The following is a 144,179-nucleotide window of genomic DNA, read 5'->3' on the forward strand; positions in this document are numbered from 1 at the left end:
GAAGTTAGTGTTAATCGAGCTATGTGATGACTAGTGTTTATCGAGTGAAGTCATGGTAAACGAGTAATTTAATTTCTACCAAGTTACACAGTATCTACCAAGTCACCAGTGCAAACTAAGTTTGAGACTACTCTGAGATGATTCGAGCTTCTACTTCTACTGAATGTATGATGATGCAAAGTAGTGACAGTGGACATCATGTATCAGAACTTCACCAAGTCAGTCTTTAGAACCTGAGTGTCTTCATTTGAGCTGACTTTGTAATATTGGTGTTAACTTGTATATTGGACAACTTTATAATTTTGTAAATTGGATTGATATATATATGTAACATATTGTATCATATCGAAGCATGGAAAATATATGAAAGTGTGTGAGAAAAAGGAAAAAAGCATGAAATGTGAAATAGAAGCATGCGAATGTGAATCAGCAACAAAGTATATTGTAAGGCCATATCAACAAAGGAGCAGCAGAGTCATATCTACCCCATAAAGGTGATCAGTACTTCAAATAACCTCTATTAGAAAATCAAGTTGTAAGTTAGAGATCTACTATTTCATTCTAATAAGTGAACTAGTCCAAATCCTCTAACAAGGTAGACTTAACAATCCTTTGCAAAATCTCTTTACCAAGTGCATACTTCATTATATGTTGTAAAACCTCTAACAAGGTGGACCTAGCAGTCCTTATTACTCCTAATAGGGCAGATCATTAGAAGTGATCATTGTAAGCCTTAATAGGCCAACTTTATGCTGTGGTATTGACGTTTTGTGGGTATCATCCCCACCCCAGTTTTACTTTCTATTTGGAAGGTTTTTGGGTCACCAAATCATTCTGTTCAAGCACCATGAATGTTTTATGTTTTAATTTTCTCATGCATGTAGTTAGATCTGATTTAATGAATTAAATGGTTAGTGGATTATTGCAATTAAGATTTGAATTTGGTAAAGTTTTTGAGGTTAATGATTCACCCCTCCCCTCTCAATAACCTAGAATAGTCTTGAATATTTCCAACAATTGGTATTAGAGCTTTATGGTTCTCAGGATAAAGCTTGACAACTTGAGCAAAGATCAAGGACAATGTAGATATTTAGACTTGATAAGGCAATTGACAATTAATAGTTAGATCTAGAAATGACCATTGCACAACTCAAGAAAGCTAAGGAGCAACATTCCCAATCCATGAAAAGAAGGAAGGAACTTGCAAATCAAATGAATGATCATCGGTAAATTGAAGAAAAGGTTGAAGACCTTTTCCCTTCAAGTAGTTTAGATGAAGCAAATGATTCAATCAAAGAACTCTTAGAGAAGAATGGTTCCCTACAAGAAGAAATAAGAAAGCTCAAAAGAGAACAAGAAATTCAGTCAATAAGGCTATGTGAAATCTTGGAACAAAGGACAAAAATGAAAGAAGAAATGGATGGAAGAAACAATGAGATCTAGAACCAATCCATTTAGCATGTAGATCTTATAGATCAAATCTTTGATGCAAATGAAGAAATCATGAGCCAAAGACAGATCAATGAAAGATTAAGAAATGAAAAATTACCTAAATACTAAAAAGAAAATCAATGAAAGATTGAAAAATAACCTAAATACTGAAAAGCAAATCAATGAGAGAATGATTAAATCCCAAGCAGACATGAATCAATTGAATAAATTGAATGAGCAGAATCTCTATAGGCAAAAAGGTAAAGTAGTAATTGGATACAAAGAAGAAGGTGAATCCTCCAAACAAGGTGCTCAAAGGAATCAGAGACCTAGTCGCAATCATTGTGGTAAGATAGGTCATACATCAAACAAATGTTGGAGTGAAGGTAAAGCAAAATTAAATGTTAAATGTTACAACTGAAATCAACATGGTCACAAGGCTAATTAATGTAAAGAGAAACCAAAATTTGAAGCCAAGTGCCACAAATGCAAGAAACAAGGTCACAAGACATTAGACTGCAGAACCAAGTCATTCAATCCTACAAAGAAAATTGTGAAAGTAATATTTGGTTGGGACTATAACACCTGGTGTAGATATCATTAATGTGGAGAGTATGGACACATTATCATGAACTATATTAAACATCACACAAGGAAGAGAGATACTACCATAAGATGTTTCACTTGTATAAAACTTGGCCATCTAGCCAAGAATTGCATGAATATAGGAAGAATTGAAGGTGAAAACAAAGAAAAAGTAGAGAACATCAGAAAGAAAATGAGGTGGCAATGGATTCTTAAATCTAGTGAGGAAGCTAGTCCAAGCAATGATGGTCATGTCATTCAAGAAGTGGGTGACTCCACCATTTCCAACTAAGTTCTTAAACAAGAACTAGAATTGCATTATCATGATCACATCCAAATAGTTCCAAAATTCAAAGGAAGAAAAGATCCAAATCAGTATTCAAGATACAAATGGATCACAAAAGATTAGTATCAATTATCACTGAGTTACTTTCTCTACTAAGTAAGGTTGGGTCATGGACTCTACCGAGCAAGGTCAGGAGTAACTAGTCACACATGTTTGGTTACTAAGTTAAGAAGCATTCACCAAGTGATCCGAATAGATAGTGGATGACAACTTGTCACGCATAAAGATGTCATCATAGCTACCTTTGTACCAAGCATTATTGGAAAAGTGTTATCAAAAGGTAGGAAATAAAATTCATTTTTCACCAATAATTTTAAGTGTATTGCGATCGAGCGAATTGCAGAGTGATCAAGTGATTTCGAACAGAATTTGCAGTAAAGTTTTTCAAAGTTTTCCATAATCTACTGAGTAGCCATGGCAGCACCAAGCAGCAACAAAAAGGCAAAGAAAGGGTCAGAAATGTTCAAAACCACCAGATTTCAAACTTGTGCCAACAATTGCTAAAACCATCAATCCAAATGGAGCACAAGTGTAGATCCCTCCTAAGGTACTACTCATTAAAAATATCTAAACTCATTTTAAGTGTGCAATTTAAGAAATTAGAACTAGAGATGGATGATGCCCTAGGTGAATTGTGTGTGAATAGTGTTCTTAAACCCGAACATAAGCACTTGGAAGATAAGGGTTTAACCCACATTCCCACTTGCCCTGAAGTTTCCAAATCAAATGGATTAGATACATCCTAAGCTGAGTTCATAATGGTTAGTTATGGCTTTAGAAACTAGTTTTGATCACTAAGAAAATGATTCATCGTATCACTAGCCTTCCCATGCTCTCTAAAGCCAAAACTACTAAAACCCTAGGTCAAGTGGAGTTAGAGAAGAAAACCCTAGTCGAGTGGGACAACAGAGGTATGAAGATTAGTAATGTAACTGATGTAGAACTAAAATTTGGCATACATGTGATAGCTCACAAGATCTACAGTTCTAGTCGTCTAAATAATGTGTCATGTGAAGCAGTAGACTTGGTATTCAAGGTCGTGAAGAACAATTTGTCATATTATCGTGCAAACTTGTTGTTAAAACAATTTAACAAAAACATGGAAAGTATCAGGACATCCAAGAACAACCCTTGCAAATTTGATGCATTGTTGACATGTCTATTTTTCTATGTTCAAAGTTGTTTCCCTTCTAAAGGTACAGTTGTATGGAGAAAGGATGTGCCAGTTTTGTATCAGATTAATGAGTATATTATAGAAATGGGTGAGAATTTTGTTAGAATAATGGATAATTACTTTGATGTCGTCAATGAGAAGATGAATACTAGATTCAGGATTCCTAGGAATTGGTTGAAGATTACAAAGATGATGTTTTTTTCATGGTAGACAGTGACAAAGTCTACATTCAGGCAGTGAAACCTAGAGTTGTATGCGTAAAATCTCTTCCCTACGAGGTTAACATTGATGAAGCAAAGGACATAATTGAAGCCTTGGTAAATTAAACTGTTGATCCAAAGGCACTACACTTTGGAACATATGGTGAGGCCAAGGCAAGAATAGAGCTTGAAATCAAGCTTCCATAGGCAATTAAAAAAGGGAAGAGGAGAATAGAAAAACTTAAAACCAACACACCTCTTATGTTGAATGAGGGTAAGGGAGAAGATTTTGAAGAAGCAGAGGATGAAGAAAGTCAATAAAGGAAGAAGAGCTAGTAAAGAAGAAAGGCAAGGTGATCATCACCAAGCCACCCAAGCCATCCTAGTGTTTACCAGGAGATCTAGGAAGAAATGTAGTGAAGTTGTGATTAGAAAGCCTCCTCCAACCTTCTAGAAAAAACTAAAACAATTGGAAGAAGGTGTAGGCATAACTGACTTCAAATCATTAAAGTATGAGACCAGGACAAAGGCTAAGAAGACATAGGTTGAACAATTGGTGCTAACCAAGATGGGCAAATGGAAGTATTCCCCTAATTAGATAGCCTCTTAGATCTATAATGAGCTATTAGAGAAGTTAAAGCCAATATGGGACTCAGCTACGCAGACAAAAAAAGATTATTATGAAAAAACCTTGAGGTAGTTGTTATCGAGCATCACAAATGCTGAGGTAAAAGAGTCTATGAAGAAAAATGAAGACAAGATGACTCTTAGATTTAATACTTGTTTAATTTTGTTAAAGGATATAGAGCATGTAGTCAAGAATGCCACAGGTATGTGAAAGAATGTTTATCACTTGCATAAAAAAAATGACTTCCCAGTAGAAGTCAAGGATGATGACAATAATGATGAGGAAGAAGAAACATACTTTGAGCCAATGTAGTTTGACAATGAAGAAGTTGAAGAAGATAAAGAGGAAGAAGCTATCAAGGAATACAAAGAACATGATGAGGAGATTGATTCTATGAAGATAGCACCTGTAGTCATTTCCTCACTTCCTCACTCTCCAAGCAAATCAGTAGCTACATCAAGTTCAGAGACAACTTCAACAAGTTTGATTGTGACCACAATAGATACATCAAATGTCTAATCACTCTTCGCTCCCTCATAGCTCAGCACATCACTAATAGAAGTGCCTACCACTTCATCTACCGAGCTACAGCCTCCCTTTTCTTCAGCTCCTGAGTCAGCATCATCAACAATGAGTATAATATGTTCTATAATTTTTTGGTTTTCAGTAGTAAGTAAAGTTTCAAGTTCTACAATTTTGGATTCTATAGTTTTGTCTTCTACAACTTTGGATACTTCTATAAGTACTTCAGTTTTGGATTCAGTAAGCATACCAATTAGTATTCCTTCTATTGGTACTATATTAGTTTTCACATCTAGTCCTACTATCTCTACTATTATTTCCATTCCAGATTCTAAGGCAATAAGTACAAAGGAAATTGAACCTAAGGCTCAACCAAGTACAAGACTTTTGAGTGAAAAGGAGATAGAGGAGGACATTGAACTAGATGAAGAGATTGAGATTCCAAAGTGGGATTTTGATAATGCCACTATAGATCAAATGCAAATAGCTAGTCAACTCCTCCAAAAGAAAGAAAAATAGAAGAAATTGAGAGAGGAAAGAGACAGAGAATATAAAATCATAGAAGATGCTAAGAATATCTTGACTGAGGTGATAGGTGTTGAAGTTGATACTTCTCAATACATTTTGTTTCAATTGGAAGAGGTAGTACAAAATTTTAATGAGGACTCGAGTGGTCAAGACAAATTGATTGAGAAAGTAGAGAAGAAATTTGATAACAAACTGCTTGAGCGCATTGCTTAGCGAATTGCCATCCAACAAGTAGCGCTTTCCTCAATTTTGTCCAATCTTGAAAACTCTTGCACAAATGTAACATCACTTTTTGGAAAATTATGTAATGTTACCGAGTTCACAAAGGAAATAAAGAGAAAAGATTGATGAAGATCTAAAGGCTAGTGCACAATAGTTGCAACTTGACTCTAGTTCAAGCTCTGCACATCGTATGAAAATCATATTCTTGTTAGATATGTAGGAAAAGTTGTTGAAAGAAGAAGCAAGGATCCAATCTTCACTGATAGATATTTAGAAAATGATCCTTCCCATCATGGATACAATGCAGAAGCACATTGTTTACTCAAAAACATTGATCCATGAAAACAACTTCTCCATTGCAGATCACATGATAGAACTCTCTGCAAAAGTGCAAATTGCTCTACAGATGTGCAAAGTTTTGCAAGAAAATTGGGATAAGAATTTAGCACTCATACTTAAGGTACATTCTAATTTTCTTTCTTATATTGTTGTCTCTATGTAAATAAGTTTTGAATAAATCTTTGGCATTATTGTCAAAAAGGGGGAGAAATAGTATGTGTATATATATATAAGAAATAGTATGTATATATCGGGAGAGATAGGAAAGAGACTTAGTATGTATATTGTATGGGGAGAATCATGCAAAGGAAAGGAAAGTATAGAATTTGTAGATATAGTATACTATATATACTTATAGAGACAAATTTTGAAAAATCCCAAAAACAATATACCACACCAAGCTAGTATCACACTGTGATGAACATAAGTTTTAGTTGATAAGTGTTTTTGTCACTAATGCAAAAGGGGGAGATTGTTGACATTAAGTCAAGTTTGTTATTAGTGACAACACTTATTTAGATTTTGTATGATTCCCAAGCTCATTGAATAGTCTATAGTGTTTGTCATGTAATTCAGTAGCCACTGAACTTTATAGTTCCTACTGAGCATCCCAGTGGTTACCAAGTGAATTTAGTTAGTAAGAAGTGCAACAGTTCAAACTTAGCAGAATCAGGTAGTGTACAATTCAACCTGAGTAGTTCGGTGGTTACCAAGCTTTATAGTTCAAATTGAGCTAGCAGTTCATGTGAAGTGGAGTTAGTGTTAACCAAGCTATGTAATTATTAGTGTTTATTGAGTGAAGTCATGGTAAACAAGTAATTCAATTTCTACCAAGTTACACAATATCTACCGAGTCATTAGTGCAGACCAAGTTCGAGACTACTCTGAGATGATTAGTATGGATCGAGCTTCTACTTCTACCAAATGCATGATGATGCTAAGTAGTGATAGTGGATGCCGTGTATTAGAACTTCACCAAGTCAGTCTTCAAAACTCGAGTGTCTTCATTTGAGCCGACTTTGTAATATTGGCGTTAACTTGTATATTGGTCGACTTTGTAATTTTGTAAATTATATATCTATATATACATATATGTATATATGTGTATATATATATGTGTGTATGTATATATATACATGAAAATGTGTGAGAAAAAGGAAGAAAGCATGAAATGTGAAATAGAAGCATACGAATGTGAATCAACAACAAAGTATATTGTAAGACCATATTAGCAAAGGAGAAACAGAGTCATATCTATCACATAAAGGTGATTAGTACTTCAAAGAATCTCTATCAGCAAATCAAGTTGTAAGTCAGGGATCTATTGTTTCATTCTAACAGGTGAACCAGCCTGAATCCTCTAACAAGGTAGACTTAACAATCTTCTGTAAAATCTCTTTACTAAATGCATACTTCATTGTATGTTTGTAAAATCTCTCACAAAGTGGACCTAGCAGTCCTTATTGCTCCTAACAGGGAAAATAAAAATCATCATAAGTGATCATTATAAGCCTTAGAAGGCCAACTTTATGCTACAGTATTGAATTTTTGTGGGTATCATCCCCACCCTAGTTTTACTTTCTATTTGGAAGGTTTCTGGGTCACCAAATTATTGTGTTCAAGTGCCATGAATGTTTTATGTTTTCAGTTTCTCATGCATGTAGTTAGATCTGATTTAATGAATTAAATGGTTAGTGGATTATTACAATTAAGATATGAATTTGGTAAAGTTTTTGAGGTTACTAATTCACCCCTCTCCTCTCAATAACCTAGCATAGTCTTGAATGTTTCCAACAATTGCACCTTTTCATACTAGCTTGCATTCTAGGGTTCATTCTAGCTTAGCTTTGCATTTTGCATGTTGAGAGAGCTCTCTTCTTTATCTTTCATGGACCTCTTCTCAATCTTATCTTATCTCTTCTTTTCTATCTTACCATCTCATCTATGCTTTTGACCTATCTTTTCTAATCTTGACATCCTCGATCCATTTTTTTGGGATTGAAATCCAAATTTGGCTTCATCTTGCTAGTCAACAATTTCTTTTTTCTTCTATGTAGTTGGCTGACCTATTGAGGCTTAATCTTTGAATCTTGTTGGGGAAATCACCGTTTCTTCATCATTTCTATTTTGTTCCACTCTTTGGTTTCATTTTTATTTCATTTTTATTTCATCTCATTTCATTTTTCTTCTTTCTTTGACCTAATTTTTATGCTATATCCTTCGTGGTCAAATCTAGTCAAATTGGGGCATTTTGTTATTCCTTAATACTCACTCTTTGGTTCTAATCATCTATTTGTCATCTTGGACACTGCTATATCTCAATTTTCTCATATCTTGCTCATTTTTGCAACCCTTTACCTTATTTCAATTTCAATCATGAGGGGGTAGAAATACTCTATCATCACTTGCTACAACTATCTTTTTCTTAGGAGCATTTGTTTGATCTTTTCACTTGCTCTTGATATATTTGCTTTGCTAGGTGTTAGTATTCTTCCTGAATTCTAAAATCATCTTTTTTCCTAGTGTTCAGTAATATTCTTATCAAGCTATACATTTAGAATTTGCTATTTCTTTCTACATTTCATTCTTCAAAATTAGATATCTCTATTGCTACCTACTTGGCTTCTATTTTCTTTGACGTAATGTGTTCTCAGATTGATCACACATTAGTCAAAGAGAGGCAAATGTAATCACATAAAAATGGTCATCTAGACTATTAGCCCCCTTCTTAGCATTTTTACTAAATTAATTAATCATTTACCTAGACCAAATTGCTAATAATCAATTAATTTGATTATAACTTATAGTTTGACTATGTTATCCTAAGTTCATTATTTGATTAAATGAACATGCCCCCTTTTAATTAACTAAAAGACCTCATTCTTCTAACCCACTTAAAGTGCACACATAATTTTTTTTTCTAATTTTCAAATTAAAAGAAAAGGCTTCGTGACTTTTGTCTTATATGACAAGTCAACTTATATTCTATTGGTTGACTTGTGTGTGCACATGGATTGCTCCCACTTTCAAATTGTGACCTTGATTACATTCATCTTGCCTCTTAATCTCTATTGTCTATTTTTTTTTCCCAAAGGGAGGGCTCTCTCCTCATAAAAAAATCTTAGTCTCTCATGCTATTGTGATGTTGCAGGTTTTCTTGGTGATTTTGGAGACTTCGAGCATTCTTGCATTTTTGAATTTTAGCTTAGCTCTCATTCTACTTAAATTATGGCATAATTTTTAGCTTAGTTTCATTTATGCTTTAGCTTAGTGCTCTTTGTTAGCTTGCATTTCATTTAGAATAGCTTGCATTTGCATTGCATTTTATTCTAGATTCTTGGATACTGGCATGCTTGCCTCTACTCTTTTGAATCTCTTGTTCTATGGTGCACCTTGCAAGTTTGCATAGTTTGGTTCATTTGAGAGCCATCATCTCATAGCATTTGTACATCATGTATAGAGAGCTATAAGCTAACTCTTGAGACTCCCTCTTCTATGGGATCTCTCAAGAATAATTGTTTATAGAAGTGTGACACTTTTATGCACACAATGGGAGGATCTCACAAATGCCATGAACTCCTCCATATGACCAAGCTACATGCATGCCCTGAAGCTTTTAATATTCTTCAATACACTGTGTGGATAAAATACTTTAAGAAGTTGCAGGGGTTTGATGAGCAAGTGGTGAGAGATTTTTCTTAGGGATTCAAGAAAGATATTGTGTAGATCAAAGGCCTAGAGTTTCCGATTCCATTACAAATTGTGGCTCATGTTATAGGCTAGCTGCAGGTTGGGGACAACTTATTTCCTACAATAAATACTTGTGCTTATGATCTCCAGACTTACCGAACTCAATTTTTGTTGAGGGAAGAAAAGGTTACCATTGTTGAAGGGAACGAAATAGCTTTGAAGTCCCTTCCTCTATATGATGAGATCATTAGATTTATGATACATTATATCACCTAAAAAAGTTGATAGACTATGTCTTTAGCCACTATTTTCATTCATTGTTACATCTTTTCTGACACAAATCAGTTAATTTACCTTATTATTTGTATCATTCTTTGAAAATTTCTTGTCAAGCTTTTATGGAAGGACATATCTAGTCTTTAGCACACCATGGCTTAATTAAACTCCTTGTTATCCATGTCCTCCATTCTCTAAAAGCCATGATTATTTGGGATTTTTTCATTAAGGACTTAGCTACCAAAGAGGTAAATCTTTAGGAGGATAACCCACCTAAACACATCACCCATCCTCTTGTTAAAGAACTTGTTGAAGCACCACCAAATACCTATAAGGAAAAGTATATAGAATCCCCTATTTTTACATCAAACAAGAAGCCAAAAAATAGCCCTAGTGTTTAATCTTGTATTTCTTTTACCCATCGATCTACTCAGAAAAACCTTAATCATCTTGAGGAGTTGGTCAATGTTGCCCATGAATTTTAAACTGAGGTCTTAGAAACCCTAGATTTGAAAATAATAACCAAAAAATCCCTCATTCCAACTAAAAAGAAAAAAAATTAACCATACTATTCACAACCAAAAGTGACAAAAGGCTAAACCAAGGAAGATTACAAAAATCTTAGATGAGGAGATAAACCTAAATGCATCTATGGAACCACTTGAGATCTCTGCAAGTATATAAATCCCAACTAGACAGGAGTCCACTGCAAGCCAAGAGTTGCCCCTAGAACACCATAGCTATTGAGGTACACAAATATCCCTTGGAAAAATAATCCTTTGAATTAATAAAAATTCTCAAGGCTTAGGAAGACCCTAGAGGCTAAGAGAATCTTGAATTTATCAATACAAAATCACTTGATCTTGTGGTCAAACAGGCTCATGGTGAAAACATTGACAATATTATTCAAGAAAAAGCATTATTAGGGCAAGTAGGATACTTTGTTACATCTCATGATGAAAGCATCAAGGTCTTTAATAATCCTCCACAATAATAGTTAGAAACAATAGAAGAAAAGGAACAATGTCTAGCCTCCAACAAATTATGTAGTCCTTAGAAGATGTGTCTCTACAACAACTGAATATATGAATGGTTGTAAGTTCCACCTAAGAAGTTTCAAAGATGCTCATAGTGTATAAAGAGACAATTCCTCAGCAATCTCTATCTTCACCCTTACTTCCTATTGACTAGTTATTTCAGATGATGATGTAATTACAACAAAAAAATCAAAAGCTACAGGATAGATTGCAAGAAGTAGAACATGGAATGATTACAACTACACCACTACTTGGTTTGTTTTATTTCTTTACATGAGGACATGCAAATCCTTTATCTAGGGGGAACTAATAGGTGTTGAAAGCATCTTAATTTGTGATTAGATTTTTCCATTTGTCATAAAATTTTAGTTCCTAAGTCACTAATTAACCAATAGAAAATACATTAAATCTTAATTTCTTGGAAAGTGTATTCTTCCTTGTGTTTTGGGTTCTCATGTGCCAAACTATATTAATTGTTGCAGAAAATTACTCTAGAGGTACTATAAAATAAGATGATTGAAGGATATAGATGATTAGGATTATTGTTGAACTAAAATTTGATCTTATTAATGGGATCAATTTAAATCTCAGGGTCAATATTTAGTCTATTTATATTGAATATAGCTTATGGCCTACAACCAAAGCCATATTACTAATTAGATAAGATTAGTTTTGACTAGTTTAAAACCAATTCCTTGTTTAGAACTTATTTTCTTGTGGGCAAGCGATTCTTAATTCACTAGTACAAAAACAATAATATGACTAAAAAAAACCACTAAAATTTGTATATATGTGACTAACTTAGTCACATGAATAACAATAGTTAATCTCCAGCTATTTATAACATGACTAAATTTATTACTAAACAATTGTAGTCATTTATTTGATCATTGATTCAGTAGTATATTGATTTAGTAGTATATTTAATCATGGGACTAGTCACATATTTAGTAGTATACTTAATCATGTGGCTAGTCACATATTTAGTAGTATATTTAAGTGTGTGGTTAGTCACATATTTAATAGTTGATTTTGTGTGGTTAGTCCCACATTCAATAGTTGATTTAATCATGTGTATAGTCATACATTTAGTAGTTGATTTAATTATATATTCAACTATGTGATTAGACACATATTTAGTAGTTGATTTAGTAAAATCAAATAGGTCATATGATAAATAATTTATTAATACCATGAATTTGATAATGTAAAATATCATAACCTTAAACTTGAAATAAGCCATTAAAAAAAAAAATTACATTTATGAACAAACTTATACAATATGCTAGCACTACTAGAATAAGATTGATGCAACATTATTTTATGATATTCTTGAGATATTCCAATAAGAGTAAAGCATACAAATGTTTGAATCTATCTACTCAAAAAGTAATAGAAAGTGCACATGTGAAGATTTATGAGTTCATAGAAGAGTTTGAAGAACAAAGCAAGAAAGAACCTAAAGACTATATAAACTTTGTTTACTGTAAGTCTGATATTGTATCTTAAGTTCAAGCAAGTGGCAATCAATAGTCTTCACCACCTAAGTCCCCAAAATTCCTAGTTCAACCTGAGTTGTAGCCAGTGCAACCTAAATTGTAGTCTAAAGTCAATTTTTAGCAATTGAAAACCAAGTCATCTAATAGACTCGAGTCACAAACAGTGGGACCCAACCAAGATTCAAAAGTTAATGGTGAACCTAGTAATTATAAAAAGAAGGAGCCTAGACTTTCTAGATATCTCAAAAGGCATCATGCACTTGAGAAAATCATTGGATATCAGTTAGTTGGTAAAATGACAAGTAACAAATTAAAAGGTACATGTTTGCTTACTAAATTTGAACCTAGATATTTCATAGATGCATTAGAAAATGAAAGCTAGATAGAAGCAATGAATGAAGAGATTGATCATATAGAAAGGAATAAAACTTGGAATCTTGTTCCTAGACCCAAGGACAAGAATGTAATTGGCACAAAATGGGTATTCAAAAATAAGCTGAATGAGAATGGAGAAGTTTCAAGAAACAAGACAAGATTAGTTTTTAGGGTTATGCTCAAGAGGAAGGTATTGACTATGGAGAAAAAATTTCTTCTATTGCTAGACTAGAAGGTGTTAGAACACTCCTTGCATATGTTGTACACAAAGGATTCGAAGTGTATCAAATGGATGTGAAATCAACATTCTTGAATGTAATCTTAGAAGAGGAAGTCTATATAGAGCAACCACAAGGCTTCATTGATCCTAGAAAAAGGGACATAGTTTGCAGACTATACAAAACTTTGTATGGTCTCAAAAAAGCCCCCGAAGCATGGTATGAAAGGTTACATAATTATCTCATAAAGATTGATTTTCAAAGAACTAATGATAAAAATAGCCTATACATCAAAGAAGGACCAGATAAGAAGATTATGTTGGCAAAAATCTTTGTGGATGATACATTATTTATTGGAAATGATGATTTGTGTAAATATTTTTCTGTGGAAATGAGTAAGGAACTTTAGATGTTAATGTTTGGAGAGGTCAAATTCTTTGTTGGCTTGAAAATTCAATAGATGAAGGATGATATCTATATTACTCAATCAAAATACATCAAGGAGATACTGAAGACATTTGGAATGGAGGATTCTAGACTAGTTAGAACACCTATGTCTATTGGACACAAGCTTTCCAAAGATGATGATTCCAAGGAGGTAGATTATATTACATACATATCAATGATTGGAAAACTTTAGTATGTGGTACACACAAGACGAGATATAACATTAGCAGTTGGTATAGTGGCTAGATTCTCTACTAATCCTAAATAAAATCATATGATAGCAATCAAAAGAATCATCTAAAAGGTACTAAAGAGTATGGTTTTTGGTATAATAAAGGAGGAAACTTTGATTTGAAGGCATTCACTAATGCAGACTGGGCAAGAAGTGTTGATGATAGGAAGAGCACTAGTAGAGAAGCACTTTTTCTTGGAAAGAGGTTGGTATCTTGGACAAGCAAGAAGCATAACTGTATCTCTTAGTCTATAGTAGAAGCAAAATATGTTGTTGTAGTAGTTAATTGTTCAAACATTGTGTGGTTCAAGCAATTGTTGTCAGGTATGAAGGAAGAGATCAAGGACCTAGTTTTAATCTTCTGTGATAACACAAGTGCAGTCAACATATCCAAGAATCTAGTGATGCATACCAAGACCAAGAATATTGCAATAAAATATCATTTCTTGATAGAATTGGTGTAAGACAAGGAGGTGAGGTTGGAATATGTGAATACAAAAGAATAGATTGTAGACATATTCACCAAGCCATTGCCTAAGGATGTATTTTTGTATCTAAGAGGTAAGCTAGCATTTATTCCCCTATCTCAAGCTCACTAATTAGATTTTAGTGATGCATCAACCAAGCATGTTGAAATCAAACAAGTTGATGTAGTATTCTTAGAGCAGATTGCATTTGAATCTGTACATTAAGGTACATGAAAACTACATTCATTGTTGTCTTTGGCATAAGATGTCAAAGAGGGAGAGTTTGTTGTCAAACATCAAAGAAATTTTATTTAGAGAAATTCTATGTTTGATATAGAGTTCTTTTGTCATATATATATATATATATATATATATATATATATATTTGAGATGTGAAAGAGGGAGAATGAATTTGGTTGATATCAAAGAGGAAGAGTTTTATATTGCAATCATTGGAATCAGAGATTGATGGTAGAGGGAGTTCACACTGATAGAGGGAGTTCTCATGAAGGAGAATTAGAATGAAACTAAGGATATTATCCTTACTTCTTTATTGATTTGAAATTTCTATTTATCATGACATGTTGTGTTATCATCAATGCCAAAAGAAGGAGATTGTTGGATATAATCATTTAATTGTATATTGTCTTTGATGTTACACAAATGTTAAGTATATACTGAGCAATCATTATATGTTGAGCTCACTAATGAGTTAAAGGAAGTTTCAATATATGACGAGTGTCTCAATGTTTACCAAGTTCAGAGAAAGGGTTAACCAAGCTCACTCGAAAACCAAAGGGAGTTTGCAGGAAGACTGTGTCTACCAAGTTCACTCAGCAGCCGAAGAAAAGTTGGCATGGAACCCATGTTAACTGAGCTCACTCATTTACCAAAGGAAGTCTAAAGGAAAATCATTTCTAAGTTAGTGTTGACCGAGTTGGGTTGGCTAACAAAGGATTTTCCTGTATCAATTTTGTTGGTTAGTTCTAGTTGACTCATGGGATGAATTTCATTTATTTGAAATTGTATTCACGCTAACTTGACAAGGTAAAATGTATAAGTATAAGGTCAAGTTGAGGATTGAAAAGATGAATGTGTGGAAGAAGCATGGGATTGAAAAGATAAATCACGAAATTGAATTGACCAAGCTATAAAGAACATCTTGATCAAGGAGGATCAAGTATTTAAGCTAGAATAGAGATCTGAAATCAGAAAAAATAGTTTACATCAGCAATCAAGTCATATCATTTTTACTCTCTAATAATTGTAGTAGTTAATCAAATCTTGTAACAAAGTTAGCTTAATAGCTATTTTCCAAATCCTCTAACAAGGTGGCATTTCTATATTGAAGTGTCTAATAAATGGGTGAACTAAATCCTTTAACAAGGTCACACCTAATAGTGTGTTTTGTAACCTTTACCAAGGTTGGCTCCTAACAGGGCTCACTTCAAAACAGTGAAAAATAGTAACTAGTTGCAATTGGTGGTTTTTACCAAATTAGGTTTCCTCATTAAATCCTAGTGTCTCTTGTGTTATTGTTATTTTCTTTATGATTCTGCAACTACGTTAATTAAGGCTAATCAACCTTAATATCATAAGATCTGCATGATTTAGTATTAATTAGTAGTAGTGCATATACTCAATATAAATTGAGTGTTTATTGAGTGACAATGATTGTTAGTGTAAATCGAGTTATTGTGTTAACCAAATGTTTTAGTGCTAACCAAGTTACAATAGTATTGGTTTTGTTTTGTACTAACATCTAAAGGGATTCAGGATTTTTTTGTGGCAACTGATTCACCCCTCCCCTCTCAATTACTCCTCTTACATTTCCAACACATACACTATGAAATCCCTAACCCTAAGCCTTTTTATACAAGATTTTGTCACTTACAAAATTAGGGCTAGAATAAGTCATCCAATAGAAAAAATAGTAGCTAACACCTTTTAGAATATAATATCATTTTTGGCTTCAAGAGAACTACCCCCAAAAACCCTTCTAGCAGTGTTTCCCCTTGACCCCACCCTATACTATGATAGGGAGTGCACTTGGGGCACTACCCTAGGAGCCCCTCAACCCTAGCCTATACTATGATAGGGAGCACACCCCCTTGAACCCACCCTATACTATAGTAGGGAGTGCACATTAGACATCACCCCCAAACCCCCATAGAAATAATCTAGGGAGAAACCATACTGAATAAACCTCTAAGTCTGATTAGGCTCCACATCATAACACCACCATGGGGATTCTTTCTAATTACACCAAGTTAATTTGAGATCACAACCTCTATAGCAAGGAAGGATCATCTTGCTCTAATAGTAGGTGATCCTCTCTTGAAAGGTTAAGTACAAAATAAAAAGATGCACTCTATGAAAAATTGACATAGGAAATAATTAGCACCATTATAGAAGATGTTGTCAAAGATGGCCTAAATTATCAAAAATTGATGCTTATTGATCAATTAGTTACCCTAGGTGTTGAAGGAAATACTAGGGATAATCTTCATCCTGATCTAGTTGAAATGGAAGAACTAGACAAATTAAAAGGTATTGAAAAAAATAAGGCTTCCGAACATTGAAAGAATCTTTAAAAAAAGGGAAGGAAATTTTTGAATGAATTAAGATGCCAGGCTACAGAAGTAGAAGGACAAAAAAAAACTTACTGGTCTCTTTGACATAGAGAAGGGGAAGAGCCTTCCCAAGGGACCATGTTGGTCCTATCTTGGAATGTTAAGGGTCTTAATGCCCCTAACAAACAACACCTTCTAAAGTGTTGGCTTAATAAATATAAACCTGATATAGCTATCATACAAGAAACAAAAATAAACATAGAAGAAATAGCTAAATTAGACAAATAATTAGGATTCAGGTGTATACAGGTAATCCAAGCTAAAAGTGCCTCAGGAGTTTTGTCCTTTATATGGAATCCTTGTAACATCAACATCTCCCCTATTCATGCAAGCAAGTATTGGATGTTGACTCAAATGAAGGATCTAAATAAAAAATTAGTATTTTCACTCTTTAATGTTTATGGCCCTATCTTGACCCCTGAAAAAAGGAAGGTCTAGAAAGAACTAAGCTCTCAACTCCAGAACCTTTGTCATTTTTGTATTTTGGGAGGGGATTTTAATGCTATCACCTCGCGCTCAGATAAAAGAGGAGGTATGTCAAAATTGCCTCAAATATCAAAAGATTTTAATCATTGGATCAGTTATAATTCCTTATCAAAATTTGCCTCAACAAACAACTTCCTTACCTAGAATAACATAAGGCAGGGCTTTAGTCAAATAACAAAAAGATTAGACAAATTCTTCTCTTTGGGCAACCTCCCTGATCAAATCTTGAATCTGAAGTCTGAAACCCTACCTTTTTCAAGCTTGGATCATTTCTATGTTCCCCTTAATATCTTTATGGGAGAATTCTTAATTAGAAACCCATTCAAATTTGAGCAAATGTGGTTCCTAGACCCCTATCTTCTACCCCTTCCAGAGCTTTGGTGGAAGCAAGCAAGAGTAAATGGATACAAAATGTATAAAGTAGTTCAAAAATAAAAAATTATTAAGAACCAACTCATTCATTGAAATAAATATTATTTTGGAAACATCTTCGATAAAATAAAGGGAAGTAGAAGCATAGCTTGAGCAAGTTAATCTAGAAGTTATGGTTGTATGGATGGGAGATGCCTTGTATAATTGTGAAAAAATACTAAAATTATAGCTAGAAGATGTTCTGGCGAAGGAAGAATTTTATTGAAGGTAGAAATGTAGAGAATCATGGCTCAAAGCAGGATATAAAAATACACAAAAAAATTCATAACACAAAACTTTGTAGGGCTCAAAATATAGTTTCTATGATTCAAATTGAGTATGGGTTAATCTTAGAAAATCCCTTAGAGGTGGCAATAGAGGCCTCCTCCTTTTTTGAGAAAATATTTTGTGATGATTACTCCTCATCTTGTCATAAACAATTCCTAAATAACATTCCTATTTTAATCACCCTAGAACATAACAAATTACTTTTGGCAAAATTTACCAAGTAAGAAGTAGAGAAGGTTCTTAAACAAATGAATCCATTTAAGTCTCAAGGGTTGGATGACTTCCTGGCTAGTTTTTTGTCAATAATGTTGGCATTTTATAAGAGATGAAGTCACATAGGTTCTAAAAGGTGTTTGTAACTCAGGGGGACTCCTAAGGGAAGTTAATCACACTTTCCTAGCTTTAATTCCTAAACAAAAATCTCTTGAAAACTTGAAAGACTATAGCACTCTACTATACATTATACAAACTATTAACAAAAACCTTAGCAAGAAGGCTTCAAAATCTTCTATCATATCTTGTCAGTGAAGAACATACATTTTTTTTGGACTGGTACATCTATTTATGATGGGGTGGTAATAGCTCAAGAAATTATGTGTTAGCGACAAATATCCTAGAAACCTAGAATGTTAATAAAATTGGATATCAATAAAGCATATGATAATGTGAATTGGTATTTTCTTTGCAAATGTCTTCAAGCTTTCAGCTTCACAAAACTATGGATCAACTTAATCTTTTAATGCATTTCTACTCCTAGATTCTTGATTCTTATAAATGGTACTCTAGAAGGATTCTTTTCTCCATCTCAAGGATTAAGGAAGGGGGATCCTCTTTCTCCATTCTTGTTTATTCTGATGTCAAAATCCCTAGGGAGAGAAGTCCAAAAAAGGTGCTCTAATAAGATACTTAAAGGCATTCAACTAGCAATGAATGAAGAAATTACTTCCCACTAACAATTTGTTGATAAAACCATGTTGTATGGTGAAGCAAGCATCTTAGAAGCTAAGACCATCAAAATCATTCTTAATTAATACATCACAGTATCTAGTCAAAAGATCAACTTGACAAAATCAAAATTCTTCTTTTTCAATACATTCCCTCCTTTAAAGGTGAGTATGAGGAAAATCCTTAACATCAAAGTGGATCCTTCCCATGTAAATATCTTGAGTTTCAGTTAGAATCAGGGAGAAAGCAAGTAGCTAGTTGGGCTAATTCAATTAGTAAGTTCACAACAAGAATTCAATCCTGGAAAGGCAAATGGATTTCTCTAGTGGGCATGCTTACTCTACTAAAATCAGTATTAACAAGTATTCTTATATATCATCTTTCAATTACCAATATTCTTATTCAAAGAAAGGAAGCCCTAAACAAAACTTTCAGAGATTTTCTATGGCAAGGTTATGATAACATTAAGAAATTACCATTATTAGCTTAGGATAAGGTTTTTAGGCCAAAGAAAAATTGAATTTTTCGGATTAGGAACATCAAATATCAAGCTTCATCCATTGGGGCAAAATTGGTATGGAGAATGTTTAGAAACCGTCATCTAAAATGGGATAGAATATTGTATAATAAGTATCTTGACCCAATGGATCCACTTAGCCTCTTTAGAATAAAAGAATCCCTCAATAGGATTTACCATTTGGAATTTCATGCTTAAATACAAACCTATCATCACTGACAAAATTACTTGGAAATTGGATAACAGAAAATGGGTAAGATCTTGGACAAAAACTTGGGAAAGAAACCCTATCATTGGTAAGTTAAGTCAACTTTCTTTCACTTTGAGAGATCTTAGAATAATCTTGGGGCCCTTTCCATTTTTACGGGTCTATGGATTATCTCCCCCTCCAATGTCTTGTGGGAATTATGGAAAGAGAGGAATAGAAGAATCTTTAGAAATTTGAAGTTGTCATATCAAGAACTTACAGTTAAATGGAAACATTGAGTATTGAAGTCATTAACAACAAGAAATGTAACAACATTGAATCTCATAAAACAATGACTTGGTGGGATGACTATGAGACACAAATGGTTGGGACTGAAGTTCCCTCCCTTCATAGGGAAAGGGAAGAATAAGAATAAAAGGGACAATTGTGAATGCCACCCCTCCCACCCCCTCTCAAGAAGTATGGGTTAAAATTAATTTTGATGGGGCTTCTCAGGGAAATTCGAGAGTAGCCGATATAGGGTGTTGTATTAGAAATTCCAAGGGAGAAATTTAAATTAAAAGTTGTAAATTTATTGGACATGCATCCAATAATCAGGTAGAACTAAGAGCCTTGGTGAGGGGCCTTGGGCTCTACTCCATCTTCAAATTTCAAAACATTGCAATTAAAGGGGACTTAGCCATTAATGCTCTACGAAAAGATTTCATGCCTAATTGGAAACTAGAATCCTTTGTTGATCTCATTTTGGTTTTGACATATGAGTGACAACACACTTAAGTCATACTTAATAAGTACTTAGTGCATGCTAAGAAAGTAAGTGTATGTTGAGCATAAGTTGTCAGATAGTGCATGTCGAGCAAGATATGTAGTATGTGTCAAGCACTAGTATGTGTTGAGCAAACAGTTACTGCCGAGTCACTCTAGTGACAAGCAAGTTAATAGATGTCGAGTGAATAGTGGATGTCAAGTCATTCAGGGGTCATGTTACAACATAAAAGATATAGTGGATGCTGAGCATTAGAGGCTTCAAGTGTCGAGTAAATAGTTTTGGACATAGTAGTTTGTAATGGTGCAAAATCCTATGTAAACTATTTTTTGGCCAAATTAAGGATTGTTTTGCAATTCTAGATGATAAGAATGAATCTATATTAAGAATCCCTATGAAGTACATGCAACCAATTAGATTGAGGAATATTCTAAGCAAAAAAAATGGGTGAATCACAATTGTTGATTCTTACCTAACCTTAGGTCACCAAAGTCTTCTTAAGGAGGGAAAACCCTAAAAGATTGTATGAGCAAAAAGAGAAGTTTGCATGTGCAGACAGAGCATTCATGGTGACTAAGGAGTTTTGACAAAGGATTGAATTACAAAATCAATTAGAGAGAACAAATAAAAGTAGAGAGAGGATAGAGTTGATACATTTGATCTAGAGGATCAAGTATACATCACTAAAGAGGTGATTTGATATCTAGCAGAGAGGTGGTAACCAAAGGATCAAAGCTAAGACATTCTAGTAGGTGAATCATTAAAAATCTCTTAACTGAGTAGTCCTAACAAGATCTTGTAAATCCTTTAATAGGGCGCTTACTTCATTGTAAGTCAAAGTCCTTTAACTAGGCACACTTCTAATAGGGTGTTGAAATCCTTTAATAGGGTAACGTCTAAAAATCTTTGTAAGCCTTTAACATGGCATACCTTTCACAGGGTAGATCATAGTTTATGATCAAACATTATAACCTTCATTGGATATACTTTCCAACTGTAGTAGTGAAGATTTGTAGGTGTCATCCCCACCCCAATTTTATCTTCTCATTAGAGGGTTTCTAGATAACCAAATATCTTGTGTCATATGAGTTTATTTGTTTTCATGCTATGGATGAAGTTTGGTGTTTTAGTTTATATGCAAATTATGAGATGGATGTGTAGTAAATGTTTTACGGGCTAAAATTTTGAAGGACTAATTCACCTCCCCCCACCTCAAAGTTTAATTTCCCTATTTTATGTCAAACAATTGGTATCATAGCCTTGTTCTCTAGAAAGGAAAGCTTTGAGTTTTTGAGGAAATATCTTGAAGATGGAAGTCTACAAGTTGGGAAAGTCACTGAGAACCAGAAGATTGAAATCCAACTTTCCCTACATCAACTGAATGAAGCAAGAGATGATTTTAAGAGCTCACTAAAGAAAAAGAAAGAGAAAGCTACTGAGGAGAATGACACACGTTACCAAGAGGATGACACTACTAAATTATTTGCAGATGGAAACTCAAGTGAGTTTGATGTAGTAGTTGCAAATTTGATGGAAAAGAATGATGCCCTAATTGAAGAGGTTAGAAATCTTAAGATAGAACAAGAAGTCCAATCAGTATTGTTATGTGAGGTTACTAAGAAGAAAAATAAAGCTGAGGAAGAAAAATTCATGATTGAAGATGACAAAAGGATACTAACCAATAGATTGGAAGAGAAGACATCAAAGGTACAAAGGATTGCTAACATGTAACTAGAAATAATGAATCAAGTGATGATTGCCAATCATGAATTGCATGATAAGGACATTGAGATCACAACCCTAAAATTACATAATGAAAAACAAAGGAATGAAATTAGAAGAGAAAAAGAATTTTCTGAAAGTTTCAACAAACCCATTGAAGCCATCAAATTCTTTGAGAAATTGGTGAGATATCCTAGATCTAACAATGATACTATTGAATAGGGATACACCAGTACTAAGGAAGGAGAATCATCTAAAAGTGGTGAACAAAGAAGCAACAAATGTAAGAACTACAAACCCACTTGTCATAATTGTGGAAGTTAGGTCATACAGAAAATGTTTGCAAAAGCAATCATGCAAATAAGAACCCTAAGAAAAAATTCATGGGTTACTGTCATATGTGTAGCAAGGACATCAGGCATATGAATGTAGGACCAAGACTACAAGCACACAAAGATTTGAAGGATATTGCCACAATTTTTAGAGGTATGAACATAAAGCATATGAATGTAGATCTAATGCCAAGTGGACATCAAACAAGCAGACAAAGGTCCAACACAATGCAAAATCCTACAATTGGGATTACAATATGAGGTTAGTTGTCACTATTGTCAAGAGTATGGACATGTTGCTAAGAATTGCATAAGAATACATTTCAGAAGTGATTACAGTAGATGGTTGAGTCAAAATACATGCTTTAGCTATTTTGAAGATTGGTGAAGTTAGTAGGAACTATCCAACAAGGTCAAAATCACCAAGCATTAAATTCAACAAATAGAAAGAGAAGATTGATGTTGAGAAATTCAAGGTGTAGATGATCAAAACATGCAAGAAAAGGGAAGATTGCAACACATCAAGTTCAAATGAGATCACTTCATCCAATAGATCAAGTGATAACATCACCCCTAACTAGAAAATCAAAAGGTATGTGGGACTGATATTACAATGATATACTTTACATCAATTCCAAGAATCTAGTTTTGAAAAGATTATGTATGCATGAATTAAGATACAATGTATTGGTTAGAACCTAGAAGAAATCTATAATTTTTGTTAGTTTTCATGTTTCTTTCGAGCATGAAAAGTTTCATGTTTTTGCTAAGTGGAAATAAAATTTCAGTTCATGACAAGCTATTCAAGGTGATAGTATTGGCCGAGCTTATTGTGGTTGTCAAGCATGGAAGAAATTATGTGTAAGCCAAGTGAGTTGAAATTGCTATGATAGCCAAGCTTATAGTTGTGTAAGCACTAAGCCTTTATTGTCGAGTGTCAAGGGTTATATGGTCAATTTTTGACTCATTTTCATTCATTCAAGATTGAAGAGAGAATGAAGAGCATAAGGTGAATTGAGAAGAAGGATTCAAGTGTTTGTGAACTAGATTCAGCTTCTACTCATCACCAATCATCAGATTTATCAGGTATTTATTGTGTGTTGAGTTACACTATTTGAATTATTGCAAACACTAGTTATTTTAAATGGCATCTAGTTCTTCTACTATGGTTAGGAAGGAAGGAAAAGAGGCTTTGAGAATTCAATTGATAAGCAATGAGATTAAACAACCACCCTTCTAAGCTATTCCTGAGATAGCATACAAGGGAGATCCAACTAGCACATTATCGATGATACCACCACAAGTTTTGATGATACAAGATGTAAGATGTTGCTAAACTTGTAAGGTTAGAAGTATTGGAACATGGAAATTAGAGATTTGTATGGAAAGCTATGTGTTGATGGAGTTTTGAAGGAGGAAAACAAAATTGTAGAGGGAAAAGGGTTAACTTGTGCCCTAGATTTTCCAAATGTATTCAAAACGGAATGGATTAAGATTGTACTTAGAAGAATACATGATCACTTTGTATGGTTGGAAAATTTCCCTACAAAGATCACTAAAAGGATCATTCAACAAGTAATAGGGTACCCTACCCTAGATAGACCCAAGACCATGTGAAGTGATGTTAAGGAGGTAATTGAAAAGAATACAGGGGTTGTATGGAATAAAAGAGAGATGACTATAGATACAATTTTAGATCCCCTAATTGTATTTGTAATGCAAATTATTGCTCACAAGTTCTTTCAATCTAGCAAATTGAAGAGTGTATCTTGTATTCCTGTGGATTTGGGCTACAAGATAGTGAAGAAGGATCACTCTTATGACCTTGTTGAGTTACAACTCCAACAGTTATCAGAAAACTTGGGAGCCATAAGAAAGACATAGAGTGCACAATGAAAATTTGGTTCAATACTGCTTTGTATATTTTTCTATGTACAGAACACATTTCCTTCTTTTGGCATAGTTACTTGGAAGACCAATAGGTCTATTACAATTCAAATTGGAGAATTCATAGAGAAACATGGGGACAACTTTGAGTTAGTTGTGACAAGCTATTTTGAAGACTTTAAGAAGTCTATGAAGTAGAGGCTGAGGATACTAGTGTCACTAGTGGAGAAATATTATGATGATGTTTTTTTTCTAGTTGACGTTGAATTTACTTATGTACAAGTTGTTGTTCCAAGGGTTAGATGGCTCAGACCATTACCTTTTGAAATCAATGTGGATGAGGTATCTGTAGCCATGACATCTTTTCTTGTAGAAGAAGTAGACAAGAGTGCAAACTCATTTGGAAATTATGCGGAAGCCAAATCAAGAATTACAATAGATTTGAAGACAACTTCTGTGGTGAGAAAGAAAAAAAGATTGTGAAGAAGCTTAAAAAAAGATTTCGTGAAGGGAGAGAAGAGCAAGAAGAGGAAGAAGATGATGAATATGATGAATATGACCAACCTACCCAAGCCCCACTTACACTAACACAAGGTCAAGGTGAGGACCAAGAAGAAGAAGAAGTTGAACATGGTGAACGTGTCAAGGAAGAAGAAGCCAATGAAGCACCTAAACTTGTAGAAAATAAGAAAAGAAAATCCAAGGAGCCAATAGTTAGGAAACCAAAGAAGTTTGTGAAACCAACACAACAAAAGCCAACAAATACCTGTTACTAGGGCTAGCACAAGGGAAACTACAAAGAAGAAACAAGAAGCTGACAAACCCAAAGGCAAAAGAACTATTGCTATCAAAGAGGAGGGTCAACAAGAAAAACCAAAGAGGAAAAAGGACATATCTCTAGATGAATCAGATGAGGAGAGGACCGAGTCAGGTGACAATAGTCAATTTCAAGTGGTAAGCCATAGTCCCTCTTCTAATTTAGACAACTTATGTGATAATATCAAGAATAATGTAGATTTATCAGGGTTCACACATGTTGAGTTTGATAAACTTGGAAAGATAGAAATGAATAAGATTGAAGAATCTATATATAAGATGGTGGCCATATTTAAGACCACTTCTATCGAGCTTGCCAACTCTTTACCTAAAAGTCTACATGATAGAGTTGAACAAAGGTGGCAATACAGTCTAACGACTGAAAGGAATATTAGGGAGACTACTCTAGCCAGAATAATGCCAGACTTGGAAAATTCATCTATGACTAAGGCCATTAACAAATATAAAGGTATTAGGATTAACCTCAAATAAAAATAAAAATTTCATGCAAAAATAACCAATACTAGAAAATAGAAGATTGCATAAAAGAGAACACAAGACACCAAGATTTAACGTGGTTCACCCAATCCCTGGGCTACGTCCACCAACAGAAAGTCCAATATTATTATTATGTAGTGGTTACAACTTGATTAAAATCTATAATCCCTTACAGCTCAATATTACTGCAAGAACCAATTTTTGCATCACACACTATGAAAATCCCTAACCCTAAGCCTTTTTATACAAGTTTTTTTCCACTTACAAAATTAGGGCTAGAATAATAGAAAAATAGTAGCTAATGCCTTTTATAATATAAGATCATTTTTGGCTTCGGGGGTGCTACTCTCGAAAACCCCTGCAGGGGCATTGCCCCTTGACCCCACCCTATACTACAACAAGGAGTACACCTAGGGCACTGCCCTAGGACCCCACAGGGGTGCTACCCCTTGACCCTGTCTTGGGGGCACTGGCTCCAAACCCCCACAGAAATAATATGGGGAGAAGATTGTGTTGAATAAACCTCTGAGTCTAATTAGGCTCCACTTCACAACAATCTGCCACTTGGAGACTAATCAGACTCCACAATAATAACCTCCCACTTGGAGACTAATCATAGCTAGAATATTAAACCACCCTAGGCTTTATTATTCTTTTATTTTGTTTAGTCTAGAAGACCAACCAAAGCTAAAGAGGAGTTTAGCCTCTCCCTTGTTACTACCTTGGTAAACATATCTGTTGTAAATCAGTAGTAGGGCCCCCAAAATGTAGACACTTACTAGATGTTCCTCTCAAATATCTGACAGTCCATTTGACCGCATTCCAATGCTCAATTCTTGGATGACTCATATACCTGCTAACAATCCCACTACATGTGAAATATCTAGCCTTGTACATACCATACCATACATCAAGCTTCCTATAGCTGAAGCATAAGGTACCTTTGACATCTTATCCTCCTCTTTTCATGTCTTGGAACACATCTCCTTATTCAACTTCAAATGACTAGGTAAAGGTGTGTTGATAGCTTTAGCATTCTCCATGGAGAAACGTTGCAACACCTTCTCAATATAATCAGCCTGAGATAAAGTCAATTTATTGTTCTTCCTATCTTTGCAAGTCTTCATAGCAAGGATTTGTTTTGTTGCCCCAAAATCCTTCATAGCAAATGCATGTGCTAACTAACATTTCAACCCCTTAATGTGATCCATGTTAGACCTAGCTAAAAGCATATCATCAACATAAAAACATAAAATAATGTAGTTGTCATCATCCAACCTCTTAAAATAACTACAATGATTTGAATGACACCTACTGTATCCATGCTCATGCATAAACCTATCAAATTTTAGATACCATTGTCAAGGTGCTAGCTTCAAGCCATATAAACTATTCTTCAATCTGCACACTAAGTTCTCCTTACCTTTGACCTCACATCCCTATGGTTGTGCAATATAGATCTCTTCATCCAAATCACCATGAAGGAAGGTTGTTTTAATATCAAGCTACTCTAAATGAAAATCTTTAGTAGCCACAATACTTAAAATAGTGCAAATAAGAGTCATTTTAACAACAAGAGAAAATATCTCATCAAAATCAATTCCCTTTTTCTGTGCAAATCTTTTTACAACTAACCTGGCTTTAAATCATTTCTTACCTCCATCCTCTTTGTTTAACCTGAAACCCATTTATTCTATAAATCCCTTTTACTTGTAGGTGATTTGCATAAATCCCTTGTCTTATTTTTCAGCAAAGAGTCCATTTCTTCTTTCATGGTAGACTCCCACTAAATCTTTGTATCCACCTACACAGCTTCATCATAAAATTTAGGTTCACTAGCATCAGTAAGTAAAATAGAATACAAGGATAAAATCTTTCTAGAGGTCTACTTATCCTTGTTAACCATCTAACATTCACTAGGGTGTGTGGTATTTGTTATTGCAGTTGTTGCAGATCATGAGGAACTACTGAAACATCATCTTTTGGAGTATCATCCAGCACTACATAATCATCTTCTTTCTTCTCATGTTGCTTCAACAGATCTTTGTACAACACTTTCTCATTGAATATGACATCCCTGCTTCTTACAATTTTATGATTTGGAAAATCCCAAAGCCTATAACCAAACTCATTAATGTCATATCCAATAAATGCACATTTTTTAAAATTAGCTTCTAGCTTGGTTCTATTTTTCAAAATCTATATTAGCAAATTCTTCAAAATCGAAGGATTTGAGAAAAGAATAACTCACCTTCTTACCAGTCCATGTTTCCTCTGGAATACCACAATCCAAAGGAGTAGAGTGACCTCTATTAATCAAATGTACAATAGTATTGATAGCCTTTTCCCACATGTTTAAGGGAAACTCTGCATGCAACCTTATGCTTCTTGCACGGTCCATTATAGTCATGTTCATGCATTCAGCCACTCCATTTTCCTATGGAGTCCTTGGAATGGTTTTCTATCTATGAACACCATTAATAGAGAAATAACCTTCAAATTCATGACTGCAATACTCACCACCATTATAAGATCTGAGACATTTTAATTTCTTACCAGTCTCATTTTCAACCAAGCATTTCCATTTCTTAAAAGTTGGAAATACATCAAATTTTTGTCTAAGGAAATAAACCCATACTTTTCTAGTTGCATCATCAATAAATGTAACATAATAATGAGATCCACCAAGGGAAGATACCCGAGCTAGTCCCCATACATCTGTATGCACGAGCTCTAATTTTTCATTTTTATTTTCCTTCCTTGTCTTCACAAAAACCACTCACTTTTGTTTTCTATACACACAACTTTCACATAAATGCATATTAACACATTTCAGACCTAGTAAAACTTTCTTTAAATGAATTACTTTCATACCTTTCTCATTCATGTGCCCAAGTATGTTGTGCCACAATACTATATCAGAATCTACAATAACTATTTGTTCTCCCTCCTCAACTGCAACAACTATTCTTGAGCATTCATTTTTTTGTGAAATAATCAAAGTAGAATGAACGATATGACATGTACAAAGATATAAGGTGCCTACTTTCACACCTTTTTCTACTACAAGGGAACCTTTTGAAACCTTCCAATTTTTATCGTTAAAATTAACTACACAACCCTCATCACTGAGTTGCCCCGCTGAAATTAAATTCCTACTTAGCCTTGGAACACGTCTTACCTCATGTAGTATCCAATGATTCCCATTCTGCAACTTAATCTTAACTTTTCCTTTTCCAACAATTTGATAGGGTTCATTATCCCCCAAATAAACAAGCCCAAAATCCCCTTTACATAATCAATGAAATAATCTCTATGAGGTGTAGCATGAAATGAAGCACAAGAATCTAAAACCCATGAATCATCAATACTTTTTAAAGATAGAAGCAAATCATCCTCTTTGGATTTCTTACTTACCACATTTGCCTCCTTGTTCTATTCTAGTTTATCTCCTTCATTGTTCTTTCGAGTCCAACAATCTTTCTTCTTATGCCCTATTTTATCACAGTACCAACAATCTCTTGTTCCTCTGGATTGAGACCTCTTCCCCTTTGACTTTCCTCTTGATTTTTCACAACTTTTGGAATTATTTCCTCTCTCAATCGTTATGCCTCTGCTTTATAGGTTCAAAGCACTTCTTGATGTAGATCCATCTGAGGTATTCCTATGAGTTTCCTCACTCAAAATAATAGTGATCACATCATCATATTTTAGGATATTAGATTCAGAAAATAGAATTACTCATAGCCATTACCAAGCCATTCCAACTTTCAAGAAAAGAACACAAAATCAAGAGAACCCTAATTTCTTCATCAAAATTAATACCCATAGAAGAAAATTGACTAGAAATAGTATTAAATTCTGTTAAATGATCTACATTAGATCCACCTTCTACCATTTTCATATTAAATAAATGCTTCATGAGAAATACCTTATTTGAAGTGGAGAGCTTTTCATACAATTTAGCTAGGGTTTCCATCAACTCTTCCATCGTGTTCACTTTTGTAATATTAAATGTCATTGATGGTGCCAAGCATAATCAAATTCTTCCAAGCACCTTTCTATCTAAAATCTCTCATTCCTCATTTGTCATAGTTCCTTGGTTTTTAGTTTTTCCTTCCAATGGCTTCCATAAATCCTTCTGATAGAGATAGTCCTCCATTTGCATCTTCCATAGCTAAAATTTTTGCTCATTAAACTTGTCAACCCTCAGCTTACCCTCATCTTCCATCTCTTCCACTCAACCATGAGACTTCCACTCAACTATGAGCCCTTCCTACAAAGAATTGCTAAAAAAATGACAACGGTTTGGCTAAAAAAAAATGATGATCGTTTGGCTCTGATGCCACTTGTTAGGATTAACCTCAAACAAAAATAATAGTTACATGCAAATATAACCAATATCGAAAAAAAATAGATCGCATATAAGAGAACACAAGACACCAAGATTTAACATGGTTCACCCAATCCCTGAGCTATGTCCACCAATAACAAGTCCAAAATTATTATTATCCAGTGATTATAGCTTGATTAAAATCCATTATCCCTTACAACTCAATATCATCACAAGAACCAATTTTCACATCACACACTATGAAAAATCCCTAACCCTAAGCCTTTTCATACAAGCTTTTTGCCACTTATAAAATTAGGGCTAGAATAATAGAAAAATATTAGCCAACACCTTTTACAATATAAGGTCATTTTTGTCTCGAAAACCCCTACGAGGGCATTGCCACTCAACCTCACCCTGTATTACACCAGGGAGCACACCTAGTGCATTGTCCCTTGACCCCGTCTTGGGGGCGCTGCCCCCAAACCCCTGTAGAAATAATATGGGGAGAAAAATGCATCAAACAAACCTTTAAGTCTGATTAGGCTCCACATCACAACAAAAGGGAAATTTTCTCCCAAATATAGAGCCTTGAACATTTTGTAGAATAGTATTGAGGAGGTTGTCAAACAGAGCACCCAAATATGGAAATTTGTCTATGGGTTGATAATAGAAAAAGCAATTAAACAAGCACCTGAGGAGGTGGCTGAGGAAAAAGATGACCAAGAGATAATAGAGATTACCAAGGATGGATCTGTCAAGGATGGACATGAGGGAGGCACTGAGAAGGAAGAAGATAAAGAGGTTATAGCTGAAGAAGACCAACAACAAGATCAGAATGTACCTGAGGTACATATGTCGAGTGTCAGTCCCCCTTATGTGGACCAAGGAAGTCAATAAGATATTATCAAGATAAAGGATGTTTCTAATAAGAAAGTGCATAACATCAATCCTTTAAAGAGGATACTACAAGATTCTAATTTAGCTGCTCAATTATGCACTAATCCTATGTTAATTAGTATAAATGAGATTGGTAAGGTATCAGCAGGGGAGAAAACAACTGACACATCTATTGTGTCCCCTATTTCTATAGAGATAAAAGGTACATAAGAACTACAAGGTGTCACCACTAACACTCATGTTTCAATGCCCATTGTGGTATATCAAAGAAAGGACACAATGACATCAAATGTCAGCACATTAGTGCCAAATGCTTTAGTACAAGTAGTTTTAACAGTTGAGAAGGATGCGATACAACTCCATATAGGTTAAGAAGGCAATCCTACACCTAACTCACAGACACAAGGTAAAGAAGACAAAATAGAGAAGGAGAAGGATAGGACTAAAGAGTCCGTTTTGACTACAAAACCAGAGGAACAAATAGCAATTCAAACATTGGTTACCCTACCAATCTCTACATCTCCTATTCCTAGTCAAAATCTTCATAGGCCGAGTGTAAATGCTACACCATTGCAATCATCAAGGTCTAGTCTTGATACATCTAAGGTTGGAGAAGGCATATCTTATGGAGATGACAACTTAGATAAGGTGATTGATCTTCCAAAGTTTGATCTTACAACAGTCGCCATAGAAGAAATGAGCATATTGTAGGAAGCTCTAGCAAGGAAGAAGCACTAGGAGTTACTCAGAAGGGATCATAAGAAAAGACAAGTTCTTTATGACATCAAATAAATATTTATTGATGCATTTAACCTCCCAGCACTTAATGAGGATAAATCTATAATTGAGAAACTAGTGAATATAGTGGATAAGATCAATGATGTAGACCTAGACACAAACACTAAACTTCTAGAATGGTCTAAGAAAAAAATTCAAATAAGGTTGATGAAAATATTTCTAGTGCCATTGCACTAAGACAGGTTGAGTTGGCAACCAAGATGGAAGATGTGAAAAAGGTGTTAGAGAATATATTTTCTCTATACACAAAGCTTTGTGATGTGAATTTGTTCGCACAAGAAGCAAAGAGGGATATTGACTGGCTATAGGGAGATTTAAAGACAATAGGTAATATTATTAAGTTTTTTCCTAGTCAAAGCTAGACTAATTTTCAAAGGTTATTATCTATTCAAGGTTAGCTAGCTGCATTACATGCACAAGATACAAATACTATGGCTACCTTGATAAATATTCAAGCCATGTTAACCCTACACCTAGAGGTGTTGCATAAGGAACTAGCCTTTTTTGAAACACTGATGAAGAAAGATTCTCGTCTTTCTACTCATGAAGGCTTAGTGGACTTTGTTGTTGAGCCATATGTTCAAATTTAATCTCTAGAGGTAGCGTGCAACAATTGGGATGCATCATTGAAGATTATAATATAGTTCCATCAAACATCTTTGGACAACACACTATGTGTACCACCCATGACATAAGTGTCAAAAAAGGGGGATATTGAAGAAAACGGGAATTGAGACAGAAAAGGGGAGATTACAAAAGGGGAGTCAATGTAGAAAGAGAGTAAGTCAGTAGTTCAAGAAAAATTTACTCAACAAGAGTAACAGATTCAAATACAACATAGAAAAATCAACTTAGGGGGAGTTATGAAGTTTTGAGATATGACATTAAGTCATTTTGCAAAATTTTGAACATTTTGAAATTTTGTATGTGAGCTGAGTAAAGATTATAGATTATCTAAATTATGTTCATAACTTAAGGTTATATATGCATAACAAAGTGTTTGTTCCACTCATGTCAAAGGGGGAGGTTGTTGATCTCATTTTGATTTTGACATATGAGTGACAATGCACTTTAGTCATTACTTAATAAGTACTTAGTACATGTCGAGAAAGTAAGTGTATGTTGAGCATAAGTTGTCATATAGTGCATGCCAAGCGAGATATGTAGTATGTGTCGAGTAGATAGTTAGTGCTGAGTCACTCTAGTGATAAGCAAGTTAATAAATGCCAAGTGATTTAGATGCCGAGTGAATAGTGAATGTCGAGTCATTTAGAGGTCGTGTTACAACATTGAAGATATAGTGGATGTCGAGCATCAAAGGCTTCAAGTGTTGAGTAAACAATTTTGGACATAGTTGTTTGTAATGGCACAATCTCCTATGTAAACCATTTTTGGGCCAACTTAAGGATTGTTTTGTGATTATAGATGATGAGAACAAATCTATATTAAGAATCCCTATGTAATACATGCAACCAATCAGATTGAGGGATGTTCTAAGTAGAAAAATGGGTGAATCACAATCATTGATTCTTACCTAACCTTAGGTCACCAAAGTCTTCTTAAGGAGGAAAAACCCTAAAAGATTGTATGAGCAAAGAGAGAAGTTTGCATGCATAGATAGAGCATTCATGGTGACTAAGGAGTTGTGACAAATGATTGAATTGCAAAACCAGTTAGAGAGAACAAAAGAAAGTAGAGAGAGGACAAAAGTGATACATATGATTAGGTGAATCAAGTATACATCAGTAAAGAGGTGATCTAATATCTAGCAGAGAGGTGCTAACCAAAGGATCAAGGCTAAGACATTCTAGCAGGTGAATCAATAAAAATCTCTTAACCGAGTAGTCCTAATAGGCTTTTGTAAATCCTTTAACAAGGTGCTTACTTTATTGTAAGTCAAAGTCATTTAACAAGACACACTTCTAACAGGCTCTTGAAATCTTTTAATATGGTAAGATCTAACAATCTTTGTAAGCCTTTAACAAGGCAGACCTTTCATAGGGTAGATCATAGTTTATGATCAAACATTGTAACCTTCATTGGATACACTTTACAACTACAGTAGTGAAGATTTGTGGGTGTCATCCCCACCCCAGTTTTATCTTCTCATTGGAGGGTTTCTGAGTAACCAAATATCTTGTGTCATATGAGTTTATTTGTTTTCATGCTATGGATGAACATGCTTAGTTTGGTGTTTCATTTTATATGAAAATTATGAGATGGATGTGTGGTGAATTTTTTAAGGGCTAAAGTTTTAATTTCCCTATTGTATTTCCAACATTCTTGCTGGAAAAATCTCTAAAGCTCCTCCCATATTTTAAGCATATTTCTATGAATCATATCTATACAGAAGGAAATTCTATTGCGGATCAACTGGAAAATGAAGGCATTGACAGTTCTAACAAGAAATATATATATCTCAAAGATAATGTTCAGTTGACCTTCTACTTAGGAAGGAATCTATGGGTGATCTTCATTTTCTAACCCTGTGATAAAATCTAGGTCTTATTTTTAGTTGTATCTAGGTAGTTAGTTAGGTTAGACATATGGTTATTTTATTTTAGTATCATTTCTCTAGAGCACTTTAATTAACTAGACTATATACATTACTCTTTTTTTGGAAACTTTATCTAGGGGCCACTGGGGACTTCTTTTAGATTTATTTTTTATTACTTTTGTCCTTCATATTAATTTTAATTTTGGATGTACCTCTAAGAAAATAGCATTTATTTCTTTTACAATCTAGCAAGAACATTTTATGCATGCATCAATTTACTCCTTATGTGGTTCTTAAATGCACTTATTCTCCCCAAATAAGTGGTAAAGTTAGGCAACACTTCTCCATAGATATTTATTAAGGACTGTTGGTCACTGTGGTGGCATTTGTGAGTTATGGACACTCCAATTAAGCTAACCTCTACTACAAGACTCGTGGCTTTTGATAAGCCCATAGAGATTGAGAGAATTATGTAGTTAATTGTCCCTATCAGGAATAAGGTTGTTTGGAGAGTTGTTCTTCAATTCTTAGGCAACCAATATATCAACTGTCCCAATGGGTTCCACTCTAATGCAGACATTATAGCCATGTTCATTGTAGTTGTCCATCATTTTTATGCTAACAATGATTTAATAGCTAGTCTCTGTTGTGAACTCTTTAATGACCATCTGCTTGGGTGATCTCGATATAGTCCTTATGAACATTAGAGGTGACCTTGCCATTCCTCTTGTGGCCAACTATAACATGCCTTATATTAGGGCAGATAATGTTCCTACTTACCCTATTATCTTTACATAGGCTACAATGAACTTCTAGGAAGACGGGGAAGTTTAACAAAGGAACATTAGGTTTCTCCTCCACTTTTTTGCAATTTTGGACCCCACTGATTTGGACTCGCTAGAGCACTACTTTGAAGAAGAAGAGATACTTCGTGAACAAGCCTTGTGTGCCCCCATAAAAGGTCTTTGAGAAGCTTTTAGGGAATGAAAACTTTATTGGGCTTTCTTTTTGGTCTTTCTAAGTATAGTTTTTGATAATGTTGTAAAACTTATATCGATGTTGGGTTTTGTTAAAAAAATTACTATCTGACTCTCATTTATATTTTTTTGTTGGGTTGGATGGTAAAATTTATTTTGAAAGAAACTTACTTTGGTAATAAGAAAATTCAAACCTCTGGAAGTTAAATTTTGAGCATGTTTTATAGCTATTAATAGCATTCTCATAGCTTGAGTTAGATGAAAAAATGTTGTATATATGATGAGGGCTTTGGAATATGGTTAGCTCTCAAAATATTTAGGTTTAATGATACATATTGATTATATCTTTAATTTTCTTTACATTCCTTTCAGGATAGTTTTTCTGTCAGGTATCACTAGAAATTATCTTAATTTGATGCTACTATTAGTAGTAGTTTATAATTAATTAATTCAAATATGGAAAGCGTAAGCAATATGGGTGATATCTGATAACCCATGACCTTAGGGTTTATAAGAAGATGGAAAAGGTTGGTATTTTTGGATCAACAGATTTTCTCTTAGCTTGTTGTTTGATAGTTGGACTAACCTTTGGTAAGTATTGTTTTAAGGAGCAAAATATTTCAAGGCTTTCTTTGAACAATATAGTTTTGAAGGAACTCCAAATTATTATTTATTATTTTATATCCAATGTTCTATCTTGCTTATATTAATAGGATCATTGTTTAATATTCATCCAACCTGGAAGAGGCTTTTATTTTGAATTTCCTCCAAGCATTTGGTTCTCTCTCTATAATTTGGGAAGCTTTTGATTGGATTCTTTCAAGGATTCCTTATGGGTATACAAGTTTTGGCGCTTTATGATTTTCTAGCAGGGTCTAAATGGATCATGGCTCTCAATGTCTCAGCCTAGTCTTTTGAAAGTCAGCACTTTCACATCTTTCCCTTTGTAATTTAATAACTAACGAGCTAGTGGAGGAATTAACTAGTTTCTTAGAGTGTTTGATTAGTGCAAATGGATACTTTATCATGTTTTGATCTTGAGCCTTCCTTCTCTAGGATTCACAATGGATCTCCTTTCTTATTCTTATTCTCAATCTTTTTGTGTATTCATCAATTCCAGTAAAATTTATGTTTAATAAAACAAATTCCAGACCAGGCAAGAGCCTACAACACTACGGTAAATTGTGAACCTCTTATCTAAGAGGTCTTGGGTTCAAATCTACTCAAACTTAATAACTAATAATGATTAATCTTGGCTTCGTCCTCTTACGATCAAAACAAATAAAATTCCAGACCATAAAATAAATGAAATTGTTTAGAATTTGCTCAATTTCCAAAATAAGAACTAAAACTAAAACGACAACTCAAAAAATATAGTATCGACCATTTGGTTACCATAATTAGACATGAATTGGCATTTGTAATTACTAAATAATTTTAATCCATTGTTTGGATATGCAAAATCAGAATTGGGATTGGAAAAATAGAATTTAGTATCTTCATTTACCTCAAATCCAAGATTTGATCTTCCATTTAAATAGGTGGAATTGCTCCAATTACCATTTTAATTCCAGTTTTCCAAAAACTTGGGTCATGTATGAATTGAAATGAAAAAAAAAATGAGGTCTGCCTGATCCATGCCTTTGCTCGACCGTCTCAAAAATCATGAATTGAGGGTATTTCTTGATGAACATAAATTACAGGTGGGACACGATACAAATAGAATTTATGGGGTGTTTGTGGGATCTACATTTTTTTTCCCAGATTCAAGCCCATGTTACGAACATGGTCCAGCCCAAGGCAAAGGATATATGGTTGTTTCTTCATCTTTATCGTGAATTGTAGAGCCTTAGTCATTGAATCAAATTTTTAATTCCACAAATCCTTTTGAATGCAAGCACTGACAGGAAAATAAATGTAGAAAATCAATCTTTATTTATTTATGAGACAATATGTTGCAATGGATGGAAAAAAACACAATTTGTAAACTATAGAGTAAATCCTGAAACAAAAGATAATGAAGGATAAGGCGAGTAACAAATATCATAACATGATGCACAGAGAGAGTGAAAATAAGACTAGATCAATTTCAACGCCTTTGAGTAGGAGTGTCTCTTTGGGCATTGAAATAGACTGCAGTAACAGGAAGTCCAAGTTGGTTGTTCAATACGAATTGCTTGGTGTAGAACGGCAACGCGATGGAGGACGATCCATTGTTCCCTTCCCATTTTGCTCAAACAATGCCAACACATAGTGGTAGATTCCAACCATCAGCCTTGGATTCCTGTAGATTCAACTATTCTGAATATGGAATGTCAACTTTTTGGATGAGTTTAGTATATTCAAATTTGAACCATAGAGACTCTATCAATTAGCATGGATAGTCAAAAAACTATCACAGTATCATGAATCGCCAATGACATCTTCTGAAAACTAAGTCATCGCAAGATTACATATGTAAATATGTGAAAGAGCAATAAAAAGAGTAGCCTTACGAGAAACAGGAGAAATATAAAACAACTCAAAATTGAAAACATAGAAAGATCATCGACCAGATAAAAATAGACGACATAAGAACCAAGGAACTCAATCAAATGTCCACTCTGCTCCATCCCTCGGTCCATCCCGGGTTGTCAGCAACGATCTTTTCTGCAGTGTAGATTAGGTGTTCAAATCCCAAATCTTTCAGGGCCCGTTTGGTTGCTGGAATACAATCGGAATAGGAATAGGAAATTAGAATATGATTTGTATTTTTTGGTTGGTGCGTGGAATAGGAATACGTATTCTCATTTTAGCTCCAATATGAGCTTTTGTCCATTCCAAAAAATACCTGTAATTGGAATTGCTATTCTTGCATTCATTTTAACTTTTTCAAATTTAATTAAATTTTCAAATTCGCTTTGACTTGGGGTGAGCACTGGAACTTTGTTTTTTATATTTTCAAATATTTCAACAATTTTCCAATGGCGCCGATTGCATCTTCAAAAATATTTTCAAATGACGCCGATTGCAAGTTAACCCTATTCCAATTTAAGCTTGCATAACCAAACAAGGGATAAACAAGATTGGATTGCATTTTTCCATTCCTATTCTTCATTCTCCATTCTCATTCAAATTTTCTATTCTAATTCTCAATTCCTACGCTTGCAACCCAACGGGCCCTTTAACGGATTTCAAATTTTAATCAAATAATCAAAAGTCAAAATGAGAATAAGAATAACAGGATTTTTTTGGGAATGGATATATGCTCATTTTGGAGCCAAAATGAGAATTTGCATGCCTAGTCCCAATTCTGTTTTGGTGCATCAATCAGAAAATACAAAACAAACTCTTAATTAACTAAAAAGATTTTCAAACATAATAAAATTATTTATTTATATATATATATATATATTTTCGCTGTATTTGAAAACCTCTCTAGTCAATAATTATTTTTGTCTCTATTAAAGTCTGTTTTATCTATGTATGGATTTCTAAAAGGCCAAGACTGCTTGCTTGTTCAAACTTCACCCCTTCCATTCAACGATCGTGTTTGAACGCTAGGTGGCTAATATTTGTTGAAACAGAAAAAACATCACCAACCATATAACTTTTCGTCTTATCTACTCCGTTGACTAACGGTACCTACAACTTTGAAGAATTCACCATTATACGGCCGGCAAAGTTGGCAAAGAAGTCTTTTCAATTAATAATTACATACGGGGATTATAGTACAATCACAATGTATATAGATTAGTGTCGAATATACAAATAAAATAATGTTCGGTGGATGGTTATAAAACGTGTGGTTAACTTGTGTAATTTTTCATTTTTTAAATCCTCGTGATGCTTACTCTTAAAATATTTATAATTAGAAGAATAATTTGAATATGAAAAGAAGATTGTGTTGATACAATTTAATAATAAATTGTAAACATATATCATAAGTTCAAATTTTATGAATGTTTATTTATGAAGATTATATATGATCTCTTTTTTAACTACTTAGATTAAATAAGTAATTTTAGAATTGACAATTTTTAATTTGCAAACTTTAATTTTAAATTTTTTAATAATTGAAATTTTGAGTTCAAAGATTATCAACATTTTTTATGATTGTTGGGAGTTGTAGCAACATATGTTTGAAGTGATTTGTTTGATTAATTTTTCTATTAAAAAATGCCCATTCCCTCATTTGTTGAATAATGACAAATGTCTCTAGTCAACTTGCATACTGTCATTGAATATTTATGGCATGTCATTAAATAAGTGTGTTTCATAATACTATTTTATTTTGATTCTATGAATGTTGTCTCTAGAGATTGGTTATTATCTCTTTCTTATTTGTCATTTAGATTGAATACGTGGAAATGACATTTAGTTTTTTAGTTGTAAATTTAAATCTCAGTCTGTTAATAATTCAAAATTTGAATTCAAATATTACATTTTAACTAGTTATAGAGCGTTGTGAATCAACCTAGTACATGAACTTAGATTGATTTGCATGCTTTATTGATCTATTTTTAAAATGTAGATTCATCCATTTGTTCAGTAATGTCAAATGTCTTAATTCACTTGCACAATACCATAAAGTCATCATTAAAGAGCTTAATTGTGTTATCAAAGCATATGTAATCATAAACTATTGCATTCTTGCTTGTTGACCTTAATCTTGATTATCACCATCAAATTTCCCATCGAGGGACTAAGAATTCAATAGATTCTCCAATACAATTTTAAAAGCATCTAGTTCCTTGCAATAGTTTGAACATTAGAAGTTTAAAGGTCATAAGATTTTAACCAGTGCATTATCACTAGTATAGATTTATTTTGGCGCATCGGTTTACTAATGTAAGTAAGAGTATAACTAGTTTGTAGACTCAAACGTGGTATTTAGTTAGGACAAATTAGTACCCAACATCTTAAGCATTATTTTTCTATATGTGAAATCTAGCTAAATGTTGCTATTGACTCATTTAAATAAATATATTACTTGTACCAATCACAAATCTTAAATCTAGGTTAATTTGTATAGTTAAATGTTTATATATTATTTGTGTGATTTATTTCCTTTTTTTTTTGAGCTTGGCATTTCTATATGACCTTGCATTTTCATTTAAGGTTTATTCCTTTTTTATTAGGGATATTTAGATCTATTTTTTTTCCTCATATATTATGGTATTTTCTAAATTAGGGTTTAGGCCCAACCTCATCCATAATTCATTGTTTTATCTTCAATAAGTTTTAACTATACATATTTTATTCTTGCACCACCTAGCTTCCCTAGTGCACTTCCATTGTTGGATCTTTTGTCATGGATGCATTTCCCCTTTTCCTTCCCAATTTAATTTCCTCTATCACCATGTTTTCAGACATGATGCTTTTGTGGTAAATATGTGAGTGGATTAGTTGCTAATTCAACCTTAAATGCACATAATACCTAGGCAACATATCCTTAATACATTTTATGATAGTTCTCTTGGACATTGTGTCTGTCTTATCTCATCCTCCCTTAAGGATCCTAGTGTTAGTTTGCATGAAAGATGCATATATTCCACCTGCATGTAAATGTAGTGATGATGCACATTATCCCATGTTTAATGACATACTTATCAATTCAATAAATATACTAGAGGTAAAAAATATGATGATTGCATTTATTCTATCAATTTCAATGCACTTATATACATACAAAAAAAATCTCTTATGCACACTTTAACATAAGATTGTGACCCTAATGTAGCTCGTGATAATATTTCTCCATCTCATACCTCATAGTCAATTGATAGTAGGCTTAACTTGGTGAGTATAGGATGCTAGTTTTATGTACTCGTGACAAGGCTAATGATTTTTTATTTTACGATGATTTTTTAAAGCACTCTTTTAGTAAATATGATAGATTTATTTAGTAGAAATAAAGATGCAAATTTATGTATTAAATCATCTTATGTTCATATACATGATTATGACATTTTGATGCATATATTTAATGATAATATGCTCAGTATAGCTAAAAAATTATTCAATTAATGTCATTTACTAAACATATTTACATGAGTTTTATGTGTTTCCTTGTGTTACTTTACTATTAGTTATAGACAATATGTTTCTTATGCTTCTCATCTAAATTTATATTTTAGGAAGCCTTTTAAAAAGGATATGTGGATTTTTCTATACATCATTATAATATTTCACATTTTGATGTCCATGGAGACCCATGTTTGGTTAACATTTTGTTTCTTATGTTGACTATGAAGTGCATTCTATAGATATTATATTGCACAAATGCATGGATTAGTTACACTTGAGAATGGAGAACATTAGGATATTTTAGTTTTTGGTTGATATATCTATGCACAATGTGCTACTAATTGATACATATCTCTCATTCTCCCCAAATATTGCATATGAGTCATATCTTATGTATGGATCATGTTAAGAATTATTTGTTACACTTGTTTGATTTCCCTGGTTAAAAGGATTAGCTTATAATGGCCGGTTGACACGTGATAAAAATAGATTTTATGAAAAAACTTTATATTAGTGAGATGTGGCATAATCCTTGAGCATAGGAATATTTGGGTTTGAACACCCTATTAATTGGATTTACCATCTAGAACAATGTGTAAACAATTACAAGAAAATATTTAAATAATGATTAAATTGAGATGTAGTATAATCTTTAATGACCTACCATTCACCAAGGGAATTTGAGGCACCTTGTTCTAAAATATATGATGGTTTCAAGTGATCTCCTTCTTCATCTAAGGACCTTCCCAAGTATAAGATTTACTTATTTACATGAAAATAAGATGGCTACATTGAATTTAAAACACTTGAGTGATTATGTTTATTTACATGATTCTTTTCACTATTTCATGCTTCAATCACTTTAACTAATAATTTAGCTTATTCTTTTATGAAAAATTCTCATTATAATACTAAACAAGATGTTTATTCAAGAAGTCGTGCAATGAAAGGAAAAAGAGTTCTAGTCAATTGAAGATTATATTTTTTATTTTATTCTAAGATTTGGCTATTTATTATAAGTCCATATTTGGGGTAATAATGCTCAACATGTTATTACCAAAATGTTGATTCCGTTGATAGAAGAATTATTCTTGGAGTTGTACAATATGAAAAGAAAAAGCAATGTAAAGAGGTAGATCACTTCTCCTTTTCAAAGTTGTACATTTGGAAGGAAGATGCCCCAATAGGCTAGAAATGCCTGAAGCTTTGAATGGTTCAATGATCTTTTATTAAATATGTAATTTTTAAATGAGAAATGATAATGGGATGATAAATTCATATTAGAAAAGATATATATGAATCTAGAATCAAGATATGAAATATGCTACTTCAGATTTGAATAAAGACATGTGGAATCTCAAAAATACCTATGATTATTGTCTAGAGATCCTAAAGTTTTAACTTGTTTGCCTATCAAATTTGAGCTTGATCCAGAGGGTAAACAAAAACTAAACGTTTTAATACCTAGGTACAAAATGGCTAAATTTTTTTATACTCTAGGTTTCTTTTTGAAACTTTCAGGGGTGCTATGACTATTCTTGATCTTCCAAAAATAGTACTAATAGCCCTATAACCTATCCTCGCACACAACAAATGGGGGAGAAGTTTGGATAAAGGGTTTTCCTTAATCAAACCATAGTTACCTTTAAATGAAATGAAATAAGGGAAAGCATTCTATCACATAGTAAAGTCTACATCTAATAAATGAAGTATATCATACCTTGGCAATACAAATGATTCTTTAATTGTGATCAAATATATTAGTGTTATAGCTTTGACTTAACACAAAAAACCAAAAGGAAGGGCCATGAAAGACAAAATCTCATGGAATGAATGTTGTAATTTTCTAAATGTTTGACTAAGGGAAAAAAAAACTTGAAGAAATTTATATCTTGAACTTCCTTGATAGAAAATCTTTTTTCTTGGCCCACAATGGGGAAATAAGATAAATCCATGGAGAGAAATACCTTGAATGTTAGATCTTTAATTCTTGAACTTGATTTTCTTCCTTGGACTTGATAGGTTGATTATGAATGTTTGATCAAAATAATGGATGCTCGAGAATGGCTATGATATTAAAAATAAGGAGAGATAGGGTGTTTGTATGCCTCTCATAATATATCAAGGGTTAAAATAGAGCCAATTTTATTGTAAGTCTTAATCATTTTCTAAATTGTTGAGATAGGACCTAATTCAAGTTTGTGCTCAATCTTTGAGGTATAGGGTGGCTTAAATACCCTACACCCAAGTACAAAATGTTTGATCCTCTATATCTATCAATCAGGTCCTAGACCAAGACCACTAATCTTGGAAATGAGAGGATCCAAGAAAATAAGATATAGGTAGCTTTGAGGTTAGGATAGAATATCAATATTGTAAATAGTGATATTGGGATTAGGTAATAAAATTAATTATGGGATTGGAGGAAAAATAGAGGAACACACTTAAAAATAAGAGTTAACCTCAATTTTGGACAATATGGAAATGGGAAATGACCGATATTTGAATTTATGTGTCCAAAGTTTCATACAAGATATTGTTATAGAATATATAAAAAGGTAGGTGAAAAGCAATCCTTAAATTCTACACTAATTGGGCTATTGCAATTTGGGACGATGCATTTATCCCTCACTTTAGCAACAACATGAGATAACTTCATGCTTGTGGTAAAGGAAGGTGTGTGTGTGTGTGTGTGTGTGTGTGTGTGTGTGTGTGTGTGTGTGTGTGTGTGTGTGTGTGTGAGAGAGAGAGAGAGAGAGAGAGAGAGAGAGAGAGAGAGAGAGAGAGAGAGAGAGAGAGAGAGAGAGAGAGAGAGAGAGAGAGATCACTAAGTTTAAGGATGCAAGAACCCAAATTAAGGATCTTAACTCACACGTCCATATACAAGGGTACAAAAAAAGCAAATAAACAACAGAAAAATAAATCAACAAAAAGGATAAGGGGATGATGCCAAAAAAAAACTTCAAATCAATTAATATAATAATCCTCAATTGAGAAATATCTCCACCACTAGCATTGTATTCAAAAATCCATTGCAAGAGCATGAATGACCATATGGAAAGGGTAAGAGCATTATTGAAGATGATATAAAAATCTATGATCTAACTCACTAGCATAGCTATGAGAGCATGAAAACAATAAAGATAAAGACCATAAAACTACATGTATAGCAAATTTTGTTATGCTCGATAATTCATGGGAAAAAAGAGGAGGAGAAGGAAAGGCTAGAAGGTTGTGTAACTACTCATCCCAAAGAAAAATAGAGAAGAACAATGGATGGGGTGTGTGTGTGTGTGTGTGTGTGTGTGTGAGAGAGAGAGAGAGAGAGAGAGAGAGATCAATAAGTTTAAGGATGCAAGCCCCCAAATTAAGGATCTTAACTCACACATCCATGTATAAGGGCACAAAAAAAAAAAAAAAACAAACAAACAAATAAATCAACAAAAAGGATAAGGGGTAATGCCAAAAAACTTCAAATCAATTAGTAAAAAAATCTTCAATTGAGAAATATCTCGACCACTAGCATTGTATTCAAAAATCCATCGCAAGAGCACAAATGACCACATGGAAAGGGTAAAAGCATTATTGAAGATGAGATAAAACTCCATGATCTAGCTCACTAGCATATTTATGAGAACATGTAAATAAGAAAGATAAAGACCATAAAAATACATATATATCAATTTTTTTTATGCTCAATAATTCATGAGAAAATAAGAGGAGAAGGAAAGGCTAGAATGTTGTGTTACACTAGTTCCACTCATCCTGAAGAAAAACAGAGAAGAGCAATGGATGGTCTATCAAGTTGTCTTATGTTATCCAATTCCACCTTAAAAGAATAAACATAGGGGAAACTTGAAAAATGTTTCTCTCAGAGGTGGCTCCAAAAGCTTTGTGCTCAGGGGTGGCTTAAAATTTTTGTGCTTTAGGGTGGCTTAAATAAATTATGGTTAGTGGAAAATTTGGGGATCAATCGCACATAAAAAATTGTCCCCATAGGGATCCAAAAAGGCTATCAATCTTAAGCAAAACATTATATCCTTAAGGATCAATAATAAAAGGCTTCATAATATGTAGGGAGGCTACATGTATGCCCCCTCCTTATGATTGAGACATAGGATTATGGTGCATTAAGGAAAAGAAAATAAGGATACAAACTTACAAAACAAGGAGCTAACCTCAACATATGCTTGTTCCCTTGGCAAATAGTGAATACTCTTTCTAGCTAAGGGAATAAATAACCATTAAAAGATATCTGCAAGTGGGAAGAGATCCTTGAACATAAGATATCTTGGTTACAAGACACCACCTTTGAGAGGAGTTCTTGAACAAAGGAAATATTTTCAAGAAAAATAGGGGAAGAGAACATGAATGCACACTTTTAGCCCCCCATTGCTAGGAAAATATAAAGATTCTTGTTTCAAGGACAACATACTGTAAGTGTAATCACTAAAAAATGGTCATCTAGACTATGATCCCCCTTTCTATCATTTTTGCTTAATTTATCCATTGCTTATTCTTGATCAAATCCTCAAAAATATATTTATGTGATTATCTTATGGTTTGACCACCTTATCCTAAGTCTTTTATTTAATTGAAATAACTTGCTCCTTTTAAAATAAATAAAATTTCCTAAGACCCACTTATCCTAAGTGTGCACATGAAAATCATTATTCTTATTTTAAAAATAAAAGGAAAAGATATTTGTCTCACATGAGGGGTGCACTTTTCTATGTGATAGGAATCTTTATTTTCAAAATAGCTTTAATTCTCCTCCACACATCTTTTGCCTCTTATAAAACATCAATGATCTTGAATAGGTGAGATTCTTGTGCACATGGATCACTCAAGATGCATCCTCCACCCTTGATTAAGTCTCTCTTGCCTCTTAATCTCAAGCGTCCATTTATCTTTAAAAAGGAGGGTTGTCTCATCATTCTCAATCTCTTATGCATTGTACTAACATTATGCTGGAGGATTTCCATGTGACTTTGGAGCTTTGGAGAACTTGAAGCATTCTTGTATCTACATCCACATAAATGCACTTTCATAGTAGCTTCATGGAATATCTAGTTTAGATTTCTTTTATGCTTTAGAATAGCTCACATAGCTTAAGTAGGAAGACTTTGTAATACTTTCATCTTGTTAGCTTAGCTTGCACCTTCCACATCATTTTAGTGTAGCTTGCATTGCATTGCATTCTCATTGTGATTCTTGGATGCTAGCACTCTTTCTCTCATTCTATGGTGCACCTTGCAAGGGTTGCATAGCTAGGTTTATTTGAGGGCCACCATACTTCTATTTGCACCTTTGCATATCATAGATAGAGAGCTATAAGCTCTCTCTCTCTCTCTCTCTCTCTCTCTCTCTCTCTCTCTCTCTCTCTCTCTCTCTCTCTCTCTCTCTCTCTCTCTCTCTCTCTCTCTCTCTCTCTTTCTCTCTCTCTCTCTCTAGGATTCTTTAAGAATAAGGGTTTATATAAGTGTGCCTACTTTTTGTATACACATTTTTTGCACCCATCATGGGGACAGACAACCTTTTCTAGCTCCATTTCTTCCATTTTTGTCATAATTTTAGCTTGTTCTTTCAGTTTTTTAATTTTGCAAACAGAACTATTGTGCAATATTTTTTGTAACAATGATATGATACATTACCAATTTCTCTATCATACTAGTTTGTGTACTCTATCACACTCCTATTCTACAAACTATTGTATGGTCTCAAATAGAGTGTCACACCAGATATAATTATTGTCTAGGTATACAAGGAAGTATCGTATGATATTGTTGCTAGTGTATTGCATTTTCTTATTTAGCTTCTAGCTTGTATTTTTTGCTTTCAATATTTTACATTTCAGGTTTCTAGTTTTCTAACAACTCCTAACAAGTGGATTTTTAGGGTATTTTTCATATTCTACTAATCCTTTTGAGCCCTAACCCTTGTTTTTTGTAGGTGTTATTGCTTGCTCATTCGCTAAGGAAACATTTCCAAATCAAAAGGGCTACTAACATTTGTTGCAGAGCTTCCCAAGCTAAAAGAAAAATAAAAATAAAAATCATGTGTCATTTATTTCATTTCATGTGTGACATATACTAGTTGTTTTTTTTTCTTAGGCACGTAAAACTTACGAGTAAGGGTTCATTGTTGGTAGGAGAGTATGATCTTCACCTTTTAGGTGAATTAGAAATCTTGACCCTTCATACAATCAAGAAAGTGGGTGGGATACTCCACTCTTTAGTGGTTTTAATTAATCTACTTGGCATTTTTGGGGGAAACATTAGGGAGAAGGGGAGTATGCTCTTCACCTTTTAGATAAATTAGAAATCTTGACCTCCTTGGTGTGTATCCATTTTGTTAATATCCTATTAAGAGTCATACCTTTAGAGGGCCTTCTATTGGTGCAAAGATACTAATATGAATGACCTAAAGTACCAACAAGAAAAACTTAGCTAACCCAACCCACTATAATCACAAATCCCTTGACAAAGGCCAAAGCCTTGTAGGACATAACACTTGACTTATTCACATAGTGAAATTACTTGTGGTATTGGGACCATGAGGAAATCACTAGTTGGGTATGCTTAAGGTACCCTTATGGCCACGAGGTCCATTATTAAGTCTCACATCAGGAACAAGGGGGGTATTGTGAATGGGACCCTTACTAGGCACTTTAGGATTTAGAGGCCATCATTTTTAGCTACTCAATATCTTGGTGCAAGGATCGATCCTAGTGGATCACCTAGGTCCCCCTAAGATTTACACTCACCATATGTGTCCCTTCGGTTGTGGTAATAGAACTTCCATGACAAAGCCAATAACTATTGTGGGCAAGCACTTTATGTGAGGTGAGGGGGCATCAAGTTGTAGGCAAATGTATTGAGTAATGAACCATGACCTTTAGGTAGATATTGTTTGGCATGTCTTCAATTTGTGCTAGACCAATGGAAATCTATTGAACATGCACATGAAGGTAGTTTTCATAAGGCCTTTGTTATAATAACTCCCAAATGCTTGTATTGGAAAAGTTGCTTTGTCCCTTGTCCAATTGCTTGTAGATGTGTATTTGTGCCACAAATTTATCTAAAACACTACATTGTTTAATAAACTCGTGTCATACTACCTATTTGAGAAATATTGTATGACACTTATGGACTGGAAAAAGTATTGCACTATCATATAAAACTTTGTTGCATTGTTATTATGAACTATATCATACTTCCTACTAAGAATTGTTGTATCAGTGCAAACTATCATCTGGGTATATTGCAAACTGTCATATGAAATTCTTTGTCGAACTTGTATCACACTGGATTCTAAAATCTATCGCCTAAGTCTGTTGCTTGCAAAAATTGATCTTTGATTGTATTCTAGTTGAATAAGGGTGTCCACACTTGATCCTATTGTGTCCCTAGTCTGAAAATTACATGTTTGAGGCTTACAAGATTAGCTTGGCTTCTTGGATGCAAACTTGATTTTATAAATTGTTCACTTTTTGAGCCCATTTATTCGACCTCTTTGGCTATTTGTTATTGGTCTTCTTGCCTAACTCTCAGCTCGAGTCACTAGTGTCATAAGTAGCTTAGACACTTTTGACAAGCTATTATCATTGCTACATTTCTTGACAAGTGAACATCTTGATTTATAAGTTTTGGATTCCAAATGCTTCATGTCATCTTACTAAGCTAAAAACTTGCTATTATATGTCGATAACTACTAGGCTACAATTTGGTCAAGGAGGTCATCCTTAATTTTTCCTTGAACAATTAGCTTCTCCAACTAGGCATCCTTGCAAGAAATACCTTGAAAACAAATCTATTTTCGACAAGGGTGAGGAAGACAAGTCCACCACTTGGTATGATCCCCTTAGCCACTTTGGTAGTTCTTTTGATACCCCACTTGATACTCCTAGAGTTTAAAATAGTGTGTCTATCACCATGAATCAAGAGGAGAGACTTCATCTCCTAGATGGGTTCTTTCATATTAGGAGAGAGGACATTGAGAGAGGGGAAAAGGCTTCTCACAATGAATAAGATAGGCTAGAACAAGAGGGGTTTGAATAAGTAAAACACATAGATTCTAAAGTGGTTACACATGCTTATGATGAAAATGATGCTCATAATAATATTGCTCATGGGTTTGGGAATAATTACACAACTGCTAATGCTACCTATAGCAACCCCTTTGTGAACCATGCTAACTTTGGTAACAATGGTAACAATACCCCTCCAAGAACCCCAAGATCACATGTTGAGGGATATGTATCACCACGTAGACACTCCCATTAAGGGAAACCCTCACATCATGAGATTGAAGTGGACAATGAAGTTATTAGTGAAGACCTCATTAGGTTTCAACAAGATGAACATCTTCGAAGACTCATGCTTAAGGCATTAGAACAAAATTGGGACCAATATTTTTCATACTTGACAAGTAGAGGTTGGAGAATTCCCCATGACTTTGACATCCAAAGAATTATTCAAAAAAGAGAGGCCATTGAAATTGAGCTCATAAAGAAAGAAGTCCAAGAGTTGCAAAGCCAACTCACACGTATGCAAATGGATAAAGAAAATCCTAAAACCTCATTTGTTGAGACCATATGTTCTCCTCCTTTTGACAAAAATATTTACATGTTTCCATTTCCAAGGGAAATAGAGGTTCCTAAATATGATAAATATGATGGTAATGGTGACCCACATGATTGTGTTAGACATTTTTATGTGTTTAGCATGGATTTTATGCATGAGGATACATATCTCATGAGACTTTTTCCTAGAAACTTGAATGGACAAGCCATGGAGTGGTTCACTAAACTCTCCCCTCCTCTTAATACATTTGAAGGGCCTACACAAAGGTTTATTCAACATTACTTTTACAACATAGAACACCAATTTACCATGCTAGACTTATGAAATATCAAGAAAATACAAGGGTAACCTTTCATTACATACTTGCAAAGGTGGAGAAGATTACACTCTAGGTAATCTGACAAATCCTTGAGAATGATAACATTGATATCTTAATTAGCACTCTTGTACCTGAGCTATACTATGATCTTAGGAAACAAGTGTTCCCCACATTCAATGATATGGTTGAGAGTGCTTATCGTATTGAAGATGTCGTTGTTAAGAATGGGGATATAGTCCTAAACAAAGACAAAAATGGTAATGGGAATGGTAAGAACAAAGGAAAACCTTGGAATAAGAATGAGTATGTTGTTAATGATGGTTTTTTTGATGTGTCTAAGACTAAGGAACCCTTTTTAACCTTAGCTAATGTTATCCTTGCTGCTTAAGAACAAGAGGCTACAAGAAAAAATAATTCCAACAAGTTTCAAACTGATGACAAGCCTAAGTTCACAAAATCCTCTAGGCCTAAGCGTCACTTCACTCCATTAGTTGATTTATATGATGTGATCTTAAAGGCATTTCTTTCTAACAAGCTCATTATGTTCCCTGACAAGTCAAGATCCTCTAATCATGTTATCAAGCCTTCTTGGTGGAGAGATGATCATTTTTGAAACTACCATAGGAACAAGGTCCATAACATTATCTCAAGCTCAAAGATGTGATATAAGATCCCATTGACGAGGGAAAGTTTCCATTGATAGGTTTGTTGAGAACTCTGATCATAAAGCTTTCAAGGATCATGTCCCAAAGTATGAGCAAGGAGAAACTTCAAAAGAAAATAAGAGAATCATGAGGCTAAGATCAACTATACATACACCAACATCGACAATGTCATAAACATGTTCAAGCCTATTGAGGAGATTTTGTACATGATGGGGCCTAAATTTAATGAGGAACCTAATTATGATACTGATGATGAAAGACCTATAGTGATCTTGAGAACCTTTGGTTCTTATCATATCTTTGATGACATAGACCTATGGTTTCACTTAGGGTCACAAGTTCCTCTTCCTCTTGTGGTGAAAGACTAAATATTGTTACTAGGGTTCAATCTAAAGTGGTTCTTCAGGTTGCAAATAATCCCAAGCAAGCTAATACTAAGCAAGTGGGGTCTTCCTCAAATGCTACACCCACCTATGATCTTTTAAACCAATTGCAACACACTTCCACTCAAATTTATATTTTTGTGTCACTAGAGTTATCTCCTTTACACAAGGAGATCCCAAAAAAGGCTTTACACACAACTAGTGTCCCTACTGACATTGATGTGAATAAGTTTCAAGTTATGGTTAATCACATTTCTGCTATGCATTACCTAACATTTTTGGAAGAAGATGATAAAGTGCTTAGTAATCTTCACAGCCTTGCATTGCACATTAAAGTCCAAATCCATGGCACTCAAGTCACACGAGTGTTGATAGGAAATGGTGTAGGGTTAAATATCATTTCTTTCAATGTTGTTCAATAATTGGGTCCCTCAGGATTCACTAATAGCCCTAGACACAAGATTACAATCAAAGCTTATGATGAAATTGAACGCTCCTCCAAGGGTCTCATTGTGTTTCCTATTCGAGTTGGTCTTCTGGAAAAACATGTGGTATTCTAGGTTCTTGATATCTCACTTTTATACAATCTTTTATTAGGGAGACCTTGGATACACAACATGCAAGCCACCCCATCAAATTTTCACTAATGCATTAAGTTTCCCTTCAACAATATTAAAGAATTTATTCTTGGGGATAATTCTATGTCAAAAAACACACTCACTACTGTTGAATTTCTAGTTCTATTGTAACAAAATTTTGCACCCTTGTCCAAAGTTTTTACCTAAGGACAACCTTGTGAAATATGGAAACAACCTCCAAGCCATGGAACTTGAACTATGAGTCTGAGTCTCTGGAGATGGTTGGCTTCCTTTGCTATTAGGATGCACTTAACTACTCTTGAAGAAGAAAAGGGAGAAGGAATGCATAAAAGCAAACTACCCAATCTAATTTAAGGGGGTGATGCACCAAAATAGAGTTTTTGACCTTTTCTCTACCCATGAATGCATAGCTAACCAATTATAACCTCAAAGAATATATATTTAGACCTTTCTTAATTTTAAAACCAAATGTAGATCATACAACAAAATAATGCTATAGGAAGACTCTTCACTTAATATCATTCAAATGTCAAAAGTAGATACAATCATACAAATTGAAGAATATAAACAAAAATATTAACCAGAGGCAAAGAAATCTTTCACAGTGTGTTAATGGCTAAAAAAGACTCAGCAGAGGATTACAATGGCTCAGAGGCATGATAAATTATTGTAGTATGCATAGAAGCAATACTAGAGAATCAAAGAAAGATCAACCCTTACAAGGACTAAAAAAATTTACCTTTATAGCTAAGGAATAAATAAGATATTTCTAACTAAAGCTACTCCACAACCACTACCATTAAGTGTGCAGAGAACAATCAAGACAATCCAAACAATAGATTTTATATGGTACACTTGAAGAGACATGAAAATCATGAAAACCTTGTTTGGAGTAGAAACTGAAGTGATGGAAATGATGCCAATCAATGCATAGTTGGGTAGATGGATAACTAGGTGATGAGTACATGTTCCTTTTACATTTACCAAGCATGGGGATGCTAAAAGCAATCTACAAATGATAAATATTTGATTCACCACTAAAGAGTTATTTTGTCTTTGCTATGAGCATGCCAAGTCAGATGTATCAGGAAGTCAATTATATTCAAGGCTCACATTGTACCTTTATTGCAATTTTATTGGTCGTAGACCCTTTCCCTTTCCAACTTAGATAAGTGAAACATCTTTATCAAGTCAACTTAGGTCTTACAATCCTACAATCATCAATGTATCTTATGGTTGGGAACACTCTTAATAATCTCTACGATCTTACGATCGTCAGTTTACCATAACATTATACTCCCTTTAAAGTTTCTTTATAATCTTACAATTGCCACAATGATATGACAATCCTTTGCCTTTGTACCCTCAGAAGACCTTTGTAGTTGCACCTATGACCTTAGGACAACCATATATCATAAGATCGCAACCCTTCCTTATCACTTGCTAAAAACCATCTGCTTCTACAATGTTATGATAACTACATATTGTAACATTGGTGGCCTTGATAATTGACTTCACGATCTTATGTTGGATCATAATATCATAACACATAAACCTAGTTATTTTATCATAGCCTTGACTTTCACCCTTTGCGATCTAGAGAATGGGGCACGTTAGGGACACGCGTCGAGACCTCACTATGTCGCATAAATTAAAATACCCATAGCTTTCCATAATGGCATAGTGAGAACTTTTGATCTCCCTCATTTGATGTCAAAACATAACTTGCCCATGAATCCACATGTCATAATGTCACTTCCCTACATTGTCAAAAAATTTGACGAATATAGAATGCACAAAAGCAACAACTAATAGAATTCTAGCTATATTCCAACTCACATCAACATGTTAGCATAGTCAAAAGATGGCCCACAAACAAGAAGCAAGGCCCCACCCTGGATGCATGGAAAAAGGTTACTTCACCACATTCGTTAAACACTAGGCTATTCCAAAATGCAGGAAAGTGAGTACGATAGATCTATGGGAGATCTGAAAGTTGGAGGAAGTTGTGGGGCTGGAAAAATAAACTTAGGAGAACATAGAAATATTATAAGGATTTTATTTAATTTATTTCATATTTCCATGGTGTTGTTTAATATTAAAGGTGGAACATGACCATTTAACATTTGAATCCAAATATGGCAATTTTGGTAGGAGGGTGAATTTGGCCATCAAGTTCCAAATAATATAGCTTTTAATGAAGTTAGATCCTCACTTTCCTACTATGAGAAAATGGTAAAAATGATGAGCACTGGTGTAGGAGAATATACCTTAGATTATATTGTTGCATTACTAGTTTCTACACACTCTTATGGGAAATTATATGAATGCATGAGACCCTTGTCCTCAGCTATAAATATTTATGACACATTTGTACAATCCATGGTCCCATTAGAAGATGAAAAAGAAGACCAAGCTCTTATAGATTGGACGTATAGAGAAGAAGACCCAGTTGACGGGGTTATACTTACTATACCTATTTCTCCCAAGAAGTATGGAAAAGGCTATCAGTTTCCCAAGAAGATGGGTTTCCTTGGACATGAATCTTTGAATGATAATAAACATGATCTTGTTGAACCTATGAGTCATACTAAAGGTTGTAAAAGTAAAGACACTACTGGCTTGGGCTATGGGGTTGATGAAAGTCTTCCTATTTATGGTGAAGAACCTCCTACAACGACTGATTCAGATGATGAGATTCAACCTATAGCTACTATTATTCTAGAAGATGATTTCATTCCTTCTACCCTTTGGGAGGAAGATGATTTATCTAATGATCACATTGTTGAGGCTTTCAATTCTAGAAAAATGAATTTGATGAGTCTGATATAGAGGATCCTAATAGAGAACGAATTAGAAGAAATATTGCTTTCCTTGTGTCTCATGATCAAAGTACTAAATCAAATCAATATGAATGGGATTCCCTTTCTGACACATCTCATGAAGTAGAAGTGGATGTTGTACATGTCTATACTAATCAAATTGACGTAGTTGGCAAGTCTTTTATAGGTTTTGATGAGTCAAACTCTTAGCTTTCTCTAATGGACCACATTGATTCTCCAAGGCTCATTCAAATTTGGTTATCTTTGAAGAAATGCCTATAGGTCCTAACTCTCTTGTCACTAGAGATGTTTCCTTTCATATTAATAATCTTGAACCTTCCACTTCATTATCCCTCATACACCCCAATCTCATTGATTGGTCCATAGAAAACCAAAGGCCTAAGCTATCATGAATTCAAAATGACTATGAGATCACATGTTACCTAAATGCTATTGAGCCCATAGTCTATTCTACCACCAAGCCAACTATTAACATGACTGAGTTAGATATCAAGTATCTTGGTTACAAATTAAAATGAAAAATGAAAAAAGAATCTTTGATGGAAAAAAAAACTTTATGGCAATGTCAAAGCCAGAAAATAGTACAAATAAAGATGTATCTTAGGGTGAAAACCTCTTGGAGGTGCCTGGAGATAAGGTTCTTGGTAGACTCTTGGGCTATTTTCAAGATAGTTCATCAGTTTTGATCGAACCTACGCAACCTATCAACCTTGGTATAGAAGAGTCTCCTAAGATCATACATTTAGCTTAGTCGCTATTAGCTAAAGAAAAAGAGTAGTTCACTCAATTCTTCCACGAAAATAAAATCAACTTTGCTTGGACATATGCAAAGATGCCCGATATTGACATTGATTTAATCATGCATCAACTTTCTATAGCTCTTGGTGTCAAACCTGTCAAGAAAAAACTAAGAGAAATGCATCTATACTTGCCTTATTAGTAAGATAAGAATAATATGTGAATTAAGTAATATGGGGCAGTTATTTGGTTTCAATAGGAGAATCTGAGGGGAATTCACCTGATATGGACTTGAAAGGAGATTGTTCTTAGATGAGTCTTGGTTGGAGACTTGGATATCTTGATAAGTATTCTCATTCCCCACTCTTGGTCTATTCGGTGGTTTTCTACTTGAGAGGTATAGCCCATAATTTTTCTCAAGTGCATTAAATTTATGCTTTTCTTTCATGGATATGGATCTTGAGCTGTGGTACATGAGTTAGTTCTGGAGGGTTCATTTGAGAGATGGTTTAGCATTTGTTATCTCCATTTGCATATGTTGTTATGCTGGTTGAGTTTGGGAGATGGTTTTATATTGGGCATATTCCTTGGTTTAGGAATGGTTTATGAGTTTGATCTTCTTGTGAGTGGCTTACATCCATGATTAGTTATATGGTATGCTTTGGGTGTTTTGGAGGCTTCTTGTTGGGGTTTTATGGAGGAGGTCATACTTGCACAATTTACATCTAGAAGTGTTTGTAGAAGGACATGATATAGGTTATGATTTTGCATGGTTTCTCTTTGCTTTTGGTTATCATCCTGGATGTTTGATTCATTTACATTGAATTTGAGATTAGTTAGAGATTGTGATCACTGGTTTGTGATCATGTATGTCATGTGAGAGATGATTTGATTATTCCTTGATCTCTTTCCTCTATTGGTTGTGGAGAGCTTGGGAGACTGTTGGAGACCTTTTATGAGAGTTGTTCTTATAGGTTATTCATTTATATATTATGAATGTCTTCGATACTACATGGATTCACTTCTTTGAGATGCTGTGAGTGGATTGGTTATAGATTTGACATTATCTTTTGCAGTGGGAGTTTCTTGGTATATATGTGGTAGGTATTGCTCTTGAGGCTTGTGATTGCAGGTTACATATTGGATATGTCAGTGATGTGAGATTCACTTGGTATACCTTTGGAGGTATGGATAGTTGGATGGGTTTGGCACTTTTTGTGGGTGCTATTTCAGCTATGGATTTTTTGACAACTACGGATACATGTGATTACCTTTGGATCAAGTTTTTTTATACTTGGCATTTTAGTTGGTGCAAGATTTTATGATCTTCTAATGTAATAGATTGGGTGGCTTTCTCTTTAGATGACTTCTATGTATGTTTGGTGGTAGTGGCATAATAGGAGGTGAGATCATTCATGTTTGAGATTTTGGATACTTCCATTTTGTTGCGAGTTCTAGGATGGAGCACTTCATGTACTTTGATCCATGATGGTGGATGTGCTGGGAGGGATTGTTCCCTTGTTCTTTTATGTGGCTATAAATTGACCCTATGCAATGTATACAACAAGTGGGAGATTGTTAAGATAATGGGTGTTGCACACATTGCATAATATTGCTTTATTTTATTATGTAATTTTCCATCTAGATGGACGTGCAACATGTAAAGATTTCCATGGGATATACTTGATGAGTTGTATTGTAACATTGTGATAATATTTTTTGTAATTATTTAATATTGGGGAAAAGAATTAAATTTCCAATATTAAATGTGGGGTCAATGGGTTAGGTAGCACATGGTTTATGTAATACCACTTGGTGGTTTTGTGGGACTTGCTACTATATAAGCAACCATAAGGGTAGTCGTTGGTGTGAGAGTGAGAAGGGTAAAAGGAAATAGTTGAGTGGGACAAGGCTTGACAGGTTAGCCAAGGGAGCATTTGTGAAGGTTGGAAGCATGACATGGGATGTGTGGATTCATGCTTGTTCACATAGATTGCTCGGTTGTGGCTATGGCTTTGAAGCCTTCCATGGTTGTATTGCAATGGTGTTTTTTGTTGAATAATACATGGTGATGGATGCTTTTGGAGGCTGGATATTTTTCCCTCGATGAGGATTTCCCAAGGTATATCTTGTGTCACAATTTTTGTGGGTATGTTGTCTATTCTTTTGCATGTGGATTTCAGTTGCATATTTATTTCAGATATATTATGGGTTATGTGGAAACGGTTATATTCTTTATTGCAAGTTTCCTTACACATCCTTGAGCATCCATATATCCCATTCCCTAGAACCATACTTTCAATGCTTGAAGAACATAATGTTAGCATAATAGATGGGAACACATTCAAGTAGTATCCTATGCCTAATTTTTCGAACCCTCTTGAAATTACATCCTTCAAAAATGTTTTACCTTGGAGCTCCATTGTTTGAACAAATGATTTTACCTATTACCATGGCTAAATATGGATGTAATTGACAACCTCAAATTCATGTGATAATATAGAGATTTGAATTTAAATACCAATCGCTACATTTAGCTCCCATGTTAAGCCTCCAACCCTTGTATATTCTAGACAACTTTATCAATTATCATCATTTAGTCATTTTATCAACAAACCCAACATTAGTTTGAGTATTTAAAATGAAAAGAGTTGGACTGCAAAGATTAATCAATGAAAAGACTAGAGTTTAAAAGATGGAATCCCTTCAAGCTTCTAAAGATAGCCTCATGCAAAGGTTGCATTCATACGTCAAGTTAAATTTCAGTATTTTGAATATTTTAATAAAAATATTTATATTTGCAATAGATTATAATTTATGAAGCTTTAGATTTTGTGAAGAAAGTTACAATAATAATTTCGAGTATAAATAAATAATTTGAACAAAAATCTAGCTCAAACAAGTTTATATGCATAACTTTGTTTTATACATGTGGGTGTTTTAGATTCTACCATTTCAAACGAAAGTATATAATCACAAATAGAGATATAAGTAATTTACATAAGCATTTTATTTGAGTTTTATAAGGATTAAGGCGTCAACATATTTTTAAATTCATATATTTATATTTTATGTGTCATGCATAATGCTATAAGAGGTGTTAATGCCTCAAAAATTGTAACAACATCATTTTAGGTGCAAGGTCCTACATTGTGACTTCATTAGTTCATAGTTCCAAAAATCATGCACCAACCAAAAAGAAATGCTAGAAGATGTAATTAGAAAAATAATATACTATAATAGTATGCATTATTAAATAAATATAACATTAGAATACATTTTATTTGAGAGGTTATAGGCCAAAGATTTATTATTATTATTATGTGTTAAGTTCAAGTAAACTCTAACCCAACACCTCCCAAATGAAAGGCTCACAACTTACCATTACATTGTAGGCTCTTGCCTATTAAGATGCATTTTTTTAACATATAATATAAAGAGAGGTAAGAAAAGACACATAGAAAACTAAAATAAGAACAAAAGAAAATATATTTATATATTTATAAATATAAAACATTTCTTATATTTATATATAAAAGATAGATCCATCTTTCTTCCTTTGATATATTACATTTGCTATCACTCACTTTTCTCTTTATTTCTTCCCATCCTCTCTATATTCATCTCTCTACCTCTATCACTCCATTTCCATTTCCATTTTCATCTCTCCTTACTCCCCCTCTTCCACATTTCTTTTGTGCATAATATAATTATTTATAAAATTTATATTATGTATATTACAAGATTATTTTTATATTTTTAAATAATAATAAAATATTATAAATAATATTATTAATTATAATAGATTAGAATGTCTTCATAAAATCTAGTTTAATATTTCTTTTGTAAAGAGATCAACACAATCACGAAAAATTAATTTTGTATTATATATATATATAATCAAATTATAGAATAATGTTTCCATGTTGAATTTTGTAATTTTCCCTTTGCCACGCAGATAAAAGAAAAACACGAGGTAAGACCTCAATTTAACGGTATTGAAGTCACAATTATTACCTAACCAAAGCAGAGGAGTATCCCCTTGACATTGAACGGAATATTATGCATCTAGTCCGGTTTGTCAGTATTGAAAGGTAGAGCAAGGATATTAGGTGTATTGGAGAAGAGTAGCTGTGGCGCACGCCAGGGGCATTCATACAAGTATTTATTCTTCTTTAATTTTAAGACGAATTCTGTGATTCCCTTGGCATCCGGTCCTTCTCTATTCGTCTTTGTTTTGGATCTCGGTTCTTTGTTTATTTCTACAGGGTAATTGCAATGGAAGGATTGAAGGTCTTCACATTGATAGAGGTTTCTGCTCACAAAACCAAGGAGGACTGCTGGTTTGTAATTGATGATAAGGTAATTCAAAGAGAAATAGAAATAGAAATTGTAAACTTTCAAATAAAATAGCATGTTCAGGTTCAATCGATCGTTGTGGTTTTGGTGCTTTTGAAAAGGGTTTTACAAGTTTTTACATTCTGTGTAGTTTGATGATCTAGGTTGTCTGTTGAATCCTGTAAGATATGTTTTTTGAAGAGATGCTTATGAATTTTAAGCTGCAATGACAGGTATATGATGTTTCGAAGTTTCTGGAAGAGCATCCAGGTGGGGAGGAGGTTCTCATAGAGGCTTCAGGTGAGGAGTTGATTTCTCTTTTTCAGTTAGTAGTTTTTTTGATGGCTATGGCGTTATTTTGTTCGTGGCGGGTGTTTTAATGACCTACAAATAGGCCTTCAATTCTGAAACACGCGGACTTTTTTCAAGAAGTCGTTTCCTAGCAGTGAGCTGTTATATGGCCGTGCTATATTTGGCAAAGAGGTCATTTGGATGGATACACGGGGTAGAGTTCCCTCCTTATTAGCAGTCGAAGTTGAGATCTGTGTACTGCCATACATATCCTCGTGATTTGTGATGCCTGAAATCTTTGTTACTATAGTAATTTATATTGTTCCTTGGAACATCCTAAATCTCTGCTATGATTATTCCTTAAGCCAAGGGCTTAGATCATCTGTTTAGGTCCTTGTTATGTTGCTTTTGATTGCATTGTTAGGTCAGTCTCCATTTGTGAAGTGTAAACTAGTGGAGAGAACGAAAGTAACTACAGTGAGTGAGTCTCCATTACCGGACTGCATTAACCTAGTGGAGAGAATGAAAGCAACTATATTGAAGTCAACCTATGTAACACAGCAGGGGCGTGGATGCCCAAGATAGTAAAGGATGCCCTCATAGTTCCCTACTATATTTCCTAAACATGAACAACATGGCTCAGTTTAGGGTAACTTCAACAAGAGTGTGAGAAACCGAGGTCTGAATATCTCATGAAGTGTTGGTTTACCGAGTCATAGAATCAATCTGTGTAGTTTGCATATTCCATACGAGGTAGAATATTGAGCGAGAACTCTATTTTAGTACATTTCTTTGTCATGATTGAAATGATTGAAATAATTTGTTTTTATTATTATTGCCTCTATTTAAAAGCTAGTTATGTTTCAAATCCGCCATGACCGTGAACTTTTGTTTGTGCTCAAATATTTTTACCTCCATTTACAAGGGAGATTAGTGAACCGAGATCTCTCCAATTTCTGTGTCTATAATTATTGATCGCCTGTAGTTTGGCTTCTGGCAAGTATAAGTCATGATTGTAGGTCTGGCTGCTGTACACGCTTGTAAAGGGCCTTATTTTGTGAAATGCTTGTTAGATAGCTATGACCTAGGAGGATTTATGACTGCTCTCTTTTATTCGTGTACATTCTGCAACGATCAGTGATGGCAAATTTCTGAGTACTTTTAACCTGGTCTTGTTTGCTTGCTTCTGCATTGAAACATTTTAATGAAATAGCTTCTGGATTTAGATGTGCATATTTCTCATTCGATGATGGATCATTTAATGTGATCTGAAATGTCGAATGAAAATGTACACCTGAATCTCATTACAATATGACATTGATTGTGGAAAACTCATACCAACTGTGCATTGAAACAGTTACATTTGTTAGTTATATTGGTTGTCAATGCATTCCCATAGACTTCTTATCGGAATTTGTGATGGTTTTTATTTTTTCAGAAAGATCAGTGTCTGGATTCAGTTGTGTATTCTTTTCATTCCAGGTTTTTGTTCACACTCAGTGATTCTCTCGAGGGTGTAATAGTTGAGTGTGAGCCGAAATCTCAAATGGAAAAATATGCAAGTGAATAAATCTTATTACAGCATCACATGAACTTAGAAAAACACATGCCAATTATGCATTGAAAGATTTAATTATTTCTTAGTTACAGTGGTCATCAATTCGATTCAATAGACTTTGTAGTTGGAGTTGCAATACATTTTTATTTCTCCTCCTAGACAATCACACACAGTATTTTTGTTGAGAGTTGGGATTTAATCAGTTTCATGCCTTACCGTTTTTGGCTTCCCAAGTTCATTTTTTAAGCTGCTTTTGTTTTTTTCAAGGTTGCAGATCACACCCAGTGAGCCGTCAACCTTGAATGAAAAACATATGTAGCTGAATCTAGAAGCTACAGTAATATAATGTTACATGGACTGATCAATTCGATTGAATAGACTTTGTAGTTGGATTTGCAATACGTTTTTATTTCTCTTCATAGACAATCACAGACTCTATTTTTTTTGAGAGTTGGGTTATAGGAAGTTCCCTGGCTTATTTTTTTGCTTCCCAAGTTCATTTTTCAGCTGCTTTTGTATTTGTCAAGGTTGCAGATCACACCCAGTGAGTCATCAACCTTGAATGAAAAGCATATGCAGCTGAATCCAGAAGCTACTGTAATATAATGCTACATGAACTGTGGAAAACACATGCCAGCCATTCATTGAAACAGTTCATCATTTGTTAGTTACAATGTCCATCAATTACATGCAGTAGACTTCTTAGTCCGATCTGCAATTTTTTTAATTTTCCCAGAAGACTACTGGAAACTGTATTTGTGTTGTGGGTTGGGATTTAACCGTGTTACCTGGGGATGCATTTCCAGCAAAATTTGACCCATCCCCATTTCCTGGAAGTCCTGAAAATTTCTGGAAACTTTTTCCTTGTCTCTCCCGTAAAATTAATATTTCAGTTTTGATAATTTGTTTGATTTCCACTCTCATCTGAACTCTAATGTCTATTATTTCACACAGACATTATATGTTAAGGTTCTATAATTCATATTTTTATACTTATATTTAAAATTTTCCCTATTTTTAATATAGCGATCCCCACTGCCGTGCTCTGCTCTGAGGAAAAAAATCCTTTCAGGAAACCCCTTCCTCCGTCCCGGAAACCTGGGGTAACATAAGGACTTAACCATTTCGATGGCTTATCTTTCTCGTTCCCCTGTTTATTTTTTGACATAATTACAGATAGCACAAGTAAAAAGAATAATTGCTTGCATTACATGCATGTGATCAATAATTCTTTATGGTTTTATGATTTGTTGCATTGTGGTGGGGATTCTGATGATTTAGTCTGTGATGGTTTACCAGGAAGAGATGCAACTCAAGATTTTGAAGACATAGGCCACAGTCAAGCAGCAAAAGAAATGATGGACAATTACCTGGTTGGAGTTCTCGATAGTTTTAAAGGTGATGTTGCTCCTGTCAAGAAAGTGGAAACTACTACTAAGAAGCAAGAAAAGGCTCCTTTCAAAGAAATCCCAGCTTCTGTTCTCAAGGATGACGAGCCTAGTGCATTTATGAAATTGCTTCAATTTCTAGTACCTTTGCTGATTGTGGGTGTTGCCTTTGGAATTAGAACTTTCCTGAAGGAGCCGCAACCATCTCAACCATCTTCATAATATATGCATTTACATAGAAAACTCATGCTTGACTACTTAATAGTTCTTGCCATGCATGTAGGTAGCAGTCTAGAATTTTTGTTTGGTGGAGATCAGTTGACTTTTGGCTAAGAATATCTTTTGTAATATGAAGATCTTGTGATCCTTGTGATATGCAAGGAGTTTAGATAATTTAAAATAAAATGTTGCTCGAGGTGTTTATGACTGTCAAAATGGAAATCATTTTTTAAGTCCTTGGGTTAGGAGAACTGGTTTACTATTTTGTGTGGGAGTTGGTATGTTTTTTTCTCTTTATGTGACAAAATGATCTAGAGGCGTATAAGCATCATATAGACACTTATTGTAGTTCTGATATTCGAACTTTAAATTTCAAGGATATCAATTGAAATCCATGACACCTGTTATAAATTTAATGAAGTTGTGGGACATGGCTGATAACTTCACGGATGTTTACAGTAGTATTTGCTTAGTAAGTCTGTTGGTTCTGACTCACATGTAAGGAGGAAGTCATCTATTAAAGCTGTGTATTGGTCACACCAAGTTCTTGGCTCCAAAAGGATGTGGTGGGAAAGATATCTAGCTAGAATGTCTCCAAGAACTAAAGCACTTGATTACATGAGAACTATGTTAATAATGTGAAGTGAAATAAGTTTAACCAGTGAATTGCTTATGGGTCGCAAATTTATCGCAAAATGATTATGCTAACTGTAGTCTAGCCAAACTAAGCACTGAGTGAATCATTTCCTTCCAGGGTTAAGTAAAATATCCAAAATCCTGAATGACACTCAATTTGCTTTGCTATTCGTTGATCAAGTTATCTGCTTGAATAGGGAAAGGGAATTGGGGTTCTTATCCTCCTAAGCACCAGAGTGTCGGGTCATGACGATGTTGGATTAAATTAGTTGGACACGGGGAGCTTGCTGGATTAAATTTGTTAAAAGGGGAGCTTGCTGGTAGTTATGTAGACTCTCCGTGGTTGAGAGTTTTGAGAAAGAGTGTTAGTACAGATTATAAAGGAACAACAGAAGATAGAACTATCATTCATTTCAAACCATCAATGTTTGTGTTCGATAGTATAGTAAATCAATAACATACGTGATCATCAATCAGTATATGCTAGAGATGCCAAATCCATTTCATACAGGAACACTAGAAACACTTCAATACCAAACTTGAGCATTCTAAATGAAAGCATTACACATTTTATCCATAACTGAAGTAGTACACCAAATAGTGAGATCAATGGGTATCTTTACTTTAATTCAAGATGATAAAACTCCAGCCATCATTGGTTCAAATACACAGCTCCAGGGAACAGAAGATCATATATTAAACTAAGAGAAAAATAGTTTAGAAGTTGAAACTAGTTTATTGCTTATGATGCCTCAAAATCATCAACTTGGCACATTCTTGAAATGTTTGAAATGTTCCAAAATATTATATTTATGGGTTACTGCCCTTGTGCAATCGCCTACAATTATTTACAAATATTTAGAAGTCTTCAGCTTGAAGGAAGACGAAGAAAGAGAAAGAACACAAAGGGAAATTGGGGTTCAAATCTTGAGAGAATATATTGTTGGCGTGAAATATAACAGGCTCAAAGAATGTGAAACTGAAAATATAAAATGAAAGAACAAAAATATAAAATGCTGAAACTATTAATTCAGATTTTCTAGATACATTTGGAAACATACAGAATTGAAACTAACAGTGATATTGAAATGATACTGAATATTATACTGGAATGATATGAATATTTACATTGATGTCTGAGCATCTTTATATAGTCTTATTTTCCCTTACAACAATTATTTTCCCTTACAACTACTACTTACGGGAATAACTTCTCACAACTATATATTGAACTAATTTCATTTATCTAATCTAAACATAGAAACTAACCTAATTAATGTAATAAATCTAACATTCCCCCCTTATTACGTTAATTCAACAATTTAACATTCTCACTTATTGTAAACTAACCTAACCTAATTAATTTAATAAGTCCAACATTCCTCTGTTATTACATGAATCCAATAAAAGTGAAAAGCCTTCACCAATATTATTCCTCTAGAAACTTTGATGAGGCTCCTTCATTAATCTTTGAAAGTAGTCTGCAACTTCAGATTGCAAATCCTAATCCTGAAGCTGAGCTCACAATAACATTGTTTCCACCTGCCTTACACAACGAGGCATAGTTCCTCCACAATTTCACATCTCCATGGAGTGTGTTTGATGCCTCCTATGTGCTGCACATGAGACATCTTTCCTCCAAAAGTCCACATCTCCTCCAAGTGTGTCTTAACGCCTCCTCAAGTGTCGTAGAAATAATCACCACTAACATATGGACGTGTTTCCTCCGAAAGTCGACATCTCCTCTGAGTATCTCTAATGTCATTCTTCAAATTCTACCCCTCCGCAATTCATAGAAGGACAATCACGTAGCCAAGCCCCCTCAGGGACACAAATAGGTGCTTCTCATGCAGTAATCATCTCTAAGCGAGAAACTAGCTTGAGATGATAAAAATCCTCCAACCTCCATTGCCTCCAGCATCCTATTTTATTCACAACAAATAGGCTCTGGTCATCCAAAATCTATTAAAAGCACTCTTCTCCCCATTGATTAACCTGCGCTGATACCATTGTAACAAGCCTAAAGAATGTGAAACTGAAAATATAAAATGAAAGAACAAAACTATAAAATGTTGAAACTATTAATTCAGATTTTCTAGATCCATTCAAAAACATACAGAATTGAAACTAACAATGATATTGAAATGATACTGAATATTATACTGGAATGATATGAATATTTACATTGATGTCGAGCATCTTTATATAGTCTTATTTTCCCTTATAGCAACTACTTACGGGAATAACTTCTCACAACTATATATTGAACTAATTTTATTTATCTAATCTAACCATAGAAACTAACCTAATTAATGTAATAAATCTAACATGAAAGTCTCATGTCGTATCTCGTCTCCTCTGATATGCCTCATCAAGTGTTAGATCAACAATTTTCTCTTTAAAGTAGTACATCAAATAGTGGGATCAATACACATACTTTACTTTGATCCAAGATGATAAAACTCCAACCGTCATTGGTTTAAATACAAAACTCTAGAGGAACACAAGATCATACTAAACAAATAGATAAAGAGTTTAAAAGTAGAAAGTAGTTTATTGCTTATGATGGCTCAAAATCATCAACTTTGCATAGTCTTGAAATGGTTAAAAATGTTGTATTTATAGGGTACCATCAACTTTGCATAGTCTTGAAATGGTTAAAAATGTTGTATTTATAGGGTACTACTCTTATAGAACCATCGATAGTCATACAAATGTTTACATCTATTTACAAGTTCCCAAGTTGGATAAAGAATTTTACAATCTTTTTACAAGTCCCCAAGTTGGAGAAAGAAGAAAATGAAGGGAAACCAAGGATTCAAATCTTGAGAGATTATACTTTTTGGCATGAAAGTCTCATGTTGTACCTTGTCTCCTTTTATTTAGTTTATTTAGTCATTAATGTTAGATCAACAGTTTTTAACCTCATCATCTACCTATACTTGACCATCTACTTGTAATGCCCCTAAAGGACCCATTCCACTTGTCACGTCTATCTTACCCCTAAAGTTGGAGAAAGAAGAAAATGAAGGGAAACCAAGGATTCAACTCTTGAGAGAATATACTTTTTGTCATGAAAGTCTCAGTTGTACCTTGTCTCCTTTTATTTAGTCATCAATGTTTAGATTAACAATTTGTACCCTTGCCATCTACCTGTAATGCCCCCAAAGGACCCATTCCAGCTATCACATCTATCTGACCCCTAAACCTATCCCTATACTTGTTTTGCCACTAATACAATTTGGATTCTAGGGATATAAGCATTGGCGACTAAATATTGGCATGGGTAGGTGAGTCCTAATGTCAACACCTGGTTGAATTTTAAAAAAAGGTTGACATACTGTATAATGTGGGGATTCATAATCTTCAAGTCCGGCATGGCTTAGAGAATAAAGATTAGAGGAACTAGGAGTTGCAATGGGGGGAAGGGGCAATTACCCCAAAATGGCTAATTAGTAGTCCTCAAACTTGTCAATGCACTCTATTCTGCAAAAGTCCCACGTCATACCTTGTCTCCTCTTATTTGTCTCATCAAATGTTAGATGAACTATTTTTACCCATACTCAAAGTAGTTAGTAGTGGGTTCAAATACACAACTCTAGGGAAACACAAGACCATACTAAACAAAGAGATAAAGAGTTCAAAAGTTGAAAGTAATTTATTGCTTAAGATGGCTCAAAATCATCAAACTTTGCATATTCTTGAAATGGTAAAAAATGTTGTGTATAAAAGTACTACCCTCGTAGAACCATTTATTGTCATATACAAATATTTACATCTATTTACAAGTCCCTAAGTTGGAGAAAGAATTTTACAATCTTTTTATGAGTCCCTAGGTTGGAGAAAGAAGAAGACGAAGGGAAACCAAGGATTCAACTCCTAAGAGAATGTACTTTTTGACATGAATTTCTCATGTCGTACCTTGTCTCCTTTAATCTATCATCAATGTCAGATCAACAATTTGTACCTTCACCATCTTAATGTACTTGGCCTTAAAGGTAGGAATCACACTTAGTCACTTAGGCAAGTAATGCCCCTAAAGGACCCATTTTGCCTGTCACATCTATCTGACCCCTGAACCTATCCCAATACTTGTTTTGACATTGATATAGTTTGGAGTCTAGGGATACCATAGAATGTGTGGATTCATAACCTTGAAGTCCTACATGGCTTAGAGAATAAAGAATAGAGGAACCAGTGGTTGCATTGGGGGGAAGGGGCAATTACCCTATATGTCAGTGCACTCTATTATAGATTCTTTATCTAGATTATCGACACATAGGGGTTGGAACTTAGCTTTTTTCAAAGTCGCATCCACCTAGTCTAAGTGCATCCTCATCTTTATAAAGGTTTGTTGGCCTTGTGTGTTGCTATGATTAATTTTGTACGTTCATCCATGTCTTGTTTTTCAAAATTGAAAGAAGGACCATACATCTCCATCCACTTGTCGAAATGGACTATCATAGAATTAAAATGGCAAATATGTCCTCTAGGTGAGAACCATGGTTTCATGTACATTTTGTGTAAATCAGGCAACATACTTCTGTATTAACAATGAAAAATGGATGATTGATCTCTTTGCTGCAATCAAAACCTCTAAATGGAAACTGAATTTCAGAAGACTAATATCTACATAACTTACATCCTCTTCTCCAAGAATGTGAAATGTTGCTAAGCCACATTTTCCCAAAGAAAGTATTTTGTTCAAGTTCCTTGTTAGCTACTCTTGTTGGGTGATATTGGTATCCTAGATCTACCTATTTATTGTTAGGTTAACTACCAGGTCTACATTACTTCAAAATAATAGTTGATAGACTCAGAGAGGAAGGACCAAACCTTCTCCATTTGATCAAAGATCCATTGGTCTTTTATTAGGGTTTTTCTCTTCATTGTTTGTAGAGATTCTATCTCTTCCATTAGGACATATGTCGAGACAAATGCTTTGTGGGCAGCATAGGAAACAAGAGATGCAAACTTTCAAAAAACTGTATCCCACTAGGCCAATTGATTTTTCAATCCTTTCTTTGATTGATATTACTCCTCAATCCTCACATGCATAGTGATTGTTATGCCATCAAGGTTGTCCAACTCTTCCCACTTAGTTCTTTTACCCAGCTTAACCTAGGTAGTTTGGTAATCTACAAAAGTGACCTCTGATTGCACCACATCTGGAGGTGTCATGGCAAACTTAACCATTGTCTCTCCTTAGTCATTTCTTTGAGTAGCAAAAATATTGCTTTTTTAGCCTTCTTCCAAGGGTTAAAATTAGCCATGATACCTTGGAGGAAGGCCTTTTGATACTCCAGGGGTTGCTTTCTTTTGAATCTGAACTTAAACGATGCAAAGGATCTAATCACTTAACCAAACACCTTGGGTAACCTAGGACTCAAACACCTTTAAGAAACTTCCAACTCATTCTTGCCAACCAAGCCTTCTTAACAAGCTTCCAAGTAGATTGAACTTGTTCTTGTCCACCCTCTTGTGGCCCTCCAAATGAAGAAATCAGCACTACAAGTGAGTCTCCCTACTCACTTCCAAACTCCTTCATAAGCCTAGGTCATTCCAAGTACCCGGCCCTTGCATTCAAGATCTAAACTCATGACCAAACAACTTCAACAGAAGACCTCCCAAATAAGAGGCTCACAATTTACCGCTGTGTTGTACGCTCTTGCCTTATAATAAAATAATATTATGATAAAATAATTAATTAAATAAGAATAAAATTTTAATGAATGAATAAGTAAATAATATTAACTAGAAGAATTTTTTTTGTAGAAACTATATTACTTTCCTAAATAAGATTTAATAATAAATGATAATAAACATAAAACAAAAAAAAACAAAAACATCTAAGTTCCTATCTAAAATAAAATGCTTATAGAAATGAGATGTATCAAAAGTTACATTTAAAGATAGGATCATTTTTGTTACTTAATTGAAACACGAACAAGATTGTAAGTAGGTAGACAACTCTTGTCGAACATCACAATAAATGGATGACCCTTGCTTCAGGACCTGTTAATCAAGTATGCACACCTATATTGCCTCAACAATCCTGCAAAACTCCATCTTAACTTCATTCTTCACAGATGCCAAGCATAAAGCCTTGGCAGTTTTCTTCTGCACATTTACAAAGAATTAGAACACATTTTGTGCAAGCTCTGTAGGATCAACATCGTGTGCAATTACAACCAATTGAGCTTTACTCTGAAAGCAACCAAATATTTGTTCGATGACCGTGGGGCATTGAAATTGATTGATACCATAGTTGACAAAAATGGGCTTCTTGCCTTGTTAGGTTCACTTTGTTACTGTCAAAACAGAAGTTTTTTAATGAAAATCAATCAATGCATAATTCAAATGAAGCATTCAATCCAGAGACAAATTAAAAAAATCATCAGAAAAAAGGCACACACAATGAGGCATTCATTTTTTATTCGTGATTTCAAGATATGTTCAAAATGGATGTTCTTAAAAGTCTTTAAGAACTTTTAAGCAAATGCAAGCAGCAGCCAGCAGCCAACTCCTCGACCTTTGCCAGCATTCCTACCGCTGTGTGAATTGGAACTTTACAAGAGGGTATAATAAAAGTCCACTAAAAACAAATTTGGAAGTGGAAATTGATCAGATGTTGTAATTGCAAGTTCCACTTCAGATCACCACAGCTTTTATACAATATTCAATCAAGAAGAATCTATTTGCAAATTCCTCTTGAATGCTGGCCATTCACTATAGTGGATATAATTATCAAACTGGTAAGGTGCAGATTCGTTTCAGAGAGCTCTTAGGTGCAAGTAGATCATCTTACACAATATGTTTAAACATATTTTTTCTCCTTCGGATGGCTATGTTATTCATCAATCGAAGGGTTTACTTTTTCCTTATCCCCTGCTTCATTGTGTCCATCCAAGATTCCTCTTATCTGAGCACAAACCAAGTGGATTCTTCCAAGTGAGGGTTATTTCAAATTCAATTCTGATGGGGCCTCCAAAGGAAATCCACGCAACTCCGGCTATGACAGTCATTAGAGACTTTAAAAGTCGTGTGATTGCAGTGAAATCATCTTCTCTCCCTCCGTGTACTAATAACAAAGCTGAGGCCCTGGCCTTACTTTTTGGTTTGGAACTTGCAAAATCACTATCTATATCTATGTTACATGTTGAAGGAGATTAAGCCATTATTATTAATTCGTGTATTAAACATCATGTATATAATTGGTTCATATAGTATATATTGCATCAAGTATGGTCTCTTCTTGATTCAATCTCTGAATGTTACATCCTGCATACTTATAGAGAAGACAATATTTTAATTGATTGTTTGGCTAACTAGGGTACTAATGGGACTTATATTAACTCTTATTTTCCCCATTTAACCTCCTTTATTTCCCTAACTTGGTTAATATTATGACAAAAGAATACATTTAGAATAATGTTGAGCCCTTCTCATATATTATTTGATAGTAAATCATAGCTTCTTTGTGATTTACTTTTATGGATCTCACTTATTTTTCTGAGATATTGTATGGGTCTTGAATTGTACTTGCATCAAATGGCTTTCTAATATCACGGTCTCAATTAGAGTGTTGAATGAAGATCAATGATGGAGACTTCTACAATAGTTTTTGGTTTGACTCTTGGTTTTGTCTTTGACACCAAACAATGAATTGTATTCATATGAGTTTTGGCCTCTTTATATTCACAATTTTCTCAATTTGGGAATCACAAGGACAAGATTCATTAGTATTGATAAATACCCTCTCTTGATGCAGTGTTTCTTCTTCTACATCCTTTTTGTATAAGGTAATGAGCAGAGTTTTTCTTTTCTGGTTCTTTTCTCTAAGAGCTATTTTGAACCGTTATTTTTAATATAGATATAATGCTTTGCCCCACACACACACATATCAGTATACGCATTTATATAAAACAAATTCTTTTTCTGAATTCATATATATGTGTGTGTTTGTTGTATCTATTATCATATATATAATTGTCTAAGAATCCAATTTATTTAATAAAAATCTACGATAATCAAATAATAAACACATAAACAAGAAGCATAAAGTCAAAGAATATTAAATCAAGATGGTTGGTGTCACTATTGGGTCATGAACAAAATGTAAGCACTAAATTGTACTACTTAGTGTTGTTAAAAGCATTCACTCAAAATGTCTCTAGAAATAACAGGGAATTGATACATTCATGAAAACTTCAGCATTAAAATCATATAAACATATCTGTATGTGGGTTCTGATGATATTTGTTGCAGTTGGCACCAGGAAGAGGACGTTATAAATGGGTTTTATGGGAAGAATAATTACTTCACTTTGTTAACACGCCTACTTGGAAGTTTTGAATATCATTGGCAAAACAATGTCAGGGAAGTTTTGAATAGAACCAAAAAAGAATTTGAAACGGACCTGGCGAAATAGTTGTTGCTAAAAGAAAATCAAGTGTTTGGGAGTCGGCCATTAAAGTTCTGTATGTTTCAGAGATATTTCTCCATTTTCCCTTTGATCTCCTGTTAAATTCTTCTTCTCTCCGAAGTTTAGCAGATATTTGCTAGTGTGGAAATTTTCGTAGAGCGAAACTTTCGGAGAAAATAAAGTCTTTTACATTTTCAATTCTTATGATTTAATAATTTATTTATTTTTCACAAACATTTTTTTCATTTATTCTAACGAATGAAAAATTAGGTGAAAAAAACTAGATTTTTATTTTATTTAAAATTAAACTTAACTATAATGTTTTTGGTTAATAAAATTAAATACTCTTTTATGCTTGGTTAGTTGATTTGGTATTTGAAAAATGGACTAAATGAATATTTTGTAGGTAGGGAACTAACAAACAAATAAATAAAATTATACAATATAGAATAATATAAATTAACTAAATCTAATGAAAAATCAAGAGATGTGTAATAAAGATATGCAACTCTTCAAATTAAGATATAAAAGAGAGTTCATTTGAGAGATGAGGGAAGAGGAGGGGGAGATAGGAGTTAAAGAAAGATTATGGAAGAGGAAAGAAATGAGAAGGTAGGAATTAAAAAGGATTATGGAAGAGAAAATAAATATGAAGAAAGTAACAAACGAACATTTATAAAAGGTTGAAATGATGAAAAGATTGTAATTATGAATGGTTGTGACTTTTCAAAAATGTTGCAGTTACGATGTGTTGTGGCTTTTGAAAGGACTATGATTATGAAGGGTTGTGACTTTTCAGATGGACATAGACGGAAAATAAAACAAGATTTATAAATTATCATTGAATAAGAAACAAACAAGAAGAACTTATGATTATGGAATAAAAGATGATTTAGATTGGAATTATTTCAAAATAGAATAAGGGAGAATAGTATCAATTCATATCAATAAAATGTGACCCCATCCAAGGGAAATGTAGGGGATTTGATAGGCTTATGCAAGGACTCCCAAAGGGGTGAAACCTCAAGATCTAGAGGAGATGGAACAAAGAATAGAGGACAAGTGGGAAGCAAAGTTAAAGAAAATGATATCTCCTTCAGACATCCAAGTAACCTTTGAATTTTGTAATCATGTCCATTTGACCATGTACTCCTTGTATGTGCCTTCATAGAACTTGTTTGATCAACTTGGGGTCTATAATGTCCTTCAACTATAAAGGCTTACTTGGGGGTAAATCTTTGACCCAAGCACCATCTTTTTCCACAAAACTACTACTTGTATTGTCTTCTACAACCACAAGGCCTCTAAAAGGAAACAATTATGATACACTGAATATAGGTGAGATACCAAGGCTAGGTGGTAATTCAATTTGAGATGTATTAGGGCCAAACTTATGCATGACCCTGCATGGTCTTGTCTTCTTTATGAGTAAATTTGTTGGATGTCCCTTGGGTAGCCTCTCCTTCTTTAGGTAGTCCATGACCAAGTCTCCTACCTTGTATTGAAAATCTCTCCTCTGGAGATTTTCCAGCAGTAGTCTTCTCTAATATACCATCTGCATTGTCATGGACTTCATTGTAGCAACAAAATCTTCTCCTTGAGCACTTCTCTTTTCCAAACTATGAAGATCTCTTTGCTCTAGCACACCCCTTGGATGAAATCCATAAACCATCTCAAGAGGACTCTTTCCTTTGCTCCTATTCATAGAATTGTGGTACGCATATTTTGTCTTTCCTATGACCAAATCCCAAGCCAACCCATGTTGTTTAGTGAGATGTCTCAGAAGGTTTCCCAAATATCTATTAACTACCTTAGTTTGACCATCAGTTTGAGGATAATAGGTTGATGAGAAACACAATTGAGTTCCAAGCCTCTTCCATAATGTCCTCTAGAAGTGTCCCACAAATTTTAGTCTTTATCTGTAACAATGTTCAATGGTAAATCAAGAGTCCTTACAGACTTTTTGAAGAATTTTTTTGAAATATAAGATGCATCATTTATACATTTACATGACACAAAATGAACCATCTTGTTGAATCTATTCACAATCACAAAAACATTGTCAAACCCTCTTGGAGTCTTAGGAAGTGCAAGTACAAAATTCATAATAATACTTTCCCAAGGCCTATTGGGAATAGGTAGTGGTTCATATAACCATGAATTGCTTGACACACATTTTTCTCTCTGACAAATAGGACAACTTGCCACAAAGGTTCTTACATTTGTCTGCACTTTTGACTAATAGTAGAACCTAGTCACCTTCTTCAAGGTATTGTCCAGACAAAAGTGACCTCTTAAGGTGTCATTGTGCTTCTCCTTGATTATATTCTCCCTCGTTTAATAGTTGGGCACACATAACAAACTTCCCTTAAACAAGAGACCCTTTTGCAACATATAATCAGAAAAATCATCGTGAAATGAGTTAGAAAAAAATAACACAAACTTCATAAGCATCTTTGAAATCACTATCATTTTATACAATTCCTTGAGGGAGTCAATCCTCATGTTCTAAAATTACACCTCTTGAATGGTGAGCACCCTCCCGCTCAAAGTAGTTGCCACCTTCTTAGTGTCCCCCTTCTTATGCTTGATGGTGAGGGTGGAGGGTTGTAATTGCTTCACCCATCCGATGTGTCTTTGATTTAGTCTCTCTTGTCAGTTAAGGAAACTCAATGCATGATTATTAATAAACACTATAAACTCCTTAGGTAGGAGATAATGTCTTCACTTCTTAAGAGCTTGCACCATTTCTATATCTCCAAATCGTAAGGTGAATACTTCTGGTTGGTTTCATTCAACTTCTCTAAGAAAAATTCCATTGGATGCACTTCTTGGCTAAGTATAGCTCTTATAGCCTTCTTGCTAGCATCACATTCCACTATAAAAAATTTAATGAAAATTAGGGAGTACCTTCTTCTTCAAGAATTGGAAACTTTCCTTTTCCTTCTCTGTCCAAGAGAACTTACACTTTATTTGCACTTTCATAGTGTCAAGTATGGGTGCACAAATGTGATCGAATCCTCTAATGAATTTCCTATAAAAGGTTGCCAACCCATGGAAAATCCTAACATCTCTCATTGATCTAGGTGTAGGACAATTAAGGATAGCCTCAACCTTTGAACGATCCATCTTCAAACACCCCTTAGAAAAAATGAAATCAAGGTATACCAATTTAGTTTTCATAAAATCCACATTTGTCCAAATTGATCATCAATTTTTCATCATTTAGCCTCCTCATCACCTATTCAGGATGCTTCAAATGATTTTGTGTAGTTCTACTAAACACAAATATGTTATTAAGGTAAACAACTGCAAGTTTACCAATCAATTAAATCAATACCTCATTCATTAGGCACACAAATGTACTTAGAGCATCATTTTGACCAAATGGCATAAATAACCATTCATAGATGCCTTCATTGGTCTTAAAGGAAATCTTCCACTCATCCCCTTGTCTTACCCATATTTGGGGATAACCTGATTTCAAATCATTTTTTGAGAATCAACACGATCCTCCAAGATAGTCTATGATGTCTTCTATCCTTGGCATTGGAAATCTATACCTTATGTTGATCTTATTTATGGCCTTGGAATTTCTACATAATCTCCACTTCCCATCCTTCTTTGGAGAAAGTACAATTGGGATTGCACATGGACTAAGACTTTTCCTAATCAGACCTTTTTCTCGGAGCTCTTGAATGACATAAGGGAAAAATGATAATTAGGGCCAAAGGCACGATTAGAAATTGACCAACCTTGTAGAATTAATACAACAAAAGCAATTCACAAAGAGAAAATGCCAAAAAGGAGAGAGAATCAACAATCTTGCATTGATTCATCAAGTTCTCATCATACATGCCCCGTTGTAAGGCCTTCCAGGTTACATCCAATACAAAGATTCAAATACACAAGAAATAACCTCTATAATGCAAGATCTATGATTGCCTTTTACGTATTGTAACTCCTCCTAATTGATACCTAGATCTAGATCAATACCCTCTATTGATACTTGTTAAAATTAATTACAGAAGATTCTAGATCATCATATGGAGAATGCCAACCACATAATGGTCTACATGCATCCTAGTGATCAATCAAATACATTAAATTACATCCTTGAATTAAATACGTAAGTCAACTTACAAATAAGAACCAAATTGACATCTTGGTGAAAGGCATCACCAAACAATAGCAACAAAGCTCATCGAGGAACTCAGTGAATACACAAGATAAACACTCGAAAAAATAATAACCTGAGCTACTCGGTGAATGAAGGTAGAATCACCTCCACCAATCCAGTCAACAATGAAGTCACTGAGCAAGTCCACAAGTATAACCGAGCACACATCTACTTAGCAGGATAGAAATGTAATCTGGGATGCTCCTACATTAGACAACCAAGGTTAAAAATTAACAGCAAACGCATCTGTGAGACTATACTCGCCACAACCTTGGTAGTTGATCTTAACCGTGGAGAGAGTGGAGGCTAAAATGGTGTCCGGATTGTGGCAGGTGCCAAAGGAGCTAGCCATGGTGGTGCCAATTTCGATACCAGGACAGTGATTGGTGTATGAAGCTTCAACCGCATTGCAATAAGCAAAGGGTTTAGGATTTGCATGGATGGTTATCTCAGTGCCGTTATGCAAAAATTTGACACACTGATGATATGTGGATGGAACGACCTTCATGGCATGAATCCATGGACGACCGAGGAGGATGTTATATGGAAGATTAAGATCAACTACATGACAAAGTGTTTCCTGAGTGACTGGGCTGACCCTGATAGGGAGCAAGATGGTTCCTTCAGTAGTACGCTCCAAATTGTCATATGCCTTGATGGTGATCACCTCATTGATGATATCTGCCTCAGTATATCCTGCCTACTTGATGAACTTTAGAGTATATAGGTTGAGAGCTGATCCATTATCTATCATGACACGCTTAACTGCAAAGTCAGAAACCATGACAGCTATGCGGAGTGGGAGGATGTGATCGGGTTCAACTGCTGGGATATCAGTGGTTTTGAAAGATAAGGCACAACAGGCTGAAAGATGGCCAACCAAGTTGCGAAACTCAGTGGCGTTTATGTCGGAAGGGATGTGTGACTCACATAGAGTACTGTCGAGGATCTCTTGATAAAGTGGGATTGTTCGTAAGAGATCCAGGATGGAGATTTGGGCCGGTGTGTTTCCAAGGTGTTCCAAGATGTTATATTGTGGCCCTAGTGAAGGTGATTCTGATGGAGATGCTCGAGATGGAGATGGTCGTGCTGATGGTGGTCTGACTTGTGTGGATACAGATGGACCAGCTATATTGAGTTGTGTTCGATGGGTAGTGACTGCACACTGAGTGTCTGGGCCTTTGATATTGATGACATTGACAGATGGTTCAACTTGGGATATGCAACCAATTAAGCTTCCATAGTCTAAATATGCTGAGGTATAATTTTGAGACGTGTCTCGATTGTCACCTTGTTTACCCGAAGCTTTGTTAGGTTTGTTGACAGGAGGGTTTTCAAGTGCCTTTCTCGGGTTTGTGTTATGAGGAGGGAAAGCATTTTGATACATCATTAATCATGTATTAGGTGAGGGTTATGCCCCCATTGTGATCTCCTTTCGGTCAATGAGGTCCTATACATAATCCTTCAACGGCATGCATTTAAGGGTAGTGTGCCCTTTGACACGATGGAATTTGCAATATTCGTTATCTTTGTACCAGGATGCTCTAGATTGATTGGGTTCTAAGGGTTGCATTTTTGGGTATCGAACAAGGTTATCTTTGGCCAATTTTTCGAAGATTGTATCAAGAGGTTCCCCCAATGGGGTATATGTTTGTGGTTGCCTCTGAACACGGGGTTTACTACCTGCCGCCAATGTGATAGCATTAGTTTGATTATGAGGAACCTGTATTTGCTGATGAGTTTGCATGGGTGGCTGGTGATACGCAGGAGGTTGCTGTTGATAAGTTTGTTGTTGGCAAAATGTGGTGGGAACATTGGTAGCCTCTCCAACAATATGGACCTGTCGAGTGTCAGTGGCACCATCTGTCACTGTGTTCTTGTTCTTGTTCCAATATCGGGTTTTGTCATTGTTTGACCCATGGCCCTGGGTATTTTCCTTGTACAATCTGATGACACCGTCCTTAATGAGACCTTGCTCGGGGCCCATTCCTTTTTCTTTGATGTCCTTGTATGTTTTCAAACAATTCATAACCATGTGATTAGCGAGGCTAGGGTGTGCGTTGTTTATGAACATCTTGACAAGATGGCGCTCAGGGATGGTGCAAGAGATCCTTGTTGTGAGGATCTACTTGCATTGTAAATACTCAGTAAGGCTTTCCCCTCCCTTTTGTTTGGTGTGGACAAGGTCCACCACAGATAATTCAGTCTGAACGAGATGGGTATATTGAGCAACAAATGCCTTAGAAAGTTCTGCAAAAGTTTTAATAGTACCTTGAGGGATATGACAGAACCATTCCAGAGCTGGTCCTGCTAGGCTCTTGGGAAGGAGCCGCATGAGGAATACATCACTATAAGCTACCTCCTGAGAATGCATATAGAATTCCTTAACATGTGTGACTGGATCACTTTTCCCCCTAAATTTTTCAAACTTGGGGATCTCGAAATGCTTAGGAAATGGAGTCAACATGATAGTCTTATCAAAAGGGTATGGGCAATCATTTTCAAATTTGAAAGTCTTGGTGTCTGTCCCATCTTTGAGGGCTTTGAGAGAATTTTTAATTTCTTCCCATTTAGATTTTACAGGTGGAGGAGCAGGTGCCCCCGATCCAGGTGCCCCCAGTGGAGTGGATGCCATGGGTTGCTGGAATCTGGGTTGTGTATATTGTTGCATCTGCAGAGGTGGGTGTGGCAAGTAACTATGAGGCTACTGCCCTATGAGGTAGTTCTGTGTGGGTGCTTGGGCATACTGCTGGTGTGAAGGCTGCGGCTGGAATGGTGGTAATACAAATGATGTTTGTTCCATGCCTTGCAAATATATGCCATGTCCAATATATGTGGGTTGCGCGCTTGCTTGGGAGTAGGACTGATTTGGAGTAGGCGCAAGGTAATTAATATGCGGCAAAGGGTTTACTATAGAGAACTACAATGGCAGTGGATTTGGGCTATTGCCTAAAGGTGGCATGGAGAAATAGTTGGTGAGGGGTGGGAGAAAATAGCTATGTGAAGCAGTGGATGATAGTGCAGAAGGTGTGAATGCAACTGTATTGCTAGGGGGAAGACTAATGATAGGTGCCTGTGTCGTAGCAAAATTCCAAGGTCCCAAAGGAAAAGTAGCTAAAGAGCTTTGGCTAGTTACAAAGGGGTTGATAGTAATGTTTGGTGGGATGGAGGATGAGGTATTGGACCCTGATGGTGGTATCTGAGTGGCAAATGGACTAGATGTGATATGGGGTGGAAATGAAAAGGTAGTGTTGCTATGTGCAAATGGAGGGTTCGGTGGAGCAAAAAAATGGGTGGTGGAGGCAGATGCAAATGGTATACTTGAAGATGGTTGAGATGTAGTATACATTAATGGTTTAGTAAGAGTGGGATGAGTGTTCTATGGAATGGGAACCGGCACCTGGGTTGAGGGGATATTTGGTCTGCTGGTTCTACCTGAGGTGGTTGCCATCCAAACAATGGGTGAGTAGGATCTGCTATGTTGATAGGTGGTGGACGTCCAAACTCAAAGGCACCAACATTGTCTCGTAAGAAGTTTGCCATGATGGTTTCCTTGTTGCGATCTATGATGGCATTTACGATAGTAGCATGACCAGGTTGATTCATGAAAGCCTCAATATCTATGGAGGATCTTGGTTCTTCTGGAAGTTGTGGTGGCGGGTCTGATGGTGTCATGGATACCACCAGGTATAGCTGAGCTCAAGATGTGTTACCACTAAGACTAGGATCCATGTCTTTTTTTTCTATGTGTGCCTACCAAAAAGTGTGGTGGGTGGCATGAAAGGATGCTTCTCCTAAATGCAGTGAGGGATGATATTAAGGGTATCCAAATGATATGATGCTAAGTGCAAGAAGCTTGTGTGGTTCCTGAAATATGAATGCGGGAAATGTGATGGTGATGCAAAAGGTACGACCCTAACCTTTGGCTCAAGGTGATGTGGGACACCAAAAGCAACCTATTCCTAACAAAGTGTTGTGTTTCAAGGATGCTCAAAATGATAAGAGATGTGATAAAAATGTTTCTAAATGAGTGAGGAAAAAATGCTAAGATTTTAACAATGTAGGTGGAGGATTCCTCTTCAACAGCCTAAGATGAGAGGAGATGGTCTGACTTCAAATGCTTAGATGGGATAGTACAATTCCTAGATGAGAGACTAAACCTACAAGTGTGTAAGTGTGTGTGAAAAAAGGAAGGACCTAATCAGAATGAGTAACAGTAGAGTTGTCGATAAGGCTCATATTAACACCACGTCGAAGGGTTAGGTTTTGGATTTTGTAGTCCCATTCTGTTTACAATGCTACTTCAGCTCCGTCCTTCTCAATCTAATCCAATTTGGCAATCCTGGGGTTGGGGGTATGCTTCTTATGCTTTGCTTCGATTTCTTTGTAGGCTAGTATTTGAGGAAGCTTAGCCTTCTTAAACTTAGTCTTGGGATGGCTTGACATGAGATATTTCTGAGGATTAAAACTCACAACTATGGGGTTCCTTTGAAGGCAGTGACTACGCTAAGTATGCCCTATACCAGGATTGACCAAGTTTGGCAAACATTCATTCAACAAATAAAAGATCAAGCAATAGATAAGAACAACCAGATAGAAGTTTTGATTCCTAGAATGTGATACTTGCGCCAAGGAGTGTGTATGTTTTACAGATGTTTCGATCAGTCACTTCAAACACATTAACATCCTAGATGGTTTTCTACAAGGCTGACAGTTGGTTTAGCTAGGGAGTCCTCGATATACCCAAGGTACGTGAGGCCCAAATCTGTAGATGAAACTGAAAAGATGTCACATAGCCAAGAGGAGCAGTAACCCACTTCTCCTCTTTCACTTCTCAAGGGTATAAAGTTCCTTGAGGCTTAGCCTGAGTGACAAAATCTTGATCCCAAGAGAGGTGTCTTTGGATTCACCTCCCGATCTTTGTACTCCGTCGGAATGTTGGAGTTAAGGTCGTCCCAAGGGGTGATGAAATCCCCAAGCAGGCCTCCTAAAATTTAAACAAGATTTTGGATCCTAATCTTATGCACCCAAGATGGCCTCGAAAGATGACAAGGGGAGAGAATACTTGGATGATCTTGGGCTAAAAGACAAAATTCTTTTCCAACTTACGCTTAAGTTTTTCTAATCTAGACCTTGCAAACACACATGTTTAGGATGCAAATGTTCAATTCCAACTTGAAGCATTAACAAAAGTAAAATCGATTGAAGAATGAATACATCAAGAAGATTTAGGGTCAACAAAAATAAACTCATGCACCCGGAGGCCCTCCACGTCAAGTATCAATTGATTTTCTTTAAGGCATTCAAGATTGATACGTGAGTTTCTTTTAAGCCCAAAACAAAGATGTGTGAAATTCGATTTCAAGTGCATGCCCGGAGGCCCTCCACGTCAGTTGATTTTTGTTCAATTTTAAGGTCCAAACTTGAAGTGTGATCGATCTAATCTAGATTTGTGGACATTCACGAAATCTTATAAGTTAAGATAAATCCTCAAAAAAAACTAATCAAGTTGGAACACTTAACACCTTTTTCAAGTGGACCCATTCCCATATATGGCGTTGATATTACAACCAATGGTTAGAATGATGGGTGGTTAGAAAAATGGTGAGTCCAAATGAAAATCGCTTAATTTGTTTTTTTGTTGATTTATGTTAACTTAACGAATTTCCTAAGTGTTCAAAATTAAATTAGCTTAAGTTGCATGCAGAATTGAAAGTTTGTAGTTGTTTCTTTTAAATTCCAAAACAAAATGTTTTATTTGTGGGGTTGTTAGACATACAAGTTCATTTTTCCAATTTGTAAAGGGAAATGACAATGACTTAGACCAACCAACAAAAACTGACAGCGGTCTCGTAGAGAAAATACAAAAAATGCATTCTCGCAAGGGTAGCATTCCCACAATGCAGGTTCGCGATCCTGCTGGAGTTTGTCTTCACGGGGATGCATTCCTACCGGCCTACCAAGGCACGGGAATGCGAGGAAAAAATTGGTAAAAGATAAAATAAAAACTAGTTAGCTCGTTTTGAACAGAGCGATCCTACTGGTTTGTGATTTTACAACGCTCCCGTGAAAAATAAATTTATTACAACTTTATAGAGTTAAAAAAGACAAGGCCGCGTTCCCACAAGAGGGAATGATGATCCTAGTTTCTCTGAGCTGCGTTCCCGCTGGAGGATTCGTCGGCGGGGATGCAGATAAAGTTTTAAAGTCACGTTGCAGCTGTCTGTTGAAAAACTATGAACTCGCTATCGCGGGTTCGCGTTCTCGCCGACAAATGGCCTCATGGGAATGCGTTCCTGGGGTTGCGGGTTCGCAGAAAAAGCTATTTTTTTGAGGTCTCAAAAATGGAAAGTGATGAGATGGCTGGGAGCACATTTTCCCAAAAGTGACCTGCGTACCTGCAACAAAATTAGCAAACCTAACACAAAACAAATGTAAGAAAACAATGTTAGTTTTGTTAGTTTATCATAAAAAAACCAAAAACATGATTAGATTGAGCTATATGAGGGGTCCCATCGGGCGTGCCAAAATGTAGAATAAGATTTTAGTGTGCAAAGAACATTAGCAACAAGGAAAACATTCACAAACATAAAACTATGTTCCAATATAAGTTTAGACAAAAGAAGGTATAAGAGAGTGCAAACTAAAAAGAAAGATCACTCCAAAAGCCTCCTTGATGTTGTAGATGTGTCCTTTGATGTATGTGTATGCTCCATAATATTGCTCAAACTTCAAATGGATGGATGGGATGAGTGAAACAAGGTTTCAACAATGGAGGCATGGAGTGATTTTGCTATTATAATGGTATTTTGGTAGTTTATGAGCTCTCAAAATAGCATTATAACTTTGCATGGAAGGTGGATGTTTTTAGTGAAGGGAGAGGGTTCAATTTATAAGCCAAGGGCTTGAGGGATGGAGGGCTAAGATGCAAGGATGGAAAGATGGTGAGGGAGGGCTAGGATGCACCTAAAGGGGAGCACATGGATTGTGCTTATTTAGCACCAATAGGGAGGTGACACTTGTCACAAGGAGGATGGCTGTGAGAGGATGGTCAAAGGCTTTGATGAGGGTGGTTGAGGATGTAAGAGTCATGAGTGAGGATGTAAGAGCTATTTATGGCTTTGTAAGAGCATTGAAGGCTTATGGTTGGGATATTTTGGAGGGAGTTGAGATTGTTGACTTTGCTTGGATTAGGAAAGTCTTAAGCTCACTTAGGGAATGTGACAAGGTTTGGGGGGGGATTAGGCTTGGGTTAGGATTAGATTAAGGATGTTAGAGATGTGCAAGTGGATGGCATTCATGAGGGTGGGTGAGTTAGTGGCTAAGCTAGGTTAGTATGGGTGGATGGGGTAGATTAGGCTAAATGGAGGATTAGGGATAAGTTAGGGGCTATTATATTTGAGGGTTTTATTTATCAAATAGATTTATTTAATAAATGAGGTTTTTGGAATTAGATAGGAGAATAGGATTAATTGACAAATAATAGGTTATTTGATTTATCAATTAGGACTATAGATGATTAATTTAATTAATCAGCTAGGGGATGGAAAAGGTTTAATTAAATAGGAATTTAATTAATTATGCCTTTAGAGATAGCTAAATAGGATTACTAAAGCGGTGTAATCAAATTTAGGTGTCTACAATAAGATGACAACCTTTTAGAATGAGAAAATAGCCAAAAAAAAATCAATAATGTAGGAGCACCCTGCCTCACATTGTTATCCTACTCAATAGATGTGTGCTTGGTTATACTTGTGGAATTGCTTGATGACTTCATTGTTGATTGGTTCAGTGGAGGTGATTCTACCTTCATTCAACTGTTATGTATTCACTGAGTGCATCAGTGATCTCTTTGTTGATTCTCTCTCCTTTCTGGCATTATCTCTTTGTGAATTTCTTCCATTCTGTTAACTCTATAAGGTAGGTTGATATTAGGCGTACCTTTGGACTTAGTTATTGTTGGAGTTAATGTTCCAATAGTAGTAAATAAATGATTTTTGCACATGTGAAAACCTTGTTTAAGTTGTTGAAAACATAAGTTCGGTTCAGGTTTGAGACATTGAGTTTTAGTTTGAATCAATAACTAGTTGTAGATGTGTTTGAGTTAGGTGTCCATAATTTCTAGAGAGCTATCAAGTTAATGCGTGTGTTGTCAATCATGAAGTAATTCATTATCAATCTAATTAGCAATCATTAAGAAATGTTGGTGGGTCAAGTTATTGTATAAAATTGTATCTATTATTCAATAAAAATAAGATGGAAGTTCCTTCTTTATCTATTTTATTTCTATTGTTCTATTTTTCCAATATGGTGTCAAAGCCATCTCCATCTCAAAACTAGTTGCTATTGTGAGAATGTAAGTTTGGTGCTAATCTAGATTTTGTTGTTGTGCAAAATTGAAAGGTATCACTAAATTTTTATTTTAGAAATTCTAAAAATGGATACGCCTCAGAAAAATATAATGGTCAAAATTTTCATACATGTGGAAAGTGAAAATGCAAATGCATCTGATGAATAAAATTTTGTGGGGCATAGTTAATGACATTGAAATAGTACCTACAGATGCTAAAAAGAAGATTGATTGGGAAATAAGAGGTGAGAAAGCTAAGTCTATTATTGGTCTTGCTCTTTCAGATTTAGAACAACATCATGTTGATTTAGAGAAATCATTTAAATAAAATTGGGATGGGCTAACTAAGTTGTTTGGAGAAAAAGAAAAAAATGCAAAGTTTTCTTTAAAGTTGCATCTATTTATATTTAAAATGTTAGATAAAATTACTATGTCTAACCACATTACTAATTTGGTATCTCTAATCAAACAACTAGCTAAAGTTGGTGTTGTAATTGATAAAGATGGTGCTAAACCTATCTTTCTATGTAGTTTTCCTTCAAAATATAGCTGTGTTTTTTTTACTCTCAGTCAAATGTCTTCATAGACTTTAGAAGACGTGATTTCAGAACTCTTGGTTGAATAAAATAGAATATTTACATGGGATTCAAGAGAAAATACTCAACTTATTCATACATTATACTCAAAGAACAATATGGGAAAGAGAATGTATGGTAAGACTGAAAATGAATGTTTATATTGTAAAAAGGTAGGGCATATTGAAATCAATTGTATAACTTGTGCAAATGACCTTTTCAAAGGTAAAATTAAAGAATCAAAAAATATACTTATTCATGATGAATCAACTGATGTTGTTAGTGATGATGATATCATTTAAAATGAAGAACTTATTTTATTTTGAAGAATTCTATGTTATAAAAATAAGAAAGAATGTAGTAGAGGCTAGATATATGCTCAATAGTCTAAGGTGCTAACAGATAAGAGAAACTATATCTCATTGGGTTTATGAGACACAAATGTGTGGATTGGTGTCTAATAGTTGAGGGAGATCTAAAAAATATGGAACCTTGGCATCAAAATTTTATGAGGGTTATGAGGCATTTCATGTGGGAATGGTGTATCCAATGGTGTTTCAAAGCTAGATGATAGTTGCATGACTATACCAACAATTGGGAGCAACTTAAGGAAGTCTCACTAGTCTATGAACTATTTTCAAAGTATAATTTCTACATAATATTTTCTTAAGCTGTCACATTAAGTTGAGGGAGGGGGGAGGGGGGTGGGGGGGTTGGAGTTAACATTCCAACTGTAGTAAATAAATTATTGTTGCACATGTGGCAAACCTTTTTGAGTTTCTAGAAACATAAGTTTAGTTCAGGTATGAGGCATAGAATTTTAGTTTGAATTGATAGCTAGTTGTAGATGTGTTTGAGTTAGATGTCCATAAGTTCCAGTTAGATGTCAAGTTTATGTGTGTTTTGTCAAACATGAAGTGGTTTTTTGTCAATATAATTAGCAGACATTTAGGAATGTTTGTGGGACAAGCTATTGTATGAAATCACATCTATTATTCAATAAAATAAAGCTGGAAGTTCCATCTTTCTCTATTTTATTTATAATGTTCTAATTTCTCAATAGTTATTGTTTCTCCCTTGTGTCAGGTGATATCAGAGTGTTATTTCATCCTTGTGGAGATCAGATCATGGATAACCCTAAGTTGATTTGGTTGTAGGGTGGTAGATCTAAGATTTGACCTATAACTTGCAAAGGGTTACGATCTTGCAAGAACTAGTTGTCAAAATGGTTCATGGTAGAGGAAATGGTGATAATTGTTGGAATTTAGAAGTGGGAAGATATAGTTCTAAGAGGGGGAGGGTGAATCAGAAGTAACTGAATTTAACCTTTTAAAACATTTTAGCTGAGATCATTCACATGCATCTAACATATATACTTAACATGAAAAATAAAGACATGCATGAAAATAGATAACACAAGATTTGGTAACCCAGAAACCCTTCAAAATGAGAAGGTAAAACTGGGGTGGGGATGACACCCACAAAGTATCACTACAACAATATGTAACTATTTAAGGTTACAAAGTTTGACCACCTTCAATGGTCTGCCCTATGAAAGGCCTATCCTGTTAAAGACTTTACACTCCATTAAAAGTGACCTGGTTAAAGGATTTACAAACACTCACTTGGAATGTTACCCTATTAAAGGATTTAGCACCTTGTTTAAAGGCTTACAACACGGCTATTAAACCAACCTATCATCATAGGATTTCCATTCCTAATACAATGGCTAGAGAGTATTAGAAAGTCTTGACCTAATGACTTGCAATCTTTAATTGTTGATTCCAGATCCTTATTCTACTCTATTAGTTTTGATCCTTCCTTGATCTGATATATCTCTCCTTGAAATTCTGATACTCTATTCTTGATCAACTAAATTCTGCAATGTTGTTCTGCTCTTTCGAAGTCTTTACACCCCTCTGCAGTTCACTATTATTTACCTATACACTTCCCACATACATATGAATAATGGGGTTTCATCCTCCTTATAAAGGCTTTGAAGACTTAGGGTTAGGTATGAATCTACGATCAATATTCATTCTTTATTTCCTGGTCAATTCTTTCACTTTTTTTATTGGTTGCATGCCTTCTCCATTTTTTTGATTGGTTGCATGCTAATTACATAGGAAATGCAAAAGATTCAATCTTATCTTCAAGATCCTTTGAGATTCATCTTAAGTTAGCTTCAAAAATGGTTTACATCTAAGTTTGTGAAGATACAAACTCGTATGTTGATTATGTGTTACTCGACACTTACTTGTTGCTGATGCTCGACACATTTAGGAATTCTATATCACTTGGTTCCTATAGTAATTCTATTTAACTCAGCATTTGTACTTTTCTCAGCACCTATAGTGACTTGGCATCATTTATCACTCAGCACTTGAACCTTGCTCAGCACCTAAAGTTCACTCGGCAACTATTGAATCTCTGGCTTGACACATACTATAGCTTGACGTCTGTGTTATAATCAACATCATCTTGAGAATTGTTATAATCAACATCATCTTGAGAATTGGTTAAGTGTGTTGACAATCAGTTGTCAAAACCAATTTGAGACCAACAATCTCCCCCTTTGACATGAGTGGGGAAAACACTTAACTGAGCATTATGCATCTAGTCTCTTATGAGTATAATATGTATCCTATTTGGCATATATACAAAACTTCAAAAACCTGTTCAAAATTTTGTAGAAGATTATATACCTCAAAAACTTGTAACTCCCCCAAGCTAATGTGCCATTCTTGTAACCAAAATTCCCTTAAACTGAATTTGTCTCATGCTAATGTGTCTAATGTTCTTTGCCTTATCTGCTCTGTGTCTGGTCTGTATTTGATCTGTTTGTACTCCCCCTTTGTTTTTTCTCCCCCTTTCATACATCTCCTTGCAGCTTATCCTTTTGGTTGTATCTCCTTATTTCCCCTCAAAATTCAAAATTTTATATCTCTCCCCTTTTGGGTATATCTCCCCCATATCTACATAATCTACATAATCTATTATTCCCCAAAATATTATTTCTCCCCCTATTTGACACTTATGTCAAAGGGTCCTAAGAATGAATGGAATATTTAGCCAAAAATGTTTTGTTTACCTCCATTATCATCTTTAGAGAAGCATCCCAATTATCTAAGGCAATCTTAGTGCTTTGAGCTAGATGGTTGTCTCTGCTGCAAGATGGCCAAGGCCTTTTAAGGTAGAAAGATTAGGATCTTTCTTTAAAACATTTTTTGCATAGGCCACTCCTTTATGTAGTACTTCTAGATGTGGGGTGATAACAGATTGTATTTGTATTAGTTTGGCCTTGACATTAGCCTCTTCTATTGTTAATACAGCTAATTCCTTCTGAGTGTGAAGCATTATTGCAAAATTCTTCTCACTTTGAGCTAGATCATTAGGTAGTTGTATGCTTGATATCTTAAGGTTTCTCTCCAAGCTCAGTATTCTCTAGCTAGTCTCTTATGTGAAATATGAAGAGTCACATGGTTTGGAGTACAATGAGAATATGTTCCCAAGTACTATTTTTACCTTTTTTATCTTCTTGGCTAGTTCCACTTGTGATAGTGCTATCTCACTAGATATGTTCTCATTAACTTTCATTTGAAACTTCTTTTAAAACCATTCTAATTATTTCACATTAGTATCAAGGTCTTCATTTTATACCTAGTCCACTATGTTGGACAGTTGCTCCATGATGGGCTTTGTTTCATCAGGTACTTGCAAGCTGAATGCATCAAGGAAGATGTCTTTGATCTCTATTAATGCTTGCCTCTATCTATACTCATTTCTGAGTATCTCTTGCTTCTTCTTCCTCTCTAGTGCCTCTTGTAGTTCATTTATCTGTGCCAAGTTCATTGTTTTGTAGTCATAACTTGGTATGAATATTTCCTCATGAAGTACAGGGTCTCCATGGTGAAGCACCCTTGCTACCTTGGTGGAGCTCAAGCCTGGTGCTAAGATTTGTAGAGGTATTGCATCAGTGCTTGGCTACTTGGTAGGAGTCCTCGAGGTAGGAAAATTAACCAATGTCTATATTGCCTCTTGCTCTCTTTCCTTGGGGGTTTTCTCCTCTTCCTTATCCTCGTCTCCTCTACCTTGATCAATTATAATGATTTGAGGAGGTGCACCTTGGCTTTGTGTTGTAGGAACATCTTGTCCTATCTGCTCCTTTGCTAGCTCCTCAACAGTTGTTGTTGCTATTACTATGGGATCAACCTTAGCAGTCGTGTCTTGTGTTTCTTGCTATTTTGGTTAATCATTTGTAGCTATAAGAGGTTGTGAAGGTGGTTCTTGTGTGTTCACCTTTTCCTTTTTTATTTCAGCTACAACCTTTTGTAACTCCTCTACACTCACCAAAATAGGATTTGTGCATAACTGTGATTGCAGTGTTGTTTAGTGAAGGATCTTTTTGAGATCCTTTGCAGTTAGTGGATTGATGTTCTGGCCTGAGGTGTTAGGAACATCCTTTACAATTATAGTTTCTATAAATGTAGGTGGAGGACTGGGTGGTGGCGACTGGGTGTCTTGGACACTTTGTTCTTATTGCTGCTCCTCAACTGTTATCTCATCACCTTTTTATGTCTTCTCCTCCATACTAAATTCTTCTTTCTCTTTCTCTCCCTCTTCCTCCTTTTCATTTTCCTCTCCTTCCTCTTCATCATTCCTTCCCTCAAAGGAATCTTCTTGTCCTTCTTTCATAGTAGTCAATCCATTAATCAATTTCCACATTTGTGTGGACTTTTGCACAACATCTTCAATTTGATTTTGCAAAATATTGAAGGCTTTGTATTTGGGTGCAAATTTGCTCCCATGTTTCTTGTTAGCCTTGCTTATTTGACCTTTTGTAAGGTCTAGCATTACATGAGCCAATGTTGACTCCCTTATTTCCTTTTCCATTTTTAGGCAATAATGCCATTTTTTTTCAACTAATGAGCTTAGCTTCTTAGGCATAGAATTATCAAGTTCAAGTGGGGTAGTCTTGAACTTGGCCATCATAGTGTAGATAGACTCTTCCACTATGTTTTATTATTCTCTTGAAAATCTATTAAAATCAATGCCTTTTAATCCAGTCAAATCTGCATTATCTCTAATGTTATCAAAAACATTTTCAAGATCAGATTTGGTGATGTGACTTACCACTCTGAATTGATCATTGTCAGATTTAGTCTTTTCTTCATCTGACTCTAGGGGTACAACATGATTTCTTCTTTTCCACTATTCCTTTACCACTTGTGTTGTTGCCTTAGTGTCTGCCCTTGTAGTTGGCTTGGCAAGGCTAAGCTTTGTTGCAGTTTTCTTCTTCCCTTTGGGCTGTACAACAGGCTGTTTCTGTGCCTTTCTCTTCTTAGGTTCAGCCTTGGGTGCTTTTTTCTCGACACCTTCCTCTTCTTTTGCATCCTCACCCATGCCTTGGGTTAATTTAGGTGGCCCTTTTCCTTGTTCATCTTCGCTTCTTCACCTTCTTCTTCTTTAGTAGTCCCCTCACCAAATTTAGCCTTTAACTTCTTAACAAGTTTGTCCTTTTTCTTTAGTGTTGAAGCTGTCTTCAATTCCATGTCAACTTTTGATCTCACCACATAAAAAAGTACCAAAATGTGATGTAGTTTTGTCTACTTCCTCTACTAATAGTACAATTATAGCCATAGATGCCTCATCTATGTTTATTTCATAGCCAAGAGGTCTTAGCCATCTAACTCTTGGTGTAGCAGCTTGAATATAAGTGTAGTCAATATCTACAAGAAAGCATACATCATTTACATGTTTCTCAACCAATGGAATTGGTATCCTTAATCTTTGCTTCATCGTCTTCATGAAGTCTTCAAAATAGCTAGTCATTAGTGTTTCAAAGTTAGCTCCCATTTGTTCTATATACTCATTTACTTGAGCTATTATAGACCTATTTGCTTTCCAGACAACTTTTTGAAAAGATGAAAATTCATTCTATACATAAAAAAAATGCAAATCAAAATTGCTCCAAACTTGCACTGTGCTCCCTTGGTTCTCCTTATTGGTGCTAAGTTCTCATTGATTTGTTGCAATTGCAGTTCTGCAAGATCATAAGTATGATCCTTCTTTACTAGTTTGTAACCCACATCCACTGCAATGCATGGTACAGTGTTAAGTCTACTAGATTGGTAAAATTTGTGTGCAATAACCCTAACAACAAAGTCAACAAAAGGGTCTTGGATGGTGTCTATTGTCATTCCTCTCTTGTTCCACTTGGCACCTATGTTCTTTTCAATTGCTTCCTTATAATCACTTCTAAGGGTCTTTGGCCGATCTAGGGTTGGGTACGCTATTACTCTATGCACAATCCTTTTTGTTTTTTCACTGGACCATCCTCCAACCATAAAGTTCCAGCATGAATTTTGATGAGCACTATCCTGATCCATTCAGTTTTGAAAACTGTGGGGAATTCTAGGGCATGTGTCAAACCCTTCTTCTCAACGATTTGGTATTCCTCTTTCAAAACTTCATTTTCACACAATCTCTCATAGGCTTCCCTCATCTCCATATCTTGTATGGGTCCAATTTTTCAGTTGTAACATATTCTAACATCTTGGACCATAACTACCTTAGGAGGTATAACAAATAGGGCTCCAGCTGAGTCATTTTTGTATGCCACCTCTGGGATTGGCTAGAAATCTGGTTGTTTTACTTCATTTGACACTAGTTGGACCTCAAAAGGCTCTTTCTCTTGTGGTTTCCTAGAATTGGAGGTCATTTGTGCTAGCTAGGGTTTTAACATGAAGAAATTTGAAACTACGTAGCTTGGCACTAGTGTAAATACCTTCCAATCAATGAAACTAAGCTAAATTGCTATTGAAATCTGCTTAAACACTAGATTCTTTGCTTTGAAGTCATTATGCACTCTTCTTCATTTTTGCTCTTCATTCACAATGAAGAAAAATGAAGAAAAATGCCATAATATACCCTATTTTCATAGCATTTAATGCTTAGTGCATTTATAGTTGTCCACTTGGCTTCTTAAGCATTTTTGCATTACTCAGCTTCCATTGTCTTTCCAACACTCGACATCCACAGAAGTATCCTTCACTCAGCTTCAATTGAAATTTCTCTTTACTTGGCTTCTACTACCAACTCGGCTGCAACTAATCATTCAACCTCTATTGACTTTGATAATCAACTCGGCATGTATTGAAATTTTATTCGACATCTGAGGGCAACTCGACAACACTTATGAAATCTTGAAATTTTAGCTTTGCATTTCTATTCATGTTGATCTCTTCTTTTCAGTACTTTCTTGTTTAGGAACTGATGTATGATAAAGCTTTGTATATCAGTTCCTCATGCCTTCTTTTGCTTAGTTGGATGAGGTGTGACCACTTGACCTTTTTGGAGAAGTGACCCCTTCATTTGATGTGTTGTTCACATCTTTCTTCTTCCATGTCTTATTCATTTCTCCTCTGATGTGTTCAACATCCGCCTTTTCTTTTCCTTTGTTGATCTCTGAGTTGGGTGCCTTTGAACTTGTTGGGAAATTCTTACTGATATGACCAGTCTTCAAACAATTGAAGCATGTAGTTTGGCTGAGCCATTTACTATAGTTTCCACTAAAATGTGTTCTTATGCAATTTTCAAGGATGTGTCCATATTTCTGATAGTAATGACATTTATCCCTGGTGTTGTAGTCCCAATTATAGTGATGTCCATGGTTGTTTCCCCTTGTTGGTTGATTAGGTGTCCACATAGGCTTTGATCTGCACTCAAAAGCTCTATGTCCATACTTCTTACAATTGTAGCGGTGACCTTCAAATCTTGGTGTTCTGATAGTCTTAGTCCTACAATCATGTGCTTGATGTCCTTGCTTTTTGCACTTATGACAGTAACCTACATTCTTAGATTTGTCATGCTGATGGGTAGTTTTGCTCCTACACACATTAGAGGTATGTCTCTTTTTAACACATAAATGGCAAGTAGGTTTAGTGTTCTTACCTTTTTTACTTCTTTCTTCTGTAGTCTTGGATGACTCTCCTTATTTAGTGTTGGTGTATACTAGTCTTGAAGTATCATTGTTGACCCTTGGTGATTTTAGTAGTTGTTCAAAGTACTTGATGGCCTCATTGGGTTTGTTGAAGTTCTCTACAATCTCCTTCTCTCTTTTTATTTCATTTTGTAGTTGTTCATTTTGCAGTTGTTCATTTTGCATCTTCAATGTAGAAATCTCAATATCTTTGACATTCAACTCATGATGTGCATTCATTATCTGACTTAAGGTGTCTAGCTGCATGTTTGAAATTTTTACAACCTTAGTTGACTTTTCTTCCAGTCTATTGGCAAGATTCCTCTTATCTTCTTCAAGCATAGTCTTATCTTCAATGGCTCTTTTCTTTTGTTCAATCACTTCACAAAGCATAATGGTTTGTGATTCTTGTTCAAGCTTGAGTGTTCTAATTTCTTTTGCTTGAGCTCTATTCTTCTCCATTAGGTCTACTATTGTTGCATCAAACTCTTTGGAATCTCCATTTGCAAATAATTTTGTGGTGTCAATCTCCTTGTATTGTGTATCATTTGTAGCTATGGTGATGTCTCTTCTTCTCTTTAAGGATTTTCTTAGTTCTTCTCTACCGTCTTCCAAAGTGTGTAGAGCAAGTTATACATCAATTGTCTAATTTTCTATGATCTTCCCAAGTTTGTAGACTTCCATTTCTAGATATTTTCTCCAAGCTGTAAGGCTCTTCCTTGTGAGAAACCAACTCTGATACCAATTGTTAGGATTTACAAGTGGGAAGATATACTTCTGAGAGGTGGGGGGGTGGTGGTGAATCAGAAGTAACTGACTTTAACCTTTTAAAAAAAATTAGCTGAGATTATTCACATGCATCTAACATATCTAATTAACATGAAAAATAAAGACATCCATGAAAACAGATAACACATGATTTGGTAACCTAGAAACCCTTCAAAATGAGAAGGTAAAACTAGGGCGGGGATGACACCCACAAAGTATCACTACAACAATATGTAACTGTTTAAGGTTACCAAGTTTGACCACTTCCAATGGTCTACCCTGTGAAAGGCCTATCCTGTTAAAGACTTTACACTTTGTTAAAAGCGACCTGGTTAAAAGATTTACAAACACTCACTCAGAATGTTACCTTATTAAAGAATTTAGCACCTTGTTTAAAGTCTTACTGTAGGCACTTAAAATCGTCCCTAAAGACTATATTAATTTATTAATATTTCTTGTGACATTGTAATTAATTATTTCTTAATTAATTACATTGCTCACATTCTTCTACTTATTTAATTATATTAATTAATTAAATAAGTTCATTCTCTTAAGTATTTAAATTTAATTTAAATACTCCTAGCTCTAGTGTGTTAAATTAATTTAACAAATGATCCTCCATGTCTCCCCCCTTTTAAATAAATTTTATTTATTTAAATCCTCACACCCTATTAATTCTTCTAAACCCATGATTAAATTAAATTTTATTTAATTTAATCTTAAGCCTAACCTAGAGCCTAGCCTATAAGTCTATTTCTTCTCTAATCCCACTTAATCATTCCTAATCATCTCCCCAATCCCCCTCATTAGCCTAAGAGTGTGCTCACATATGTATGAGATGGCATGCCTACACACTCTTGTCTCCCACTCTTCTTCTCAAGTTTTCTCACACATGTGTGAGCAAACTTTGAATTCTTGACCATTTGCATGGCTTGCATGTCACCTTATGTGGTACCTACTTGGATGCCACCTCACCAAGCCCTCCCTCAAGCCTATAAATAGAGGGCTTGTCTCAAGCATTTACATCTCATTTTTATTGTATTGTTATCATGTTGGTTTGAGATTTGAGTTTGCATTCATAGTTTGAGCTTTTATGGTAGTTTGAGCTTGCATTGGTAGAGTTCTCATAGTGATTTCGTAGGTTCATGCTAATTATTTAGTAGCTGATTTAGTTTGCATCTTACATTGTTCATTTAGTTTTCTTCATGCATTTGCATTTCCATTCCATAGCTTATATTCTTAGTTAGTTTCCTTTATTGCATATCATCTTCATTCTTGAATGCTTTCAAGAATGGCTTTCTCCATAGCCATTTCTTGAAGTGTTATTCATTCCACATAACTTAGGATCTTAGTGCATTTTCATTCACATTTGCATTCATACTTGCACTCACACACTCAAGAGATTCATTTATTGTTGTGTTAGGGAGAGCACACCAAACATACCCCCATCTTAACACACCAACAAGGCCTCTTATGGGTGCCTTTATTAAGCTGTAGAGGTGGTTGAAAGATTAGGTTTGTTAGCTAATTAGGGTTGCAAAACTCAAGCAAGCATTAGTTAGTGTTTGTTCTTTTCATGTTGGTGAATCTTTGATGCACTTTCAATTATTTTAGCTAATGTTTTTTTGTTAACCCATGCTCTTAACAGGTCATATTTTCTAGCACACATTATGGCACACCCGGTGGGACCCACGTCCCTAGTTTCATTTCAAAAATTTGCAAACAACCTTGGTTCAGTCGTAAAATATTGCATTGTCATCTTCGCAGGTCACAGTGCCATCTACACTTGTCATCTGTGCAGACCAGCGTCTTCGCAGACTAGCGTCTACACTCTTTAGCGTCTCCGCAATAGTTCGAAACAATGCTTGCATTTAAGCCATTTTTTCGTCTACATTTTTGTTCTGTCATCTTTGAATGTTAGTTTGTTGTCTGTGACTTTAGTTTTGTCATTTTTGATACTAGTTCTGTCATCTTCGAGGTTAGTTTTGTCGTCTACGAAATTTTTTAATCATCCGCAAAGATAAGTCTATCGTCTACATTGTGTGCGGCACTTTGTTTGTCATCTTCGAGTTTTGGCATCTCTTCTTTTCATATTGTCATCTGCGTCTAAAATTATTTAGTCTACTTCTAATGGTCTTTTGTCGTCTTCAAGTTTCAGCGTCTACATGGTTTGGCGTCTATGTGTTTTATCGTCTACGCATTTTAACATCTGCGCTTGTATTTTGGCATCTCCACATTTTATCAGAATTGTTCACTTTTTTAACAATAATTTTCACTAACTGATTGACTTGTAGGTTTTAACTAACGGTTTTCATGCAAAAAAGTAACCTTAAAAACTTAAAAAATAAAACCAATAGTGATTTTCATCACTAAAGGAGATTTGTAGTGATTTTTATCACTTAAACCTTAAGGGCTAATAAACTTGTATGGATTTAAACACTTTCATTTTAATGCATGAATATTTAGATTAACCCACATTTGGACTTTGGTGCTTAAAAATAGACATGAATGTGTAGAGTAGCAAACATTTTGACTTTGGTGCTTAAAATGGACATGACTGTTTAGGATAGAAGACACATTTGGATTGGGTGCTTAAAAAGAATTCACACCATCTTGAATGCTTTAAAGGATAATGGACATGTATGCCTAGGCTAGACAATATTTGGAATTGGTGCTTAAAATGGACATGTATGCCTAAGCTAGATCACATTTGGGTTTGGTGCTTAAAATGAAGTCATACACTCTTGAATGCCTTAAGGTAAATTGACTTTATTTCTTGCATTTTTATTTTCAGCATTTTACTTTTACGCACTCACTTTACTTTCTTGTTGACGAACTCGTGTTTTCATTTACGTTGACGCTATTTCAAGTTGGAAAGAACCTTGCATGTTTTAATTATGAGTGTCTTCAAGTAGATAGAAAACTTAAAGCTTCATTGGGAAAGAACAAGTGTCTTTTAAACTCCAAGACCACTTACATATTCTCTCCCCTCACGCTTGTCATGTCCCCTTTTCAAATAATTAAAAATAATAATCTTTTCTAAGGCAGGCAAGCCCAAAAAGGTGAAGTTTCAGAAAAAGGGGATAATCTTTGGAAGCTAATGGACTAATAAATGAAAATTATTATTAAAATATGTTTGATTAACCCCTCTTGGATGTGAGTTAGGGTTATGCCCTCTTTTAAGGAGTTTGGAGGCATTTTGGGCTCATTCCAGAACTTGATTTTTGCTCATTTTTTTGTTATTCTTCAAAGGTTGCCAAATCTGTGGAAAAGGAGACCCAAGAATGGGAGTTTGCAGGTTTCTAGGAAGGCTAAAAATAGGAGTTTGAAGCCATTCCATGTGCATGCTCATGCAGAGTTTGCCTTTGTGTTGAACAGTGCAGATTTGTGATTTTTCGGGTGTGTTTTTGTAAGAGTTTGGTGTTTCCGATTGAGTATTTCATATCAGTTTGGGTTGCTGCTGTATTTCAGACTTTTAGATGTTAAAATAGAGCTAAATATGTGTATTTGGTCATGATTATACTTCTGTGATAGATTATTAGTGTTTTTGTGGTATTTTCAAGCTATTTTATGTTATTTTCGGGAGCCCGATGAGCATTGTTTCTTTTTATCCTCCGTTTGGGAGCTATTGTGTAAATGTTATACAAATCTAAAAATATCATTTTGTAGGCTGTTATGCTGCTGAAATTTCTATAAAAATGTCCACTTTCAGATTTACTAATAATATGTGAAGCTGTGAAGTTTTTGGCACTATTTTCGGCATACCCAATTTGGGGTTTATTGAGAAATTGGTGGATCTTTGAAAGATTGGTTGTTTTATCTTAAAGATCTGATTAGAGGCTTGAGAAATAATATAAAATTAGAAAATGGACATTTCAATGCCTTTGGGCGATCTTGGGTGCACAAGAAATAAGTGGTTTTGTTTTTATTTTTTTTAAGAGGCCTACTTGGAGATTTCATCACCCCTTGGGACGACCTCAACTCCAGTGTTCTAGCGGAGTATAAAAATTGGGAGTTGAATCGAAAAACACCTCTCTTGGAAGTGGAATATTGTCACTCTTGGCTAAGCCCCAAAGAACTTTATACCTTTGGGAAGTGAAGGAGGAGATTTGGGTTACTGTCTCCCCCCGGCTGTGTGGTAGTATTTCCTTTCATCTATAGATTTGGGCCTCACGTACCTTGTATATATCGAGGACTCCCTTTAGATAAGCCTTGTTCATTCTAGAGATAGCCTTATTAGGGTTGTTGGCGTGTTCAACGGGCTTGTTAAAACATTCAAAACCAAAGCCAAAACATCAAACAAGTTCTAAAATGAGTGAAATTGTGAGGTAGCCTTTCATTGAGTGAGATAGGTTAAGTGAGGTCTTCTTGACTCACGGTTACTTTTGGTAGTTTTCATTTTGAAATTGGTTGATTCTAGTCACTTTAAATTTGGGTTTTATTTTATTCCTGCCATGACCGATAAAGTCAACCAAGTCAAACATAAGAAAGTGAAGTTGTCCAAACCACCTATCTACAAGGAAAGGAAGAACCTAGCATACAGTGACAAACAATTCTGATACGCTATCAAAGACATTCAAAAAGAAGAAGCAACACAATATCGTTATGATAGAATTGAATACAATGGAAAACTTCAAAACTGGTCTGTTTTCCCAGGAGTGAACTCAAGGTTTTTATTTCCAGTGAATGAGGATTGAGTTAACTGCATTAGTGACCACAATACTTTCATCTTCTATATCTACCTCCATCTTTCCAAACTCCTAGTTTTTCACTTTCAAATTTTCTTCTAGAGAGCTTAAACCTTAAAACATCTTTTGACATTACAACACTAGACCTTTCATCTATAAGCAAACATTTATCCTAATCACACTTACTTATTTGGAATCACAAGTCTATCTCCAAATAGTAAGCAATCAATTTGGTATCCTATCTTGCCTACAAGATCACTTGGCTATCTTTGGTAGGAGAAAGATACTACTATCCTCTAATCAATCTTTGTTTGCTAAACCAAGGTCTTTTGTTCAAACTTGGGTAGTTGACCTTTTAATCACATAAGGTTAATAGCTCTTATCCTCATTTTTTTTTCTTTCATAATCTTCCACCCATTGGCTTGGTCACTCTTGTATGGTACACACACGATTAGGAAGGTTCACGTTTAATCCCATGTCACGTTTGTGGGAATCATTGAGGCAATCAAAGATGGAGAATCCTTTTCCTCCACTCACAACTTCATTAGGGAACACAATTCCCTCTAGTTTGAACCTTGGTATGCCTAACTCAACATCCACACCAGAACCAAAAGATCCCTTCCATAACACAACTTTGGGGGATAATGATGAAGAAATATACCAAGATGAAGATCCTATTGACCCTAACAATGTACCTAGTGATGTCAGGACATTCCTTGCAGACCCCTACAATGTGGAAATGATGGAAAAATCCATTAGGGAAAACAAAACTGAGATATTCCTAAATTTTTTCAAGGATGGTGTTAATGTTCCCCCAAGCTTTGATGAGAATGCTTTGTTTAGACAAATTACAAAAGGTGGTGCACCCGTGTTGCCCACTTCAAATGCAGCTCCGACTTCTAGCAAAGGGAAAGAAACCATGGTGATAACTAGTGCTATGCCTACATCTGGCACTTCAACACAACCTACATTTCAATTGAGTGCAAAATATATTCAACAAATCATTAGTGTCATGCCCAATGTTACCACACATGCTAGTATTCCACAATCTACCTTGACAACTTGAACTGTGGGATGCTTAGGCATTGGACAAGTGCCTACTCAACCAATGGCAATTCCAACACAACCAATGCACTCTTCTTATTTACAAGTTCCAACCACTATGGTAAATACATCCATGCTAATTTCAACAACTGCATATCAATACATTGGCCAAAGTGGAGTGCCTCCACCACCTCACACTCCATTTGGGACTCTCTACAATTTAGGAGGTGGATTTGTGAACTCCCAACAATCACAAGTGCAATCTAATCAAGATTTGGCTCAACAATTCCAAGAATTGTGAAATTTGGTCCTTAACATGAATAACAAAGGGGTGAAGGATGTCTCTTTTGAGGAAATTTGTCCTTTTCCATTTGATAAATCCATTAATATGGTGCCATTTCCAACCAGTTTTGAAATACCTAAATTTGACAAGTATTCGGGAGAGACATGCCCCATCACCCATCTCAAGGAATTTTCCATTTTGTGCCAAGAAGTAGCCTACATTGATGACTATCTTAAGAGGCTCTTTGCACGAAGTCTTGGAGGCCCCGCACTTGAGTGGTTAATGAATTTACCTAAGGGCTCCTTTACTTCTTTCAATGATTTGACAAGCAAGTTTATAGCACAATACTCTTACAACATTGAACATCATGCCTCATTGACTGACTTGTGCAACACAAAACAACAAAATGGAGAAACTTTTTCCAACTTTCTGCAAAGGTGGAGACATCTTGCTAATCATATGCCATATAAAATTGAAGATTCCCATCTTGTGGATATATTTATCAAGAACTTGATACCCGAAATGTCTTTCCACATGAAAATGGCTAGCCTTGAAGACTTTTCCACTTTAGTCAAAAAGGGAAAGAATATTGAAAATGGAATTTTGGAAAAAGGCACCATCAAACATTATAATTCATCATCCTCCAACAATGAGTCAAACAACAATAGCAAACTCAAATTCTAGTCCAAGAATAAGGGTGTTACACATGATGGTGTTACTGATGTCAAAAACCTTCAAGGAGGGAACAATAAAAACTACCACAATCGAAACAACAACAATTCAAATCATGACAATCAAAGCAATCAACAATCTAGAAATCAAATGCAATTCTTTCCACGCAACAACAACTACAACCGTGACTATGATCGAAATAGAAAGTTCACTAACTTTCGTGAACCTTTGTAGGCCATCTTTCAAAAATTAGTGGATCACAACTTGATGGTATTTCCTAACACACGTCCTTTTGATGAAAATCAACCAAAGTCAAAGTGGTATAGGGAAAACGAATATTGTAAATACCACCGTATCAAAGGACATGACACCAACAAATGTATCAAGCTCAAAGTTTTTATCCAAAATCTTGTTGATGATGGGGAAATTGAAGTAGAGGGAGGTCCAACCTCTAAAAATGCTAAATTGAAGATATTTCAAAAACCATTTTCCGATCACAACAATGATAATAACAATACCAACAATGCGAATCAAGCGTCCACATCAAATGCATTACCTTATGATTATTCTACTAACCACATATCAGGGTTTGACTCCTTGTGTGGTCACATTGAAGAAGTAGATGCTCATGTGAATACCCTTGTCTTACAAGCGGCTGATTGTGATGCCACCACTCGACGAGGAAGACTCACTTTGCAAGTTGCCACTCCCAATAACACTAATCCCCCAATGCCACATGTGCCTGTTGTGCCATCCACCTCACAAAGGCTCACTTATCGCTATGATGTGTTGTCCCAGCTAGGTAAGACTCCTGCACAAATATCTATTCTTGAGCTTCTAACCACATCACCCATCCATAAAGAGATATTAGAGAAGGCTCTTTTAGAGTCTCATGTTCCTGAAAATATTAATGCTTCTCAATTCACTGCTATGATTGGAAACCTTGCCGCTCAACAACACCTTGTCTTCACAGATAAAGATTTCCAAGGTCCTGATCCCCACCATAATTTGTCGCTCCACATTGAAGTCCTTATAGACAATGGATCCAGTTTGAACCTTTGTACATTGAAAATGATTTGTTTCTTGGGACTACCAGAAGACCTCCTAGATGTCAATAAGAGGATCACAATAAAAGCATATGATGAAAGGGAAAGAGAATCAAAAGGAGTCATCATGTTGACTCTAAAAGTTGGACCAGCCATCATAAATACTGAATGCCATGTCTTAGACTTGGATTTTCCATATAACATTTTTCTTGGTAGATCGTGGATACATACACTAAAGGTAGTCCCATCTACCTATCATCAATGCTTGAAATTCCCCCACCAAGGAAGAGAGATCACAATCCTAGGGGATCCCACTCCTTTTGAATTTTGTAAAAGATTGGAAGGTGCACCAATGAATTTTTTTCCAATAAGTGAGTTTGCCAAAGTTGTACCTAAATCTCTCACCATAATAGAACCACCTTCCACAACAGTACCAAAATTAGCTAATGAGGATTCAAATGCCCGCAAGGGAAAAGAGAAGGTTGAAGATACTAAAATTAACACCACAGGGAAGAAGGTTACTTTTGTTGATTTAGGAATGGGAGAGTATAAGTTTGAAAATGCCTTGTGTGTTGGGCAACTACCACTCTCCCCTCGTTCCTTTGGAAAACCTTCTCAATTATCACCTTCTACTAATAAAGAAACCATGCAAGTTAGCAAGACAACATTTGAGCATTGGGGTTCACTTAGTGATGAGCACATGGAAGATAATATCCTAGATTGGCTATATTATGATGGAAAAGATGAACCTGTGGAATTTCCTAAGGATAAATATGTAAAGGCACCTCCCATTATTGAAAACATGGGATATCATGGTACCGGCCTTGGACCAAAAGAAGATGGAATTAGACAACCCTTAGAAGCTAATAGCTATCCTAAAGGATGTGGATTGGGCTCCATTAAACCTAAGGTATCCTTTTTTGACAACTATTGTATGGTTGAACCTGATTCTGAGGCTGAAGAGGAGGAATTCTTCGAAGTACCTTTCCAATATATTGAAGATGACCTAGATAACTATGTCCATGCCATTACCATAGATGACCTTTCATCCATTAACCTACCTCTCACCAATCCCAACATGATAGACTGGGACCTTCAAGATACACCACCAGCTCTTGACATCTATAAGACTAATGAAGTAGTGATGGCACTCTTTGGCCTTAAGAGTCTCTGAGATTATGAACATGAGATCCAATACAATGAGGAAGCCTACTTTGGTAGCCAAGGCAACTCTCTTAGTCATAAAAGTGAAAAAGAAAATAAAAATGGAAAAACAAAAGAAACATCCTCTAGTGAAAACTCCCTTGGGGCATTTTTGGATGAAGAAAAAGATAAAATAAAGGATGCATCTTCTGGTGAAAACCTCTTAGAGGTGCCAGAAGAGGGAGAGCTTGACTTGCCATTTAGATCCTTGCCACCAGAAAAATCACCTATTTTGAATGAGGACACAATTCTAGTCAACTTGGGAATAGAGGATAATCCAAGAATCACCTACATTGCTGCTACCTTAAGTCTTGAGGAACAAAAAGCCATGACTGAATTCTTGAAAAAGGGAAAAATCAATTTTGCATGGACATACAAAGACAGGCTTGGCCTAGACACAAATTTGGTTGTGCATCATTTGACAGTTGCTCCCAAGATTAAACCAGTGAAGCAAAAGTTGCAAAAAATGCACCCTAAGGTAGCACTCCTAGTCAAAGCAGAGTTGTAAAAAATGTTAGAGGCAAAGTTCATCCATCCTATTGACTATCCTGAGTGGGTCTCCAACATTGTTCCTGTAGGGAAAGCATTTGGGGGCATCTATGTTTATTCAGATTTTTGAGATTTAAATCTTGCATGTCTTAAGGATGATTTTCCACTTCCTAACATAGACATCATAGTGGATTTGATTGTTGGACATGAGATGTTGTCTTTGATGGATGGATTTTTTGGTTATAACCAAATCAGAATTGCAAAAGAGGATCAACATAAAATGGCATTCACCACCCCATGGGGAGCCTTTTGTTATCAAGTCATGCCTTTTGGCTTGAAAAATGTCGGCGCCACTTATCAATGTGCAATGACTACCATATTCCACGATCTTCTACATGTCATAATGGAGGACTATGTTGATGATATTCTAAGAAAATCCAAGACAAGAGAATCCCACATTGATGTCCTTACCACTATTTTTTATAGGTTGGAGAAATATAAAGTGTGCTTTAATCCTAAGAAATGTGTATTTGGGGTCAAATCAGGCAAACTGTTAGGCTACATTGTGTTAAGAAGAGGTATTGAGGTAGATCCATCAAAAGTGAAGGCCATCATGGATATGCCTCCACCTACCACATTGAAACAACTCCGCAGTTTTCAAGGAAAGTTACAATCTATTAGGAGATTTGTGTCACAACTAGCAGATGAAGTCCATCCCCTTCAGCATTTGCTTCGCAAGGGAAATAAGTTTCAATGGGATTGCCTATGCCAAAAAATATTTGAACAAATTAAGACATATTTGGCTAATCCTCCAGTTTTAGTACCTCCAGTTGCAAGACGACCATTGATTCTATACATTTCAGCTACTTCAGTTGCCTTAGGAGCACTTTTGGCACAATTAGATGATAAGGGGAATGAGAAAGCCATATATTACCTCAGTCGAACACTAGTTAAACTACACTGCTATTGAGATAGCATGTTTGGTTGTAGTCTTTTATACGCAAAAACTACGTCATTATATGCTTAATCATACTACATATCGCATTGCTAAGATAGATCCACTCAAGTATTTGTTATCAAAAGCCACCCTCACTGGCCGAGCAGCAAAATGGGTCTTAATTTTGAGTGAGTTCGACATTGTTTATAAGGATCATAAGGCCATTAAAGGACAAGTAATTGCAGATCAGCTTGTTGAAGCTCCTCTTCAAGGAGACCATCCCATTGTAGCTAATTTTCTAGATGACACAATTATGACCTTAGCCCCTACTACACCATGGAAATTATTTTTTGATGGATCCTTTACACAAAAGGGATCGGGGGCAGGAATTTTGTTTGTGACACCACAAGGGGACCTCATTCCAAAGTCTTATAAAATCTCATTCCCTTACACAAACAATATAGCTAAGTATGAAGGTTTAGTCATAGGACTACGTCAAGCTATCAGATGGAATATCAAAAACCTTCTTGTCTTTGGAGACTCACAATTGGTCATTAAACAAGTCATAGATGAATACCACACCAAGGATGAGAAATTGTTTCCCTACCGCAGAATAGTTGAGGATCTTAAGCAGCATTTTATAGAGATTGTTTTTCAGTAGATTCCAAGGGCTAATAATAAAGTAGCAAATGCCATGGCTACTATTGCCTCTATGATTGCCATACCAAAATATAGTCCTAAATGTGAGTTTCTCGTGGAGAATCTTTTTACTCCTGCTTATGAACAAACTGATTCAGAGTTGGTGTGTGAGATTGTTGGTCCTGAGTCTCTATGGTACGCTAACATCTTTGCCTATTTACATCACAAAACCATTCCCAGAGCCCTCACCCCAAACCAAATCAAAACCTTCGTTCGTCAAACTGCTTGCTATATCATCCTAGGTGATACACTTTTTCAAAAACACTTTAATGGAACCCTCCTCTGATGTCTCAGTTCAGATGAAGCCTAAACGGCATTAGAAGAGGTTCATCGAGGGATTTTTGGTGCCCACTCTAGCAACCTTACATTAGCAAAACAGCTTCTTAGGATAGGTTACTATTGGCCCACTATGGAAGCAGATGCATATCAGTTTTTGAAAAGATGTGTTCCATGTTAGCAGCATGGTGATTTGATACATGCTCTCACCCAAGACCTTCAACCCACCATCACCCCATGGCCCTTTTCCTGTTGGGGATTCAATCTTGTTGGTCAAGTATACCCATATTCCTCAAATAGCCACAAGTACATTATTGCTGCCACTAAGTACTTCACAAAGTGGGTCGAGGTTATTCCATTAACCTACATCACCAGAAAATAGATTTTGAAGTTCATCCTGAACTACATTATTTTTCATTTCGATATACCTCAAGATATCATGACTGATAATGGAACCCCTTTCAAAAATCAAGAGGTTGCCACATTATGTAGGAAATTCAAAATCACCTAGCATTTTTCCACTAGATACTACCCCCAAGGCAATGGCCAAGCTGAAGCTACCAATAAAACCATCTTGAAAATACTAAGGAAAACTGTTGATGCAATTGGCCGTGATTGGCACATCCAAATTGCTCCCACCCTTTGGGCCTACTGTACCTCCATCTGCACCCCCATAGGAGCCACCCCATTTTCCCTTGTTCATGGTTCTGAAGCCGTTTTGCCCATCAAAATTGAGCTCCCTTCCCTCAGAATCTCTCTCAAGAATCTGATATCAGAAGAAGACTACCGAGTTGCTCGCTTGCAAGAGCTAGCACTCCTTGATGAGAGATAACTGAATGCCCTAAACCACCTCTGCGTGTATCAAAATTGCCTTCAACTTCAGTATCATAAGAAAGTCAAGCCATAGGAATTTGAAGTGGGTGACTTAGTTTTGCAGCATAATATGAAGAACCTCTAGAACCATGAAAAGAAAGGCAAATTTGAGGCAAATTGGCTAGGTCTGTTTATCATTACAGCCAAATATGGTTTTGGGGCATATCAAATTGCTACTCCAGAGGGAGATCCGCTCCCTGAGCCTGTAAATATCCAGCATCTCAAGCGGTTCTATTCTTGAGCCTTTGTAATTCCTATACAGTGTTTATAGTCCTGCAAAAATCCAAAAAAATCAGAAAATCAAAAAAATAGAAAATCCAAAAACATTCATAAAATGTTCCTGAAAAAAGCCCTAAAAAGCAAAAAATGTCCCTGAACAAAGTATGGTTCGATCCATTGTCTACACGGCTCATTTTGCTTCACTCCATTACACCATTCCACTTCCCTTGTGCAAAGTCTTATCTAGCCTTTTACATTTCATGCATCCAATAAAAGACCTCTTGTCTACGAGGCTTCATTTCACTTCCATCTTTTGAAAGACCTCTAGTCCACGAGGCATTTTTTGTCGAGTGATTGTCATTCCCATTATGCTGAGCTTTTTTCACAATAGTGACCACACTTGGACTTACACAAAATCACCATTTGAGACTTAATGGTTCAAGAAACTTGTTCACTTCACATCCCTTGCCAGAAACGCACAATTTTATGATCATTTGACATTTCAACTTGACACACTTTCATAGGATGAATCCTTCCTATAGGCAACATTGTGACATTCACTTCTAGACCTAAGGTTCTTGGCAAGAACTATGGACTGAATGACTACTTGGTCATGAGGTCTCTTTTTGGTTGATTTTATTTGTGTGTTAGTGAAAGCCTTTTATGGTGCACCCTAATCTTCCATATTTTGGTTGTACTGGAACGACTGTCATTAACTACACATGTTTTTGTGGTATGTTCTATTTTTGAGGCTTTATTTCATGTGTGTCAGTGTCAGGTTATGTTAATGTGTTGTGTAATGGGGGCAATGGGTTAGCACACATCCCACCAAAGATCCCTAAAAGACTTTGGGTGTGCCCAAACCTCTCTATTGCGTATATGACATTTGATCCATCATGACTATGCAAACTACACCTATTATCCTAAAATCTATATGGTTTTGTATGTCTAGTCCATGCAAAAGAGTCATGTCATTTATGCTTCTATAGCATATAATGCATAAACTTATTTTGCAAAATCAACTTAAGGTGTGCTCTCCATATGAACACAATGGAATCTCTTGATATCATGTAGTTAGGATGCATGTAGTATAGGGTTTCATTCGAGTCGTGCTTGAGACAAGGTCCTATATATTTCCCCTCGCCTATGCTACGCTACTGGGTTTCTATGAGTGACAGTTATGACAGATATTCATTTATTAGTTCATTTCCATTAGATTGCATTAACTTCCCATTTTTGCATTTATTCATTAGTGTTCAATTGATTCATCTCCTTTAGTGTTCATTAGGCTTTTTTAGTTCATTTTATTAGATTGCATTAGTTCATTTCATTAGTTGCATACATTCATTTTAGTCATCACATCTAGGGGCATATACATCATAATCGCATCTAACATATATATCGTGCATCCATGTAAAATAAAACAATGCATACATCTCATCATCGCCCACTAATCTGCATCACACACATGTTAGGCATCATGTATATATGCATACATCATAGGAAATATCACATAGCATCACATCCTGCATCACAAACGTTAGTACCCACATCATAAAATCCACACATATGCATCACATACATCCATACACACATAGAATCATCAACTCATGTCATCTATATATCTCAAAAAATAATTTCTATACAGTCCATATGCACATCATATCGAATCATGTAGTACAAATGCATCATCAAAAAATTGTTGCATCTGCACATATCTGTCAAAACACTGATCACTATATGAAATCAAGTCATTGGCTATGAGGGCCCTGCCCCCCCTGTATCCCCCCCTCGAGGAGGTCTCTGCTATCCTACAGACTGCTCTGATCTGGCTCTACCACCTGAGACTCATGAGCTGGCTCCCCTCTCAAAATTTAGTTGTCATCGCTCAAAAGGCATGACCTCCCTATAAAGCGACCTATAATAGGCTGCCTCTCGTATGGCTCGTGTCTCTACTCGGCTAGCTGTGAGGGCCTCTTGCATCACTGAGACGGCTGCCCCAGGCTATACCATCTATATGGCTATGTCCTGCTACCTATGGTATCTATCCAGCTACACGTGATGGGTGGCCCGCTCGGCCTGTAAGGCAGCTACCTCTGCTCGGAGCCTCTCTGCCTCTACTCGATCCCCGACCCCTGTATGGGTGCCCATCCTTGCAAACTCCCCTGCATCCACCTGTGCCTGTAGGGCCGCTAAGGCCTCCTATGCACTATCCCCTCTGTCCCTCTGCACTTGCAGCTCTGCCTGTATGGCCCCCATGGCTTGCTCTAAGCTATCCCCTCTGGCCCTCTGCACCTGCAACTCTGCCTGTATGGCCCCCATGGCCTACTCTAAGCTGTCTACTTGTGCCTGATGCACCTGTGCTACCCCCTATAGTTGAGCTACCTCTATCCGCAGGCGTTCCCTTTCGGCCTTAACCGTGTCTGGGTCCTCTCCCTGCACCTGTCCCTATGGCGGTGCCTGTGGTGGTGCCTGTACTTGTGCATATACCTGTGCCTATGCTTGGGGTGCTCTTTGTGGTGGCCCCTGTGCTGGTGCTGGCCCTGGCCCTCTCCTCGCTCAGACTCTATGCCCATGTGGTCCCTCCTGTGCCCCCTGTGCTCATGGTGGCATTATAGCTGCCTGCCCACCATCTCCTGCTCCATCTCCCTCCCCCTGTGCATGCTCTGTTGGTGGAGGTGCTCTTGGAACTGTAGGCTTGACCCACTGGTGGGCTTCCCACCACTGTGTGTATGTCGGTGTCATACCTGCATCTCCTTAGTCCTGGCCATGCACCCATGGCACTACTGCCATCCCCATCCAAGACGCTCAGGCCAATCATATAGTGGTCCCGTGTCCCCATTGCCGACCATACTCTCGCGACACCACAGGATATAAGAATCTGTCTGGTACTGTATCCTGTACCCTGCCAAACTACTGTCACACCCGAGAGGGCATATAGCACCTAATCACACACATAGATTGACCAATGATCCAGTAGTCAGTCTATGTGTATGGGAAGTACATCTAATCCTCTGTGTCATCCTCACCACTTGTTGCCAATGTCTGCCCCCACCGCTCTACCCCGTCATAGGGAGTCCACTCGAACATAATGATCTCATCTATGCATCAATGCCAGAACCCCACAAACTCTATCAATGTATACTGGATAGGAGGCTGGTATCTGTAGGCATATGGCTCCCTAGGCTGCCTAGTCTCTCGCTGAGTGATCGACTGTGTGACTCTGATATGCTCCCATGACCAGACCATCAGTAACGTCAGTCCTAGTCCTACCGTGTGTTGGGTTCAATATGTACACATGTGTAGATCGTGATATAGCTCGACGAGGATAGTCTATCCCCAGCAATAGACTGCTCCATCCTCTTGTAGCAGAGTGCTCAGCACTCATGCCCACTGATGTCCTGTGTGATCTGGCAGCATCTACCATATCAATGAGGCTACATATACTACCAGCCTCGGTAGCCTCTGCTCTAGTGCACCCCTCCACGAAAACCACTATCGTTGGATGGGTAATCGCTATCGCTGTCTACCAAAGCACTCCCTCAGGAACGGATCTAAGCCCTCCAGTACATACTCTGGGTAGGCACCTCTGATCAGTACTCACAGGATCTGCCACACATCTAGGAGTGTGACTGTAATCTCCCCCATTGGTAGATGGAAACTCCCAGTAGGCGTGTGCCATCGCTCTATGAGAGCCGATAGCTGCGCTAAATGGCCCCTCAAATTTGACCACTCGTGAACGTGCTCTAGCCTGCATAGCTGCATGTGCCCCTAATCCGCATCTATTAACCTCTCCTGTACCATCATGGTCGAAGGATAGTGCTCCCTTAACCTAAACACCATTGTGTCCTCCTGCAGCATAGACATGCAGAGCGTCAGTTTTGCTAGCCTGTGATGTCCCTACAGTGGGGCATCTTTCCTTGCCTCCCCCTAGTCTATCCTATTTGGCGTAGTCGCTCTTCGGCACAAATGTCAATCTGTGTAGACGCTGATCCATGTAGACAACGATCTGCGGAGCTACTGATCTATGTAGACGTTCATCTACCCCAGATGACAACATTCTGTCATCTGCAGAGATGATGAGGTATTCTTCGTTGTCTCTGCTGCCCTTTTCGTCCACACAAATGACAGGTTGAACCCTGTCGTCTTCGCATACCTTTTCCCCCTTTTGGCATTTGTGCAGACATCCTATCGTCTCTATGGATGTCGAAGTTGTCACTTTTTCATTTGTGTAGACAATGTAGAGACGGTCATCTCTGCTCGGACCTATTTTTTAATGCATTTATGGCCTAATAAATGCACCTAGTCTAGCCTAGCCTACCAAAACACAAAGAAGATCAGATGACGTACTGATGGGCCCATCTCGGCTGCTCGCTGGTACTCTCGCATGCACTCACCAAGTTGCAATCGATCAATGGGGTCCATATCTACTCTATATGCTCTGCTCGCGGTGTGACACTGACCTTCTTTGGGCCATCGGAGGCTTATATAGGCCACCCGTGGACCCCGTTTGAGCTCCGCTCTTTCCTAAGTCGTATCCATCCCCTATTTACCTGCAGGTCATACAAATGTTGTCATTTATCCCCCATTTTTCTTCTTTTCCTTCTTTCTTAAGACCTTTTTCGCAAAAATTGCCAAAAATTTATTTTTTGCACAATTTTTGCGAGGGGGAACCCTCCTCCTCTGTCGTCGCCATAGGACTCCCTCCTTCTCTAGGACAACCTATATTTTCTTTTCTTTGCTATGATGTCATTCCAACATCACATCAAAGAGGAGCAAAATGTAGACACTTAAAATCGTCCCTAAAGACTATATTAATTTATTAATATTGCCCGTGACATTGTAATTAATTATTCATTAATTAATTACATTGTTCACATTCTTCTACTTATTTAATTATATTAATTAATTAAATAATTTTATTCTTCTAAGTATTTAAATTTAATTTAAATACTCTTAGCTCTAGTGTGTTAAATTAATTTAACACATGATCCTCCATATCTCCCCTCTTTTAAATAAATTTTATTTATTTAAATCCTCACACCCTATTAATTCTTCTAAACCCATGATTAAATTAAATTTTATTTAATTTAATCTTAAGCCTAACCTAGAGCCTAGCCTATAAGCCTATTTCTTCTCTAATCCCATTTAATCATTCCTAATCATCTCCCTAATCCCCCTCATTAGACTAAGAGTGTGCTTACACATGTGTGAGATGGCATGCCTACACACTCTTGTCTCCCACTCTTCTTCTCAAGTTTTCTCACACATGTGTGAGCAAACTTTGAATTCTTGACCATTTGCATGGCTTGCATGTCACCTTATGTGGTACCTACTTAGATGCCACCTCACCAAGCCCTCCCTCAAGCCTATAAATAGAGGGCTTGTCTCAAGCATTTGCATCTCATTTTTATTGCATTGTTATCATGTTAGTTTGAGATTTGAGTTTGCATTCATAGTTTGAGTTTTTATAGTAGTTTGAGCTTGCATTAATAGAGTTCTCATAGTGATTTTGTAGGTTCATGCTAATCATTTGGTAGCTGATTTAGTTTGCATCTTACATTTTTCATTTAGTTTTCTTCATGCATTTGCATTTCCATTCCATAGCTTATATTCTTAGTTAGTTTCCTTTATTGCATATCATCTTCATTCTTGAATGCTTTCAAGAATGGCTTTCTCCATAGCCATTTCTTGAAGTGTTATTCATTCCACATAGCTTAGGATCTTAGTGCATTTTCATTCACATTTGCATTCACACTTGCACTCACACACTCAAGAGATTTGTTTATTGTTGTGTTTGGGAGAGCACACCAAACATATCCCCATCTTAACACACCAAAAAGGCCTCTTATGGGTGCCTTTATTGAGTTGTAGAGGTGGCTGGAAGATTGGGTTTGTTAGCTGCTTAGGGTTGCAAAACCCAAGCAAGCATTAGTTAGTGTTTGTTCTTTTCATGGTGGTGAATCTTTGATGCACTTTCAAGTTTTTTAGCTAATGTTTGTTTGTTAACCCATGCTCTTAACAGGTCATATTTTCTAGCACACACTTACAACATGGCTATTAAACCAACCTATCATCATAGGATTTCCATTCCTAATACAGTGGCTAGAGAGTATTAGAAAGTCTTGACCTGATGACTTGCAATCTTCAATTGTTGATTCCAGATCCTTGTTCTGCTCTGTCTGTTCTGATCCTTCCTTGATTTGATATATCTCTCCTTGAAATTTTGATACTTTATTCTTGATCAACTAAATTCTGTAATGTTGTTATGCTCTTTCTAATTCTTTATACCCCTTTTCACTTCAGTATAATTTACCCATACACTTCTCACATACATACGAATAATGGGGTTTTGTCCTCCTTATAAAGGCTTCAAAGACTTAGGGTTAGGTATGAATCTACAATAAATATTCATTCTTCATTTCTTGGCCAATTCTTTCACTTTTCTTATTGGTTGCATGCCTTCTCCATTTTTTTGATTGGCTGCATGCTAATTACATAGGAAATGCAAAAGATTTCATCTTATCTTCAAGATCTTTCAAGATTCATCTTAAGTCGGCTTCAAAAATGGTTTACATCTAATTTTGTGAAGATATAAACTCATATGTTGATTCTTTGTTACTTGGCACTTACTAGTTGCTAATGCTTGGCACATATAGGAATTTTGTCTCACTCGACTCTTAAAGTAATTATGTTTAGCTCGGCATCTATACTTTTCTTGACACCTATAGTGACTCAGTATCATTTATCACTCGACACTTGAATCTTGCTTTGCACCTAAAGTTCACTTGAAACCTATTGAATCTTTGGCTCAAAACATACTATAGCTCAACATTTGTGTTATACTTGGCATCATCTTAAGAATAGGTTAAGTGTGTTGACACTCAATTGTCAAAACCAATCTGAGACCAACAATAATGTCATTATGGACATGTTGAGATGATTTGCAATCAGACTTGATGTTGTTTAGAAAACTAAAAGAAGAGGAGTACATCTTGATGATGTAAGTGATGATGAAGGAGCACCTGGAGCACCAACCCTAATCTTGAACCCAAGGTGGCATCTAATGAGGAAAGGTTGTTAAGAGTTTTTTCTAGGGCACATCCTAAGCATGTTGTTGAGGCTACAAGATATGATGGAATATTGGACATGAACACTCTATTGGATTGGATCTCTAAGATGGAGAAATTTTTTGAATTTGAGGGCACCCTTGATAATAGACAAATAAAGATGGTAATCACCAAGTTGAAGGGCCATGCTTTACTTTGGTGGGAAAATTTGAAAATTGATAAACAAAGGAAAGGAAAAGAGAAGATCAGGACATGTATTCAGATGGTGAATAAATTGAAGAAGTTCCTCCCTGCTGATTATCAAGTTAAACATATATGAGTGTGAAAGGACATACTAAGGAATTATATAGATTGGGCATGGTCATGATCCCTCTTAGGAGGAATTCCTTTAGGCATATCTCCAAGAATCACTGAGTGACGATCAATTATTTCTTGTAAATATGGATGAGTAAGAGCATTAGATTGAGAGACTTCTAATGAATATAGCTAGGCCACAAATCCATCTATGTCTTTCTTAAGAAACTTTTGCATTTGATGAGAGCTTACCATCTGTGGGGATTTTGCCTTCAATCGCCTTAGCTCCACTACCTTTCCTTTTGATTGAAATTGCATGAATATTTCTTGGAATTTTATATTAATTGTTCCCAATGTAGTAAGCCATTGTACTTCCAAAATAATATCTATCACACCCATGGATATTACATACATTGGGGTATCAAGTTGATAATCTCCTATGGATAATTTGATGCTATGACACTTTCCTAGACAACTAATTATGCCCCCATCTACAATCAAAACCTAAAACTCTAGGGCTGGATATATAAAACAATTTAGAAGAGTTGCCAACTTTTTGTTGATGAAATTATGAGTACTACTTGATTCAATCAATACTGTTACTTTTTGATTCTTTAAGAAACCCACTACCTTGAGAGTTTGTGGTGTATTGAAACCTAAAAGTGCATGACAAGAAATGATTGGTTGAGAATAATGTGATTCCTCACCTGACTCCCTATCCTCCTCTAATATGGAATCATCCTCTTCTTCCTCACTTGGACCTTCAATAGAGAACAATTTCTTTTCACTACATCTATGTCCTCAACTGTATTTGTTATCATAATTGAAACACAATCCTTTTGCTCTTTTATCCTCAATTTTTTGTGGAGTCAACCTAGTAGGTTGAGGAAGATAAGGTGTTGAATAACCTTTTTCTCTTGTCACATTAGCCCCTTGCTTTCTAGAAATCAAGAATTTCTCCTCTACCCTGCTTGCCAATATAAAAGATTCATTTATTGAGCTAGGACTAAATATGTGTACCTCATGTTGAATGTGATCCTTCAGACCACCCAAGAATAAATCATTCAAGTTCTTCTTTGTAATTATATCCACTCTTAAGGATAGATTTTGGAATTTTTGAATATAATCCTTGACTGATCTTGTTTGTTGAAGCTTAACAAGTTGGCTAAAGAATTTTTCTGTCACACTATTGCTATATTGTGCTTGGATTTCTTCTATAAAAATTGACCATGATACAGTGAGACCCTTTTTCCTTCTATGAGTACAAAGTCAATGATACCAAATGAATTGATCTGGTTCTAGATATAAGGAAGCCATCATGACCTTTTATCCATATAGGGTTTGATTTACCTCAAAAAAAAATAGATCTAATTTATCCATGTCAGAGGATCGTTGCCATCAAATTTGTGCATATGCACCTTTGAAAAACAATTCCTAGATCCCATAGGAGTATTAAAATTTGTGTCATTATTAGTCAACTTGAAGGTTTCACCTTGATTGCTTGACAACTCCTTCCTTGTTTCATTTATATAGGTGCTTAACATGCTTCATATATCTGATATATCTCCTCGTAAGTCACACATATCCCTCTTAACCTCTTCCTTGAACATACTTATTTCCTCATTGGGATTACTATCCTCTATTGTTTCCCAATCTTGATCAAAAGATTTTCCTGGTGTGGTAGCATTCTTTTTGCCTCTCATTGGATGCCCTATCATGATGGAAACCAATATTTTTGAAATAAATCACACAAATGAAATATAAATTCTCTGATTTTTTAATTTATTTTTCACTATAACTTACTAGGGCCAAGATACCCCTAGGAAAAATCCAAAAAAATGGCAAATTTGTTTCCTTGAAAGTGAATTTTCCCAAATTTATAATAACTTGCTTATTTTTTCTTCAATTTCTCCAAGCTTTTAAATGTAGGCTCCTCTACTATGTATTCAAAAACCTAATACAAGTTATACTCCAATTCGGCAGGATTTGAGAGATATGTAGATCTCAATAAATTGTGTAGAAATAGTAATTATACAATAATTTGCTCAAATTTTCTCCAATTCCTCAAAATTTTGGATTATAGCTTCTTTAATATAGTCTTCAAAAACCCTTTAAAAATCTTTGAAAAACTCACTAAAATCTGAAAGTTATGCTCTTCCCAAAATCGCCCCAATGTTGAGAAAAAATCTTGCCTCTATGGTGCCAAGATCATGCTCTAATACCACTTGCAATGAAATAACTTTCACAATAGAAAAATAATATGAAATATTATATAAATACTTGATCATAGCTAAGAGTAATATGCCACTTTGAGGGGACAACCTCCAAATATCTCCAATGAGAACACACTTCACAATATGATCTTGAAATAAGACTCACAACCTCCTATATATACCTAATTATCCTTAGGTTGAATAGACACAACCCTAAATAACACCTAGGATGACCTACCTACCTAAATAATAATTTAATAATGATAACAAGACTTAATTAAGGATGAAGATACCCACAAGTTGACTATTCATAACCCTATATACACCAATATTAGGGGTGTAGCATAACTCAAGGAAGATGCTAGATCTACCATCATTTGATTATGCTCCTACTTCTTCTCAATTTTCTCAATAGTCATGGGTCTAGGTACTTCAATGTATTCATTGTACAAGCAGCATAGTGTAGAATCTCCAACTCGATATAGATGCAATCTCATCAAGCATTGTCATGCTGAGAAGTTCTCTTTATTCAGCTTAGTGCTTCTCTCTTGTAAAACTTGTTCTTTAGCTTAAATCTCTTCAAACTTTCCTTAAAAGCACCAAAGCTCTAAAATCAATTAATAGAATATTTAGAATAATTGAGAAGGGGGGTGAATCAATCATCCTCAGGTCCAGATGTACCAATACAACTTTTAACAACTTCAAGCAACTTATTCAAGATCATAAATCCACCTGACCAATATAGAAACTCATCAATAATTTAATTTATTCATTGACAATTTATTCTATGTCTAGTATATGCATAATAACAAAAAAAAAATAGTAAATAACATGCATCGCAAAACAAAATTCATACATGTATGACATCAAAATTTAATGTGCAAACCCAATTTGGGAAAAACCACCAAGCAACATGTTACCACTTTTTCACTCTTCTAAAGTGAGCTTAGTTAAGAGCCAACCCTATTAAAAGTTACAAAACACATTGTTAGGTATGACCTTGTTAAAGGATTTAATCACCCTGATAGGTGTGGCCTATTTAGAGGACTTTGGGTCATTCCATTAGAATGTCACCTTGATTAAATGATTTTACAGCCAGAATGGTTAGAAAGTAACAACTAGGTTTGATCTATTAAAATATTATTCACTTTTCAAATTCATATCTCCATTTGACTCATTGCTAGTTCATTGTTTGGACTTTATCATATTCTCCTTCTTTGATCTACTTGGCAACCCTTCTAGCAATCGCACTTCACTAACTTCTTACTTTTCCTCTTCTACTCTATTTTTCACAAGTTCTTACAAATTTTCCAATCAACCAACAACATAAACAACTCGTGTTCCTCCTTAAATAGGTAGCTTTAATCTTTTTTTCTCAAACATTAACATAGATCTTAGGGTTTGATCAAATTCATTGACTATAACCATCATTTTTTCATTCTACTCCTTGAAACTTCTAGAAACTTCTCCTTGAATCCACACCTTACATCACTTAACAAACTCAATTCTTTCATTAAATATGCCAGCTCATCAATCCTCATCATTCACATGTCCTAAACAATCTAGAAATTCAACTTTATTGGCCTTAAATCTTGATTCTTTCACAAACTATTATTTTCCTAACACTCGCTCATAACCATGTTCTTCAAATCGATCAACATTGAGTAGCTCAATCTCTATTATTCTACCTCTCTTGTTTTACACTGGCTTGCATGGTCTTCACTACACTCAATCATTACTATTATTTTTCCCTTCATCTTTCTTGGCCATAACTATCACTCAGCTGATTGTGTTTCCTTGGTTATTCGTTAAGTTCCTTAATCTTTTGATTTATTGACCATGGTTTACTAGGTCATACTTGTGTTTTACTCATCTCTTCTATACTCCATATATTGATCAAACAATACCTTACCTTTTCAAAGACCAAATAATCAAATTTCCATTATATTTTCATCATACTTACTCCTCTTTACTTAACTACTTCACTAGTTCATCTTGTTTTCTCTCTTTTCAATTCCTCTTCATCAATCAACTGATATGGCACTCTATTAGCAAATGTCTTACCACTAAGATTTGACATCAATGAAAACATAACAATTGTTCCAATTTTAATTTCCAATAATCCTTGAGTCAAATATCATTTTATATATCCTAAATATACAAGGTAAAAGATCATAATTATCACACATGCCTCCTAAAACAAGATATCAAAGAAAGAATGGATCAAGAGAAAGAGAAACATGCTTCAATGTCTTGACCACAACCCCCTAGTAACTTTGTGTGACATTATTAACCTCTTATATAATAAAGGATACTAAGTATGCAAGATATCAATCAAGCATCTTCTCTCAATCTCATCCTAGCCTTTACTATCACTCAAGTCATGAACGATGAACACATTTATCTTATCAATTCAATTTAAATCCCCACTTAGTGTATTATCTTATTACTTATTATAATGAATTGACCTAGCGTCAACTTTAGGGTTCTTATTGAAAACTACTTCTTCTCTACACACTTAGATAACTCATCCTAAGGTCACAAGCCATTATAAATCTCATAAAAGAATAATGATCAAATTCAATTCCACAAAAGGCATCTAGAACACATATTGGTCCACAAGCAATAACATAATAAATGTACTCTCAACTTATCCACAAACTCATGGGCTTAAATAAATAAGGTTGGGAAAAAAATATTGAGACCATAATAACATCACTATACATGTAAAATAACATAGATGATTAATATAAGAACATCTCCCAATCCTCTAGTTCACATTTTTGAAAATTCAAATACATGTAAGGTTAAAGATTCACCATTCGAGTCACACACATGTACAAATAGTTTTTCTTGTATTTTTTATTAGATCCAAAATTTAGAGGGAGTAAAATTATGTTACTTTCTAACCATTCTATTGTTAGAGAGTAAAATTTACTCCCACTAAATTTTGGATCCCATTCACACATAGTGTGTCATCCTCCTTCCTAACGTATTATAGAAAAAAAAGTTAACCCCTTTGTTTTTCACTTCTCATTATAAAATATTAATTTGATTTAGGAAAAAATATCAACCTCACACATAATATTAATTGCAAGACAATAGTTAGAAAAATATGAACTATTAATAAGTTAGCCACCAAACCTTACAATTTGGATATTGTCCTAATCTCCCAATAGACCATGTAAAGCAAATGTAAGAATAAATAAATAAAAATAATGACATGACCTTCATGTAGAAAACATCTTTTTAACCACCATTTGTTTCTTGAAACATTTATTTTGAATATTTAATATGTTTCTCTCAACTCCATATAGAGTGCTCTATTCACAACATGTGTAATGCCCCGCCAAGGGATCCAAAGAATTTCACTAAGTTTGCCAAACAATTTTTTTTTTTAAACATGAAAGTAAAACCATTCACAACACTTGCGAAAGCAATAGAAACAATTCAAATAAAAGTACACATAACATAACATAACAAATTACATTCTTTAAGGATCCCTTAACGTTGAATCACGTCTAAATTAACTATTCATCTAACATCACATCCTTATGAAATAACAATGATACATCCAATGCTCATAAATTACATTTTTAGATTGCTTAATCATCCACCATACATATCACAGGGTATGAAAAGCTTAAAAGAACATACATCTGTGTAAATAAAGAACATCATCATCCAATACTAATCCATGATGCAATAACATAATGAAACCATAAACCATACATGATACATCATTGCAAAAGATATAAACATCCATCACAAAATATAACCATATATCACAAACATAAATAACTAAGTGCATGATTCCTTCCAACCGTAAATAGCATCATTAGACCATCGTGGATCCTAGCCATCCCTCCGTGCATAACATTCCAAAGCACCGAAGAGATCATCGGTATTAACATAGTAGGAATGTCACTCCTAAAACATCCTACTAACATGCAAAGTAAAGCATAAGATAACATCATCTAACAAATGCAAATCATCAATATAAGAAACATACCAGTAAATACATCTATCATAGGGTATATCATCTATCATAATGCTCCAAGAACATAATGAAGATAAATACCAACCAAGAATACTCCAGCCACGGTGTCTCGGACGGATCTCAAATGATAAGAGTGGAAAACACTACCACCCAACCGCGAGGAACCTAAGTGGTCCACTCCCACTGTGCTGAGGAGATAATCTCAAGTCCCAAATAGGCTATCAGAATCACATAGCATAAATATTCTCTAAAGCCAGGAATCCTTAAAGTATACTAACTCAAAGGTTCCATCACACAAAATTGACATCTACTTCCCAGAGGCACAACAATGACATGTAGAAAACCTACTATGCAAGTGGGAAAGTGTCATCACATATATCACGTACAAGTTACCTTGGCAGTCAGCTAAACTCCACGGGTCCATACTGATCTCATGCGGCCACTAGTATCCTCTCATACTGACGAGGCATACTACGGAATGCAAGGTCGCAACCATGCATTCTCACTACTCCCATCCTAGCCTGTACAAGCACTCAAGGCATGGGCGAGAACCAAAACAATTATATTTTTAGGTTCATTTAATCCCCATTTAGTGTGTAAATGTTATCACTTATTAACCAAACTTACAATGAGTTACCCTGGCAGCCACTTAGGGCCCCAGCCCCCATTGCAAGCGACTTCCCGACACTACAAGTAGATAACCTACCCTAAGCTCATGGAATCATAAATCACCACAGTCCTGTACAAGCAACTGTAAAGAAAATCCAAAAGATAATCCAATAAAAAGAATCATCAAATATCCATGGTAAAAGCATCAAATATCCACAATAAGAATCATCAAATCTCCAAGATAAGAATCATCAAATCTCCATGAGCATCTAAAAAGCATCCATAGAAAATCATGACCACAACAGTTCTCTATTGGCAACTGAAGGCATCACTGATAATCATAAGTATCAGTTGGTTCTCAATAACCAAAATATATCTCAAAATAAATCACAATATCCATTGGTTCTCAACAAGCAACCAAGAATATCTCAAATTCATACTAATCGAAGACTCCAAAATGGTTGAGTCAAACATGTCACAACATGACATCATCAAGAAATAAATCCACATTTCAGTCCCATCATGGCGACTAGAAAATAATCCAAGGATAACTGATCGATGACTCAAAAATTATTAGCTCAAGTGTTTCATACACATACATCTCAGCTTCACACATGAAGATTGATGAACAATAACAATTAGTAAATACAAACATTTCATAGAGCATATGATCACATTACCATGGTTGGGTTTATAAAGATCGAGACCAAATAAAATCAACATGCCATCACATCTCATAACCCCCGAGCCTCTGGTAACAACCTAGGACTGGTCAACACTAGTCAACCCCAAAACCCAAAACAAGAAACATAGAGAATACACAATGCAAACACATGTTTTGGTTTTGCTAAAATCTCATAGTTGAATCAAGTGTAGGGGTTTGCAGTTTTCTATTTGCAAGTATACTTCAAGTGTCTAAGTTTCATCATTTGACCTACAAGTCAACCCATTTTCCCTGATAGCATTATCCTTAGAATAACTTAAGGATAATTATTTACTCATTAAATCATTTGCTTTATTTTCTAAGATCCATATTACTAATTGAATAACTCTTCCTTAATGTTACTTCTACATTTCAACTTAATCAAAGGATCATTATTCATTTATAAAAGAACCAATTATCAATCTTCGATTAAGAAGATTATAACTTAATTAGAATGATCAATTTAATTTACCAATTAACATAGGTACATGATTCCATGACTCTTGTCATTTAATAGTTTTCAATTCAATATTACTACGTCTCACCATTAAAACATCTAAGGTTATTCTTCAAGTCATGAGAATAAGGCCTATCAACTTTGATATCAATATTTTACAACCTCGTTAAAAGAATCATAATTAAATCTTTATTACATAACATAATTATTAATTAAATCCAATTAAATCTAGTTAATTGATTTAATTAATAATTGCACAACCATACCATCAACCCAATGAATATTAGTTGACTAATAACTAACTATAATTTGTAAGTTAAAAGTCACCCATAAACCAATTTTCTAATATTAATAATTCAATAGTACATAATTCCATTAGATACCCATGTCAATAGCTCATTTATTTTGAATCGATCTTATTTAAAATCCATTTACCCAAATTAACTAATAATTAATTGACAATTCTTCCAATATAACTAATCTTAAAGAAATTTAGATTAATTAACAAATCATGTAACACTAATGCATAAAAAGAAGATTCTATTTCCAATATTCACCTTTTGAGTAGGAAGGCCCTTGTGATTAGACTCCTCTTCCTTTAGTAAGTCATATTATGACTTTAGAGTAATCATCGATTACATTACTAAAATAGTAATACTTGATTATTGAATCAAAGAAACAGCCCCAATCCATTTACAATCAAATTTCTAAGTGATAAATATAATTAACATTCTTAAACGATATTTATTTATTTTTAATATTACCAACTGATTTATTAATCAACAACAATTAACAATTCTTTAATAAGCCATTAACTAACCCCAATCGAATTAATTAATTAACCATTTAAAACCATTTATACTATCATTCATCAAACATAAACTTATTACCATTATAACTCAATCTGGAAAAATCTTTTCATTAACTTTATTAGTTAGTATTCAACTAACTTTAATACAATTAAAATTTATCAATGATATTTGAGAATAATTTACAACTTAATTAGGCATAGTATTAAATGAGCATTTTTTGATTATAATTAATTACAATTAAATTATATCTAATTGTATTAATTACTATATGAGTTCTAAATTCATTGATCCAATAATGTTTTAAATCAAAATTTAAATCATTATTAATAATGATACTCTCATTACCAACCTATAAATTAGGAATTGGATGTTTAATACTAATATTAATTAATAGATAAATATCTATTAATTAAACCTTTAATTATATAACATAACCTTGACATATAAGATGAAAAGTGTAATGCAAGTCAAACATTGAATCAAGCGACTAAGTCACTATCACCTATAATAATGCCGCTGCTAGGTGTGAGGATCATCCTCATAAGTTCATTAAAACCAGATGTTTCATTCATCATTGCTCTTTTACTAAGGCATTTCAATTTTTTCTCAATTGGATATCCTCTGTGAAATGGTCGTGAACACCTTTGGTGTACTCGAGGCTTGATTTCATTTCAATTGTATCTTCCTTTGTGAAAGCAATGATCACTATTGTAACCATTCCCATGGCATTGATTCTAAACTATGACTTGGCATCGACCAACAATGGGTGGAGGTCGGTACCCACCATGGGATCTTAGTTGTTTCACCTTTACTCTGTACAGTTATTTCATCCAACAATCCGATGCATAATATAACACCACCCAACAATGTTTTAATAAAAGAAGGAAATAACACTCACTAAGCGATTCATACACCGCTGACATTTAGAATCATCATGTGATTAAAATCGCTGTAAAAAGAAAATAACATGTAAAGGCTATGCAGCTCGCGCTCACAGTTCTTGCAGACGGGTATGTTGTAGCCGCAGTGCCGATGGAGACTAAGTATATCAACTTCTGAATTATGCCTTTAAATTATAACTATTTCATCACTGCACCATTATACATGGAGGTGTTTTGCTCAAGGTTTTCTCTTTAAGCGATTGATGAATCGTTGTCTTATATTAGACAGCCGTGCGGCTATAACACCAAGACCAAACATGAATCGTTCCCTCTCTGAATTTTTGATATATATATATAATCACATGCGTCTATTATAGTTAATAATCATAAGGATCAGGGAGACATCTTATCAATGAAGACTTGGAAAGCTTGCAGTTTTGATATATATGAAGGTCAGAAGGCTTGCATGCAGACTGCTGAGCCTCCTCTTTCATCTCTTTATACAGTCGTGCCTTCTCAAAGGCTGTGCCACTATTGAGCTTAGGAGGACGCAGGTGCAATTTATATTAGATGAGCTTTATTAAAACTTTATCAACGTTTGGAATTATGCCCATAGCCATCGGTTTAAACCACACCATCGGGCGGCATTAAAAGGGCAGCGTGGGTACGCCGATGCATAGCTACCCTGCGCAATCCGCGAGTGTACGATGCAGTGGGGTATGGGTGTCAATTTTTCTCCCACTCCTTATTGCAAATATATACATATATATATTTTATTCAAAAGTAAATTTCCTCAATACAATTTTCGCCAAATGTTTGTTATAACATTTCTCATTAGCTTTTATATATCAATATAATACATTGCATCTATCAATATATGATCAATTTAAATAAAACTCCCCTTCCAACATAAGGGTTAATATAGATACATTGTTTGGTATTAAATTAACTACCGATTCAAATCCAATCTGGAATTTTCTATTTTATTAAAATCTCCATTTCAATCTTCTATCCAATTTTCAAGTTCAATCCTTGTCAATCTAAAATTCACAATTTTAAATTTGAACCCCAAACCCGATTTAGAACTGATTTTCTTTCATTAGAGAGACAAGAGTTTCCTAAATGAGTTTACTCTAAAATATTCCATTGGTTTTCTTCGAAAGCAAATAGAATCAACATATAAATTCCACAGTATAGCAATCACAATAAAGACAAGAGAGAGAGAGAGGGAGTAATGAAATATGTGGAACGGTCATGAGTACTTAGCTGGACTCTGATGCTAGACCACTACGCCTTCTGAGTCCATAGATAAGTTCCCTCCCTCAACATTCGCAACTCCTCTAGAAAATGAACCTCCAAGTGACTAGGAGTGCTTGTAGAAGCATAAGAGCATGTAGAAATGTATGAGCATGGAGAAACATATGAGCATGTTGAAGCATATGAGCTTATAAATGCATGTAAGTTTTGAAGCTTCCATTTTTGCTTGAAGCTTGTAGCTTGTAGCTTCCATTCCTCTTGTCCAAACACACTAGGAGAGCCTCTATTTAAAGGCCTCTAAGATGCATCTAGAGTGTCTCTAGAAACAACTAGAAGATAAGAATGACAACCAAGCATGAGTCTTCTCCAACCTTCTAGATGAGTCTTAAGGTTGTAGACACCATGTGCTCAAATAAAAATGCTAACTCCTAAGTGTAGACAACTAGTGCATTGTTAGAGTGCAAACTCTAGTGCTGTCTACATGACAACTCTCGAGAATTTGCCAACTCCTATGTGAGCAAATATTAAAATAATGCACATTAATTAATTTAATATTTACTTTTACTCTTTCCAATTTAATTTATTTATTTATTAAATCTCATGCACTAACTTTAATAACTCCACTTTTCAATCTTAATATATTTAAATTTTAATATATTTTCCGCTTTTAAATTTTATTTTCAAAACTTAATTGCTAAAATATTTATTAGCTTTAATAATATTATTATTTAGTCATTTATTTAAAAATGAACTCCAAATATATTATTATTAAAATAAATATTGTCACATTCCAAATTTAAACTTTTAACTTTTATTTTCAAATTTAATTATTTTATTTAATTAATTTTCCAATTAATTAAATAAAATAAATATTAAAATACCATATTAATTTTTCATTTAATTAAACCATTAATTAAATCTTTTAATTAGGCTTAATTAATAGAAAATACATCAAACTCATAAGGTAAAAATATAAAAACCCATCATAGCCAAAATACATACAAAATCAAACCAAGGGTTTAAATCACAAATTACGTCATCTGACGCATTTGGAGGGTACTCAACTCAGATACTTGTCCTAATTTTCCAATTAGGACAAATGGCTTAAAGGGTTGGGATTTGGACTTGAGAATTTATCTCCCCTCTCTTATCATTGAGATAATGTGATAGGGTATGCTCATCCTGGCAATTCAGGGAAGTCGATACCCAGTACTTGCAACCTGCATAAAAACCATGCATGTACAAGCACAATATATACTAAACTAAACAGGCAATGGTAGGAAGTGGTGCATCGTGTAGATCCCGACTAGCAGGTGACTATGACTCCCTTCCTTAACCACATCAGACATGCCATACAAAAGCAAACACGTACACCATACACATGCAAGTATGGGGTAAGTATCCATAAGAAAACACATATGATGATAAATCATCTTACTAATCATTATTAATAACTGCAAACACTGAAAATAATCATTATGCATACATGAAATGTAGAGTCTAAGTAATTTCATCACATAATAAACTAAATCCATAGCACAATATCTGATAATCTCAAAATAATGCTGCTAACCAACAACATAAAACTAGCTCTAAAAGAGTTCAGCAATGATAACAAAATGCAATCTAGGGGCAGGCACTACAACATGACATACAAAATCTCAACATTGTAATTAAGAAAAAGGGTGATTGAAAGGTAATTATAGAGAACACTTTGATTTATTTCCTTTTACCTTTCATTTTTTTGTCATTCTTATGTTCCCATGGTCATATGAATACCATGAAAAATCTTTTGATTTCTCTATATAGTTTTTCTTTCAAATTTTCTACCAAAATAATTGAGTAATTTTACCCAATAAAGAGCATTTCAAAAGATATTATGTTAACTGATTGATATGTTTGTGTTCTATCAATATCGTATATAGTTTAAAATATATTTATATTTTGTTAATATAAACTAAATTTATAAAAACAAATAAACTATATCATAGAATATTTGCATTAATAAATCCCACGTGATTAAGAATCATCTCTATACAAAAAGTGAACACCTGGCATTTGTCTTACATATTTTTTTTTTTAAAAAGGGTTGAAAGCTTGAATCAAGGACCAACATTAAAAAGGAGAGGACACCAAATCTTTGGCCATGTAAGAAGAGAGTATAAACTTCATTTCAATATAGAATTCTTTTTTAAAAGTGTATATATATCTAAAAGGGGTAGTCCTCTTAAATCATAAGCATTTAGAATATTAAATCTTAGTGTTAGGATTGAGGAAAACTAAGAGGGGGGTGAATCAGTGTTCAAAACTTTTCAAATATCTTAAATTGATTACATAAGAAGTAATGCATTAACTACTAAACCAAAAATTAAACATCCAAGAGATCATGACACCATGATTTTAGTGTGGAAATTTGATTAAGGGAAAACCCATGGTGGGGATGAAACCCCTAAATACTACTCTATAAAAGTAATTAACCTTGTTAAATATTTTAGTACAAAAGGGGCAAATGCATAAGCAGTTAGGGTTATAGCCTAGAGCACACTAATCAAATACAAAATATATGGGTTATAACCTGGTTTATTAAAATGAAAGATTTACAGCCTAAAGATGGAAAATAATCAAAAACATGAATTGAATAGCAGCACCATATATGCTTGAATGGTTCCTTGTAAGTAAAATCTTATCAACCAAGCTAAAGAAATATGTCTTTTCTCATATACAACATGGCATAATCATATCATCAAGTTCATTCATCCCATCACTTCAAAATCAATCATAGAATTGATCTCTTGTACCTTCTCTCAAGACTAATGCAAGTTGGCTCCAGAAGGTGAATAATGTGTAGAATAAAATATAATTCAATACTCATATCTTTATGCTAACCTCAAAAAAAGGTGTATATTATATGATAAGGCTGTATCAATCATAATAAATTATCAAAATGATTGAATCATTGATCTAATAGGATGATTGATAAATCCAACAATTTAACTTTGTCTCTACATAAATGGTTCTTTGTAGACCTGATACTCATATCATTATATCTTTCAAAAACTTCAAAATTAAACCTATATCATAGGAGCATATGTATAATAACCTTATTATTCATCCCGTAACTATGTAATGAAATATTCTTCAAAATTTGTTCACATCAATCCAAAAACTAGTATATTATATTGTCCAGTATACTCATACTTAGTTGAATTCTTCAAATGAACTTTGGTCACTCCAAAATAAGATAGGTATCCAAGATAACATAGTTTATTTTCTATCAATGACAACATACAAAGTGTCTCTATTGATATCTCTTGCCAACAATATCCCCCTTTGGAATTGATGGAAATACTAAAGGAAAAATGATTAAATGTCAAAGAAAATACAAAACTTCAAAAACTCATAACAAAAATGGTAACTCCTCTTGAGTTTAAAAATTTGTTTTCCACCCAAAAGTCTCAACCCTTTGAAATCAATGGATAAGGAAACGATTACAATCCAAACTTTCCCTGCTAAAATCCTATAAATCTACATATATACATAACTATACGAATTTATACTTTCAAGATTTTGAAAATTTCTTAACAATTTATCCTTAGGGATGCCAACTTAGCATCTCAAGTGTTTCTCTGGCTTTGTACTATCTAAAATTTTCCACAATTGCATATGTTTATTTCTCAGCCTTAATCAGGTTTGGTGCACTTGGTGATCAAATACTTTTTTACTTCTCCCAATCCTCTTTGCAAGATGTCAATCTTTGGTATGACTAGGTTCCTCAAGTAAGTGAACCTACCCTTCATCCTTATTCTTTCATCTTCAAGGGTTTTGATCATGTCATTAATCTTTACAACTTCAACTTCATAAATATAATCAATCACCTTCAACTAATAAAATTTCTTTGAAAGATCCAATAAATGAATTTATCCTCTTTTTAATGATATTTTATATGCCTACTACATGAATAGAATAATCAATGCAAATTTACAAAGTTTGCTACCCAAAGAGATAACATCTCTCAATTGATTAACTACAACATCCAAAGATATCTTATTTTTTCTAATTAATTAATACAATTAATTAAGCAATTTAACCTAAACTCATTATGAACGTTCACCATATCCAAGTGCTCCAAGTTATCAAAATGAGTATCAAAAGAATCAAACAACCTTTTTAGGTAATTAGGTGTATACTTAGTAACTTTGGGTTTGTGAACTAGAATAATTTTACTTAGAACATTTATATCTCTAGATGAAAGTGTGTTTCCCTTTTTATTTTATCTCATCAAGAACTCATTAGCCTTATCTTGATCCATTGAAAAAATGATGCAAGAGCATCTTGGATTTTCTCGGTGACTACTTTGGAGTTCATGGGAGGAGGCTCAGTAGTTGCTTTGGAGGGTTCTTGTACTAGTGTTAGGCATGGTCTTGGAGCTCGGCATGATCTATGGAGCTTAGCATGATCTATGGAAATCGGCATGGTATTGGAGCTTGGCATGATCTTTGGAGGTCAGCATGGTCTTGGAGATTGGCATGGTCTTGGTTGCTTGGCATGGTCTTTGGTTGCTCGGCATGATCTGTGGAGCTTGACATTGCTTAGGAATTGTTTTCCTGTTGCAGGTTGTGTAAGTAATTTTCCACAATGAGTTAGAGGATAAAAATTTCAAGGATTGAAGAGGGCCTAGATTTCTTCCTATGGTTTGAATCATGAGTTCTAATTAATCTAGAGCTAGGATATATCATGATTTTACTCGCACATCAATTTTGGGTATTTAATTGTTGTTGTTGCCCAACTCGTGGCATTTAATTTATGTATTTGTATTTAATTTGTGTTCTGGGTTGACTTGTGGCTTAGATTGGTATAATTAGGTTGTGAGGAAGTTTTTAGTCATTATTCATCCATCATGGAGAAGTCGAGGAGCTTGGAAGAACAAATTTGGAGAAGAGTTAGTAGTTGCGGCTTGGAAAACAAGGGGATTGCTTGGTGGGCTTGTGAGCACAAGTTGAGATATTCCTTGGGGGTTTCTACAAGAGTGTGGATTTGGACTAGCTAGGGTTTGGATTGTATCTTGAGGGATCTTTCAAAACTATTACTTGCTTTATATTTGGCCATAACCGGGAAGGCCTGACAACCCAGCACATTGCATGTAATCAGTTATATGTTATGAATATATTATTGTGATTTGGTATTAGACCTTGCATTATTGCTTCTTGCTATTGTGTTTCTGCTATGTGGTTTTATAGCTAGGGGCTAGGACATCTCTTTTGGGGATTCTCCTACTTTTCACTACGTCAAGTGGTATCAGAGCATAGTTGTTCCTAAGTGTGTAGACAGATCATTGAAGATGAGGCAGTTTGCACTAGGACTTGGGTTGGAGAAGTATATCTAAGAAGATATTGATCTAGTGGTGTATTGTTCTTTCTAGAGTCCTAGATCTCTTGGTTGTGAGGTGGTAGATCGTGGTTCTAACTTGCATTTGTAGAGGGCTTACAGATGGATCGATGGATGCAAAGATGGAAGACTAATCTTGTTGAGGCATGATCATAGAGAGTTTGTGGATTGCAGATCCGTGGTCTTGAACTTGTGATGTGGTTCTTGATTGTTCATGCAAGGTGGTAGATTATGATCTAACTTGCAAATAATTCAATTTTGTCACAAGGAGTGTGGGAAGGATTTGTTGTAGAGAGTTCATGAAGATATTGGTAAATGGCTCCAAGAGGATTAGACCCTGAGATGATTGCAAACCTCTATGATGTGGTGGAGAGAAGGTTTTTTGAGATGACTGCTTAGTTTGAAGCTAGTTTGGTTGATCAAACTAAGAAGGTGGTTGCTTAGTTTGAAGCTAGCTTGGCTGATCGAGTTAAGGATGGGGTGAGGAAGGAATTTTTTAGTTGTTTGTGGAGTTGGAGTCTACCAATCCGAAAGAGAGTTGTATGGCCAGTTAAGAGACTTGTTCATGAAAGAAGATGACATAGCAAGGTTGAGGTGGAAGAGGTTGGTTTTGTTGATTAGTTTGTGAAGTCTGATATAGAACTTGTAGAGTAGCTAGAGGTTGTCACTGAAGATATTTCTAACTTTGTTGATGTTGGGATAGACATTGGTTTTCATGATCAGTCGGTTGGATCTGACATGGAAATTGCAAAGCACTTGGTCATTGATGATCTGGTTGTTGGTGATGAGTTGTGCGTTGCAAAGCATCTTGTTGTGAGCAACGAGATTACTGGTGTTGGGATTTTGGCATGTGTTGATGGAGATCTGCATATTTTTGTTGATGTGGAGTTTATTGTTGATATGGAGTTTGTTATTGTTGATTCACTAGTTGCTGATGTGGATGAGGGTTTGTTAATGATGTATTATGTTCAATTTTTTCCTAGGAGTGAGCATGCTAATTAGATGGTTGAGATTCTAGTGTTTGATAGAATGATTTGGATGTGGAGGATGTGAAGAGTGGTTTTCTTGTCCCTGTTAGAGTGGAAGCCTTTGGTGAAGATGAGGATGAGTGTTGCTCTTTCTTTGGGCATCAAAGTGTAGGACACACTTTTCTATTTACCTAGGGAGTCTGATGTAGGAGCATCTTGGATTTTCTCGATGACTACTTTGGAGTTCATGGAAGGAGGCTCAGTAGTTGCTTTGGAGGGTTCTTGTACTAGTGCTCGGCATGGTCTTAGAACTCAGCATGGTCTATGGAGCTTGGCATGGTCTATGGAACTTGACATGGTCTTGGAGCTCAGCATGGTCTTGGATCTCAACATGGTCTTTGGAGTTTGGCATGGTCTTGGAGCTCAGCATGGTCTTGGTTACTCGACATGGTCTTTGGTTGCTCGGCATGATTAGTGTAGCTCAACATTGCTTAGGAATTTGGTTCCTATTGCAGGCTATGTAAGTAATTTTCCACAATGAGTTAGAGGATGAAAATTTTAGAGATTGAAGAGGGCCTATATTTCTTCCTATGGTTTGAAGTGTGAGTTCTAATTTAGTCAAAGCTAGGAGTTATCGCAATTTTACTTAGATGTTGATTTTGGGCATTTAATTGTTGTTGTTGGATTACTTGTGGCATTTAATTCATGTATTTGTATTTAATTTTTGTTTTGGTCCAACTTGTGGTTTAGATTGGTATAAGTAGGTGTTCTAGGGAAGTCTTTAGTCATTATTCATCCATCATGGAGAAGTAGAGGAGCTTGAAAGAGAGAATTTGGAGAAGAGTTAGTAGTTGTGGTTTGGAAAACAAGGGAATTGCTTGGTGGGCTTGTGAGCACAAGTTGAGATCTTCCTTGGGGGTTTCTACTAGAGTGTGGATCTGGACTAGATTTGGTTTGGATTAGATCTTGAGGGATCTTGCAGAACTATTACTTGCTTTATATTTGGTCGTAACCAGGAAGACCTTATAGCCAGGCACATTGCATATAATCATTGATATGTTATGAATATATTATTGTGATTTGGTATCAGATCTTGCATTATTGCTTCTTTCTATTGTGTTTTTGTTGTGTGGTTTTATAGCTGGGGGCTAGGATATCTCCTTTGGGGATACTCCTGCCTTGCACTGCATAAAAAAATCCATTAGAATGTTTAGAATAACTGAGAGGGGAGGGGGTGAACCAATTATCCAAGGTCTAGATATACCAATTGAACAAACAAACACTTAAACAACTTCTGATCTTATCATTCATTAGCTCAGCCTCTATAGTAAATGTTGTGGTGTCCACAACACATGCCCCATTCCTTACTAGGAATGGGGACCCCCTACTTTTTTTGACTCCCAGACTCATAGTTCGAGAGTCGGGAGAAGAAAACTTGGTTAAATAAGTTAGAAAGTTGAGTCCAAAAAAAAAAAAAAAATTGAAAAATTGAAAAAAAAAAAATTTAAAAGAGGAAAAATTCAAAGGCGTTGCCCCCTAAAGGCTTCAAAGGTCGCATGCGCGCACCTTCAAGGGCCACACGCGTGCACCTTGAAGGGAAGCATGCATGCACCTTGAAGGGTCACGTGTGCCTTGAAGGGTTGCGCGTGCACCTTGAAGGGCAGCGTGCGCACGCCTAAGTGTGTGCACGCATGATCAAGGTGCCTTGTGCACGTTCACGCTGCTTCACTCCCAATGTTTTTTTTTCACCTTCAATTTTGTCCGAATAGCCATAAAAGGGGTTTAAAATATATCGTTTAGGTATAAGTTGATGTATATTTAATTCCTTATATTTAAGATATATTTTAATATATGTGACGAATCTTTTGAGATAGGTTTCAGACCTCCCCGAGATAAGGTAAAGATTTTAGGAAATTTCAGGGCTTCAGAAAACCAGACTTAGCCAAATTTCAGGGCTTCAGGAATCCAGACTTAGCCAAATTTCAAGATTCAGCTCTAGTTTTGTTTGAGTAGCTGGTTTCTTTGCTATGCATTGTTAACTCTACGAACTAATGTTTGCTTCTTCTTCTTCTTTTTTGTGTAGGTAAAAATGGCATCCTCAACATGTCGAGATCATAACTTTTGACTCGGGCCTCGGAATGCAAAATCACTTACACCGTTGGAAAGAAGAACTGAAGATCTAATTTTAGTCCCTAAAATAGCGAGCCTTTGGCTGCCCAATTTTAGGGACCAACGAAGGTTTCGACTTAAAATTTTGAGCAAAAGACCTCCAAAAAGGTCATTTAAAAACACCTAGAAAATTTGTGAAAAAATATGAAAAAGTTGCAAACATTTGATCGTCTTGGTTTCTCGCCGGGAAGGATTGGATAGGTGGAGAGAAGATAAAGGTCAAAGATACAAAGGTTGGACACATAAAGTAAATTAGGTTCCTCATTTTATGCAGCTATTGGAGACAAGATTCAATGCAGGTGCCTTGAGATTTTTTATTGAAGAAGCAAAGGGAGTGCAAGTTTATGAAAGTAATTGGCTATAAAAAGGGTGTAAATCATCAGACAGGGGCATGGAGTGTATACAAAAAGTGATCTAAAACCTCATTTGAGAAAACCCAGAAATCATTTTCAAAATTGAGAACTTTGATTTTTTGGCGAATTGAGCTTCGTAGCTTCGCAGACTCGCAGGTCCACAGATCCGCAGCTCCGCATTTTCATGTAGCTCTACAATTCAGAGGTGCATCGATAGTTAACTACCAGTTCCAAAAATATCACTTTCCATGCATTGGGAGCACATTCTGATGGCAAGTTAACTCCAACCCACATCAAGTGAAGGGTCAGCTTCTATTTTTGGTGTCTCCATGCACTTCTACTTTGACTGATGGCTTCCTCCTATTTTCTCTCTCATGCTTTCAATATTTTTGACATGTAAATGGCTCATGCATCCAATTAATGAATAAAATATGGATGGAGTCCCTCTAAGCACTAGTTAGATTGTCAGTTTGTATATATTTAGTTTTTTTAAATGTTTTAAAAGCATTTTATTGCATCAAGATATCTCTCACCCTCAACACAAATTGAGGAGATGATTTCTTATAAATACCCCATTCTAAAATGTAAAAAGGGGTCGCCGTTATTATGCAATAAAGTTATGCTTTTAGTGCTAGCATTTGGAGTGTAGTTATTCTTGCCTGAATGTGTCATTATTTTGTGGATTTTATTCATGAGATTGTGATTGAGCCAAAAGTTTATTGCATTGTTTTTGGTTGTGCGATCCTTTAGTTCTGGTGTTTGCTATAGATATATGGATTCCATTGACGTGACGAACTTGAGAAGAGATCACCCGATTGTGTCTACATAGCTTTTTGTCTTGCATGAGCGCACTTTCCATGGCCTTGCGATTTGATGAAGAGTAAAACATCATTCGATTTGTTACATATTCTCACCGACGATTGCATTAGTGGATTCTAGGAAGCGTTGCTCCTGTTTTCATTGGTTTCCTACCAATTTCTTCAAAGGTTTAACTCGCAGCATGTTGTGTTCTATAGCTTATGTCCGTTTAGGAATTTCAATTTCAAGTTATTTGATTTCATGTTATTTGCTTTCAGTTTCATTATTTTCTTTGCTAACCCCCCTGTTAGAATAGGACCTCATAGTAGCTGCATTGTTAGAGTTGCATTCATTGAAAAATAGAAAATACAAAAAATATTGTTCTTTTGGTGTGATATTTTGAGACAGTGAATAGATTTTACTTGATTCCAAGGTAAAATATTTTTTGGAACCAGTAAAGGCCTCCTCGTGAACATTCACATTTATCTTCTACTGAGCAGATTTTGGTATGTTGCAAGACAAACACTGAACCTTGGAGTGGATCCTTATAAAGATTTGCTTTTCAAAAGAGGAATTACACTATGGATTCCTACCATTAACCTCATGCAAAATGAATGCCCAACAGTAAACTCTTAGTAACATAAACTAACAGTCCACTATCCTAAATATGATAGACTTGTAGAATGTAAACATTAACAGTAAATCACCACAAATAACATACACACAAGTTTGACACTAGGATCTGTTGTGGAAACCCAATTTGAGAAAAACCCACCAACAACATGTCACCAATATTTTTCTCTTCTAAAGTGAGCTATGTTAGGAGCCAACCCCATTAAAGGTTACAAAACACACTATTAAATGTGACCTTGTTAAAGGATTTAAGCACCCTATTAGGAGTGGCCTTGTTAGAAGACTTTAGAACATTCCATTAGAATGTCATCTTGATTAAAAGATTTACAAATGACTATTAGATCAACCTTCATTAAAGGATTTCAAACTGATACAATGGTTAGAGAGTAACAACAAGTTTTGATCTGACAAATACAACTCACTTTGCAAATGTAGTTCTTAGTGCGGTTCAAATTTCAATCTACTAACTAGCCTTCATTATCATATTAGTCTCTGATTCACTTGGAAACCCTTCAAGAAATCACTCCTCACCTCTTCTCAACTCTTTTAAGCATTTTCTTAAGTTTATGAATCAATAGCATCAACAACTGCTCCAACCTTCAACATTCTAAAGGTTAGCCCTTGAACCTCCTTAAATAAGTAATTATCATTGTTTTCTGCATAAAAACCACCATAGATCTTAAGGTTTGGTCAGATTCATTGAATCCTTTCAAGATTTTATCTCTTCCTTTCTATTCTAGAAACTTCTCCAAACTTCTCCTTGAGTCCTTGCATAGAAATGCACAAACACAGTTTCCCTTGATTTAAATGTTCTAGGTCATCCTTCCTTGTCTTCAAAAAACTCTCCATATTCTAAGAAATCAACTTTTTCAGCTAGAAATTATGATTTCTCATAAACTGTTAAAATGTTGTCCCTCAGCCAAAGCTATGTTCTAACACTCGGTCATCACTAGGTTACTCAATTATTACTAAATTTTATGTTCAGCACATATATTGTCACTCAATCAATATTGATGCTTGGACAACACTATTTTTGCTCGGCTTATACTGTGACTTTGTTGACACTAACATCACTCAACATCTACTTCAAGTTCCTTAATCTTCTACTCTATTGTTTGATCAAGCCTATGCATTTGGTCAATCTTTGATCACTTCTTCAAGCCTTTAGTACAACTGTCTTCTCTACTTTTGGCATAGTTAAATAATCACTTTATCTTGTCAAAGTCTAACTAATCAAGTGTCCGTTGTAGTTTCTTCAAATAACTCAACCTTTCCTCTAGGTGTTTTTCTTATGACCAAATTATCAAATAATCTTCATCAATCTTATAGATATAAAACTTAAATTAGATAGCAAACTATCTCACCAATAAGTTTTAACATCAATTAAAACATAACAATTGTTCCAATTGTACTTTCCAACAATCTCCCTCTTTGGCATTGATAGCAACACCTCTAGTTACCATGCAATCCAAAACATGTACCAAATCAAGAAAACTCCCTCTATGTATAGTATCATATCTTCATTAATATCCTTCATTTTATTTTTATTCTCATCTCTATGTCCAATAATCTCTTTCTTTAGTTTCATTATAATTCCCATCCATGCAGCTATGATATGCAACACATAAGCTCCCTGTATCAGATCAGATCATGAAATCAATCAAATTCTTCTATATTGTTGGCAACACCTTTCATGCTTATTAATCGCTCCCTCTTTCTGATCACTTACATCTTATATATCCCACTTTATTGTAATGGTAACTTCTTCACAATATCTCCCTCTTTGACAATAATGCCAAAGACACTTTAACTCATGCATCGTTTCCATGTAGATATCTTCATATGAGTACTAAATTCATCCATTTTCATATGTATATGATTGATACAATATTTTGTCCTTCTTCCTTCACTACTACTTTAAACAAATCCTAAATTAGGAATGTCTACACCAACTTGTAAAATAGCTTGATCAACACATTTGATGCAGAGTACCAACTAAGCTTAAGCAGCCTTGTCTATGGGAATCACCTTTAATTTACCTCTTAGATATTCATGACCATCCTTAGCTGAAGCTTTATTGAATATATCAGCTATTTACTCCTTAGTATTCACATACTCCAATTTCACTTCTTTTTCTTGAACTAGCTCTCTCAAGTAATGATACTTCATAGCAATATGCTTAGTCTTTGTGTACATTACAAGATTCTTCGATATGTTAATAGCACTAGTATTATCACAATAGATAACAACTGAATCACTAATCTCTTCCTTCATACCTTTCAAAAATTTCCTGATCCATATAATGTTTGAACAATTCACTACTGCTACCACATACTTAGCTTTAGTTGTTGATTGAGAATTGTAGTTATGCTTCTTATTTGTCAATGAAACTAGTCTCTTTTCCTATAAAGAATGCCCACCACTTGTACTTTTTTTGTCATCAACATTTCCTATCTAGTCAGAATAAGTGAATACCTTCAGTTCAAACTTATCATTCTTCTTGTAATACAATCCATAGTCTTATGTTCCTTCTAGATACCTCAGCATCCTTTTCACTATCATCATTTGATTCTCCTTAAGACTTCCAAAAACTCTTGAAACTATCCTAACTATTAACGTAGTATTAGGTTTTTTGTGAATAACATATTATAGTTTTCCAATCATTGATCTGTACAATGTCTAATTCACATTAGTATAATCATCATTCTTAGGTAACTTATGTCCAATAGCTATAGGAGTACTAACGAGTCTTGAATCTCCCATTCCAAATTTTTTTTATTTCTACTCGATGTATTTGGATTGAATGATAAAGATACCTTGCTTCATTTAATATACTTGTAATCCAACAAAGAATTTAATCTCACCAAACATAGACATTTCAAATTCCTTCTTCATCTCATTAGAAAATGATTTGCATAATTATTTTTTGCCTCCAAATATAATATCATCAGTAGAGATTTCAAATATTAATACCTCATTATTCTTACCAGTCTTCAAATATATATTGTTCTTATCATTAGTTCTTGCAAAACCAGTCTTCACCAAATAATTATGTACTCTTCCATACCATGTTGTAGGGGTTTATTTCAAACCATATAGAGCCTACACCATATTATTTTTGCTAGGGTCGACAAATCCTTCAGGATGCTCAATGTAGACTTCTTCTTCAAGTATTATATTCAGACATGCAAATTTGAAATCTATTTGGTATACCTTAAATTCTTTATAAGAAGAATATGCAAGTAGTGTTCTAACTCCTTCTAGTCTTACAATAGGGGCTAATGTTTCCCGATAGTCAAATCATTCTTCTTGTGCATATCCTTTGCATACTAGTCTAGCCTTGTTCCTTGTGACTTCACCTTTTTTATTTAGCTTGTTCCTAAATAGCCACTTTGCTCCAATACCATTTTTGTCCTTAGGTCTAAGTACTAGTGTCCATGTTTTTTTCTTTTCTATCTCCTCAATTTCTTCATTCATTTCTTGAGTCAAATCCTCATTCTCCAAAGCATCTTTTACTTATTTGGGCTCAAACTCACAAAGTAAACATGTGTCACTTCTGAGTCTTTTCCTTGTCATAACACTAGATTCTTTATATCAAATGATTGACTTAGGTGCATTATGTATTATTACATATTTTGTTAATATAGGCTCTTTCTCTCTTTCTTCTTCAATAGGTTCATTTTTTAAAATGATTTCAACCTCAATTTCACTATCTTGCTCAGGTTCTTGTTCACATTCAACTTGCTCAGAAATGGCTTCCTAATGTTTAGCTCCCTCTATCTATGACTCAACATCATTTTGTTATTGCTCAGTACCCACAATCTACTGCTCAAAAATTGGTTGCTACAACTTGACATTCCCATTTTATTGTTGATTTGCAACTTTTTTCTCTTGTTTAGGTGGGGTGCTAGGAACATTATCATTTACATAAATGAATGTACTATAGTCTTGAAATTTTTTCTTGCATCCATTTTCCTTCTTTTCTGCATATTCATCAACTTTCACATTTGCACTTTCAACAAATTTTTTAGTGTTAGAGTTCAAACTCTTATAAGCATTTCTCTTAGTGGAATAACCTAGGAATATTCTTTCATCACTTTTAGCATCAAGATTTCCATTTCTAATATCCTTAGGTATATAGCATTTAATACCAAAAACTTTAAAATAATTTACATTAGATGCATATCCATACCATAATTTAAAAGGTGCAATATTTGTACCTTTCTTGATTTGCACTCTATTCAAAGTATAAATTGTTTTACTTATAGCTTCTCTCCAATATTTTTGTGACACATTTTTCACCATCGTCAATGTTCTAGCACAATCCATGATTGATCTATTTCTACTTTTACCTCTTCTATTTTAAGGAGGGATCCTTGGTGCTAGCATCTACCTTTTGATTCCACTATCATTGCAGAATATGTTAAAATTCATTGGAAATGAATTCTCCACCTCTATCAGATCTCAAACATTTTAGACTCTTTATTGTCTCCTTTTCAACTCTGGCCAAAAACCACTTAAATAACTAAAAAGCATCATATTTTTCTTTAAGAAACATCACAATCATCATTATAGAATAGTTTGTTAGCACAAATATTGACGATACTACTTTGGGGGAGTATCCTAAGCATTGGAGAGTATTGACATGGTGCATTCATGACTATGTTTTTCATTGATGTCAACATAGCAGTAAGTATGTGAATATTGTCAGAGTAATAGGTAGAGATATTTGTTGTATAGACAATGTTTTGATTGTCTAGTGATGCACAGCTATGGACAAGTTCTACATTGTGCTCTAATGCTAAGGTTCAATGTGCAGAGTCTAAGTCGAAGATGTACATAAGATATTATTGATTTACAAAGAGCACCGTAGAGATAGAGTACTTGGAAAGTAGTTTTTGATTTTTTTTCGCTATCTTTCATCTAAGATGTAATAAAGAGATGCGTGTTCAGCTAGTGATAGAGGACAATATGTTGGTGATCTCAACAAGTGTGCAAGCCCTAGTGTCACACATGTAAATTTTTGTATAGACTGTGAGCCAACAGTGCTATTGTAATTGAGAATTAGTTAATTATCTTATTATAATTAACTGGGAAAGCCTCAAGGCCAACTCAAGGAATTATTTTGAAGATATGGTATAAAGGAAAGATGTTTTCCTTGTTTGAATATGTTTTATGATCATTGTATGAAGTTTGAAGTGTGAAAAGAAGTAGAGCACTTGGTAAATGTGTGTAAGCAATACAAGAGATTATTGGATGCGAGTTTTGTGATCTTGTCAAAAGATCAGAAGGAACAGAAGTCTAGTTCATAGAATGGAGTAAGAGGAAGGAGCAATATAATTTAGTTCTATTATTCTACAAAGAATAATGCAGAGATCATTTGGATAATGGGTTCATTGATCTTGCCCTAAAATGTTTAGGCAGTGGGTCCATCTATCTTCCACAACTCCTAACAGGGTTGTAATCTCCTAATAGGGATTCAAAATATCCTAACAAAGATTCATATGTATTGAATGTATTTATAGACTCCTAACAGGGTCCATCCTCTAACAAGGAACTTTTATATTAGTACATCATCTTGTGGGTACCATCCCCACCGAGGTTTTCCCTCTCATCAAGGGTTTCCCTAGTTAACATATCTGGTGTCATTGTGCATGAGTATCTTGTTATGGTTTATGTTTATTATAATACTTATATGGTTGAGTTTGTTTAAGGCTGATAATTGTGGAAATAGTTGTATAATTGATTCACCCCCGCGCCCCACCACCCCCCCCCCCCCCCCCCTGAAAGTTATATTGGGGGACTATATAGTCTAACAATTGGTATTAGAGAAGCAAGTCCTTGAAGGATAAGCTTAATAGCTTTGGGAGGTGCATGGAGAACATTTTTAGAAAAGATAGTCCTAGATTTGATGGGGCAAACTATGACAATTGGAACAAGAAGATGAAAACTCATCTACTATGTATGGGTCCAGATTACTGGATTTTAATGAAAGGTGAGAAGAAAATTGTCAAAGAAGAAAATCTTGAAGATTGTAGTGAAGTAGAGAGAGATCTATTCATGTGTAACATGAGAGCCTAAAAAGAATTACTATCAGATCTTCTTGAAAATAAGTGCAGTCAAGTAAAGTCACTTCAAACATCTCATGAGATTTGGAAAGCATTAGAATCTACTTTTGAAGGTGATACACATGCAAAGAGGATGAGATTGCATAATTGGATATGTGCATTTCAAGATGCTAAAATGATGGAAGATTAATCTATAAGAAACCATATTGGTATGACATTAGAAATTATTGTAGGAATTCAGTCTCATGGTGGAACCAAAGAAGAATATGAGGTTGTATGGAAGATCTCAAAAATTTTGACACATCATTCAAGCAAGTAGCTCAGATGATTTAGCTACTAACACCCTGGAGTAAGGATTTTACCAAGGAAACTTGCTTGGAAGACTAGAAGCATCAAAAGTAGATTAGATATAATCTAGAGATCTAACAAGAATGCAGATAGCTTTCAATGCCCTTAATGTTTAGCCAGGTCTATCAAGGAGTGTAAGAACACATGAAGATTTTGCTAGTAGCAGCAGATTTGATGAAGGCAAGAAGCTTGAGGAAGGTATAGCCCTTTGTGTGAGAAGAGAAAAAGATGGTAAAAATATCTTTAAATGTTGGAATTGTAATGAATTTCATCATTATGCATCTAAATGTCCTAAAAGAGAGAAAAAGTATAAGGGAAAATTTAGACCTAGGAAACCTAGAAATTGTTTATATGCAAATGAAGATGAAAAATCTAATGAAAAAGGTCAACGTGAAAGTAATGATGAATTGGGATTTGTGGCTATCAAGGAAAATAATCTTGATACAAAAATTAGAGAAGAAAGGGCTCTAGTTTCCCAAGTTGAAAAGAAATCTAATTGGATAATTGATAGTGAATGTTCACATCACATGACTAGTGATATGAATAAGTTTGTTAAGTTCAAAAATCATGATGGAGGTATTGTTAGATTTGGTAACAATGTAGCTTCTCATATAATAGGGATTGGGTCCATTATTCTTGATGATAAAATAAACACTTGTGATGTTTATTTTGTTGATGGATTGAAGCATAACTTGTTGAGTGTTGGGCAGTTGGTGGACAAGGGATATCAGTTGCAATTCACTAAGAAGACTTTTGTTATCAAAGATAAAGATGGTAAATTGATTAGAATAGGCACAAGATCCAAATGTAATGTATTTCAATTGAATTCTACTGAAATGACATGCTTGGTAGCTAAAGTAGGTAATAATTGGCTATGGAATGTAAGATTCTATCACATAAATTTTGATAATATTGTGAAATTTAGTAGCACATTTGTAGTTAGAGACTTGTCTAAGATAACAAAGCGTACTAATGTTGTTTGCAAAGAATGTATTTTGGCTAAGTAGAAGAAAGTATCATTTCCTAGCAAGAAGTTTACAACCACAGAGAAGCTAGAAATTGTTCGTACAGATCTAAGTGGTCCCTCAAGAACAAGAGTATTCTATGGTGAAAGGTATGTCATAATTTTTGCTGATGATTTCACTAGAATGATGTGGGTAGCATTTCTTAAAGATAAGTCTAAAGCTTTTGAGATGTTTAAGATATTTAAGAATAGAGTTGAGAATGAATCTGGTGTTAAGATAAAATGTTTGAGATCAAATAGAGGAAGAGAGTTCACCTCTATAGAGGTTAACATATTTTGTGAAGGGAATGGAATCAAGAGACAGTTATCTTCATCTAGAACACTTGAGCAAAATGTGATTGTTGAAAGAAGAAATACATCAGTAATAGAGACAACAAGATCAATGTTGTTTGAGAATGATGTACCTAAGACATCTTGGAGAGAAGCATTCAATACAACAGTATATACTTTGAACAAAGTACAGATTAAAAAAGGTATGAGCAAGACACCCTATGAATTATGGTTTGGTCATTCACTGTTGGAATGTCTTAATGGGAAGAATGCTTCTGAGGGGGGGTGAATCAAAAGTACTAGCCTTTTAACTCCTTTTAAACCCTTAATAACATATAATTGAAATTTACATGCATGCATATAAACATTAAATAATCATGAGAAACAAACATGCATCACCACATAACACTTGAGATTTTGGTAACCCATAAACCCTCCAGGAATAAGAAGGTAAAATTGGGGTGGGGATGATACCCACAAAATTACTATAGCAATTGATTTCAACCACTTCTGATGGTTTTCCCTATTAAAGGCCTACCCTGTTAAAGGCTACAACACACTATTAAATGTGACCCTGTTAAAGGATTTCTACACCCTATTAGGAGTGTGCCTTGTTAGAGAACTTAAGAACATTCAATTTAGAATGCCACCCTGTTAAAGGATTTACATAAGGTTGTTAAACCTACCCAAGTCCATGGGATTTCCAAGTTCCTAATACAATTATGAGAGAGTATTAGAATAATACACCTGATCTAATGCAATCTCTGATGCTGATCTCAGGTACTTGATCTACTCTACTATTAACTGATCTCTGCTAGATCTGTTCTGCTGATTGTGTTCCTTGTTCTGTTATGATCAATTGGATGTGTAAATGTTGTCCCTTCCTCTAAATCTTTGACACCAATGTTATGCAGCGACCTTAATAGGCTCTGTTTTTCCTTCTTATCACAATTCCTTTCCTCTCTATATGTTAAATGGTGTCAAGACTCCCTTATAAATATTAGTGGTCTGTCAAGAATCCTTGATTAAAATGTTCCCACTCAAACCCTTGAAATTTACCCATTGGCTGCATGCAATTTCCAATTTTCTGATTGGTTGCATGAGGATCGCATAGGTGATTGTGAGGATTTGATCTTATCCTTTTATCCTATCAATGAGTCATGCATAACTATTTTTCATCTTGGCTTGCGATTGCACAAACTTTTATGTTGATCCTGCATTGCTCGGCACATGAAGTAATACTGATGCTCAGCACCATCTATTTTGGATTGCTCGGCATCTATTGTATTTTCTGCATTACTCGACACCTGTTGGTTTTCTACATTGCTTGGCTTCTATGTGTCACTCGGCACCTATTG

General features: G+C 35.2%; 1 protein-coding gene across 2 annotated transcripts; it reads left to right on the forward strand.

Annotated features, from left to right (window-relative positions):
- Positions 1-59,390: 59,390 nt before the first annotated feature.
- On the forward strand, positions 59,391-63,381 carry LOC149551666 (cytochrome B5-like). 2 transcript variants are annotated; one of them, XM_089787188.1, is made up of 4 exons: positions 59,391-59,532; positions 59,640-59,733; positions 59,943-60,009; positions 62,858-63,381. In XM_089787188.1, the coding sequence occupies exons 2-4, from the start codon at positions 59,650-59,652 to the stop codon at positions 63,166-63,168; spliced, it is 462 nt and encodes a 153-aa protein (XP_089643314.1). In that variant the 5' UTR covers positions 59,391-59,532; positions 59,640-59,649; the 3' UTR covers positions 63,169-63,381. The 2 variants fall into 2 exon arrangements, with proteins under 2 accessions (XP_089643314.1, XP_089643313.1); XM_089787187.1 differs by lacking the exon at positions 59,391-59,532 and having other exon boundaries at positions 59,567-59,733.
- The last annotated feature ends 80,798 nt before the right edge of the window (positions 63,382-144,179 follow it).

Source organism: Cupressus sempervirens, chromosome 6 (genome assembly GCF_028749045.1).
Source record: "Cupressus sempervirens isolate cs-2001-9-10 chromosome 6, ASM2874904v1, whole genome shotgun sequence".
Classification (NCBI taxonomy): Eukaryota; Viridiplantae; Streptophyta; class Pinopsida; order Cupressales; family Cupressaceae; genus Cupressus; species Cupressus sempervirens.

What these genes read in the sequence shown, in the direction of transcription:
- LOC149551666 (XM_089787188.1), top strand. Translation starts at nt 59,650, where the DNA reads ATGGAAGGATTGAAGGTCTTCACATTGATAGAGGTTTCTGCTCACAAA. An exon ending in GGTTTGTAATTGATGATAAG is followed by an intron (nt 59,734 to 59,942) that starts GTAATTCAAAGA and finishes CTGCAATGACAG; the next exon opens with GTATATGATGTTTCGAAGTT. An exon ending in GGTTCTCATAGAGGCTTCAG is followed by an intron (nt 60,010 to 62,857) that starts GTGAGGAGTTGA and finishes ATGGTTTACCAG; the next exon opens with GAAGAGATGCAACTCAAGAT.